This window comes from Delphinapterus leucas, chromosome 12 (genome assembly GCF_059928025.1).
Source record: "Delphinapterus leucas isolate spDelLeu-1000000601 "Yukka" chromosome 12, BTC_Dleu_Yukka2, whole genome shotgun sequence".
In the NCBI taxonomy this organism is placed as follows: domain Eukaryota; kingdom Metazoa; phylum Chordata; class Mammalia; order Artiodactyla; family Monodontidae; genus Delphinapterus; species Delphinapterus leucas.
The window spans coordinates 81,096,650-81,240,828 of record NC_143140.1 but is presented as its reverse complement, the minus strand read 5'-3'; the positions used below and the strand labels follow the sequence as shown (position 1 = coordinate 81,240,828).

Here is a 144,179-nt window from a genome sequence, read left to right as displayed (position 1 = left end):
TTTCAGGCTTAATTTTTTTTTTACACCAATCTGATGGGTGGAAAGTGGTATTTTGTTTTCAGTTATAGTTCTCTGATTACCACTGACAATGATACTTGCCAGCAATTGTATAGTGGTAGGTGCCATCTACTCTTTTAAGCAGTTAATTTATATTAACTCATTTTATTCTCCCAACGCTAAGAAGCAGGGAGCTATTTTCCTAGGTTAGGGAAACTAAATGCAGAGGTTAAGTTACCTGCCAAAGGTCACAGACCACGACATTCCCTCTACTGTAAATTTCCTATTAATATCCTCTACCCATTTTTTCTATTGTGTTGCTGCTGATCTTTTTCTTATTGATATCTAGGATTTTTAGAAACATAGTATAGATGCCATTGTTTTTGGTCTATTATACATGTTGCAAATAGCTTTTCCAGTCTGCCACTTATTTGAAGAGTTTGTTCATGGTGGCATCTTTACATTTTCCATAGCACTTTCACTTACGCTATGTCAACCATTCATTCATTCATCAAATATTTATTGCTCACAGTGCTTGGCACTCTTGAAGCCACCAAGATTACGGGTACCGCTGCCATGACGCAGAGCCTGTGTTCTAGCAGGAGATAACAGAAGGTACATCGCAGCAAATAAAGTGTAGGCCTACTGGTGATAAGTTTCAATACTATGGAGAAAAATAAACCAGGGGGTGGGGAAAGGGACTGCTGGAGGTGTGTGGGCTGGGCGTGGGGAGAAGAAGAAAGGGGGAGGTTGTTGCTCTTTTATATTGGGTGTTTGGGGAAAGCCTCACTAATAAGATGGCACTGGGGTGACCTGAGGAAGTATGGGAGCAAGCGTGTAGGTTTCCTTGTGAAGAGTGCTCCAGGCAGAGAGAAGAGCCAGTGCAAAGGCCCTGAGGTGGAAGCACATGCAAATATTGGGTTGGCCAAAAAGTTCATTTGGTTTTAAGTAAAAATAAAAGGCATATTTTTCATTTTCACCAAGAATTTTACTGAACAATGTATTCACTAACCGAACAAACTTTTTGACCAACCCAATACTTTGGTTTTTACTCTGAGCTATGTCGAAAGCCAGTCGTGCTCATTTAATTTTCACAGGCTCTGGGAAGTTTCATAAACTGCCAGGATCACATAGTAAGTAAGTGCAAAACCCAGTGTGAGGTCAGAACTTCTGACTCCCATGTTCCTTTATCACATCACAGCTGTCTGAAGTCCGTGTACCTTCTTTCTTCATAGCAGGAAGAAACTAGGAGAAGAATGCCTATCTAAACTCATAAACACCTGCCAGGGTCACCAAATGTCCTGCTTTGCTGGGAGAGTGAGGGGCTCCCCAGGATGCAGGACATACCATGCTAAAACTGGGATAGTCCTGGACAAACCGGGGGGGCGGGGCTGTGGGTTCAACGAGCTGGCTGAAAAGTGATCGGCACGGACCGATTAGCTGCTTCAACCCCTGGCCTCTCCAGGGCCCTCTGTGCTGCTGCTTGCAGAGCCTGCCCAAGCTCTGGAAACTTCCCAAGCCAACCTCAGGGTCACTGTTGGGAATACTATTTAAATGTCCCTAGAATAACAGAGGTTACCGCTGGGTGATGGGATTGCACAAAGGTTTTTTTTCACCTCCTGCTTACATACATTTTTTTAAACTTTAAAATGTTTACCGTAAATATATATGTTGCTGATCAGGAAAAATGTGATGTGGTAAAGTATTAGTTCATTTTTAGTATCTTTACCCTGAATGTCTAGCACAGTTCCTAGGACTTAAATTCCTTGATGAAAGGTTTCAGAACAACTAAAAGACGTGTATTGAGGAAGGCCCTTTATAAAACATCAGTAACGTGTGCAGGCTCTGAAGGATTAATACTACCGATTGGCTGTTCTTAGACTGTGTTGCATCAGAATCACCTGGAGGGCACGTCCAAACTCAGATCACTGGACCCACCCCTAGACCTTCGGATTCCGTGGGTCTGGGGTGGGCGCTCCATAATCTGTGTTTCTAACAAATTTCCAGGTGAAGCTGTTGCTGCTACTGGTGTTGGAGGGAGAAAAACACATTTGAGAACAGCTGATCTCCATTAATTAATCGGTTCATTAATTATTTGTTAACTGGTTTTGGGTACTTGTGTGGCTATTTAACCATCAGGTATAATCTTGCTGAAAAATTCAGTTCAAATTCTAGACTAATTTATATGTGAATTCATTCCCTCTTTATTCCCCCATTCAGCACTCATTTGTCACCCTCTCTCACCAAAGACTGCAGACACCCAAAGATGAATGGGACGTGGTTATTGACTGTTAGGTGCTGAGAGGCTTCAAGAAAGATAGTTATTTTCTAGATCTTTAACTGCCTGAATAAGAAATTAAATTTAGGAAGAAAATAAGAAATTTAAAATAGAATATGTGGTTCATTGTCAATTCAAGAAAGTTGACTGGCTTTGGTTCCACAGGCTTAAAAGTAGGGTATCCTTTATGAATTCAGCTGTTCAGAGTATAAGACACATGAAGTAAACTCCATGGACTTAGCCCAGCCAATCAAATGGAATCACGGGTGGAAAATAGCAAGAATAAATGTAAAGTCCTGCGTTTGAGCTTAATAAAGAATCAATAATTCAAGGGCAGCTTATGTGAAAAAGACCCGGGAGTTTTAGTTGGCTTTTATCCAAAATCCATGTACAGCAAATCAACTTATTTAGCTTCCTAGGGACACATTTTACAACTAGTTTATGTTGGAAAGTTAACCAGGAAGTAGCATTGCTTAAAATTAGTTTTCTATGGACTCTTTGTGTATGTGTATATATGGATATCTATGTTCAGGTATCCCCCGCTGTTTGAAAGTTCATTTTATGCCACTTCTTTTTAACAGAAAACATAACATTAGTACCTGTTTTCGCTAACTGAAAGTAATCTGAAGGGGATTTTCACCTTTACAAAAAACAGGCAAATAGCAAAAATTGTGTTTGGCATTTGTTTTGCAGGGAGCCATCGGAGAGGCAGTGCACACCCTGAGTAGCAGTCCAAGGTCGTTCCCTGGGAACTATAACCAGCATCTCAGCATCAAGCTGCCATAGCTTTGAACTGTGTCTGTGAGCCCCTGTGCTTTAACCCAATTTATAATATTTTGTGCCCCTATTAGCAAGATGTTTTCTAAGGTATTTCTAAGGTATTGCTTCTTCCCTTTACGCCATGATTACAAAAGTTTTCATAAGATCACTCTAGTATAGTGGAGGAACCTATGTACACACATGTATAATTGCATGCACAGTAAGCAATTTGTATGTTTTGCTTTGAAAAAATTTCTTAGCAAAGTTATCACAGACAAGCACTCCCAGGTAGTGCCAGAATGAGCATCACTTGAAAAAAATTAACATCACCTGTACGCTAAACATACAGATTCCTAGGTCCTACCCTTGACTTCCTACACCAAGATCTCTGGGGATGGACCCCATAATCTGTTGTATTTTAACAAACTACCCCAGATGATGCTTTTGCTAAAGCGTGAGAACCCCTGCTCTATGTCAAAACTTTTTATCTTTTTGAGCAAAGAACTGTTCCAGGTGCCTTTTACAGTCTTCCAGGGAATTGAAATTTTTTTCATTAAGAGAATTTTATAAAGGCTGAAATAAATGGAAATCCAAAGGTGCAATTTCTGGTGAATATGGCGGATGAATCAGAACTTCCCAGCCAAGCTGTAACAGTCTTTGCCAGGTCATCAAATAAACATGCCGTCTTACGTTATCTTAATGGAAGATTATGCGTTTTCTGTTGACTAATTCTGGACGCTTTTCGTCAAGTGCAGCTTTCAGTTGGTCTAATTGGGAGCAGTACTTGTTGGAATTAATTGCTTGGTTTTCCAGAGGAGCTCATAATAGAGGACTCCCTTCCAATCCCACCATATACACAACATCACCTTCTTTGGATGAAGACCGGCCTTTGGTGTAGCTGGTGGTGGTTCATTTTCCTTGCCCCACGATCTCTTCTGTTCCACATTGTTGTACAGTATCCACTTTTCATCGCCCATCACAATTTGTTTTAAAAACGGAACATTTTCATTATGTTTCAGTAGAGAATCGCAGGCGGAAATATGGTCAAGAAGGGTTTTTTTTGCTTAACTTATGTGGAACCCAAACATCAAAGCGATTGACATAACCAAGCCGGTGTGGATGATTTTCAACGCTTGATTTGGGTGTTTTGAGTATGTCGGCTGTCTCCCATGTGGTATAATGTTGATGTTCTTTTTTTTTTTTTTTACACTTTTATTGAGTAATAATTGACATACAATAAACTGCATTTACTTCAAGTGTACAATTTCATAATTTTTTTTATACAGCAGGTTCTTATTAGTCATCCATTTTATACACATCAGTGTATACATGTCAATCCCAATTGCCCAGTTCATCACACCCCCACCCCCACCCCCCACCGCTTTCCCCGCTTGGTGTCCATACGTTTGCTCTCTCCATCTGTGTCTCAATTTCTGCCCTGCAAACAGGTTCATCTGTACCATTTTTCTAGGTTCCACATATATGCGTTAATATACAATATTTGTTTTTCTCTTTCTGACTTACTTCACTCTGTATGACACTTTCTAGATCCATCCACGTCTCAACAAATGACCCAACTGTGTACATTTTTATGGCTGAGTAATATTCTGTTGTATATATGTACCACAACTTCTTTATCCATTTGTCTGTCGATGGGCATTTAGGTTGCTTCCATGACCTGGCTATTGTAAATAGTGCTGCAGTGAACATTGGGGTGCATGTGTCTTTTTGAATTGTGGTTTTCTCTGGGTACATGCCTAGTAGTGGGATTGCTGGATCATACAGTAATTCTATTTTTAGTTTTTTAAGGAACCTCCATACTGTTCTCCATAGTGGCTGTATCAGTTTACATTCCCACCAACAGTGCAGGAGTGTTCCCTTTTCTCCACACCCTCTACAGCATTTGTTGTTTGTAGATTTTGTGATGAAGCCCATTCTAACTGGTGTGAGGTGATACCTCATTGTAGTTTTGATTTGCATTTCTCTAATAATTAGTGATGTCGAGCAGCTTTTCATGTGCTTCTCGGCCATCTGTATGTCTCCTTTGGAGAAATGTCTATTTAGATCTTCTGCCCATTTTTGGATGGGGTTGTTTGTTTTTTTAATATCGAGCTGCATGAGCTGTATATATATTTTGGAGATTAATCCTTTGTCTGTTGATTCTTTTGCAAATATTTTCTCCCAATCTGAGGGCTGTTTTTTCATCTTGTTTATGGTTTCCTTTGCTGTGCAAAAGCTTTTAAGTTTCATTAGGTCCCATTTGTTTTGTTTTGTTTTTATTTCCATTCTTCTAGGAGGTGGATCAAAAAAGATCTTGCAGGCTTCCCTGGTGGTGCAGTGGTTGAGAGTCCGCCTGCCGATGCAGGAGACACGGGTTCGTGCCCCGGTTCGGGAGGATCCCACATGCCGCGGAGCGGCTGGGCCTGTGAGCCATGGCCGCTGAGCTTGCGCATCTGGAGCCTGTGCTCCGCAACGGGAGAGGCCTCAACAGTGAGAAGCCCGCGTACCGCGCAAAAAAAAAAACAAAAAAAAATCACCAATTTTGATGTCTTTTTTTAAATGCACGCTGATATGACAGCTGTCACATACAATCTAACAAAATTGTTTCGAATGAAGTTAAAGACAGCTAAGTGCTACTAGAGCCATCTTATGGAAAAAATCCAACGAACATTTTGACCCACCCAATAGGAATAAACAATTTTTATTTATTAATTTGTTTGTTTGTTTGTTTATTTAATGTTTGGCTGCATTGGGCCTTCGTTGCTCTCTCTAGTTGAGGCCAGCAGGGGCTACCCTTCGTTTCGGTGAGCAAGCTTCTCGTTGCGGTGGCTCTCTTGTTGTGGAGCACAGGCTCTAGGCACTCGGGCTCAGTAGTTGTGGCTCTTGGGCTCTAGAGCGCAGGCTCAGTAGTTGTGGCGCATGGGCTTAGTTGCTCTGTGGCATGTGGGATCTTCCCGGACAAGGGCTCGAACTTGTGTCCCCTGAATTGGCAAGCAGATTCTTAACCACTGTGCCACCAGGGAAGTCTGGAATAAACAATTTAAAAAATCAGTATTTATTTTGTTTTCAGGCAGACCCGTATTGAATAAAATAAATTCTACTTATTGTCAAAAGAAAAAAGAATCACATTAAACTCAGGAAGAAAAAATTTGTGAGACTAGGGTTTGTATTTATTTAACATGTTCATTTTTTTCTTCATCTAGGGACTGGACATGAAAGAGAAACTACACTAGGAGTCCAGGTAATGGGCTTGCCCTTAACAATCTAAATGCTTGTTGGCAATTCTAACTCACGATAAGACTTCATATATTGTTATGGACTGAATGTTTTTATCCCCTCAAAATTCATATGAAGAAGCCCTAACCCCAATGTGATTATATTTGGAGATAGGGTCTTTACAGAAGGAATAAGTTTAAATGAAATCACAGTATGGGGCCCTGATCTTATTAGATTAGTGTCCTTATAAGAGACACCAGAGAGTGCCCCTTTCTCCCCACCGTGTAAGAGAAGGCAGCTCTCAGCAAGCCAGGAAGGATGCTCTCACCAGAAACCAACCATGCTGGACCCTGATCTTGGACTTTCCAGTCTCCAAAACTGTGAGCAAATTTCTGTTGTTTAAGCCACCCAGTCTATGGTATTTTTTTATGGCAGCCTGAGTGTGTGTGTGTGTATTTTTTTTTAATAAACAAGAGAATATGAAAGGAAAATAACATCAGCTCCTTGTTACTGAACTTCACCTTAATCTTTTGACAAAATAATTAGGCACTTATTGAAAGAAAATAAAACCAAGAGAGGAAGAATATGCTATTTGCAACAACTCCCAGAAGTTCTAGGTTAGAGTGCATGGAAATTTACTGTTCCTCCCATACACAGGAAATAAAAAGCCAGAATAATGAGCCAATGCCTTCTGTTTAGCAACCTGCAGTCCTAATTCAACCACCTGCTTCCGTTGAAAAGGTATTGCCTTCGGTCTTCCCAAGTTAAATCTGGCATCTGTCTACCCTTAGATGCCAATGAACCAGAATACATATGAAGTGAGTGCCTCAAGTTAATTTTCTACTCTTGATCCTGACACAGGATTCAGAAAAAGAAAATGAATCCCGTATTGAATCAGCTTCCAAGGCAAAGAGGGTCTTCCTCAGGCTGCTGCTTCTCAGGTCACTGCCAGTGGATCAGGCCAACAGGAGCCTCTAATTAGGTCTCCGGGACAATCCCAGGTTTAACGTTTTATCTGCAATCAGTCGTACTAAGGTAGGTTGGGAAACCACCCAACTGCCCCCCAGCACTTCAGGGACACTGAAAATCTTTCTAACAAGGAGATCAGCGCCATGTAAAATGACAGAGGAAACTAACACAACATTGTAAAGCAATTATACTCCAATAAAAATGTTAAAAAAAAGATATATGTATAACTAAATCACTTTGCTGTACACCTGAAACTAACACAACATTGTAGATCAACTATACTCCAATATAAAATAAAAATTTAAAATAAAATAAAATAAAAGCTAAAACAATAAATAAAACGACAGAGGAATTTCTTACAGGGGCTGCCTAAATAACTCTTGCTATAGATGTCCTAGAATTCCTGTTTCTGATTAAAGATTAGCTGAATGTCCTCCCCGTGGGTGGGCAGTTGTCTTTAACTCCTCTCCTCAGTCCCCAAATCACCACGCTATAAGGAAGCATGAGCCCCCGGTTGGGTTATAGGAGAAGCAGCTCCGTGGTCGGGGAGCTCTGGCATTGAAGTTTGTCCCTCAGGCACTCTGAAGTTCCTGTGACAGTGCCTGAGTCCTAGGGAAGAAAGAATTAAGAAATCAGTTTTGCTAAAAGCCATCAGGCCCTTTCGCCATTTATTTCGTTTGTATAGTTTTTAAATTGAAAAAAGTTTCCAGTTATTTGACTTCATATAACTTGAAGCTCTAGATATTTGTACTCTTTATATTCCTGTGATACAGAACTCTGCAAAATGTCTTCTTATGTTTTATAAAATCAAGCTTTAAATGACAATGATAAAATAAAGTTAAATGTGGATGCTATAAAAAACAAGAGTCCAGAGAGGAGGAGAGAGATGAGTCCTAGGAAGGAAAGAATTAAGAAATAAGGTTTACGGATGATGCAACGAAGGGAATTGCATTCAACAGGGAAGCAGCTTTTCCCTTTTGTTTGTATCAGTCTCCACAACAGCTTCTTTTTTTTTTTTTTAACATCTTTATTGGGGTATAATTGCTTTACAATGGTATGTTAGTTTCTGCTTTATAACAAAGTGAATCAGTTATACGTATACATATGTTCCCATATGTCTTCCCTCTTGCGTCTCCCTCCCTCCCACTCTCCCTATCCCACCCCTCCAGGCTGTCACAAAGCACCGAGCTAATATCCCTGTGCCATGGGGCTGCTTCCCACTAGCTATCTACCTTACTACGTTTGTTAGTGTGTATATGTCCATGACTCTCTCTCGCCCTGTCAAAGCTCACCCTTCCCCCTCCCCATATCCTCAAGTCCGTTCTCCAGTAGGTCTGCGTCTTTATTCCTGTCTTACCCCTAGGTTCTTCATGACATTTTTTTTTCTTAAATTCCATATATATGTGTTAGCATACGGTATTTGTCTTTTTCTTTCTGACTTACTTCACTCTGTATGACAGACTCTAGGTCTATCCATCTCATTACAAATAGCTCAATTTCGTTTCTTTTTAAGGCTGAGTAATATTCCATTGTATATATGTGCCACATCTTCTTTATCCATTCATCCGATGATGGGCACTTAGGTTGTTTCCCACAACAGCTTCTTATTATAGCCAGTTGCTTATGAATGCCCACCCAAACTACCTTATTATGCTAGGGAAGCGTTCGTTAAGAGCCAGTCTCTATCTTTCACAGCCTAAGTAAAGGCAGAGATTGTCTTAGTTAATCACTTATACTGCTGCCTGGTCACGCCCCCTCCTATTTGTGATCTCACTTGTCAATTTTAATGACTTTCTACAGCTCGCTGTTTACATCTCCTTTACACTTCCGGCCATTTCTAGACTCCAAAACCTTCAGCTCCACCTCTTTTCGGCCACAATGCAGCAAGCACCCACATCAGCTCATGCGATTAGCTCTTTACTTCATTATTTCACATGCCCCTCACAACAGACACGTAAGCTACGTGTGGCTCCTCACGCCAGTCCACACAGGAGGAGACAGGCTTGGAGTATGACTCGCCCAGGTCACAGAGGGAGGTGTGCCCTCCTTGACTCGCCACACCCCTCCCTCCTCAGGGCAGAAGCACTGCTCCCTCCTAAGTGCATATCAGCGCCTGAACATTTCCTCCACGATTCTTCCTTTTCCTGGAGAAGTCAAAATGAAGTCTCAACGAATATCCCTTGATTTAACCCTTTTCTATTCCGTAAGGTTCTTCTTCCTACCATTTCCTTTTTTGGACCTTTGATCTTTCATGCTTGATCTTTCATTCTCTACTCATTCCTTTTCGTGAAAAAGGTTTTGTCCATGTAACCCCTTGTGCAAACTAACATTCAACTTGAATAGGCCGTCCCTTTCAGTGATTCATTCAGCAGAATGCTGACCTCAGGAAGCTCAGGCTCTGAAAGGGGAGATGAGATATGGATTAGGGTTGCGTGAACATGAGAGATGCGATCAGAGCAATGAGAGTTCAAGGAAGGAGAGAGTACTTGTTACCAGAGAGTCAGTAAGGAGGTTTTGTGGAGGATCTGGGCTAGAAGGCTAAGTCTGGGAGAATTTCTGCAGCAGAAATGAGAAAGGGGCACCAGGCAGGGGGAGCAGCGTAAGGAAAGGCATAGAGGCAGGAAAGCCTAGAGGGGATCTGGCAAAGGATATCTGACCAGTTTGCATGGCACAGAGAACCTTGAGGGGAAGTGGAACTGAAGGCTATATTATAGAGGATATGCCACCGGAGGATAATACCTTGTCTGTAGTGGGTAGGAAAGTGATATTGTGAGAATGTGAATTAGGGAGTTTATTCTGGTGGCAAAGTTCAGGATGGACCAGAATGTGGTAACATGAAGATGGGAAAGCCAGTTGAGAGGCTACTGCAATAGTCCAGGCAAGAACCACTGGGCTCTTGTCCTGTCCTTGAATGCTATCAGTAAAAATGGAACAAAACCCATGTTTGAGAGGCATTTGGGGGGTGAAAGTCACTACTGTCTTGGGTAAAGGGAAAAGGAACAACAGAGATACTTGAGCCTGAGCCCATGGAATGAGAAGACGGCTCTGTCTAACCAAGAGGGGAGAGTCATGAAGAAGAGGAGGTGTAAAGAGTGAGGCACGGGCTTCCCTGGTGGCGCAGTGGTTCAGAGTCCGCCTGCCGATGCAGGGGACGCGGGTTCGTGTCCCGGTCCGGGAAGATCCCACATGCCGCGGAGCGGCTGGGCCCGTGAGCCATGGCCGCTGGGCCTGCGCATCTGGAGCCTGTGCTCCGCAACGGGAGGGGCCACAACAGTGAGAGGCCCGCGTACCGCAAAAAAAAAAAAAAAAACGGTGAGGCACGAGTTCAGTTCTGAACATGCTGAAGTTGAAGTGTCAGTGGGACATTCACAATAAGACTAAATCTAACAGGTGTGTAGAAATCTGGCTATGGCTCTGAAAAACACGTGGGATTAGAGATATACAGGTGAGAATGTTTTGCATGTAAGTGAAAGCTCTTAGAAAATGCAGAGTATTTAGTAAGGGTTCATCGCGTGAGGGCTACGATACTGACCAGAAAACATGTTGTATGAATCTCTTTAACCCAACCCATTCTTGCTTGTGCCAGGTGCTCAAGACGTGTGGATGAAATGAATGAATTACAAGATACTCAATATATGTTTGCTGAATTAAGAAGTAAATGAAAACCTAAACGTACGATGAATTTATGAAGTCCAAGAGAGATGAGTGCGAAAATTATTGGGAGTATAATGCGAATGTATTCTTACAGAATTTCACCAAGAACCTGAAGGAAACCCTGGATAGAAAAGCAGCTGGGAGGTCGGACTGCAAGCGTGCTTGCTTGCATGTAGTAGCCAGTGCACCGTCTCTGCCCATGGGGATTTCTGGGACATTGCAGAGATTTGCTGGCTCCTGAGCCTCTGTTTTCTGGCTTCAGTCGAGTTCTGGGCCATCTTTTGTTTCATTCAGTGTCAAATCAGAAGCTCCTCTTGGATGCTGGCTCTTGACTGGGAAATGGAAACTGTTTGTACTGCCATGAAGGAAGCTTTCTGCATCTGGCAGGGTCTCCTGGCTGGAACCAGCATAAAGAGAAAATTAGGAAATAATCAAGCAGGCTGTGGTCTTGGTGTATTTCATTGTTAGTATTCCAGTTACTGGGAGGATGTCTAAAGCTCTTCCTGGTTTACCACCTTGAAGATTAAAGGAAAAAGAAAATCTCCACATAGCTCAAATCCATCAGCATACCCACCCCAGTAAGAAGGTCTGCAGAAGAATCAGAAAGAATGCACGATGGCCTGGGTGATAAACATGGTCCGCCAGGACATTTTTCCATTTGCTCACTGCTCTCGGGCACAGGCTGGCAGCAACAGAACAAAGCCTACCTTGTGCTTCCCAGAGCACCCCTGCTGTACTTTCGAGGGGTTTTCTTTTCCCCAGAAGCCTGCTGCAGGGATTCTGAGTCCTTTCCTTCAAACAAAGAACTAAATTAGGCCACTGTTTCGCTGGCATTTGGTCTAATGAAGGGTCATCTCTATCTCATAACTTTTGTATATCCAGTGGAGGAGACAGAAAGCCGTGTGCTGTATTTAAGGATAGAGTGAAATCCCTGTGCTCCAAAATGTGTCCCCAATCCAAGGGCTAAAACATCTGAAATACTATTATGACCTTTATAAAGTAGAGGCCACCTGTCCCACCGCCGTTCCGGTCCTGGGGCCCTGTCTCTGTCATGTCCAGGGAGCAGTGATGTGATCCTGCTTGGGAAGCTCCAGGGACAAGACATCACTTCGGGAGAGAGCCTGCTGCACATGGAACAAAGCTCGTTATTTTAGAAAGTTCCAGCTCATATTGAATTACAATCCACCTCCCTGGGTTACCCTGAGTACTCTCTCCACAATAACAGCCGTTTAATTGTTTGAAGAGAAATAATGTGTCTCCATTTGCCAAATTAAAATCACCAGCTGTTTCCCATTGGTCACGATCACGAGCACCGATTAAAACAGACGTTGTCCCGCCCTCTCTTCCTTCCCCCTACTTGTTCCTTTCCTTCTCCCCACAAATACTTCTGCATCTATATGTGCCGGGCAACCCGCCCACACACACACAATGTACGGCTTGCACACATGTATTTTAAAGGGCAGAGCAGAGCTGTCATAGGCTGAGTGAGATCAGAAGGAACAGAGGTTCCGGAGTTGCATGGATCTGGATTCAAGTTCCAGTTCTGTCCTTCCACTTGGCTGTGGGATCCCATCAAGTTTCTTAACCATGATAAGCATCCATCTTCTTATTTATAATATGTAGACAGAAGTCCCTATTTTGCAGGGCTAGAGATAACATGTGCAAGTTGCCCGGCACACGACATGGCTTGGCCTGAGCAGGAGCGCTATTATGCTGTGCTCTTAGGTCAGATAAGAGCACAGCACAGACTTGATCATCAAAATGTGTCAGCTACAACCCAGCCGTCTGTGAGTCTGTTCAGCGTGTCTTCTCTGTTTTCTTTCAAGGTACTGATAAAAATGCTGGCCAGGATGTGGCCTCAGAAAGATTCCTGTGATCCTTTACGGGGTACCACCCTCTCAAGCCTTCGTTCCTTAGTAAGCGTGCTTTGATCAGGGACACTGAACCAGTTATAGATTGAACTATACTCTTTTCTGGTCTGTATTTCTCCATCTCTTGCACGTGGATGTTGTGAGAGCTTTTGTCACTTGCCCTGCTGAAATCAGAGAGTGTATCAGGGGAATGATGTAGATGTAGACTAAACAGAAGATTCTCTCTCTCATGCATTCCCTTTTGAAAGGCAAACCCTCCTGGAGATGGGACGGGGCTAACGTGTGCATTCATTCACACTAACATGGTAGTGATCTAACAGACCCTTTTCTATCCGACTCAGATGGAGTGAAAAGTCACTGGGTACTGGGGGAAGTGAAGGGATGGTTGTTAATATAAATGTAAAAAGTGTGTAGTCACAGCAGAATGGGGAATGAAAAAAATCTTACTGGCTTAGCTAATGAGCTCAAGAATGGACCCACGCACAGATCCACACTTACAAAGGGAGCAAGATGTATAAACTGATTGCGTAGCCTCTGAGGATTCCAGTACAGGCTCACGAATACCCTCTTCCCACTCCTTCTGTTCTAAGATCACCAAATTCAACATGTCATCAAATGCACCCCTCCGATCCCAGCAGGAGAAAAGAGGGTGGTTAGGTCCCCACTTCAGCAGATACTCAAATTCAGCCCAACCCTAAAATTCCCTTTAATGGTGATAACAGCCACTGGCATTTATGGAGGACTGGCTTATGTGCTTCACCTTATACTCCTCACAACAACCATGTGAGGGGGAGACCGCTGTCATCCCTATCTTGCCGCTGGGGAAACTGAGTCTCAGAGAGGCTAGACAATTTGCTTAAAGCCACACAGCTATGCAAGCAACAGGACCAGGCTTTTTTCACTCTAAAGAACTCTTAATCTTCAGACAATTGATGTCATTGTTTGACAAGCATGGCTGCGCCGGCAGGGATTCTTGGGTTGGCACAGATCTGGTGCCACTGGGCCCTTTGGGCCCCCTCTACTTGCTCTGTGGAAGCCCTGTCCTCCTGGGTATGGCATGATACTATGTGTCCTCCTGGGTGGCCTGGCCACAGCCCCAGTGACCACAGTAATCCAGAGAAGACTCTCCCAGTGCAACTTGTGTCTCATGCCCAAGCAGACATCTGCTCTCTGGAATTTAGGCTGCTGAGAAGCTGCCCTCATAATTGTTTTGGAAATGGGCGGTGGTGTCTTGGAACAGCTTGACTGGGGGCTGAATCTCATTACTGACAGAATTGTGACCTTTCAGCAGAATATGGAAAATGTCATTGATATCATATGCAAAAATGACGTCAGTGCTATGATATGGGAGGGAAAGGGATGGTCCATGTGGGATATTTATTTTAATGATATCACCATCATTTGTTATGTGGTTTGAATTAAATAGAAATCTTTGAGCCTACCCTCCACCAATGATCTCTCAGAAACTTTCCCTTGTTTTGTCTTATGTCATTTAGCACTCAATTTGCTGCAGTTCCCGGCTGAACAGAGCCCTTGATAGGATTTCTTTGTTCTGATGACTGAAACTCAGAAATAAAAGGGTCTTTATCTCAATCAAATTGTCCCATCTTGATCCAAGATACAGACATTTTTTAAAAAATGAGACTAGGAAGGAAGGGGATGAGTTAAATCAAGGAGACAGGTGAGATGGAGCTCAAATTATAGATGTGTTACCTTGGCCTGCTTAGAGCTGGAGCACATACACGTGCTCTGAAGCTGAGAACAAGGTATGGTGACAAATAGATTATAAAAATACAAACATTGATTACATGACCCCTTGGCAAGTTTCCAAGTATATGGCTGCCGGGTCGAATCTGAGGGTCCTTAAATTCTACCAGGTGACAGAGCTGAGTCAAGCATATGCTCCACTGTGGGCTTCCAGCTGTTACTCTGCCCAAGCTGTTGACCTAGAGCAGATTTGCTAATAATAGTCCTAGTAATAAAGTGAAAACCATAGTCCACATGCCCACCTTCCACTGACAATGCATTTTTTTTTTTTTTTTTTTGCGGTACGCGGGCCTCTCACTGCTGTGGCCTCTCCTGTTGCGGAGAGGAGCACAGGCTCTGGACGCGCAGGCTCAGCGGCCATGGCTCACAGGCCCAGCCACTCCGCGGCATGTGGGATCTTCCCAGACCGGGGCACGAACCCGTGTCCCCTGCATCGGCAGGCGGACTCTCAACCACTGCGCCACCAGGGAAGCCCTGACAATGCATTTTTAATGCACCTACGCAATTACCTCACTTGACCTCTTCAGCAACCCTGTAAGAAAGAGAGAATTGTCAATATGAAGGTCACTAATGCCTTTATTTTTCATATGAAGAAACAAACCCAGAGTGAGGGCATTTTCCCACAGACACACACATGTTACACAGACACAAACTCTGGGCTCTGGAGTGTTGGGCCACTGCCTGCCTTCCCTGGTTGGAGAACAGAGCACAGTTTCCCCTGAGTCAGGACTGGACGCGGTGCTCCACACAAATGGGCCGTCGCAGAAAGCCTCAGGCACCATCCCCACTCTCAAGGCTAGTGGCATGTTGCTGCAGGAATCAGCAATTAGGAATTAGGCTCTGGACAGAGCTCTGTATAAACCACTCCTGGGTGTGAGGACAGGGGAGGGTAGTGTATTACTTTGCTAGGGCCGCTGTAACAAAGTACCATGGACTAAGTAGCTTAAACAACAGAGGTTTACTCTCTCACAGTTCTGCAGGCTAGAAGTCCAAGACCAAGGTGTCAGCAGGGTCGGTTTCTTCTGAGACCTCTCTCCTTGGCTTGAGGGTGGCTGTCTGCTCTCTCCTCTTCTTATGGTCTTTCTATCTGTGCGTGTCTGTGTCCTAATCGCCTCTTCTTATAAGGATGCCAGATATATCAGATTACGCTTCACCCTAATGACCTCCTTTTAACTTAATTATGTCTTTAAAGACTTTACCTCCAAAAACAGTTACTTTCTCAGGTACTAGAGGTTAGCACTTCAATATAAGAATTTGAGTGGGGAAGTTTAACCCATAACAGACAGCAAGAGCTAAGTAGAGTGTAAGGATAAGCAGAGGGTACGTGGGGGCCATACCATGTTCATTTCTTCCCCAGGTACCGAGTGCCTGCTCTGTGCCAGCCCCCGTGCTCTGCAGACTGCCTGACCCTGGGGGCTATGGGACCTTCACATGTCTCAGCAGACACCAATGCTAGATCCACAGAGCTGAGAGAGGCAAGCCTAACACAGTTTCTGGTTGATGTGCATAAAAGTCACTTGGAGAACATGTTAATTACTTGGTCTCACCCCAGAGACTATGATTCTGGGTAGGCCCAAGAATGCATTTTCAGCAACTTCCCAGCTGAGACTGAAGCTCTTGATCCATGGACCACACTTTGAGTAGCATTACTGTAGAACGCTCTGGGAATCTGTCCTTCTGAGATCCGGTGCCACTTATATTATCCAGCAGCCTCGGAATTATAAACAATATGGATTCTAAAAGCTGTCTTCCTCAGGTTCGGCCAAGAGTCCAAACCAAGATGACCATATTCATTTTATAGACTTGAGGGCTAAGGTTGTACACAGGCATGTGTCCTGAAATGTTTCTAACCCTCTTGTCTTTGTACAGGAAAGACCGTGAGGAGTGGAAGAGTGCTAGTTTCCATGGAAACAAAGAACACGTGACTGTCATGCTTTCTTGCTTGACACGTTCATATTTAGTCTTTGCACAATAAGAAGACAATCAACATTGCGGATGAAGGGGGGCGTCGTGGTGCTGGCCGGGCACACTTCCCGAGTGCTTAGATTTGAGTATTGGGAACTAAAAGAAGGGTCTGTGTTTTGAAATTTCATTTGAAAGCAGGTCGTTTTGTATTCAGAGCGGCTTTTCCAAAGAAATGTTATAAATAGTTCAGAAAAGCCCATTTAACCTGTAATGTGACTAAAATATTGACATCATTCCTAACCACCGTTTCTTGAACTAAATTGCATTCCAAGTTCCAACCAAGAATACCCGAAGCAAACAGTTCCCTCAATGACTAGGGTGGGGGAGGGGAAAGAAAGAACCAGTAAGCAGAGCTGAAATGACAGGAGGGAACCTCTTGTGAGAATGTGGGAGCAGTTAAAATAGAGAAGTCGGGGCTGTGAGGACCAGGCTTAAATACTCCTGAACTCGTCCACTGGTTGGAGCTGTTTATTTGTATGTTGATTATTTGCTGACAGATATTATAGGCACAGTATCAGCTACTGATCTTTAATCCACATATGTTCATCTTGTCTCCTCAATTAGATTATAAACTCTTAAAGGTCAATCACTGTGTTTGCCTTTTGAGGTGGCCTCTTAAAATCAATTAATTACACCATTTAATGACAGCATGGCTCAGCAACCAGTTGTAAGGAAGAGTGAAGTCAGATTTTGAAATTGGGTTGGGATTTACCAGGCAGAGGCCAGGGAAAGGACCAGGAGACAATAGAGTTGAAGGTATTGGCAACGGCGCGAGGATACATAAATGTTTCACTGGGTTGTGCTCTGCCAGGCATTTGACTCCAAAGAGAAAAGAGGAAAGTAAACAAAATCATTTCCTTTGATCTCATGAGAAATCAGACTGAAGGAGAGTAGGTGTCTATACATAGCTTTGTTCAACACCAACACTTTTTATGGTGCCAGGATGGATCGACATAGGGTCAGGGAGAAAGGTCAGTGAAATTACTAGGGATTCAGAAATTGAATAGGACCAGTGCCTATGCTGGGAGCTCCCTGGAGGTGAAATGGGCCTGAAGCTCTTAGTGGAATGAGGTGAGCTTGCCAGTGAGGTGTCCCTGTTTCTGGTCTGGAATGTGGTGGCTTTGTTAATGGTACAGCCCACTTTAGAGTTATTCAGCTCTAAGAGCTTTGAACTTCAAGAGATAAAAGGGAATTACCTTAATTGTATTCCCTTTTAGGAAAGACTTTTTGCTATAGGGAAAGGAACACTAAACTAGTAGTCAGAATATCTGGGTTCTGATCCCTGTTCATTAAGGAATTGTGTGTGATTAAGGAATTAGGAATTAAGGAATTAATTAAGGAATTAAGGAATTAAGGAATTAAGGAATTCAATCCATCTCTTGATATCTCAACTGATGATCTTCAAGGTTTATTCCATCTCGACTATTCTGTAATTCTACTATTAGTCTTTGGGATTAACCAAAGAAATAATATTAGAGAAAACATTAGAAAAATAATATTAAATCAAGAGATAAATAAATATACTCATTGTCATCATTTCTATTCAACATTTTACTGGAGGTTCAAGCCAGTGTATTAAGAGAAGATGAAACAAAATGTGTAAGCACTGAAAAAGAAGAAATAAACTGACGATATGATTATATGCAGGTTATGTAGATATCAAAAAATATTCAACAAATATATTATTAGAATTAAGTGAGCTTAGCATGAGCTGGACCTTGTGACAAACTACAAAAATCAATTTCATTTCTATATACCAGCAATAAACAGCTAGAAAATATAATTTAAAAGCTTCTATTTAAACTGTATCAAAAAATCTAAAATGCTTAGAAGTAAATCCAACAAAGATGTGCAAAACTTCCTGGTAAATAAAGAAACATTACGAAGATAAATTAAAGAAACCTAAATAAATGGGGGCGGGGGATGTGCTATAGTCATGGGTTGTCAATATTGTAAAGATATTAGTCCTCTTCAAACTGATGTATATATTCAGTGCCATCCCAATTCCAACTAAAATATCCAAACAAAATTTATGAAAAATAAATGTAGGAAACTTGCTCTTTTGGTTAAGACCTGTTATAAAGGTTGCTATTTTCATAATTATAGTTCAAAAGATCATGCAAGAGAACACAGAGTCCAGGAACAGAGACACTCAACATATGTATACTTTATTTATCACAAAGGTGGCACAACAGGGCAGTGGGTAAATGATGGTTTTCCATTAAATGATGCTGCGTCAATTGGATATCCACATGGAGAAAAGTAAAATTGATCCCTTTCTCACAGCATACTGAAACCAATGAGTTCCAGCTGGATTGAGATTTAGATGCGAATGGTAAAAAATAGGATAATATAGAATAATATCTTTGTGAACCCAGGGTAAAAAAATTTGTCTTAAACAGAACACCAAAAGCACTAACTACAAAGAAAATATTGATAGAAAAGGAAGAGAGATTAGCCACAGAGGCTCAGTGAATACCAGTTAAGAGAGAGGAAATGCATCAGCAGTTTTAAATGAGAAAATCAACTAGAGAGAATGAGGGAAAGTTAAGGAAGTGTGGAGTGTGAGACACTAAGGGAAAAGACTTCTGTAGGGAGGGAGTGCTCAGCGGTGCTGAATACTGTGAAGGGTTCAAGTAATGTAAGGACTGAAAAGTATCCAGCGGCTCTAATGAGAAGGAAAGGTTGAAAGCAGTTTTAGTGGAGGGAGAGAACCGTGAGCCAGAGGTCAGGGGCTGAGGCATCATGGGAAGTGATGAGTTATCTCTAGCGCGGAGTAGAGAAAACTAACTCTTGCAAGCATTTCATCTTTGCAGAGATGGTGAGAGATAAGGTAATCATTAAAGTAACAGTAAGAGTAGGAGTTAAGAGAGATTTTTTTTTTAATGAGAAAGTCTTGAGTGTATTCAATGCTGAGGAGAGAAATTACAGTAAAGAGGGGAGTGGAATTTAAGATATAAGAGAGAAATAGGGTGAGGGGTAACAATGCATGAGGTCCCTGAGGAAGCAGGGCATCATGGGGTGTATCTGACATACGGGGGGAGGAATTTACCTTAGACAGACTAAAAGAACCCCTCCTTTGACAATAGGAGGACAGAAGACAGGATCTAAATAAATGCAAGTTAGTTTGTAGGTTTGGTGTCAAGAGTTGAGTGGTTTTCCAGCAGATATATTTTTTCTAAATCTTACTAATACTTGTACTTATTAACACTTGCTATGTTCTACACTATTCTAGGCATTTCATCCATATTAACCCATTTTATCCTCTGAACAGCCGTGTGATGGGCTCTTCTATTATTATCTTCACATTGAAGCAGAGGAAAGGGAAGCATGGAGACAGATGAACTAATTTGCCCGAGATCTCACAGAGCCCAGACTCACACCGGGCAGCCTGGCTCTTGAGCCCACCGTCTCAACCTCTCCTTCACCCTGCAGCTGTCTTCACTCCCTGTGAAGGAGAGGATTCGATTAGAAATGTTCTTGGAGAGGACACGTAAGAGGCCTTCTGAGAAAATACAAAGAGCTCTCCCGGCAGCATCAGGGGCTTCCGGGAGGCTGGAGGTCATGCTTGGTTGGCTCAAGCAAGAAGAACTTCTGAAAATGTTCCAGGTCAAGAACAACCCAAAATCAGACGAGCTTCCCAAGCAAAGGGAGAGCTCCTTTGAGGGGAATCCAAATACGATACTAAGATGCTGTCCGAAGAATAGAAGCTACTCAGTGCCGGCACTTGGTGTTGCTAATTGTTCATTTTCTGATTTTTCTTTCTTTTTAAGGCAAGGAAGAATGTGCCCTTCTCCAGAATTACCCTTGGAGGAAAAGCTGGAGGGAGGTTCCAACTCCCAAATTGTTTTTTGAAATGGGTAAGTGGATAAACAGGATATAGTAACCTATTAACGGAAGAGGTGAAGCTAAGCCGTTAGGAAGGGGTGGAATTAAAGCGTGGATTTGACCAAATTATGCAACTTTAATTTTATAGGGACACTGTTCTTCATAGAAGACTACTGAACAGTCAGTGTGATTTATATTCCTAGGCAGGCACTCAGGAGCACCCTGTGAGCCAGAAACTATGACTCAAACTTCCAGTCTCGACAAACTGGTCAGACATAAATATTCTCCTGATCTCCACAAGCCCCTGCCCGTTAATACTCATTCTCGACAAAGTCTGGTTGATTGACTAGTTGACCAAATGACTGGAATCTTTTCTAAGCACAAGCTAGATTTTCAAAATCAAAATGAGATTGGAACAGAACCTAAGGCTTCTTCATATATTTATTAGAAATAAAAGAGAAAGTGCACAATGAATTTTCAAAGTCTGCAGATGGTACTAATCATGTTTATAGAGTCCAATGTTGATCTGATGTTAGTGAACCAAAAGATCGCCAGAGACTCACAGAGTGGCCGGAAGAGCAATGTTGAGTTTGCATGTGGGTATGTGCAAATCTGTGCAGGGAAATGATTCTGTCTCACAAGTGATAAGTGCTGAAATAATTGTCACAACCTAGGAAAGGGTTTAGGAGTCCCCGATGGAATGTTCAACCCATTGAACTCTGGAACCAGAACAAACAGCCAAATAGTAAACATTACTAGGAAGGGTGCTGGAAAAACAGAATGAATGTTCTAGTCTATGTAATTTTCTCCACGCTTGAAATGCTACAGTGAATAAACTGTACTCGTTACTTCCAGAAAAGATCAGAATAAGCATATACATACATTTTTACAATTTGTTTTGATTGATTTCTGCAGAAAAGGCAATAATAAACCTGGGACAGGAAGATCTACAGCAAAGGCAGTTTGGAAGGAGTGCTTCTTGAGGGAGGGCACCAGGGATGGAGAAACAGAGTTGCTGTTGGGAGGAGACAAGACATGGGTAGGAAAATTGTGTCGAGGGTCAAATTAGAAGGATAAAGTGAGAATGGAAAGGGTGAGAAGATGCAGCCAGGGCTGGAGGATGAGAGGAGGTCAGAGCAGTTTGGATCAAGGACAACAGATCAGGACTAAGTTCACAGCCTCTAGCTCTCCTTTATGGATGTAGTGGCTGAAAGGACAGCGTATAGAGAATATGAGGGCCATGTAGGATTATTAAGGAAAATGGGTACTTTCCATTTACAGTCCTAATATTTGAGAGATGATAATCATGTTTTTCTAAAAGGTGTCACTTGTAGCCTTTGTCAGACCCCAAGCCCTGAATTGGATTAAACAAGGCTCTGTGTATGTATGGAAATTATCATGGTAACCAGAAATGACAAACCCTAGAACCTAAGGTACGCCCTTATTTGCATAGAGACAGAAAAATCTTTGAAATTATTCTAAATTATTTGGTTCTGCATTTATTTCAATCCCCTATACTCATGCTTCCTACCTTGGAGAGACAACAGAAACAACTGAAAGTCGCTTTTCTTTCAGAACGATCGCATGCTTTCGCCATCTCACGTGGAGAGAGAAATGTTTTCTCTTTTCTACTCTGCTGAGCAGCTGTGCAGCTTTCCCGTCTGTCCAGTTCGTGGTGAATTGCATGTAAAGCGAACTGGTGAAAATGGCCAAACTGGCCTCTAAAAACCCCACGAAAAATCCATTCAACGTCCTCCGCTAGAGGAAGTGGGAGGTTACGATGACTGTTTCGGACTCTGCTTTCTTGTTTTATGTCTGCTAACCAAGATAATCATAAAATGATGTGACATCTCACTCAGAGTCTTCCATCCTATGAAATAATCACCAAATATTATGCTTTAAATGATAGTCTCTGCCCTTATGATTAATTTCTGCTGATCTCTCTTTGTAAGCATTTGCTCATTGTCAAACATTACAAAGAAATAATCCCGTTCTTTTTTGAGATTTTCCCACTTTATTTCTGCCTCCCAACTGTATTTGGGAGCCAGAGAATTCTAGATTGTCTCTTCCGTTTTAAAATAGCAGTTATTTCAGGGCTGCATTTTATGTGTCATTCTTAATAGAGCAAGAAGAATTATTTGATGTTCTCTAACTTTTACACCATTGTGGCCTCTCCCGTTGCGGAGCACAGGCTCCGGACGCGCAGGCTCAGCGGCCATGGCTCACGGGCCCAGCCGCTCCGGGGCATGTGGGATCCTCCCGGACCGGGGCACGAACCCGTGTCCCCTGCATCGGCAGGCGGACTCTCAACCACTGCCCCACCAGGGAAGCCCTGATGTTCTCTAACTTTTATAGAAAGAAAACGTCTTCAACAGGGACGATGTGTTCAACACTTCTCTCAGAATGTGCATCAACTACTCAAGTCTTTAGAATTAGTGGAAATGAGCATTTGGGGGAAAGAAAATGACTACATATGTTTGTAGTGTAGGACTGACAGTATAGAATTGAGAATCAGCATCAATTTTCTGAATAAATTCCATTAGGAAAGAGAAAGTTCCTTTCTGAAAAAAAAAAAATCCAGGTGTAACTTCTTTATATTGTGTGGGGACTTGAGTGCTGTCCCAAGCCCAAATCTTCTGTGACCGCTGGAAGCAGGAATGTGTGTGTGATTCAGCTCACAGTGGGGACTCCTGGGATGTAAAGAATCACCAAACCCAGTTGGGTGTGGATGCCAGATATAGGTAAGGTCATAGACACTTGTTATGCTCAGATAGAAGTACTTTTTTAAAAGAATTGAATCTGTATGTTTGTATTCTGGGACACCTCCTGGTGTTTGCAACTACGTATACCTGCATCGGGCCACAAGGAACCTACCTTCTCTGTTTCTGCTGACTACCACAGCAAAATCTCTTTAGAGAATGAAGATGCATACAGGAGGTATTAGCAGCATCAAAGAAAATCCATGGGGCCTCAGGCCATCTGGCTGGGGGTGAGCAAGAAGAGGGGGAGTGCGTGCCCATCAGGGGACTGTGCAGAAATTTGGAGTCCTAGGGCTGGGTTAGCCAAGGAGACGTGTGTACTCAGGATGTTAGAAACCAACATAGGTTGGAGCCAGTTAAGTGGGGACAAGCTTTAAGCTTCAGGTAGGGGGCCTGAGTCAAGACCACGAAAAAAATACTCATTAGAAAGAAAGCCCTATGGGACCGGGGGCCAAATTTGAGTATGGTAAGTATCCTGAGAGCCATGAACTAGGATCCCTGCCCCCTAGTTTGGGAGACAAAATTAGTGAAAGACAAATGAGACCCACTGGAGGAGCACAGAAAACAGCATTTTATAAAATGCCAGATAAGTGTTTGGTGATTATCTTTTCTTGATTAAAGCCTGCCAGGTTAGCTTTCCAAAACCTCTCCACCCTGGTCTATATCATTTGGTTTGCAACTCTTGGTGGTGCCTGGGCAAAGCCTTCTGGTCCAAACAGATGGATTCCTTCCAGACACAGGACTGGAGAATTTTTCCACCGATGAGATATGATTTAAAAAAACAACAAAACTTTGTTGAAACAACTAAGTACAAAACTTGATAATGTTTCTAATTGTATTTAGCTAGATGATCCATGTGTAAAAGAATTTTAAGAAACACCCATCAAAGATAAGTTACGAAGTAGCTTTCTAATTTTCAGCTGTTATCAATCACTGCTCAGTAAAACCACTCTTAAGTGTGTTTAATGTGTTAGAGAATGTCCTGGGATTTGTTCCTAGCTCCTGAACGTGTGCGTCCTGCATGCGACTGTGCTCTCAAAGCACTCACAGAAGCCTTCCATCGGCCTGTGCTTGCCATGAATCAGGAAGGACCCGTACATGTGACCTTCTCAGGGCAAAGCCTTGATCCATTCTTGGTTGTTTGCTTCCTCCATCTCTTTTGATCCAACAAGAAGAGAAAGGAGAATTCTGGTCTCGGAAAAAACCTTCTATTTTGTTGCTATGACTGCTTAAAACAAACATTTTACCACCTCTTAATTAATCCATTGTAAGCCTCCTCCATCCCATCAACTATCTAGAAACATTGCTGATAACGCCAGCTCTCAAAAGTGTCCTGGTGCGTACAGAATTGGTCAGATTAACCTGATTTATATTAGAGTTTAAAATTTATTTTAAAATCACCTTTATTGTTCCCTGGCAGTCCAGTGGTAAGGACTCGACGCTTTCATTGTGGTAGACCAGGTTCAATCCCTTGTCAGGGAAACTAAGATCCTGTAAGCTGTGCGCCATGGTCAAACAACAACAAAAAAGTCACCTTTATTGAGGTATAACTTATTTAAAATAAAATGCACTCATTTTCAATGTACAGCTCTATGAATTTTGACAAATGCACATACCCAGGTCACCCACACTCCTATCGAGGTATAGGTCACTTCTGTCATCCCCAAATGTTCATTTGCCCCTCAGCAATCATTCTCCAGCCCCCAAACAAGCAATGCTTTCTGTCACTGGAGACTAGTTTTGCCTTGCTAGAATCTTATATAAATGCAATCGTAACTGCTTATACTCTTTGTGTCTGGCTCCATTTGTTCAACACACTGTTTCTGAGATTCATCCATGTTGTGAGTATCAGTAGTTCCTTCCTTTACTTCGTTTTCATGTACTTAGAGGGGGAAAGAGTCTTCCTTGTGCAGCCATATACTTACTGTTGAAGAGATTTTAATGATGGTTTGGGTTTGATGTCTGTCTTTCAGGGTATTCTTGCATATATCCTGGTGAGACAATAAAATTCTTTAATGTCTCCATTGCCTGAAACGAATGGAGATTTCTATATGGCTTAAGGTGCAGTGGAAAACAAGTGAAAGCATTGGCTTAAAATATGACATACGTGTTGAATTATAATACACTGATTTTAGAACACATATTTACTGTCAGTTAAGGTTATGAATGACTGACTCTTTCACATGAAATCTTTTGACCCCAGAACTACTAAATGCTATATAAATTGTGGGCATGATCTCACAATCTTTCTCTTCAAGCCTCTAGGCTCTGTGTTTAGAGTTTCTGGTACCAAGATTTTTTGTTATCAATTTTAAAAGGTTTTCTTTCTTCTGATCAATTATAAGGCTTTATAATGTAATTTTAATTTAAGTTATTAGAATAATGTTGAGAAGGAAATGGGAAAAATTCAACAAATATTTATTGATCATTTGGTTGAAACACTAACAAGCAAGCCATTATTCCCTCTCTCCGTAAGTTTGTAATCTAGTAGGGGTAAAAGACACGTCCAAAAAGAACTATAATGTAGAGAACTATAAGAATTATAACTGCAGGAGAAAAGCCCAAAACTTTCTCTGGGATTTAGCGAGAAGAAAGAGCAGTTTGACCTCAGGGAATACAGAAAACTGCATGGTGTTGAGTTGCTGTTTTCCTAATAGAAAAGTAGGAATTTCAATAAATGGGGAAATAAGGGCATTCCAGGCAGAGAGAAGCAGCCTTATATCAGGTGCTTATCACGTGTCAGTACTGTGCCGTGCGCTCTACTCGTTGGCTGTCAGAATAGGTATTATTATCCCGACTTTGTGGATGAGAAAACCAAGAACCACAAGACTGTGTAACTTGGCCCAAGTCCCACAACTTCTAAGTGGCAGAACTGGGATTGGAATCATGTTTATTTAGCTCCAAAACCTGTGCCCTTAACCACAAGGCTTCTCCCTTTTCCACAGCTAAGGCTGCCTCCTTGGTGGCTCATGCCACCTGGCTCATCCCTGCCCTCTGTTGACATACTGGTCACTCCCCATCTTCCCACAGGAATTGGGCATGAAGACCATAGCCTTCCTCTGTGTCTCCTGTCCTGCCACCAAGTCTTGGGTCACTGCAGTGTCCATGTGAACAGCACACACAGAGCTCCATCCTCAGGGTCTTAATATCCTTCTCTCCAGAGGTTTCTTCTTTCCATTTCTCCTACTTACTTGTATCTCCAACGCCCAGGCCTTGTCATCACCCAGAATGGTTTCACCTCTGAAATCTTAAGCTCTAAGGTCCCCATCTCTGGCCAAAACCTCACATCCTCTCAGCTAGGTCCCTCTTCCTCCGGCTCTTGACTATACCTGCTACACATCCCTTCACTTCTCCCAACCTTGCAGCCCTTTCCTGGTCTAACTTCTTGATCCAACTAGGACCACATGACTGATCCCCTAAACCACATTTTCTCACAAACATTCTCAGCTCATTAAACCCCTATTCTTCCCTTGCCCAGCCCAGCAAAACCCTGGATCAGTCTGATAATCTGTCACTAATGCTGCTGACTATAGCTAGAGCAAATCACACAACAGATTATGTTGGATCCACTACAAACTCCTGGTCTCCTCCCAAGTTGGACCCTCAATACCTTTCAAAAATCCTTTGTCTTGTTCTTTGTCAGCCCCCCTCCCACTCAGCAACTGTTTCAAATCTTCTCTCCTCCAATGCCCTACCTGAACTCCACAGTCTTTACACTGGCCAAGGTAGGTCCTTTTTTCATAAAGAAACTGAAAGTCATCAGGTATGAATTAAACCAACTTTTTAAAAAACACATCAACTTACTGATTACCTGCATACCTCCTTCCCTCCTCCCCTCCAGGCACTCCAGGTGAGTCATGTCACTTCCTGTCCAAGGGCTACATCACCTACACTCTTAATTCCACTTCCACCCACCTTCAATGGGAGAATCTTAAATCTTTATCCCTTCTCCCATTTTACTATCTCTTTTTAGCTTCTAAATATTCACAAGTACTTCCTAGCCTAAAAAGATACCAGTTGACCTTTGTCTCCCTCTAGCTATAGCCCCATCTCTCCCATTTCCTTCTCAGCCACGTTTCTTCAAAGAATATTCTATATTCTATACTCACCCTATTTCATCATCTCCTTTTTACTTCTGCTCTTTGACCTCCACTGATTTACACAAAGCGTAGGAATAGCTCCTACCTCAATTCCCTGAAACTCAGCTAGCTTTAGACTCAAGTATTCGATAAAAGTTTAACAAAGGCTTGACTCTAACATATTTGGAGATTATCATGCAGGAAAGACATCTCTTATCTGAGTGACCTTGAGCAAGTTACTTAATCTCTCTGTGCCTTGGTTTCCTCATCTGAAAAGTGGGCATAATAAGAGTATTTTCAGGCTTCCCTGGTGGCGCAGTGGTTGAGAGTCCGCCTGCCGATGCAGGGGACACGGGTTCGTGCCCCGGTCCAGGAGGATCCCACATGCCGCGGAGCAGCTGGGCCCGTGAGCCATGGCCGCTGAGCCTGCGCATCCGGAGCCTGTGCTCCGCAACGGGAGAGGCCACAACAGTGAGAGGCTCGCGTAGCGCGAAAAAAAAAAAAGTACTTTCTGCCTAGAGGTGTGAGGATCATGTGTGCTCATTTATGTAAAGGGCTTAGAACAGCGCTTTAAAAGTGTTAGCCTTTATTATTATGACTGTTGATGGTGGTCGTGGTAGTAGAACTGGTGAAAAGAAAAACAAGTCAAAATCAGATATCACTCCCAAAATCCATGAGTTGGCTTCCCCTGGGAGTCTCCTACTGGCTATCTTTCTCTAAAGCGGACTCTCCAATGGGAGTCCCTTGCCCCTGTCCTGAGTCTCTGTCCCTCCTCAGTTCCCGTCAGAGGTGGAGGGGATACTCGGCACCTTCCTAATCTCTGCAGGGTTCTAGCTCTGCCCACATGCCAACACTCACTGCCTGAAACACCTGTGTTTAGACCATTTCCCTGATGTAAGTTTTTCCCAAGAATACAGCACATTCTTGCCTAATACCCTCATGACAAAGACAACATAGGTTTCCTTCTAGAACAAAGGGAGGGAAAATAGTTGAGCCTCCGCTCCAAAGTGCAGAATCACTTGTAACCCTCACCGCCAAATGGCAAGGTTTTTTTAAAGATACTCACTTGGGGGGACCAGATGCTTTCACATGTGCAGTTCTTCCTCACTACCAGCCACCAGGAGACAAAGGTTAAGCCTTTTTCTCATTCCATCACTAGCACACATACATGTTTACTTCTAGTGTCCCTAGATTGTCTTGAATCTCAACAGCAAAGAAAGAAGTAATCAATATGGATGGTGGATGCAGACATGGTGGAGACCCCTTAGGAAATATTCAGCCCCCCTCACACGTGGCAAGCTCTCCATCCATCCCCTGTGTCCTTCACCGCTTTACTTCCAGGCTGAGTGCAGACATATAAACTAGCCATTGATGACACACAAGTGTGCTGCCATATTCCAGGTGAAAAACTCTGTGCTGAAAAGTGTTTTATACTTTCTCAGTCATAACAACACTAGACAGTCACTGAGGGTCTGCTGTGGGTTATGCTGTGAACATGCTTAATCTCTAACTCTCACAAGAATAGGCATTGTTACCCTGAGTTTACAAGTGAGGAGATGCAGAGAAGTTAAGAATGTCCAAAGCCATGGTGCTGGGAAAGGGTGGTGGAGAATTCACATTGACTCTCCAGTTAGAAACTTTTCCATTTCCCAATACATAGCATTGCCTCACCTCTCATAAATCAGGGTGGAGTCACTTCCAAACCAACTTAAACAACAAACAGAGGCTCTTAAGATGAAGTAGTGACAAAGGTTGAAAAAGAGGAACATTCCTTAAAGGATTTTTCTTGCAAATTTAACCAACTTCTTAACTGATCTTCGCAATTCCTTTTGCTGTGTCTCCGTCAGGGTGGGAAGGAGACGCGTGTTCTCTTTCCTCTGCGCACATAAATGTTCCTTAATAAATTATGCTTTTTGACGTCTGGGAGAAAGCCTTTCATCATCCTGCTTAGGATGAAGTCACGCAAACTGCTCTGTAGGGGGAGGTATTTTTATAGGTATAAACGCCATTCCTAGACTGACGTTACCCAAATTTTTATGTTCAGCTAAGGCTTCTGCTCTGAACTCTGGGATCATATACCTAAAGGGCTATTTGACATGTCTGCTTGGATCTTTCACACTGTTTCAAACTTACCACATCCAAAATGGACCTTTTGATTTCATTCTCCCACCTCCAGCGTGATCCTCCCCATTTTTTCTCATCTCAGCAGATGGCACCACCATATCCCAAGGAGACATTGAAGAGTTTTTATCAGAGAATGACATGGCCAGCTTTATCGACTAATAGGTACATCATTCTGGCAACAGTGAGGGGTCAGGATTTTTAGAGCTGAGAGGAGAGTTGAGTTGGTGGTGCTTAAGAAGGTTAATCTGGGAGACTTTGGGGACTGATTGAATTACTTTCTTTACATTAACAAAATATGATATGTAAAAGTAAGTTAATACAACGTGTTTATAGAAATTTCTGTTATTAGGTTTAGCCATGCAAAATGGTCATTTATAGGTCAACAAATGTTGAGAAGCAGCAATTTTGTACCATTCGCTGTCTATCCAAAGTATAAAAATATCTAATTTTGGTAAAAGTGTTAGAAAACAAACATATCCTACTGGTATAACTGTTAAAACTTTCTGGGAAGCAATTATATCCAGTCTTAAAACAGTAAAATTCATACAGTAATTTTACTTGAGAGAATAAGAAAATGCCAGTGTAAAAGGATATTCATCGTAGTGTTGTTTATAACAAGAAAGAAAATGGAATTAGTCCAAATACAAGAGGCTTTAAATAAAGGTGATTGGTTCCATAAATAGTATACAACTACTAAAGTTGTGATGTAGGATTAAAATTTAATGTCATGAAAAGATATCCACAACATATTATTGAGCATAAGGACAAAATACGAAGCAGAATGTGTGACATAATACCATTTTTATTTAAAAAATTATGGGATTCTGTATCCTACAGTATGCAGAGCAAATTACCTGGAAGAAAATATTTCTAAATGTTAACAGAGGCTGGGTGGTAGGCTTTAAGAATTTTTTAAAATACTTTTTAGTATTTTATAAGAATTTTGGGTGAGTTTATGTTATTTTTATAATCAAACAAAAGCTACATACAAAAGAAAAAACCTAACCAAAAAAAAAGTGTCAAAAATATTTAGATAAATACAGGAATGATCACTTTTTAGGGAAAATCCTGGTGTTTAGATGAACCTCCCTAATTTTTGCCATTAGCAGTGATTGATACCTTCCTGTATTTTTCCTGATGACGACATTAGTAACAGAGAGTGGGTTCATCTATAGATGACATTCAGCGCGTGTGGACAGTGGGTGCCCCACGGGCTTGCATTCATAAACAAAATTTGCTGAACTCATATCAGCAGGTATGTCCATTTTCTCCCAGATTCAAATTTCTGTGGGGGTTGAAAGCTGCATTGTCAAGTCTAATACCATTAAACATAAATTCTAAGTTCTGAAGAAGAGGCAGCTCTTTCATTCACGGTTTTTATTTTTCTGATTCACAACTCCTGATTTCTATTTTAGAAGAGTGTGACTCTGTAAGTCTAGTCTGGGGACTAAGTACATCTAGGAAGAGTGAGATAACCTATTAGAATATCAGATTTTTGTTTCAAATATTCTTTTTTTTTTCTTTTATAAATCAATTTTGTTTTACACCATTGAGGGTTTGTTTTTTTGGCTTGTGGGATTTTATTTCCCTGACCAGGGATCGAACTTGGGCCCTCAGCAGTGAGAGCGCAGAGTCCTAACTGCTGGACCACCAGGGAATTCTCTTAAATACTCCTATTAACTCATATAACCAATATCTTCTCACCCAAGAGTCAATGTCCTTTTTGTTGGAGAAGTGCTGTATATAGTGATGAAGGGCACAGCCTCCAGATCTCTGCTGCCCAATAGAAATATGAAAGCCACATATATAATTAAACTTCCTAGTAGCCACATTAAAGGAAAATAAAAGGAAATGGATGGGATTCATTTTAATAATATATTTTGTTTAACTCAATATACCCCAATATTAGCATTTCAACATATAATCAATATAAAAAATTATTGAGATATTTTACATCTTTGTTAGTCTTTGTTTCATCCTGCCATTACTTTAAAAAAAAAAGTATAAGCAAATACTTCCAACCATTTTTATCCCCCCCGCCGTTCTTTGATAAAAGTTGGCGTATTAGCATGTTGTTCTGCATCTAGCTCTTGAACTTCATTTATGTGGCGATCACTCCATTGCCATCTACAGAGATCTTCATTCTTCTTTATGGCTGCATAGTACTCCATTGCATAGATGTTCCATTTTAAGCAGTTCCTTATTAATGAGACTTAGGTTGTTTTCAGCCTTTTGCTTTTACAGATAGTTTTACAATGAATGGCAAAGGTCATTATACAGAGGTCATTTCTGGTTTTGTCCGTATATTGTAAAGACCCTTTAGAACTTAAAACTTTTGAGATTCTATGCCTATCATGCAAGAGATATGAAAGAAGTTCATTTGTGGCCATGACTGTCAAACTGTTTATCAATACAAGGGATAAAATGAGGACATTTAGACTTGTATTTTGCAAGTCCTCTTCTCATTGTTTCTCACCATTCAGAAACAACTCAAAGACAGTCTTTTTTCTTTTACATCTTTATTGGGGTATAATTGCTTTACAATGGTGTGTTAGTTTCTGCTTTATAACAAAGTGAATCAGTTATACATATACATATGTTCCCATATCTCTTCCCTCTTGCGTCTCCCTCCCTCCCACCTTCCCTATCCCACGCCCTAGGTGGTCACAAAGCACCGAGCTGATCTCCCTGTGCTATGCGGCTGCTTCCCACTAGCTATCTATTTTACGTTTGGTCGTGTCTATATGCAAAGACAGTCTTAACAGGGTAATTTCTAAATAAACTACTGGGAGGAGTAGTTCTAGATTTGCCTCTGTGACGCTGGTAAATCAGTCCTTCTGAGCTCAGTCCCTTCCCTGCCTGGAATGGATTATACCTGTTACAGAGGGGCCACCATAATGTCATTGCAGGGGGACTGTGTGGGGACAAAGACACCTCATTGTTGAATAACCTGTGGCAGAGGAAGATAATGTTCCCACAAAATATCAAGCTGGCTTGCCTGAAGGCAGATTTTGCAACCTTCTAAGAAAGTATGGTAAGTTCGTTGCGAATCCAGGGAGATGTAGTTGGGAAATTAGAGTCTTGGCCCTTCCCAAATCTGGGCAAGACTTTACGGTGGCCATCACCTTCATCCAGTGTATCTCCTGCTAGGAACTGGGATACTCAAGAAGTCACCTCCCTGAGCATCCTCCTGACTCTTCCCGGTAGCCTCTGCGGACACTGTCTACTTTCTGATTGATGGAGCAGACTCACTTCTCATCTTCCCCACAAAATCCAGGATGCTGGGGCCACTACAGAAGTCTAAACATATCACTAGTGCTTAGAACCCTAACAATAATAACTAAATTGTTATTCTTCAGATAGGTTCCAACTTTTCACTGAGCAGAAATTGACTTGACAAACCTCAATGGCAGCACATTTTCCTTTGCATATTCCTGCAAATTGGAGAACATTTGAGCATTTTCAAAATTTTACACTCCCGGGCTGCTGACACTGGTAGGGGAAGAAGTTTTGTGCTGTGTTTCTCTCTTACTGCAGTGCCCATTACCAGATACTAACCTCCTTCTCAGAGGGTCACATCCCTGCAAGGGGAGCCAGTGGTTGCTTTTAGCCAATAAAAGGCTTCCCTTCTATCTGATTTATCTTTACACTTCTGACTGATAAAGAATTATTGTGATCCTAGAAAAGGGCCACTTATGTGACTACTTTTAATCCTGTAGAACAGTTTCAAATAAGGATCTTAAGGAGAGAAATACTTGTCTTTATTTAGTAATTATACTTAATAGTTTAAAGGGCTACAAAAGCAGTGGAAGATGGAAGACAGCCAATACATTTTAAAAGTTATTCATTGACTTTTTGATGGATGGGGCTTTTTTCTAGTGTGTCCCCAGAAAGTCCTGAGCTTACATTTAAAAACAAAGTTTCAGGCACATCCCAGATATTCCCAGTTTTCTGTGTGTAAAGCTGACATGGCCTGGAGCATAGTGCTAGTATTAGAGTTGGCTGGAAAATTTCCATCTTCCATCTGTGGCATGATTCTAGCTAACTTCGGAGCCAAGGTGTTTCACATGGCTTGGGACCAAAAAGACATGTTTGAGTTTGTGAATCGATGTAAGCAGTCACTGGCTGTAAACCTGAAAATTCCAGAAGGTGAGGCATCCTTGAGAAAATCTGTCTTCAGACTGATGTGTTTATTGATCCTTTCCCCAAAAGGGCTCTGAGGAAAGGGCAAACTTTTCATATTTGAAAAGGAGGACATATTACAGAAGAATCTGTGATTCAACTATGCTGCAATTTCTACCGGAATGAATTTATCCAGTAGGTATTCTCAGTGCAAGCACGATGTTAACTATTTGGCTTTATCTGGTGCGTTGTCAAAATTTGGTCAGAAAAACAAGAAACCGGGCTTCCTTGGTGGCACAGTGGTTGAGAGTCCACCTGCCGATGCAGGGGACACGGGTTTGTGCCCCGGTCCGGGAACATCCCACATGCCGCGGAGCGGCTGGGCCCGTGAGCCATGGCCGCTGAGCCTGCGCGTCAGGAGCCTGTGCTCTGCAGCGGGAGAGGCCACAACAGTGAGAGGCACGCGTACCGCAAAAAAAAAAGAAGAAAAACAAAAAACCATACCATCACCCAATTTCCTGGCTTCCTCAATCTCCGGGGTTCTTGGGGCAATGGGTGTTGTGATGGCTCTTTTTGAATGTGCCCAGCCTGGGAAAGGACAAGCAGTTGACGCAAATGTGATAGAAAGTGTAGCACGTGTTAATTCCGTGCTGTGGTACCTGCACAACAAGGACAGTTTTAACAAAGCAAAGGGAGAAAATCTACAAGACGGTGGTGCACTCCTCTGTGAAACCTATGAGACCCTCGAAGGCAAGTTCATGGCCGTGGGGGCTTTCGAAGTCCCCGTCGATGAGAAATTTCTAAAAGGACTCGGCCTCGGTCCTTAAAACTTCCCAAGCAGCTGAGTTTGTCAGATTGGCTGGGGCCGAAGATGCTTTTTGCACACATCTCTAAGAAGAGGCAAGCAGAATGGTGCAAGATCTTTGTGAAACTGGACGCGTTTGTGACCCCTGTTCTGATGTTTGAGGATAGTTCTCAACTCCTGAAGAATAAGGAGCAGTCTTCTTTTTTGTTGTTGTTTTTTTTGAGGTACGCGGGCCTCTCACTGTTGTGGCCTCTCCCGTTGCGGAGCACAGGCTCCGGACGCACAGGCTCAGCGGCCATGGCTCGCGGGCCCAGCCGCTCCGCGGCACGTGGGATCTTCCCGGACCGGGGCACGAACCCGCGTCCCCCGCATCGGCATGCGGACTCTCAACCGCTGCGCCACCAGGGAAGGCCGAGCAGTCTCCTTTTATCATGGATCAATAGAAGGTGATAGACTCAATGCCAGTTCCATTTCCTTCAAAACCTCCAGCTTCTGTCCCTTCCACATGGACTGAGTCCTAAGAGAACACTCAGAAGAAATATTCAGAAAATATGGATTTACAGAGAAAACTATAATTTGGAAAGATATATTCTCCCCAATGTTCATAGCAGCACTATTTACAACAGCCAAGACATGGAAACAATGTCCATCCACAGATGAATGGTTAAAGAAGATGGGGCACATATATACAATAGAATATTACTCAACCATACAAGGGAGTGAAATAATGCCATTTGCAGCAACATAGATGGACCTAGAGAATATCATACTAAATGAAGTAAGTCAGAAAGAGAAAGACAAATACCATATGATATCACTTATATGTGGAATCTAAATATGACACAAATGAACTTATCTACAAAATGGAAACACACTCATAGATATAGAGAACAGACTTGGTTGCCAAGGGGGGGCATTGAGGGAGGGTTGGATTGGGAGTTTGGGATTTGCAGATGCAAACTATTATATACAGAATGGATAAACAACAAGGTCCTACTGTAGAGCACAGGGAACTATATTCAATATCCTGTAATAAACCATAATGGAAAAGAACATAAAAAAGAATGTATCTATCCTTGTAACTGAATCATTTTGCTGTACAGCAGAAATTAACACAACATTGTAAATCAACTATACTTCAATAAAATAAATTTAAAAAAAGGAAATATGGATTTAGGGAAGAAAAAACAGCCCAGCTTCATGCTTTGGGAGTCATTAAAAGCAGAAAGCCAAAAGCTAATCTGTAACATTTAACTGTAAAATGTACCTGTTTTGTAAGTAACCCAGTGAGCTTACATTGATGTGTAAGATTGGAGGAGCTTTCATTTGGAGGAGTTCATTCCTGGGTTAAGATGAAATCTCACGCTTTCAGAAAATTTAAAGAATGCTGGCATAGTTTTAGTTGTGAGTTTTCTGTAATTTTTATACCAACTAAAGACTGTAGAGTTGACATATATTGTCATTATTCTAATTGTCATCCAAACCAGTGCCATATTGGATAGGTATTCTGCCTTTAGTGGCTTTAAAATATTGTTTCATGTCTGGAAATTGACACAAATTCCTACATGATTGTACTTTTAAAAAGTCACTTAACTGTATTTTCTTGGATTTGCACTAGTGCGAGAAGAGAGAAATACATGGTTTAAAATTTAATTATTACATACATTGTGTTTCAAGGTGGAAGGCATATGGAAAGAATACTACTAGATGGTTACACTTTTACAAAATGTAAATACACATATTTTGACTCAAAATCTAGACAAGCATGTATATTGTAATGCACCAAGAATTCTGTACTTTGACATATAGTGAATGAAGTATAATTTTTCCCTAAGTAGTGTGGCCCTTTTCGTTTTTCTCTCCCTTCCTTCCTTCCTTCCTCCCTCCCTCCCTCCCTCCCTCCTTCCCTCTCTCTCTCTCTTCCTCTCTTTCTTCCTTCCTTCCTTTCTTTCTTTCTTTCCTTCTTTCTTTCTTTCTTTCTTTCTTTCTTTCTTTCTTTCTTTCTTTCTTTCTTTCTTTCTTTCTTTCTTTCCCCCTCCCTCCCTCCCTCCCTCCCTTCCTTCCTTCCTTCCTCCTTCCTTCCTTCCTTCCTTCCTTCCTTTCTTTCACACAAAATGACCTCATCTCACAAAAATGATCTCTTCTTTTTCAATCATGCTTTCTGGGAGGCAGAAAACATATTCTCTCTATTCTCATGGAATTTTAACTTTCTCTCCACTCCACCTTTCTGGGCATAGTTCAAGCAAACAGACTCCTTTTCTCTCAAATTCTGTGGCTTCTAATTTTTATGTGGAAATTTCAATAAAGCTTCAGTAGACTAACTCATATAAATAAAAATAAATAAAGGTCATGTGCCAGATAAATCCATTTATGTTCTGAAGGGGCTCAGACCTATACAGCAGGTGAGTGGACTTGAGGCCACGCCGCAGCATCCTGCAGGCCTGCCTCCTGCAGACTAACATGCTGGGAGGTCCCAGCGCTCAGTCAGGCCTTCAGCTGGGAGGTGCCTACCCCACCCCCAGGCTAGGGTATGATTCCCACATAAAACAAAGGATAAACCCCACCAAACAAGCAAACAAAAAATCCAAACAGAAACAGAAGGTATTCCCTGCCTACCCTAGTCTCTTTTAACACTGATCAAAAATTTCTAACATTATTAACCCCAGTCTCCTCTATTAACAAAATTTCTTACTATTTATTTCTCATCCTCTTAAAGCCAAATCCAGAGTGTGTGTGTGGTGGGAGCGGGGGGGCAGGGGAGGAAGAAGTAGATTGGGTAGTAGAAAGATAAATACAAAACACTTCTGTGGAATTGCACCCTGGTACAGGGAGTACAAAGGAGATTGTCAATTCGCCTGGCAGGGAAAATGTGTCATCTGGGGGCTGCTCAGGATGGATTCTCATGTTGTGTTTTAAATCGTGGGTGGTTGAGAAAAATATTTCCAGTCAAAAGCAATAGCATGGGTAGAGTCCTGGAGGTTGAGACAAGGTGGCCTTCACTAAAATAGGATCATATGATACATATTGTCATTTTTTATCACTCAACAATGTGTCATGGTGTCTTTATCCAACAGATCGTGTAGATCTAACCCATTCTTTTTAATGGTTGACCATTGCTATGGTCTGAATGTTTGTGTCCACTACAAATTGATATGTTGAAGTCCTAACACCTAAGGTGATGGTACGAGGAGGTGGGGTTTCGGGGGAGGTGTGTAGGTCATGAAGGTGGGGCCCTCAGGAATGGGATTAGAGCCTTTATGAGAGAGATCCCTACAGAGCTCCTGAGCCCTTTCTGCCATGTGAAGACACAACAAGAAGTCTGCCACCAGGAAGAGAGTACTCACTTGGCCGTGCTGGCACCCTGATCTCAGACTTCCAGCCTCCAGAATTGTGAGAAGTAAATTTCTGTGGTTTATAGGCTACCCAGTCTCTCGTATTTTGTTACAGCAACCTTGAATGGACGAAGACACACATCATTGCATTGCATGGACATGCCGCCAAAATTTAGGTATCGTGTTCTCTCTTGCTAGATTTTTAGGTTGTTTTCAGTTGTTATGAACAATTGCCCAATCATTCTCTTAAGAAATATCCCTTCTGGGATGCAGAATACTCATATGCTAAATATATTTTTTTATATATTGGCAGTTGTCTTCCAGAAAGGTATATGAATTTATACCCCCAATGGAATATGAAAGGCCATTTCTTTGCATGCTTGCAACTCTGAATGCTTCGAATCATTTTCAGGTTTGCCAGTCATTTCAGTGATGATCTTTTTTTCTCTAAATTTGCTTTTTAAGATTACTAGTGAGACTACATTTTTTTACACGTTGATTGCATGTTTGTGTTCTTCTTTTAGAGCATTTATTACCATTTTGGAAAATTGCTTATTTTTAGATCAGAATATTGTCTTTTTTATTGTTTAATGAGAATATTTTATCTGCCATATAATATGCTGCTCATATCCTTCTCAATTTGACATTTCTCTTTTAACTTTGTATATAGACTCTCTTGCTGTACCTGTTTTAAATTTTTATGAAATCAATCCTCAAAGCATAAAAATAAAAAATAACTTCCTGTTGTAGAAGATTGTCAAAATGGCCTGTTTTTCATTCCTTGTATCCATGCCCTCTGCAACTTTGCTGCTTCTCCCACCAAGAGATGACATCTATTTCCCCACTTGTGAACTGCATTGGCCAATGGAAAGCAGCAGAAGTGACAATGCACACCATTTGATCTCTGTCTTGAAACCCCATCCCTGCCATGTGAAAAATCCCAGCTGGCTCACTGGAAGATAAGAGATGTGTGGCCTAGTTGTCCTCACATGCCGGTATCCAGCCAAACCAGCAGACACGGGGGTAAGGCCATGCTAGACAGCCAGCCCCCAGCCCACTTGCCTGCTGACTACAGCCTCATGAACAAGCCCAACTGAGATCAGCCACACTGGGCCCAGATCAGCAGAACTGCCTACATGACCTGCTTTAATTGTATAACTGTAGCTTTAAAGCACTACGATTTGGGGCAGTTTGCAATGAGGCAGTAAATAACTGATTCTCCTGTATTTTCTTCTAACACTAGGTTTTGTTTTGGAATTTTCTGTTCTTAACTCTTTAATCCATATAAAGTTTATGTACAGTGTGAGGTAGGTAGTTACAGGGTCTTTATTTCTTTTACTAAATGGATAGCCGATTTTCTCAACTCTGTTTATTGAAATTTCTTTCACCACCGATTTGAAATGCCATGGTTTTCATTAACTAAATTCCCATGTGCACAAAGATTTGTTTCTGGGCTCTCTAACATGTTCCACTGGTTTATTTTCTTATATCTGTGCCAATAATACAACATTTAATTTCCTAATTTTAGAGTATGACTTGATATCTGGAATGCTCCTAGGAAATAACATAGGAAACCAATTATTAGAACTCAAGGGGAGTGATACTGTCTTAAATACTTTTGTATTTCCCCTAGATTCCAGCTAACTCTGTGGACATGGAGGTGACTGCAAAATATTTTTTGAATGAGGAAATATTTGGTCTTCTGTATTGTAAATCTGTGGCATTCAATATGCTAGAAATAAATTTGGGAGCTTGTGGTTTACAAAGATGACATTTACAGTCATTTTTTCTTTTATCCTCACAACTCTGTAAGCTGTAAGGTTAGCAATCTGAGAAAGGTTCCTCATGGTGATGAAGGACGATGGAGAAGGAAGAGAAGAAGTGGAGGAGGAAGGAGAGAAAGCCAACATTTACTGAACGTTTACTTTGCGTTAGGGTCTATACTAAATACTATAAATGTCTTACCTTATTTAACTCTCATAACAGCCCTGTGAGGTTAGTACTATTTATAAATCCAGTTTTCAGAAGGAAGGTAAAATTCAGAGAAGTTGAGTAACTAGATCAAAGTCACACAGTAAATGACAGAGTCAAAATTCTAAATGAATGTGAATACAGGGAAAAAACCCAAAACCACTGAAAGAAAATACACCTAAAGGTTAGCAATTGTTCTCTCTAGACAGTAGGATCATGACAACTTCCATTTTCTTCTTATTAATTTTTCTGTTGCCCAACTTTCCTGCAAGAAACACATATTATTTTAGTAAGCATAATATAAATATAATTAATAATAAAGTACAAATAAGTCTTAAAAAGATGACCCTTCTATCATTGGAATCTAGTGTGAACTCTTCAGTAAAATAGTAGATAGCTTTCTCTTCACCAGGCTGGCTGGGTCAGTTACCAAGCTAGGATATGGCAGTGAGACCCGTCCTCCATTCTGCCATATTATTAGACAGCCTGCTCTGTTATTCTCTTCTGTGTGCACTTTTCACTGGACCATTCCACTCCTGCCTGGCATCCTACCTTTGGACTACCCTCTACTCATTACCTTTATAAAGACTGGAAACAGATCAATGGAAGAATTTTATAAGAAAAAGCATTAGATAATAAACAGCTGATGAAGAAGTTTGGAAGGTATAGAAAGAATCCAGGTTTGTTCCTTATTCCTATTTCTGCTCCTCAGGCTTCCTATTGCCTAAGTGTGAACAAGTGGTGGGTGTTGATGCTATCTGGCCATGGGATTATGAGTATAGGGACAGAGGAGATGACCTAAATTTACCCAATGGTAAAGCAGGATAGGACTTCTGAAAATAGGGGGGAATAGGGAAGAAATAATAACTTAAGTGAAACAGGAAAAAAAGGAAGAAAGAACAAAAAAGTGAATAAATAAAAGTCATAAAGCCAGACAGAAGGAATAAAATTAAGTTTATTGGTAGATCTATTAAATATGAATGGACAGCATTCTCCATTAAAAGACTATGACTGGCATTTTTTTATTTATAAAGACTACCCATAAAGTTTAAGGAAAGAGAAAATAAAGGAATGAATAAACATATTATATAGCAAATACTCAATTGCCATTCCTACTTCTTTCTTATTTGTATCAAGCAAGGTGGAATTTATGGTTAAAAACTCCCAAGTCAAGAAAAATGATAGAATGTTGAGCAGCAACCCTATGGTAGCAAATGTGAACAACTGGAGAGATGCGAGCATTTCTTTTGCTTTTTTTTTTGGTAACTACCACTTACATTTTTGTTGAATAAAATACTATATTATAAAAAATAATTCAATAGTGAGATGATTCAGGAAGCCACTTTGAAATGAGTCACTTAAAGGTAAGAATGATATTGTTCTGCAGGGTCAGGATTCTGATTTGATTCAGTTCACTATGCACAGCAAAATTCAAAATGAAAGGTTAGACACTCTAAGAACAGAAATAGAGTTGATAGAGTAATACATCTTCCAAATAAGTAGAAGAGAACAAATGAAAGACTAAAAAAAACAAAAGCTCAGTCCAAAAAAGGCAAGAAAGGAGAAAAAAAGCGTAGAGAGTACAAAGTTTAAGATGGTAGAAAAAGCCCAAATTCATTCCTTCAACAATTATATGATGGAGTGCCTACTAAAAGCAAAATACTGTTTTAGGAAACAATAATATGGCAGTAAACAAAACATAGAAAAAGACCTGCTCTCATGAACCTTCTATCCTAATGGGGGAAATACATAGACCAGATAAATGAATAAATCACCTGTGGCATGTCTTAGGACAGTAAGCACAAGACAAATAAGTGCAGTGGATATGTTAAGGATGGAAGAAGGCTTGTCAGGGATGGCCTTCCTGGGAAGGTAATATTCAAGACATTATGAGGGAAGTAAGTAATTGAACCATGTGGATGTATGGAGGGAACAGCATCTCAGACAAAGGAACAGCAAGTGCAGATATCCTGAGGCTAGCATGTGCTTGTGGAGGCCACATAGAGCAGAGGGGAGAGCAGAGGTGACGCAAGACTGGACCAGACAGGACCTTGGGGGCCACCTGGCTTTTACGCTGAGTGAAATGGGTAGCTGGAGGATTTTTTGAGACGAGGAAGATGATCTGGTTTATTTATTTATTTATTTTTAGGAGGATCACTCTAGATGCTGTGATGCAAACAGACTAAAAGAGGAAAAAGCAGAGACTGGTTGGGTGGCTACTGCAGTGGCAACTTGAACAAGTGAAGGCGGTGTGAAGGGCTGGGGAGTCTGGAGAGATTTTGAAGGTGGAGTCCACAAGATACGCTGATAGATTAATGTGAAAGAGATGAGTCAAGGACGTCTCCAAAGGTTTTGGCCTGAACAAATATCTCAGCAGTGATAATGAATGTAAATACAGTAAACTCGCCATTCAAAAGGCAGGGATTGTTGGCTTGGATTACAAAAGGCATCCTCAGCATATAAAATGTGAGCATACAGAAAGGTTAAAACTAAAAAGATGAAAAAAGTTAGGAGATAAATATTGAAAGACAGCGGGCATGGCTATATTAATGCCCGACAAAAGCGAAATTCCCTCTCTTAATCTCTACCTCCTCTGTCTTCCTCTGTTTGGCAATTTTGAACCCAATCTTCCCCAGGGAACTGTTTCTTTAGGGATAGGGATGTCACACCCTCATTTAGACCCAACCCCCCTTCGAACAGTCTCCAGGAAGTACTAAGTACTATGATTATGTGAAAAAAAATTTTGTAATGTTGTCTATCTGCTGATTTCTCCTCCATCATAAATAATTGATTTGGGAAGGATGGGGCTGTTCGTCTCTAAGGTGACACCAAGTAAAGTTGCTGCTTCTACCAATTTCACCTCTTCCAAGGTGACACGAGCATGATTCTATACGAGAAGCTGTAACACCAAGGGATCACGTTTCGTTTCTCCTCAATAAGACTTTCCTATGTAGTGCAGAGCAATGCTGCCAAACACAAGGTGCTCTCTTTGGACCAGGCACGTCTGGGTTTGGTCAAAGCCACGGAGAGCAGGCCACACTTGGCTCTGGTAACCTGGGAAGTTTTTATGAAAGGAAAAAAGGAGAGAACCCTGCAGTGTGAAGCACTGACCAAGGCCCAGCCGGGAACGGTGGCTCCCTCAGCTCAATAAACCCTTTGGAGCTCATCTGCCCTTGGGGATAATAATGGCACACATCTCATATTTAGAATCAATTGCAATTATAAATTTATTTTTTTTAATTTTTTTGAATTTTATTTTATTTATTTGGTTTTTATACAGCAGGTTCTTATTAGCTATCTATTTTATACATATTAGTGTATATATGTCAATCCCAATCTCCCAGTTCATCCCACCACCCCCCCACAATTATAAATTTAATTTACTTGTCACAGTTCCAAGTGCTTAATAAGAGATTAGCTGTTATTATTACCAAATAAGTGTGATCTCTAAACATTTCTTTATTTATTTGTTTATTCATTCATTGATTTATTTTTGAGAAAGCAATGTCCTTGGCAAAAATTAGCATTTGTTTACAAATTGTTTTCTCCTCCATCAAAGAGATGGAAACTGAGGACTGGAAATACCTAAAAGCTTAAAACCGAGGACACAGCACCAAGTGAAGAATCCACAAAAGCAATGATAAACCCCTCTAAAATTATCATGTAAGTCAGTAAGATAAAAAAGTAAAAACTTAATTTTATGCAACTTTTCTCAAATCATAATTATGTTTTAAAGTCAGGAGGCTCTGTTCAATACTGAACGTTAATGTTTATTTTAGCAACAGAAATTAGTACAGTATCGTATCACGATGAAGGCTCGTACGACCTCCATCCCTACCATCTAGACTCCCTGCACGGCTTGCACCTGGCGAACTGTGGGAGTCCCGCAGGCTCCATCTTTCCTTCCTGTTGACAGCACAGAAGCCTCTTTACTGAGGGCAAAGCCTTCCCCACACGAGTTTCCTTCTTATCCCAAATTCACCGTTTATCCATTAGACAGTGCCCATTCTCATAGCTTCGATAAGAATCATGCGGGCAGTTTGTTAAATACAGAATCTTGGGCTTCAGCTCTAGACACTGGATTTAGTTAACTGTGGTGGAGCATGAGACCATGTTGGTTGGTTTTTTTTTTCACAGATTACCTGGGAGATTCTCATCCAAGTGATCTAATGACCACCCTCGGAGAAATACCCTGCTTTAATGATAGTGTACATCCTTGCTACTCAAAGTGGTGGAGATGGCGGGTGGTGCAGAGTGTGGGCACAGACCAGTGGCATCTGCAGTGTATGGAGCTGGTCAGAAATGCAGCATCTACTGTCCCACCTGGGAACTTCTGAATTAGAATCTGCCTAGCAACAAGATCACCAGGCGATTCATGTGTATGTTACAGTTTAAGAAGTGATGATTGGATCACACAGAGGAAATACATTGACCATATATTTTAGTGAGGGCTTTATCGTTGCTTTGAGGCTTTGATTAAATTTTAAAGTTCTTATTAAGAAATATTATATGCTGCCCAGAATTCTCCAATTTGGTTACCTCCTCCAGAACATGATGAAGATTTCTTACTGAGATCATTTTATCCTTCCTTTTACAAAATCATCTTGGGCAGTTGCTGGCTCACCAGGAGAAGAATGTGCTATTTTCAGGTCAGTAGAATTTACTTAATGCTATATTTTACACATCAGGTCCATGCTTTTAACTAAGGTCACACATTTGATTTGTTTGCTTAAGGCAAGGTTGGGGTCATCCCCCAAACCAGTATCTCATCTCATCTGATGAAATTAGGAAGATGCTTCTGGCATCCAAGGGATGAAGCGTCTCATCTGCTGGGAGGGGACTGAACTGCTTGGCTAGGGGAAGGCAAAATATCTGTTTCAGGCGTGATTCATCCTGTTGGCTGAGCTGAGTCGGGGAGTGGGGTGGGGGGGTGTTTAAGATAAAGCTTGGGTCCTTATCAGAAGGCATTGCTATGGTCATTAAAGATGTTTGCAGTGGAATCCAGGATACACCCATAGGGAATAAATCCACACATGAAGAAAAGATTATTTATTATAATAGTGGGCTAGAAAGGCCCACAGGCTGGCTCAGGCCCTGACTTTTTTTTGCTCATTTTTTTCTTACTCATTGGAAACAGACTTAGTATTTTGGGAAGAACATTTTTATTATTGGGAATAATCTGGAAGAATAAAACAGAGCAGTTCAGACAGTGAAAGGAGACTGGAAAGACAAAGTAATGAAGTTTGACATTTGTTCCAAAGGCATTAAGGATACTTTGTGTATTTTAATCAGTAGGTAGTTTTCCTAGAAATAAAACGGTATTTGGCACTTAGCTCTTCTACCCCATTTAAAATTCTCCTTGCTCTCACCAAGTGGGTTATAGGGAAAACTCACATGGCCATAGTCATGAGCAAACATAGAGGCTGCAGTTCTTCAGAGACTAGTGATGTGCGGGTCTGGCCTTCTACTCATGTAGCTTATTTGAGAGGCTCCCTTTCTTCAGCCTGATCTCAAATATACCGTTTCCGTAGTATGATATGTTGCTACTGCGCCCATAGGACCTTATGATTTGGTGGCCTTGACAATGCCCAGCTCATGACTGGGCACCTCTCTTCACTAGGACCCTTCGAAATCTCTGCATCCAATATGAATCTGTTTTCTAAACAAATATAGCCATTGCCCTTTTTTCTTATGAAAGGAACAATAAAAAGATACACAAATTTGGCTGGGCAGAGTAAGCTGAATGTTTTTATGAGGTGGTGGGGACGATCAATAATGTAGTTTATTGAACTATGAGCTAGTCATTAGCAGGGCTGTGATGGGCAGAGCCCCAGCCTGTGGCTTGCTGGGAGTTCCAGGCAGGTCGGGAGACCAGGCTCAGGGTAATAAGTGAGGATGCAGTTGAAGGAGCAGGTGAGGGGGCGGTGGGGGAAGGAGGAACACTAACTGGAACAGAAAGGCAGACGCTTTCCAGGAGGGGCTAGTCGTCCAAACTCTCAAGTCCCGTGGGAGGTGGTGAACTTGAATCTGGTCCATCTGGGAACAGTCACGCAAGTGGTCGAGTCCAAGTCTCCTCTATGTTTAATCCATTCACTCTTTCTTAATCATATGGTCTTAAATAATCTGAGGCATTACAAACGTATGATTTCTAAGTCAAAATTTCTAAATAATTTTTAAGATAACTAATTCGGGAAAAAAGGACAATCCTGAGCCTGGAGTCCCCAGACAGTTGAACAGGACTTGTGGGAAGGCACCTAAGAGCTTCTGAGGGAGGCAACGGATTTTAAAATTACTAACAGTCAGCCTTATAGCCAACCCGCACTCAAAAATAGATGACTTATTTTCCAGGCTGAAGGAAGCGATTTCTGGGATACTTTTACAGGGCCAGCAATCTCTCCCACCAAGGGGGTCACAAGTCTGGACCCATCACCGTTAGCTACTCCAAAAAACAGAACTTCAGAGGCCAGGGAGCCTGTTACTAGGGGAAGAGGCCACTCAGGGTGCACAGGGACAGTGCACCTCAACACTATTAGCTCGTTGGGGGCGGGATTTGTCCTCAAATGTGGAGTTAGTATGCGGCAGGCGGGGGTCCTTCATGCCCATGCAGCTGCAGCCCCAGTTTACACGTGCACAGACACACACACACTCACTCACTCACACACACACACATCCTCCTCCCAATCCCTGCTGTGCTGCCAAAGCCATGCGTTTAGGTTTCTGTTCCCCGCCCCCCACTACTGTTTAGATCCCTGTGGGATAAAGTCTTGTGCTAAAGCTTCATCTACTTCACCAGAACCCTTGAGTGTGCATCAGAGTCACCTGGAAGACTTATTAAAACATAGATTGCTGGGCTCCCGCACCCTGCCCCCGAACCCCACCAATTCTGATTCAATAAGGCTGCAGTGAGGCCCTAGAATTTGCATTTCTAAAAGGTTCCCAGGTAAGGAGGCTGCTGCCAATTTGCAGACCAATCACACTCTGAGAGCCAGGATAAGGCTGGCTATTCACTCATTCAACAAATATTTGCTGAATATTTTTGGTTCGACTCTGTGTCACTTGCTGCACTAGGTGCTGGGATCAAACAATGAAAAGAGAAATGGAGTTTACAGTCTAGCTGGACAGGTGGATGGGAAATAGTTGCATACATAATTATTTAATTACAGTCCTGATGAGGAAAATTACTGGATATCATGTCAGCAAATAACAAGGGACCTAAGGGTATCAAGGAATGCATCCCTGAGAAAGTGACATTTCAACTAAGGTCCTAGGGAAACATATTTTTCATTCATTCATTCACAATCCCCGTTAAAGAAAATAAAATCTCTGCATTGCAAATAACCTTCATGAGATGCCCTTAAGCTTTAAAAAGTGCCCACCAATCTCTTGGTGTCAACTTTGAAGGGATTGTTGATGGGAATGTCTTTCCCCAGGAACGTGGTTTTAGTTTCCGCTGACATGTTTTTAGAAAAAGGGAGTAAAGGAGAGTCAGGGAGGTAAGCTAAGAAGGCAGTGGGGCCTCGGGCGTTGCATTGGCTGAGCCATGCTGTGGACCTGGTGTCAGAGCCAGTGGCCAGACGTCTAGGAGGCAGCTCTAGACGTTAGTCCCAGCTTCCCTTTCCACAGGTGAGGAAGCCGCATCTCAGGGGGCCACACAGCTCACCCAGCACAGCTAGTGTTGGAGCTGAGACCCCAGCCCTGACCTGCAGGCCTCTGCTGTTTGCCCCGGAAGCCTCTGTGTAGGAGGGGATGCCATCAGAGGCACGGCCGGTGCAGAAAGTCACCAGGTAGGAAACCACACCAGGGCTGAGAAAGGGGCTGGAAGGATGTGAGGGGCCAGAAAGAAGGTGGAGCCAGTGAGAGGGCGGAGCCACTGAGGGGGTGGTGCCAGTGAGAGGCGGGGCCAGGAAGCGCTGTCTCAAAATGTATGAAGAATAACTGAAGAATTTTAAACAGGAGTGTGACAAGTTATTAGCTGTGAGATATGAAACAAGTTACCTAATGTTTCCAATACTCTTGTTATCTGGAGGAGAACCTGGGGAACCTGGAAATTCTTAAGTGAGATTATTAGTCACAGAATACAATAAATATACACATAAGTGATCATTACAATGGGGAGCTCTGTATCAGCAGAATTGGGTCCACTCACTCACTAGCAGGTCACCCTTCTGGTACCATTTCTTCACCTACATACAATAAAGGTTTGATTCAATGAAATACTATAAGATCCTTTCCATTCCTCGAATATTCTAATCCTGAGGTGAGTTGAAAAAGAAAAGAATTTATTTTTAATTATTATTATTTTTTACCTTTTTCCTCTTCAATGGAGGAATCAGGCTGCACAGGAAAAAGATGTTTAAAAATACATTTTGTGGATAAAGTGTATTTTTTTTCCTTTTCCTGGTTCCTTTTGACCTGTGGTGTTTTTAGTTTGACCCTTGACGTGAAAACATAACTGGATGCACATTCATTTCTTAGGCTGTCTAAACCCCTCAAACACACCAATGCCTGGAACATCTGCTGAGAACTGGAGGGAGGGGACTGCCACCAGCGGTCCCATGACTTCCACACCCCTGAAAAGACAGGCCAATGTTTCTGTTCTTGAGCTAGTAGCGACATGATGTCAGCTGAACATGTAAAGTACTTTTTCAAAAATCATGTATGCCCCCGACAAAACATGATTGGGGGGTCTTCAAAGGTTCAGAAAAGGTCCAGGTAAGAGTTTAAACTTTCACATATGTACAGGGCTAACACATGGCCCACATCGGTTCTGTTAGGGAGATAGTTGAAACTCACTTGGCAAACTAGGTTAATGACTCACTGAGTTAAGTGACTCTGATAAAATCCCCACATCTTGCTTGCGGTCACCTTAGCAGTGCTGTTCTGAGGGCTATGTTTGGTCTTAAAATAGTACCTTTAGACCTTTGACTGCCTCTGTCTCAGAGTTTGAATCACCTTTTGTTTCTTTTTGAGGTCTTTGTGAAATAAGGAGCAGATATAGCATGATTTTACCCATCTTCGTGGATAGTGAAATAGTCCCCAGAAGCTACTGTAAGAGTGGTGTATTGAATGACCTGATTCAGGGTGTGAGCCAAAACCCCCTCGGCCCCCGTCAACTCACTCTGTACCAGTTGTTTTACCTGCCTCTGCACAAAACCTGGCTATCATCACCTGTGGAAGAGGAGGGGAAAGGAGGGGACGAGGGGAAGGGGGAGGAGAGGAGGAGGGGTGGAGAGGGCTGAGCTGTGATGCTGTCTTGATGGGGCCTTTGCTGACCCCAGAGAGTTCTGAAGCTGGGATGACTCTTCAGAGTCGCCCAGTTGAGGCCAGGGGATCAGGCCTTTATTCTCCCATGTCTATCAGCCATTGAATACCGGCCTCCCCAGGAAGTGGGTGTGGCCTTGAGCAGGTGGCTCGCTGCAGAGTCCAGCCCTCTGGGCAGCAAATAGCTGAGCGGGGTCTGTCGGTAGCACTCCAGGAACTGGGACTAAGTCCTTCATCCTGTGTCAGGGCATCCCAGCGTCCACCACAGAGAGCTGGAGGAAGAGAGCACAGTCCTTAGCTGGGATAGGATTGGTACCTCTGTCAGACGTGCAGTGCCGGCTCATCCGTGGTGGCCCGTCTTTGGGTTCCCTTGAAGAGGCCCTCTGGAAGCCCTCCTTGCAGTTCTTTGCACTGACAATGCCTCTCAGTCTGGCTGCTTGTGGCTCCCGTGTAAGTCTGGCATTTGGTTGTTCACCTTTCTGTTGGGATCCCTGGCCCTTCCAGCTGCTCCTTTAGAGTGGGAATCTTTTCAGGACGACTCACGGCTAGAAAATGTCTCCAGAGTCCACATCCTGTTCCTCAGAAAACTGTATCTTTGCCTCACTCCTGGTGACCAACCATGATGGTTTTGTCCTGGTTTTAGCACTGAAAGTTTCACATCCCAAGAGATCTTTCAGTCCTGGACAAATGGGGATGTGGGTCATCGTAGAGCAGATGGACCCAAAGCAGCCACATCTCATGCTTCCACTACAGTGTCACACCTCTAGGTGTTTCCAGTGTGAATCAGATACCAGTTGCCATGGCCATCAAACTCCAGCGACTGGTGCCAAGCCTTCCTATCGGGCCCCATGAAGCCTCTACCCTGTGCTTGAGTCACAGGGGAGGTGCCCGCTCCCATCCCCCTTGAAGTAGAGGAACAAAACATGACAGCTAATGCCCCAAAGAAAGCCTGTCTTCTACCATCACTTCGATGTCCCCTCACATCTTCTTATCCAGCCTAGAAGTGGGTAATGGGCTACATCTTACAAAACCTGCTAGTTTATCTGCTTACGATGAAGGAAGGGAAACTCTTTGAGTACAAAGTCGTTTTGGGAGCATGTGCCCATGGGAGACCCTTCCTTGTGGGGCTGCTAACAGAGGTTAGCAGGATAGGAAGCTTCTTCTCAACATTAGCGTCCATTTCACCATTTTTTTTCCTTCAAGTTCTTTGGCTTTGGGCCAGGATCTTTGAGAGAGCCATATGCATAAGAATTGCCCAAAGATTCTGTTAAAAAGGTAGATTAACTTCCCTTAAACATGGAAAGATGCTCAACTTCATTTACAATAAGAGAAGTACAAATTGAAACTACAGCAAGATACCATTTCTAACCTATCAAAATGGCAAATATCTGACGCTGTTGGTAACACTATAGTAGAAATAGACTCTCGTACGTTGTTGGTCTTGTCCCTGTGGAGAGGTATCTGGCAATAGCTAATAAAACTACGGGCACATTTACCCTTTGACCCAGAAACTCCACTTTTGATAATGTCCCACCGAGATACCTGTACACATAATAAAAGATGTATTCAGACAAATCATTTATTGCGGCCTTGTTTGGAATAGCAAAAGATTGGAAATAGCCCAAGTAGAAAGCAATAAAAGATTGGTTATTAAACTATGGTAGATCCACACAATGAAATATTATGTAATATAAAAAAGAATAATGGGAATATCTGTTTACATACTACAAATATGAAGAGACCTTTAGGATATGGTGTCAAATTTAGGAAATTAAAAACAGATTGCATATATACATGTATCTATGTGTATATTTAATTTTTGCAAAAAAGGTGGAAATTAAAATATATGTTAATATTTGTGTGATTAACGTAAAGAAACAAGCAGGCAAAAAATAATGAGCAATACAGAGGATAAGGGGGAAAGAGGGTGATTTGGGATATGGACTGAGGGAAGCAGTCTAAATGCTTTGCTGTGTATATAGTTTTATACACTGATTTTTGAACCATGTAAACTCTCAGCTATTCAATAAAACAGTTTAGTACTATGTATTTTCAAATCCCTTTCTGGCAATTCTAATTAACTGGTTCTAGGGTGGGGCTGAGAATTCTGTATTTTCATGTAGATTTGGAGGTGGATGAACTAAGAAACACACATTGGGAAAGATGGTCTAAATGATCTTTCTCCTACATTATTTTATTGGCATTTGTTCTTACCGTTCGGTTCCACTTAATTAATAAATATTTTCTGGCATTTCATGTTCTAGCAAAGGCCACTGGGGAGGGACCACTAGAGCTGGTTGGAGGGCCCCAAGGGAATCAGTGGACACAGGCAGCAGTGTGGAGTGAGGTCAGAAACCCGTCCAGAAAGTGGTCAGTGGCCAGGAAGGTTGTCCACGTGGTAGACAACCCATGGGGGAAGCTATGTGCTCCCACCTATCCTTAAAGAGTCCAAGGGAGTTCCTTAGAAGTGTCTGCATTCTTGATGTTATGGAAGCAGAAGATCAAAGGCAAGGGAGCAAAAATTAAACGTTGACAGCTGGGATGGCGAGGTGGGTTGAACTATGTCCCCTAACAATACGTGTTCAAGTCTTAACCCCTGGTACCTGTGAATGTGACCTTATTTGGAAACAGGGTCTTTGCAGATGTAATCAAGTTAAAAACTGAGTCATACTAGATTATAGCAGACCCTAAATCCAGTATGAGTGGTGTCTAAGAGGAGAGAAATTTGGATATTGAGATACAGAGACACACAGACACATAGGAAAGAAGGCCATGAGACAACAGAGGCAGAGATCGGAGTGATGCAGCTTCAGGCCAAGGAAGGCCAAGCATTCCTGAAAGTACCAGAAGCTGAAAGAGGCAAAGAAGGATTCTTCCCTCGAGTCTTCAGAGGGAGCACGGCCCTGCCAACACCTTGATTTTAGACTTCTAGCTTCAGGAACAGTGAGAATACATTTCTGTTGTTTTAAGCTCCCAGTTTGTGGTAATTGTTGTGGTAGCCCTAGGCGAGTAGTACAGATGGTGAGAGACAAAAGTAAAGACAAAACTAGCTTCAGGCCTGTGAGCTGGAGAACGGTGTTGCTAGAGAGGCTAAAGATGGGGAAGGGTATTTGGAGGGCTGGAAAGGATGGGAAGCCCGGTTTGAACTCACCAGGTTTTAGGCATAGGTGGGCACAGCAGGGGAGGGGGCTCAGCACAGATTGACTCTACGAGGGGACGCTCACGTGCTCATAAGCCGAATCTGTGCCCTTTGTGCGCATCACCATCTGCCAACCACGTGCTCACGGACACGGCTGGTTCCACAGCCCTGGGGCTCTCCGGGTGATAAAGAGGTAGAGGAAGTAAATCCCTCCCCTCAAGTGGTTCATGAAATATAATTGAGAGAGGAGGCCTGCATATGTGAAGAATAGCTAATCTTGGAAGGAATAAATCCATCTGCATAATTTAAGTTGAAAGTTTAAAGGAGGAGGGTGTTTGTCGGGCAGCTGAGTCTTTAACAACCGCCTTTCCAAAGAGAAAGCACTGGCAACATCTGTGGAGTAAATACTCCGCCCGCGGCCAATTTCAAGCTCCCAGTGTGATGTCAGTGAATACGGAGCCGGAAGGGACGCTAAGGGTCAGCCCCTGGGAATCAGCATGAGTCAGGGCAGCTGGATCCAGCACCTCCCCGAGAGGGAGAACTCGGAGAGCTGGAGAAAGGGAGGTTTCAGGAAGGAGCAGAACCTTAGGCGCTTTTAAGGGATGGCAGACGCAGGGGGAACGGGAAAAGCCTTCCACGGGAAGCACCCTGAGTAAGGGGCTGGAGAGGCCACGGAGAGAAAGGCTGTGAGCCAGATGGACCTGAGTTCACGCCTCAGAGCAGGCATTAGTTGTGTGATCTGTAAGATAGTTTACTCATCTGTAAAATAGTACCCATTACACAGGCTTGTATGACACAGGCATGTTACTTGGTACATAGCAGACGTTCAAAAATATTAAGTTAAAAAAAAATGTTAAGTTGCCCTCAGCAGTGAGCTGAATAGTTTTGTCAAAATGTTTGTGTAGGGCTGTAGAGATAGATAAAACTCCAAAGACACACGTTCATACATACATACACATGTGTATATGCACATGTATGAATATATGTATATATTATATATACACATGTATGGATACAAACACATATAAATACACATGCATCTATACACACACGTACAAAGTTCTCCATTTACTAAGACAAAGCTGTGTGGTCAGGCCCAGGGGGGTGTTTTATTCTGATGAATGTAGGTTAGGAGACCTCTGGAATTACATCATTCGTGTTTACTTGTTCAAGGACATCGGAGGGATAAGAAGCCCTGAGGAATTTAGGAGAGAAACATCCTGCCATGCCTTTGAGGCTACAAACAACTGCAGCAGGACCGGAAAAAGCGCTCACGTGAAGATGGGTTCCTTCCAGACTTACTGACAAAAGGGATTTTAGGTCAGTGTTTATCCTTCAGGAAACAACAGGGAAACAGGAGTCATTCTGCATTCTGTCAAGGAGGTGAGCAACCTGTTCAGAAAATGGAGCAAATTCCTGACATTGAACAAAAGAAAATGTCATTGAGTCCAGGATTGGATCGGGCAGGGGCATCTGAACTTGTCATTTTGTTCAGGTTGAGTCACTGGGTAGACAGGAAGAGCTACTCTATGGTTTACTTGTTTCTCATTTAGCAACTTGATTCAAAATTAAATTCTTTGGTTTCAAGCTCACGTTTGCACCTTGGCTTACCCAAGAGCCTGGCTAGGTGGGTAGATTGCCCTCCACAACCCATCATTGCTGTTAGAAAAACAATGATACTAGTTTTATATTTGTAGCTATTTGTACTCATCTTGTGGGTTCAAAGAATTAAAGGAACTTTTTGCATTTGTGTGGCTATTGATGTCAAAATTTGTAAAGATTGGCTTCTGCTGTAAAGGAGCCAGAACTACCAAAAGCCAAGGATAATCTGTGACAAGAATTAAAAAACACAAAACAAATCCAGGACTAAGCCATAATGGCCATTCCCATCCAAGGTGACCAGAATGGTACCTAAGAACAACACGGAGGGTTGACAAGGAAAGCAGGGGAGAACAACAAGGTTTTGAGGGACACTTAGGATATGAGGTGAAAGGGTAGACCAAACAAGTGGAACAATCCGAATACGGGTAGACAGCAAAGATGGCAAACTCAGAGCCTGTGGGAAGTGCAGTTATGGGTCAGATAGCAAGCAGGCCAGGCTGCTGCCGCTGTATCCCAGCTTAGTACCTTAAGCTCCTGTGTGGGCTGGATGCAAAGTTCACACAGGATGGGTGTTGGGGCCATATGAGGACCTCATGCCACCAGCTTTCCACCTGGGATGTAAGTCTGGTTCATGAGGGAGGAGGTAGCACCAGCTAGAACAGAAAATTTGTGTGGAGAAAAACTAGATAGAGTTTGTAGGATAGGCCTGAAGGCGTGGCCGGGTCTCACAGCAGAGCATTATGGGAGGATTAGGGAGAGACTGGCAAAGCTCACAGGTTAAAAATATTGCTGCTTCTTTCGTGTTGTTATGTTGAAACTGTGTATTAGAAAAGAATTCTGTTTTCCAATGGAAATGTGTTCAGACCAGCAAGGTGGGAGAAGTGAACATTTATATACTTTAGCTGGACTTGGTGCTCATATATGTATTTCTGTGAACATCTGAGGGCCTGATTTTGTTATTAATTATGGAAGGAAATGCATGAGTGTGGGTCCATCGTTTGAATTTTCTTGATTTATTCATCTCAAGTGTATACCAGAGGAAGACCTCAAATAAACAAGCAAAGCAATCAAAACAAAAAAGTATCATAGACATCCAGGGTGCCTATTGGCTCAATTTCTACATGAGGTCATTTGAATGGAGAAAACAGTTGAAAGTCTTTTTTGGGGAGAAACAATTCAGAGGGAGAAGAGAAAGGAACTTATATTTATTATACCTATCAAGTGCTACTCTCTTTACTACACATGTTAAACAGATTATTTCATCTAACTAGTCATTTACTTAATTTTTAAAAAAACTTACAGGTGAGGGAACTACAACTCAGTATATTTTAATTGAGATGGCCAGAGTGGAACTCTCTGTGAATCACCTCAGGAGCACATAGTTTTGTTTTGGAGCTAATGATGTCATCCACAAGTGGAATTTCTTCTCCCTTGGGGGAAAACTCAATTTAGGTCTTAAGGCCTTCAACTGATTAGATGAGGCCCACCACATTCTGAGGGTAATTCCTCTACTTAAAGTTCACTGATCATAGGTGTTAACCAGATCTACAGAATACCTTCAGAGAAACACATAGATTAGTGATTAGTTGAATAATTAGGTACTATGGCCTAGCCAAGTTGACATATAAAACTAACCACCAAACCTCCCAAACTTGCATAACTCTGTTTTATAATACAGAGATAATCAAAGAAAAATCAAAGAAATTTTGGCCAGGACATCAAAAAAAGCCAAGCTCTTTTGTGATACCGAGGGTTCTCTTCAGGGTCAGGAAAGTTAGTTGGCTCCTTGCCACTCAATGTGAGCTATGTTCCCTAGTCACAGCTTGGGTATATCTTGGTGAGCTGGGGCCCAGCCAAGTCCTAAGCTCCTTAGCTTGAGTTTTTTGAGAGTTTGCAGGTCTCCTAGTATTTTACTCTCACTACCTTTTCAGGGGTTTGATTTGACTCATAAATGAATCCACAGCTCTTCAAGTTTTCTATCACTGACCCAAATGGGAGCCTCGACAATCACAGCCCATAAGCATTAATTGGTTCTGAGGATCATCGTGCTGCTCCTACAGTGCTTTTCTTTCGTAAACACTCACTAATGAACACAACTCAGAGAGTCCTGATTTCATGGGGCCTCATGCTCTGATGACCTTTAGCAGCTCAGAGGGGTTTGAAGCGGGTCAATGGTTTAATACAGTGAACATACGGCCCCGAGAACACTGGTCACATCAAGACTACCTTGTCTTGTCTCTGCTTGATTATAAACTTTCTAAATATTTCCTAATGATGGCTACTTCCAAGAAACATCTATGACCAGTACTTAGCGAGTAGCTCTTCCTGATTAACTGCTGTCATTCTATGGGTGCGTTTGCCTAGAACTATATTCACGAGGCAAAAGATAGTTTATCGTTTTTATTTTGTATTTTTTTCCTTCCTGTCTTGCTCCCTTTCTTTTTATCTCCACATTGTTTTCCCAGGCTTGGTTTGGTTCATCAATGATTCACCTCTGTAGGTATTGGAGGTGCAATAATATTCTTTCAATTCAGACTTTTCCCTAAAAATTTTTCCTGAGGTCATCGCTGTCAGTGCCGCCATATGCAATGATCTGCTGTCTTTCATCACATTTTTATGTGCTGCTTGGAATTAGTAATAGCAACAACTGATGGGCTGTGATAAAGGATGGCCTGGGAGGCCACAAGTCATTGTGTCTTTGATGGGTCTCCCGGTGCTACACAGTCAGGTGTGCCTGAGGCATATGACTCAGCACTGAACAAAACAGATTTGGGCCCCGTCCCCAAGACTTAACAGCCCAGCCAGTCTTCCTTCAATTCCCACTCCTGGTCAGGTCCTTATTGTTTAATATCTTACATTTTAAGAAAGATGACATAGAAAATTCAGGGAAAAAAAGGATTAAAAAATGGAAAATTGGACGAATAAGAAAAAAAAGTGAAGTCTCTGAAGACCTATTGAGGACTATTAAAATGTACGTTTTATAAAAAATGCCTTAGTTTGCTTTGCTCCAAATTAGAAAGTTCACGTGGAGAATATCTTCTAGATCAATAGAGGGAAAGTAAGAGTTTGAAACTTTCTGATGCTTGACGATTTCTTGTTAGAACAGAAAATTATTTGATTAACCTTCATTTATTTCTTTAAAGAGTACATAGAATAATATTAATATAGTCATTATTCAGCACCAGACTCTGTGTTAAGTGCTTTACATACATTAAATCATCACAAAAACTCTGTGAGTTAGGTCCATTATCCCCACTTCAGAGATGAGAAACTACAACATAAGGAGGTTAAGTAAAGCTGCAACTAATAGATTGTAGACCTATAACATCAAAATTTTTCAAATACCACAACTCTGACTAGCTTTTGTAAAAAAAAACCCATAGAGGGCTTCCCTGGTGGCGCAGTGGTAGAGAGTCCGCCTGCCGATGCAGGGAACACGGGTTTGTGCCCCGGTCCGGGAAGATCCCACATGCCGCGGAGCGGCTGGGCCCATGAGCCATGGCCGCTGAGCCTATGTGTCCAGAGCCTGTGCTCCGCAGCGGGAGAGGCCACAACAGTGAGAGGCACGCGTACCGCAAAAAGAAAAAAACCCCACAAACAACCCATAGACACAGCACTTTCTTAGACATTGTTTAATATTATTTAGCCCATTCAGGCAAAGATGTTTGGTATTTTGCTAGGTTTTTTTGCACTTTGCATTGTTTATAAAATACGTAAAATTTGCTAGGTATTGTGGAAGATGCTGGTTAGGAATTTCTAGTGGGTAGAGGAGGACCTTGTCATTATAAAGTTAGGTTCATTTTCATTTATAACACCACAGTAACCATTTATACAATTTTATTAGGATCCTCACTACAGTGGAATTTATATAGAACTGCACTTTTAATACCATTTTGTTGACGTTATTAATTTTCCTGGATGATGACACAGCAATTGTCACATGACTCTTCTCTTTCAGAGCTTTCAGGAGTGGCCTGTTGTCTGTTGCATTAAATCGGAAGCCACTGGCCTGGTTGGCAAGCTTGCGATAACCCAACTCCACACCTCCTGACAACCTCATCCCCCATGAGGCTTCAGCATAACTCTTCTCTCCTGCTACCTGCTGCTCTCATGGTCTCCTTGACTTGCTTCTGTGGTTTCCCACCTAGGTCGCCTTCTCCTTGCATTTCATCTTATTCAAACCTCTGCTTCGAGGCTTGCTTGCAATCCTCATCCTTTCTCTGTAGCACTCCCCCCCACCCCCGTGCTAGTTTTTCCTACTCTCTCCTCTCCCTTCCTAGCCTCCCATAATATGTATTGCCTTATTGCTCAAATTGAGCCCTCGATTATATCCTTTCTTGGACTCTAGTCTAGTGCGTTTCAAACTTTGATGGGCAGAAGAATCATCTGATTTAAAATACTAAAAATAAAATTGCCATATAATCCAACTATTCCACTTCTAGGTATATACCCAAAAGAATTGAAAGCAGGATCTCAAAGAGATATTTATTTTATTTTTTTTCAACATCTTTATTGGAGTATAATTGCTTTACAGTGGTGTGTTAGTTTCTGCTGTACAACAAAGTGAATCAGCTATACATATACATATATCCCCGTAGCTCCTGACTCTTGTGTCTCCCTCCCACCCTCCCTATCCCACCCCTCTAGGTGGTCACAAAGCAACGAGCTGATCTCCCTGTGCTATGCGGCTGCTTCCCACTAGCCATCTATTTTACGTTTGGTAGTGTATATAAGTCGATGCCAGTCTCTCACTTTGTCCCAGCTTACCCTTCCCTTCCCATGTCCTCAAGTCCATTCTCTATGTCTGTGTCTTTATTCCTGTCCTGCCCCTAGGCTCCTCAGAAGCTTTTTTTTTTAGATTCCATATATATGTGTTAGCATACGGTATTTGTTTTTCTCTTTCTGACTTACTGCACTCTGTATGACAGACTCTAGGTCCATCCACCTCACTACAAATAACTCAATTTCATTTCTTTTTATGGCTGAGTAATATTCCATTGTATGTATGTGCCACATCTTTATCCATTCATCTGTCAGTGGACACTTAGGTTGCTTCCATGTCCTGGCTATTGTAAATAGAGCTGCAGTGAACATTGTGGTACGTGACTCTTATTGAATTATGGTTTTCTCAGGGTATATGCGCAGCAGTGGGATTGCTGGGTCACATAGTAGTTCGATTTTTAGTTTTTTAAGGAACCTCCATACAGTTCCCCATAGTGGCTGTATCAGTTTACATTCCCACCAACAGTGCAAGAGGGTTCCCTTTTCTCCACACCCTCTCCAGCATTTATTATTTGTAGATTTTTTGATGATGGCCATTCTGATAGGTGTGAGGTGATACCTCATTGTAGTTTTGATTTGCATTTCTCTAATGATTAGTGATGTTGAGCATTCTTTCATGTGTTTGTTGGCAACCTGTATATCTTCTTTGGAGAAATGTCTGTTTAAGTCTTCTACCCATTTTTGGATTGGGTTGTTTGTTTTTTTGATATTGAGCTGCATGAGCTGCTTGTAAATTTTGGAGATTAATCCTTTGTCAGTTGCTTCATTTGCAAATATTTTCTCCCATTCTGAGGGTTGTCTTTTTGTCTTGTTTATGTTTTCCTTTGCTGTTTATGTTTATGTTTTCCTTTTCCTTTCCTTTCCTTTCCAAAAGCTTTTAAGTTTCATTAGGTCCCATTTGTTTATTTTTGTTTTTATTTCCATTTCTCTAGGAGGTGGGTCAAAAAGGATCTTGCTGTGATTTATGTCATAGAGTGTTCCGCCTATGTTTTCCTCTAAGAGTTTTATAGTGTCTGGCCTTATATTTAGGTTTTTAATCCATTTAGAGTTCATTATTGTGTACAGTGTTAGGGAATGTTTTAATTTTGTTCTTTTCCATGTAGCTGTCCAGTTTTCCCAGCACCACTTATTGAAGAGGCTGTCAAAGAGATATTTATACACCCACGTTTATAGCAGCATTATTCACAATAGCCAAAAGATGAAAATCACCCAAGTGTACATAGATGAATAAATAGCTAAGCAAAATGTGGTATATCTACATCTTTGTCTATATCTACACACACACACACACACACACACACACATACTGGTATATTATTCAACTTTTAAAAGGAAGGAAATTTCAACACATGCCACAACGTGGATGAAACTTAAGGACATGATTGTAAGTGAAATAAGCCAGTCACAAAAAGCTGAACACTGTACGAATCCACTTACAGGAAGTACCTGTAGAGTCAAATCCATAGCAACTAGAAGGGCGGTTGCCAGGGGCCGGAGGAGGGAGGATGGGAAGTTGCTGTTGAATGGGTACAGAGTTTAGGTTGCAAGACAAAAAGAGTTCTGGAGACTGATTGCAGAACAACGTGAATGTACTTAACACCACTGAACTGTACACTTAGAAATGGCTAAGATGGTAAATGTTATGTATATTTTACCACAATCTTTTTAAAATCTGGGAAGAGAATATAAAATATAAAACGACGGTCTCTAGGCCAAACCGCAAGATTCGTATTTTTAGTGTTTTTGTCTGGGTGGGAGGTGGGGAGGAAACATCATCTTAATTATCACTCCCAGGGGTTCGGAGGCAGGTGGTCTTCAGGACAAATTTGGAGATGCTTCTAGTTTTTGCATGTATGTAAAATATTGCCTCCAACACTGTAGATGCCTCTTAAAAAAAGGATGGGAATTAGCATCTCATGAATACCTAGAGGTCAGGCACTTAACTTTCACCCAAACAGTTGTTATTATGTATAGTATCTTACATATAAGACAACCGAGGCTGAAAAACTCTGTGACTTACCCATGATCATAAAGATATAAAGCAGAAAAACTGGGAGTTAAGTCCAGTGTGACAGAGACATTGTGATGTGTTTGCTACACCATTTCCTGTTGTTGGGCACACAGGGAGACTAGGCTTTTAGCCTCCGTCGACCTTGCAGTTTGGTTCCTGCCCTGTGCCTGAACTCTGGCCTAGGCACCTCTGACCTATACGAAAGAAGTGTCCAGTCCTGGCCCTTAAAAACATCCTGCTTAGAGCCCCAGTCCTTTCTTCTCCTTTCGTAGCAAGTTTGAAGGATGTGAGCTCCAAATAACAGTCCTATGAGATGAAAGATGGGTGCCAGCCCTGCCTGAGACTGAAAGCTGAGCAAAAGATGAATGTTTATTGTGGTCAAGCACTGACATTTCACAATTTATTTGTTATTGCAGTGTAGCCTATTTTATCCTGACTAAATCCATACCCTTGTCCTTCCCATGACAGTACTCTACCTCCCAAAGTCCAGGACATAAATTTCTTCTGTATTTCCTGCAGCATTAGGATAATATTAAGCTTATATCACAGTTTTCTCCCCAAAAAAGTTTTTGGCATTGAAGTGGTTTATGAGAATGATGAAAATTCCAGGTTGTAGAGAAGGAGATAGAAAAACTCACTCCTCTGACAGTGGAAGCAGCTCCAAGAGCACCATTTAATTTTTAACTTCAATTTCCTACTCCCACCTTATGACCCCAGTTCTTTTTCTCAGCTTGCTAGTGTTATTTTTCTAAACCTTCAGAAAGCCAGTGGTTTAGTTTTAGCAAACCAAAAGCAAAACAGAACACTTAAGAAAAGGTTAATGATTGTTTATAAATAAATGATTGCTGCCAAATGATTCTGATGCTCAACGTTGAGCTCATGTAGGGCAAATGAGATACATTCCTGAATAACCAAAGCCAGCTCCAAGGCCCTCTGTGAAATGAGCTTGCCAAGCCATAGAGGCCCTGATGAACACATGGCCTCACACAGGAAAACAGGAAATGGAAGTGGGAGACTTATGTTTGGGCAAGTGGAAGAAATGAAGACAAACAAAGATGGCTTCCTCAAAGCTGGAATCCTCCAATTTACTAGTTTGCAAAACATCATCTGAGCATTGAGTTTTCTCTCTGGTATGTGTTCATGTAGCAGAGATACAGTGGTCCCCAATGTATATTTTCTCCTTTTTCTTCAGTAATAGTAACCACCAATACTTAGCTGGGCACATGGCCATACTAAATAAAGACTGTATTTCTATTCTCATTAGGCAGCTGTTTGTAGCCACAGAACTAAGTTCTAGTCATATCCATCTCATGGGATATGAGAAAAGGTGATATCTACAAGTTCCAGGAAATGTCCTTAGAAAGGATAGGGGATTCTTCTCTTCACTACCCACTCAGCATTGTGACGGAGATATGATGACCAATGCTCTACCTTGGACCGTAAGAATGAGGACCAGACCCTTGGGCTGGTGGAACACAAAGTTGGAGGTACCCGGGGCCCAGATGATCCTAGAGCTGCCTTAAAAGCCTTGAACTGCCTACACTCAGACTTTTGCATGAGGGAGATATGCACTCTATACCCTCCTGTTATGTTTAAGCCACTGTGATTTGGGACCTTAAAGTTAGTGGTAAGTTGGTCTAACTAATAGAGTGAGCAGTTTTCTAGCTTGGTTAAATGTCTTGTTTATTGTCTAAAATGCACACATGTGCTGCATAATGCAGACGATGGAAGGCAGGTGATACATGCAGGTCAATCTGTGGTTCACGTTTTTTAAAAATATGGTCAAGGGCTGGGAACTTTAGTCTGGAAATCCTTCCACCAAATAGTTGCACCCGAAAAAATGTGAACATGTGTCAAACTCATAGTCTCCATGGCACTATACAGTTTATGCCTCAATCAAAATTTTTTTAAAAATTAGGGTTTGTGTTAAACTAATAATCATGTTGTAATTTTGAAACTCTAAACAAAAGTATCTTTGCTCTCAGCACTATTTTGTTGCTTTAATTATTATGAAGTCAATGCTTGAAGATAAAAGATAAATCAGAGTGTCTGGCAGTTTCCAAACACAATATAAACTCACACACACACACACAAACACACACACACACACACACACACACACACACACACACAAACACACATGAAATTAAGTAGTTTTTAAAGATATTAGAGTCATGTTCATTCCTGGTTAAATAGTTCCAGTTCAGATGGAAGGAAAAAGAAAAGCTTTAAGTTTATGACAGATTTACTTTACAAATTCAGAATGATACATGATATTAGCACAAAAAGTCTACTTCGGGCCCACTGTTACATGACAACAAATACACACTTTATGAAAGAATAAATGTGTGCATGTAAGCCTGGATTTTTTTCCTTTCTTAACGCCAGAATCAGGTTCAATTAGATAACAAATTTAATTCAGTAACCATTCCTTGAATGCCTACATGTGTCAGGCTCTATGCAAACCTCTGGTGACATGAAGATAATGAGACATGGTCTGGACTGCTGTCCCGAGGACACAGTTCATAGGGGAGCCAAGGACATGGACGCCATTTGTGATACCCAGAATCTCTGCAAGTCCTAAACTCACAGAATGAACAAAACACTCTAGAAGGAGAAGGAAGCAGTTAATCCTATCTGGGGTGAGAGGAGACATCTAAGGAAGTCTTGTGGAATAAATAGAATTTCTCCAGGCATAGGAAGTGGGGGAGATATTCCAGAGAAAGAATAGCAAATACAAAGGAATAGAGGGTTGAAAGTGCACGCTATATTCGGGAAATAATGGTGGCTGGGACACAGCTGTGGGGCTTCAGCAGCCAACACTCTGGCAGCCAGGAGAGTGGATATTTCTGGGTATTTCCATCCTGATAGGAGGCCGGATCACAGCACACAGCACCCACTCTACCTAATGAGACAGTTCATTTGGCAGCTATTAAATGTTAGAAAACACAGTTTTCTGGTTGAAAGTAGCAAGCGGAGAGAATATATTGCTTTCGAACCTGTAAGGGCTCCTCAGTGCATTCAGGCTAAAGTCCAAGTCCGTCGTGGTCCCTTCAGGCCCATTTGCAATCTAGCACCAATTTGCATCTCCGGTCCCATCTTCTGCCACACCCTCTCTCTCTCCGTGCCCTAACTGCAGCTGCAATGCCAGGCGTATTGTCTTTGCTAGAGCAGATTAGCACTGTCTCAGGCCTACGGTATGACGAGGAACCCCAGCAGGAGAATCTCAATGTAGCCCCTAGAGTTTTGGAGAAAGGCCATGCCTCCTATAGGAGAGAATTCTACAGCTTTGGAAAGCCACGTCTTGGTGTGCTACTTGCCTCAGCTCAAGATAGAGCATTTGACCATGAGCCATCAAGTGTCCAAGTGTTTAGAGCTGCCCATCATGAATGAGGTTCTGTCCGACTCGACAAGTCAAAATGTTGACTAGACCCAACAGCAAGCCATTGTTGGAGTACATTCAGGACTGGAAGTGATCAGGGCCAAAGGGTATAAATAAACTGCAGGCCAAAGTCATCAAAAACAGGAAAGTCTAAGAAACTATCATAGCCAAGAGGAAACTAAAGAGACATGACAACTCAATGTAATGGGGTGGATGGGAACCTGGACTGATCCTATCCAGGATCAGAAAAATACGCTCAGTGTAAACTAAGGCTATCTGAATAAACTGTGGACTTCAGTTAATAATAATGTGTTAATATTGGTTCATTAATTGTAACAAACATAACATAGGAATGTAAGATGTTAATAACAGGAAATTGGACATGGGATATATGGGAATTTTCTACTACCTACTCAATTTTTCTGTAAACTTAAAGCTATTCTAAAAATTGCCTATTAATAAAAAAGATATAACAATAAAAGAATTAAACTTTGACTCATTTCACACCAGACACAAAAATCAACTCAAAATGGATCATAGAACTGAAGAGAAAACCTAAAACTATAAAAGTTCCAAAACAAAAAGAGGAGGAAATTTTTATGACCAGGGGTTAGGAAAAGATTTCTTAGGATACAAAAAGCACAAATCACAGAAGAAAAAAATTGATAAATTGAACTTCATCAAAGTGAAATCTCCTGCTTTTCAAAAGACATTGTTAAGGAAATGAAATGGTAAGTGACAGACTGGGGGAAAATGCTCTCAGTACATATAACTAGCAAAGCATTTGCATCTAGAATATATAAAGAACTTTTACAACTCAACGATAAGAAAATAAACACCAATTTAGTGGGAATAAATGAACGGTCTTTTCAATAAATGGTCCTAGGTTTGTTAGATATTCCTAAGGAAAAAAAAGAGGAACTTTGACCCCTAATTCACACCATATACAAAATCAACTCCAGGTGGCCACAATCCTAATGGTAAATGGTAAAAGGTAAAACAATAAAAAAAAAGGAAGTACAGGATATAAACCATTATATATATATTATATATATAATATATATAATATATTAATTATATATTAATTTTGATTAAATTAATCAAAATTTAAAATTTCTGCTCCTCAAAAAAAAATTTATTTAATGGAAACACATCACAGACCAAGAGAAAATATTCGCAATATATATATCATCCAAAATATTTTCCATCCAGAATATATAAAGAACTCTTATTGAACTGATGCTTCACAAAAGAAGATGTATGAATGGCTAATAAGCACAGGAAAAGATGCTCAACATCATTAGTCATCAGGGAAATGCACATGAAAACCGCAATGGGACCCTACTACGCGTCATTAGAATTGCTGGTGGGAATGTGAAATGGGAAGATCAGATTGGACTACAGTTTGGTAATTTCTTATACAGTTAAACATACGCTTATCATATAACCCAGCAAATTCCACTCTTCGGTGTTGTATTAGTCAGGGTTATACAGAGAAACAGAATAGGAGACATATATATTCATTATAAGGAATTGGCTCATGCAATTATAGAGGCTAAGTCCCACCATCTGCTGTTGGCAAGCTGGAGACACAGGAAAGCCAGTGGTATAATTCAGTCCGAGTTCAAAGGCCTGAGAACCAGGAAAGCCAATGGCGGTCCAGAGGGCAGGAGAAGATGAGATGAGATGTCGCAGCTCAAACACTGAGGCAGAAAAAAGGTTTGAATTCCTCCTTCCTCTGCCTTTTGTTCTATTCAGGCCCTCAACAGACTGGATGATGTCCACTCCTATTGGGGAGGATAATCTGTTTTATGAGTCCACCAATTCAAATGCTAATGTCACCCAGAAACACCCTCACAGACAACCGAGAAATAATGTTTAATCTGGGCACCCTGTAGCCAGTCAACTTGACGCATAAAACTAACCATCACAAACGATTGACCTTCGCAAGTGTTTACCCAAGAGAAATGAAAAGTTCATTCCACACAAAGACTTGTACACAGATGTTCATAGCAGCTTTGATCGTAATACGCAAAGACTAGAAACAACCCAAATGTCTATCACCAGGTAAGTGGATAAACAAATTGGGACTTACCTGTGCAGTAGACCATTACTCACCAATGAAAAGCAATGCTACAGGCAGTAACACAGAAGAATCTTAAAAACATTAGACTGAGATAGTGAGTGAAAGAAGCAAGGCATGAAATATGACTCCATTTATATGAAATTCTAGAAAACATAAATTTAGTCTATGGGGACAGGAAATGGACCAATGGTTACCTGGGGTGGGGGATTGGGAGAATTAACTAGAATAGGCCACAGGGAACATTTTTGGAGTAAGAGAAATGCTGTATATGATTTTGGTGGTGACATGCGAATGCATTAGTCAAAACTCATCACAATGTACACTTCAAATGGGTGCGTTGTTTTTCTAAGTAAACCATACCTCGATTTTGAAGTTTATTTTTTAAAACAGAGTTGAAACAGTTCATATGCCTACCAACAACGTGTAGGTGTCTTTTTTTTTTTTTTTTTTTTTTGCGTTACGCGGGCCTCTCACTGCTGTGGCCTCTCCCGTTGCGGAGCGCAGGCTCCGGACGCGCAGGCTCAGCGGCCATGGCTCACGGGCCCAGCCGCTCCGCGGCATGTGGGATCTTCCTGGACCAGGGCACGAACCCGTGTCCCCTGCATCGGCAGGCGGACTCTCAACCACTGCGCCACCAGGGAAGCCCGAAGGTGTCATTTTTTGATAGCCTCTGTATCACTAGTTATGATTGCACCTTTAATTTTTTACCATTCTGGTGGGTGAAAAGTGTAATTTCCAACTTCTGAGGTAAACTTCTGTGGATTATGCAATAGGTATCCATGAGCAAACACCACACTAGAGAGTTCTGTGCTAAAAGTCATTGCAAATGAAGCTATTGCTAATGAGACTCACTAGGGTGATCATTTACACTTTCTCATATTTTCATTTGTAAAGAATTAGCCTAATATTCCATTATTCTCTAAGAATTTCAACATTTCAGCTTCATTCTGATCTTATTGTCAATGTTTGTCTTTTATCTTTTGTCGCTATGCTTATTCTTCCCGAGTCTTAGACTCATGGCAGAACTTCAGAGCAAAATCAGGAAAGGATCACGGCAGGGTTGCTTTAGCCCAAGTACCTCCTATCAGCTCCCTCTCCCCACCCGCATTTTTTGACACAGACAATTGCTGTTTCCTCAGTCTTATGAAGAGTGTTATATAAATGCAGCTTCAGGACAGGAACCACCGCCCCCAACCTGATTACTGTCGCGAAGCTACTCCTACATGGAAATGCTACAGCCATGGTTGATCTCAGAAATCACGTGCTCCAACCTGCATATTTTATAGGTTAGAAGACTGTAGTCAAGCAGCTGGCAGTGGCCGGCCTGGAGCTAGAATTTCAGAGCCCTAACTCCTGGGCTCTGCTCTATTCCTAGACCCTCGCTGCTTCATTGGTCAGCAGAACTGCAGCTCACGCTAGGCGTTCGGAGGTGGGTGCCCAAATGCACAGCTCTTCACATGCCAAAGCTGTCAGAAATATTGAAAATACATGATATCATGAGTTGATACAAACGGCTTTGTCTAAATAAATAAATATGCTGTGATTTTTAAGATTTAACAATGAGCTAAGGCCCTGGAAGGTTCCTCAGTGACAACTGTAACTAGGACAAAAATATTTGTGTGTCTGGCACAATCATTGTATGTTTGCTTACAATAACAGCGGATTCTGAATTTATCCTGGCATAATTTTTAATAGTGTCTTCTTTCACTCTGAAAAATGTTTGAAAGAGACATTATATTACCACTGTGATTACATGGGATTTCTAGCTAATAAGCAGCCCTGTTCTATCTGCTAATTTTTTATGACTAGAAATAAGTTAGGGGGGGCACTTGGGGCAAATGGCTTGTAATCAACTTCTAAATCATGCTAGACTAGAAAAAAGAGCACAATTCTCTCCTTTACTGCTTTAGAAAATAAAAAGCTGACTCAGTTGCTCAATTTGCTAGAGGATTATCTTAAAACAATGCTTTAGGACAGCGGTCCCCAACCTCTTTGGCACCAGGGGCTGGTTTCGTGGAAGACAATTTTTCCACGGATGCAGGGGGTGGGGAATGGTTCAGGCTGTAACGCGAGCGAGGGGGAACGAGGGGGAGCGAGGGGGAGCGGCAGGTGAAGCTTCGCTAGCTCGCCTGCCGCTCACCTCCTGCTGCGCAGCCCATGGACCTGGGGGTTGGGGAGCCCTGCTCTAGGAAACTTCTCAGATTCCAAGTGCCCATCTATCTGTTCTTCATAAGGAAATTAAAGTCCGACTCTGGAAAAATATTTTTGGTGGAATGTGGAATTAGAGCTCATCAAATTGAGCTTGTGTACAAATTGAAGGGCTTGGAATCCTGCTACCTATGAAATCCCAAGTTTGACAGTACACGTGTGCTGTGTATATGCATTTGTGAAATCTCATCTTGTTTTAACTTTCCACTGAGTATGGGCTAAGAGGAAGACCTGGCTTATAGCATTCTGGATGGGACATCACGCCAGGAGGCCAGGCCTGCTGGGAGATGTCCCTTCTCTGTGTGCTGTTGCAAGCCACAGAGCTCCTTCAGACAAGGAACTGTGTGCCATTCTTTTCTCTGAATTTCCCATTTACCAACCTTGGTGCTTTCAACCAGAAGTTTCTCCATGGCCACTGATCCAGTGAAGGACACTTTCATGCAGCACAAGCTAGCGAGGGTAAGACAGTGAATTCGTTTCTGAGGACTCTACCATCATCAATGCCACAGAGTGGTGGCTTCAAGAACAGAAATGTGTCTCCTCACCATTCTGAAGGCTAGAAGTCCAAGATCAAGGTGTTGACAGGGTTGGTTTCATTCTGATGCCTCTCTCCTTGGCTTGTACATGGTCACCTTCTCCCTTGTCTTCACATGGTCTTTCCTCTGAGCATGTCTGTGTCCTAATCTCCTCTTCTTATAAGGACACCAGTCCTATTGGATTAGGGTTCACCCCACTGACCTGACTTTAACTTAACTTAAACCTCTTTAAAGACCCTATCTCCAAATACATTCCACGGGAATGGGGGTCAGGGCTTCAACGTATGATTTTCAGGGAGATGCAACTCAGCCCCAAACAGGCAGTAACTAGGATTTTTTCATTAACTGACCTTGAGAAGCATTGCACAACGCTGTCCAGTACACTTCCCACTTGCCACCTGGGCAGGGGGTAGGGGTGGGTAGGGTTTGTGTCAAATGAGGAAAATTAATGTACCAATTCATCCACTGTACAGATGACAAGCCAGGAAGCATGACCAATCAAATGTGTCCCACAAGGACCGCAGCATGCCCTGGGGCTCCATCCTGGGAGAGGAAATGCTCCTATTTTCACTGACTCTACACCTTCCCACTCTCCAAGATGAGGCGCAAACACCATCTCTTCGTGAAAAGACACCCCCGATAGCTCCCCTCTCCAGCCTCAGCCATGCCTGCCAGAGAGGTGGGAAAGTTCTCCCAGCATCTTTCATGTAACGCTTATCTCTTCTGATAGTTCTTATTACACTATATTATGATACTTATAGGTACTTTATATTTATTCAATATAATAAATGAATACCATTTATGTCTCAACTGGACCAAGTCTTTTCTTTCTGTATCCCTACAACCAGACCCAGTGTCTGACACACAGTAGACAATTAATAAATGATTGAATAAATGAATAGGTAATTTGCTTTTCCCATATTCTTTCTTGGCTGAGGCTGGCAGACCACCCGCGGATACACACGTGTAGACAAAATGTGTTCACTAACAGAGTCCTACAACCAGCCACATGATCATGTGTGAAACCGTCAGAAGAATTAGCGAACATCAAAATCTCATTATGCACCCCTTCTTAGATGTGTTATACACAAGCACTCATGTGGAGCAAGCATGCCAATTTGTTGGGTTGTTTGCCTTTCCACGACGTGAGGCACAAGAAAGGGCTATCTTAAAACTCTGCCGCTCAAACTCTGGAGCCCAACTGCCGGGGTCTGAATCCCAACTCTGCTACTTACTAGCTGTGTGGCCTTGGGCAAGTTACTTAACCTAGCTGCGTCTCGGTTTCCTCATTTGTAAAACAGAGATAATAATAATAACACCTACTCCAAAGGGCTGTCATGAGGAAGAAAAGAGTATATATAAAGTACTTCGGATAGCTTCTGGAGTGTCGTACGTGCTGTATAAGTGTTTGCTACCATCGCCGTGTTAATACTGTCACCGTTGTTATCAATAAAAGGGAATCATTTAGTTTGGTTCCACACTGTCATTGTAATTCCAATCAATACCCCAAGCGCACCACCCTACGAGGGGCTCTCATGGCCCTGACCCTGACCTCGCTGGGCCTCTCCTGTCAGTGGTCACCGCTGTTTGGGAGGCAGGCTCCCTGGGCCACAGAGCTCACTGCACTCCTTCCCACCACCCTGTGTCCTGCAGGGCTGGGGGCAAAAATAGGGTCGTAGCCACCCCCTCCAAAAGGAGGGAGGGAAGTTTGGGAAGGGAGACTTTTTTGTGTGTGTGGTACGCGGGCCTCTCACTGTTGTGGCCTCTCCCGATGCGGAGCACAGGCTCCGGACGCGCAGGCTCAGTGGCCATGGCTCACGGACCCAGCCGCTCCGCGGCATGTGGGATCTTCCCGGACTGGGGCACGAACCCGAGTCCCCTGCATCGGCAGGCGGACTTTCAACCACTGCGCCACCAGGGAAGCCCAGGAAGCGAGACTTTTTGCTTTTCAACATTAAAGCACAAACAGAAAGGAATGGAATGGAGAGAGGAGCTAGAGGAGGGGAGAGAAGGGGTGAAGAAAGGAGGGGTAGGGAGGCGAGAAGAGGGAAGGAGGGATGGGGGGAGGTAGGGGCCTGGATCGGGGAGATGGGAGGGAAGGGGAGGGGGAAGAGGGAAGGGGAGGGAAGAGGAGGGAGGGGAAGGGCGGGAAGTAGAGGGGAGGCAGGAGAGCCCGCAGGACAGGGACACTCCAGGCCTGGTCTGGGAGCAGTTCCAATGACTCCCCACATAAAAACAACCCATGACCACCAGCCTCCCCAGAGCCAGCTGTTTCCACTTCCGTAACATATGCTCACTCACGTAAATTGTTTACTAACTTCACATCCAGATTTTTTTAAATAGAGGAAAACCTGGGGTTTGTCTTCACCCACCAGAAGAGCAGAGATAAGGGGGAAAAATTCAATAACAAACAAAACGTAAAATCAGAACAAACACTACAGGAGAACTTAATTTTCTCTAGGGCAGCCCAGCTCCCTTCACTTTCAGGGCTTCCTGAGTCAGTGAGGGGCCCGCCTCGTCCACACAGCGGCATCTGCATCCCACTCACAAAGCCCAGCATCCGACTTCCAGTGAGAGAGGATAACCAAGAACAGGGGAAGAGCAGAGCTGGCATCTGCAACCACGGTGAGCGCAAGCAAAGTACCACACTTGAAAGCCCGGCCCACAGCGAGTGGACACTGGAACCTATGTTGTGTGGTGTTGAGAGCACGGGGTCCCAAGCCAGACCACCAGGTTCTCTAGTCCCAGCTCTGCCACTTGGGAGCTGTGTGATCTGCGGTGAGTTACTGAACCTCTCTGTGCCTCAGTTTTATCATCTATCAAAGGGAGATAAAAATAGTGTCCACCTCCTGAGATGGCTGAGGGGTAAAATGAGTTAAAGTAAAGCATTTAGAATAGTGCTGGCATTTACTAAGCCATTTTTTACCTAATTTTAAAAACTAGAAGTTTTACCTAATTTTTTAACCTAATTTTTAAAACTAAAGTTTTTACCTAATTAAAAAACTGGAATTCATTACTTCTCTTTGATATCCTTTACCTAGATTTATCATGGGATTCTCGCTTAATATGATGTTCTCAAAGAAACATCAAAATCACAAAAGTGGTTGGAAACATTGTGTATGAGAGTCATATTTGAAGCTCCTAGCAGGATACATCCTCTTCCAAAATGTATGTAGCAGAAAAATATAAGATTTTCAAAATCAAAGAAAAGTTTCATGTTGAGTTGCATTATGTTGTTGGTCTAAACCTCTGAAACAATGTTTCTGTTCCTGAAATGAACAGAAAGTATATTTCTAGCCACAGTTCTTCAATCCTTAAGTGGCCAAGGCACTAGATATTTGTCAAAGATACTGCATTTGAGCAATAAAAGTGGTACTTTGCTCCATCAAGGGTACTTTGAGGACAGTTTATTTACACCACTTCTCTATGAATCCAAAGGAGATACACCAAGGAGAGCAGGGGATGATTTTATTATTTGTCAATCTTACTCCCAGCTGTATCTTTCCTTCTTTAGTAAAATTTGCCCACATCCAAATATTAATTATTTCCAACTATTAATCTAGTCTAATAGACCGGTTGCACTGTTAATTTTCTAATATTAATTCTTCTGATTTTATAGTTAGTACATACACATATTAAACATGTTTTATTTGCTTCCTCTAGTTCATTCCCCTTCTGGCCACAGCCCCAGGATGGAAGTATCAAGAAGGTACTTCTCATCTCATTGGTACTGATGATGTTGTTTGTAGTTCCATCTGCTTTTGGTATGTGGCCTTTTCTTACATTTAACATTCAGGAAATGTACAAGCTTGTATTATTTTGGGGGTGTGAGGGTGAAGCAATAGTATTTTCATGGAAGTTGGCAAAAGATGCATCAGGAGTATCAGGCCTGACATCACATTAAACCAGAATCCCATGATAAATCTACGTTGAGACTATCAAAGAGAAGTAATGAACTCTAGTTTTTAAAATTTGGTAAAAATTCATGTGTACATATAACAAAAATAGAGCTTAGTAAATGCCAGGGGCTATTCTTAGTGCTTTACTTTAACTCATTTTACCCACAGCCATCTCAGGAGGTGGACACTGTTTTATTTTTATCGCCCTTTGATAAATGATAAAACTGAGGCACAGAGAGGTTCAGGAACTCACTGCAGATCACACAGCTCCCAAGTGGCAGAGTTGGGACTCGAACCCAGGAGTCTGGCTTGGGGCCTCCTTGCTCTCAACACCACACAGCAGAGGTTGCAGTGTCCACTCCCTGTGGGCCAGGCTTTCAAGTATGGTGCTTTCAGCAAAGGAAACCATAAACAAGATGAAAAGACAACCCTCAGAATGGGAGAAAATATTTGCAAACGAAGCAACTGACAAAGGATTAATCTCCAAAATTTACTAGCAGCTCATGCAGCTCAATATCAAAAAAACAAACAACCCAATCCAAAAATGGGCAGAAGACCTAAATAGACATTTCTCCAAAGAAGATATACAGAATGCCAACACACACATGAAAGGATGCTCAACATCACTAATCATTAGAGAAATGCAAATCAAAACTACAATGAGCTATCACTTCACACCAGTCAGAATGGGCATCATCAAAAAATCTACCAACAATAAATGCTGGAGAGGGTGTGGACAAAAAGCAACCCTCTTGCACTGTTGGTGGGAATGTAAACTGATACAGCCACTATGGAGAACAGTATGGAGGTTCCTTAAAAAACTAAAAATAGAACTACCATACGACCCAGCAATCCCACTCCTGGGCATATACCCTGAGAAAATCATAATTCAGAAAGAGTCATGTACCACAATGTTCATTGCAGCTCTATTTACAATAGCCAGGACGTGGAAGCAACCTAAGTGTCCATCAACAGATGAATGGATAAAGAAGATGTGTTACATACATACAATGGGCTATTACTCAGCCATAAAAAGGAATGAAATTGAGTCATTTGTTGAGATGTGGATGGACCTAGAGTCTGTCATACAGAGTGAAGTAAGTCAGAAAGAGAAAGACAAATACCATATGCTAACATATATATATGGAATCTAAAAGAAAAAATGGTTCTGATGAATTTAGGGGCAGGACAGGAATAAAGATGCAGATGTAGAGAATGGACTTGAGGACACGGGGAAGGGGCGGGGGAAGTTAGGATGAAGTGAGAGAGTGCCATGGCCTTATATATACTACCAAATGTAAAATAGATAGCTAGTGGGAAGCAGCTGCATAGCAGAGGGAAATAAGCTTGGTGCTGTGTGACCACTTAGAGGGATGGGATAGGGAGTGTGGGAGGGAGACGCTAGAGGGAGGAGATATGGGGATATATAGCTGATACATATAGGTGATTCACTTTGTTATACAGCAGAAACTAAAACAACACTGTAAAGCAATTATACTCCAATAAAGATGTTAAAAAAAAAAAAAAGTGTGGTGCTTTGCTTGCGCTCACCGTGGTTGCAGACGCCAGCTCTGCTCTTCCCCTGTTCTTGGTTATCCTCTCTTGCTAGAAGTCAGGTGCTGGGCTTTGAGAGCGGGATGCAGATGCAGCTGTGTGGACGAGGCGGGCCCCTCACTGACTCAGGAAGCTCTGAAAGTGAAGGGAGCTGGGCTGCCCTGGAGAAACTTCAGTTCTCCTGTAGCGTTCTTTCTGCTTTCATGTTTTGTTAGATGTTGAATCTCCCTCCTTATCTCTGCTCTTCTGGTGGGCGCAGACAAAGCCCAGGTCACCTATAACTTATCGTGGTCCAGCGCATCCCATAATGAATATATTCTGTGTATGCATCAGAGTGCTCGCTTCCAAAGGCCCACGCTTACGGTCCTTCTGCAGAGCCTGCCTCCCAGCTGCAGAGCCCCTCTGTGGGCACCAGCAGAGCTTGCACTCCCCTGGGCATCCTTGGCCAGTGGCTGGTAAGTAAGGGCTGTGAGAGTCCAGCTCCCAGGGCTTCAGGCAGGACAAATCCAAGACGCAAATGACACTCCGGAGTTCTACAGGATCAAACAACAGCAATGCTCCACGGGGTTTCGTCTGAAATTGCACCCTGGTTGGCTTCTCCCCCTCCCTGTTCTGCCTTCCCCACCCCCTCCTGGTTTCTCCTGAGGGCATCTTAAGAAACTGCTTCACCCCAATCCTCATCTCAGGGTCTGCTTCTGAGGAACCCAAGCAGGAGGAAGGAGCTTGCCTGAGTGGACAGCAGGGTGGTGTCCTATGGATGGGAGGGAAGGCAGGGTGTCTGGTGAGGCTGGGACACTTGGGAGTGGCAGGGTAAGGATCCTTCTGGGTGTTTCTGTGATATCAGTCATTAAATAAACCGTCTCCAGTAGAGCGGGGGAGGAGTGCTGGATGTTGGGGAGGAAGGAGGGGTGTGAAACATTTGGCTGCGAGAGTCAGCGCATGACTGTTGCAAGGAAATTTGGTAAGACTTCTAGGCAGTGTGGGCTGATGTTCTCTGGCCACATAAGCTACTCGGGTTGGGGACTGGATTAACCAAGACTGGAGTTATTTCTGGGAGAGTAGGCTGGAGGGAAAGGGGTTCAAGGGGTAGGAGAAGGGGGCCAGGTGATTATGATGATGAGGGACCTTCGCGGGGTACAGAAGGAAGTGACAACGTTGGAGGGGTGACCTAGAAAAGAGGGTGATGACAGTGGATTGTAGATCCTGATAAAGTTCGAGACTTGTCAGCAGAGCGGTCCTAGGCTGTGACCATGGGAAGTGGTGGGCAGGCGGCAGGGTGCCCGGAACGGAGGTTGCGCAGGTGGTGAGGTAGTCGTCATGTCAGGGTCAAAGGTGGGGCCAGGGGGTGGGAGGCTGGCGTGGGGTAGAGCGCCAGACCACCAGCTGCTAGAGCCCCTCTTCCCTCAAGCCTAGTAACTGAATGTTTAGACATTCTATACATTTGCTTTTTTTATTTGTTTTTGCTTGTTTTTTGAGACTTTAGCAAGGAGGTTAGGAGCTATGGGTAGAACAGCACTTGAAAAGTTGCTCCCAACCTGCTTCGCCCTCACTGAACCTGTACGCGGTGCCCTGGAAAGCAGCCAGGACCGCCCCCCTCCACCCAACACGTGCCTGGACGTGACAGCTTTCGCTCTACCCCAGAATTTCCCTCAGTTTTTCTGTTAAGTCTTCAGATCTATGACCTCTAATTTCCATGGTTTTCTCCCAGATTCGTTTGAAGGAAAGGAGCTGTGAGCCTTGTTCTCAACCCGTGTAGGTTTTGAGCAATTTCTCCACGGAACTTTGAAAGCCAGGACTGTGTCTATACTCTCCCCTCATTTCCACAAAAGTTCAATATTTTAGAAGGAAACTCCTCTCCTACAGTCAAGTCGGCCCTTAGTCTTGGCTGCCCAATGGCTCTGACTAATTCTTTACAACAGGGTGACACCAGGAAGGATGTAGAATCTCTTTCCTCAGCATCTCTAGGGTAAGTATCACTTCCCCCAACATACATGTGCACACAAACACACACACACACACACACACACACGTGCAGTGCACACAGTCTTGTGAGTATCTAGCATAACCCAAGGAATGATTTCCAATGCACAAGCATTGAGCAGGGTGGCTAAACGGTAGAAGTCAAGAGAAATGGACCCTCCCCATGACTCTCTCTCTCTCTCTCTCTCTCCTGGTTTTTAGGTGAGGTGTGGTGTCTGCCGTGAATCCTCTGTGAGGTGAGAACATATGTTTTCCCCAAAGTCTTGAGCACAGCAGGCAGGAGGGGAAGGGCGAGGAGGTGCCGGCAGCATCCTTTTCTGGGTCAGGTGGTAGCCCTGAGACTGAGCACATCACGGACTGCAACAGCCCACCTCAAGGGCATCTGGTGGCACTTGGGGCTTCTCTACAGATATTCTTTCTGCCCTCCTACCCAACATGAGTGGGGGGATGAGTAGGATACCGACTGTGAAGATCTTTTCCTTCTTTTGAGCACATACCTATGTAATATGGCTGTAGCTGAAATGTTTTGTCCAAATGGCTTAAGTTTTTGAGAAGCCAGGGAGCATGGCAAATCCCTCTGCACACGCAACAATTTCGGAAATGGATTTATTTAACATGAATCATAAAAGTGTTGAAAGAGTTTCTACAGTGAACTTTGCCTCTTGCCTCCAAACAGAGTAGTGGATGCCACCATGAATTAAGTTTTTCTCCCAGCAGCATCACATAGCAGAAGTTGGAAAAGATGGAGAAACACCAGTTTTCTCTTAAATGAAAAAGGTTTGGGGCTTCCCTGGTGGTGCAGTGGTTGAGAGTCCACCTGCCAATGCAGGGGACATGGGTTCGTGTCCTGGTCCGGGAGGATCCCACATGCCGCAGAGCAGCTAGGCCCGTGAGCCATGGTCATTGAGCCTGTGCGTCCAGAGCCTGTGCTCCACAACGGGAGAGGCCACAACAGTGAAAGGCCCGCGTACCACAAAAAAAAAAAAAAAAAAGGTTTGCCCCATTCCTCTCTTGTCTAAACATAAAGTATGTATGATTCTTTATTTGCCTCCCACAGCCTGGACTCAGCCCTTTGCCAATATCAACAAATACTGGCAACAGTAAATATTGTATCAACTAAATGTGTTTTCCAACATTTATCCAGGTATCTGCAGAGCCAACTCTCCGTTATCCATGGTGCAGGTTAACCGGGCTCTGCCGGACATCTCTTTGTCCCCTCAGTCGGCCCAAAGCCTCCTTCCAGTCCAACCACGTGTCGGATGTACATACCTTCCCAAAGAGCCAGCCACCCCTACAGAGAGGGTGGTATAAAGCGTTAGGGTGCGGAGGGAAGGAAGAAGCGGGGGTACCCACCACCTTGGACTAGTTTCATTATTTCTCCTTCCTCATAGTTGCTAATTAAAATTCACATTAAAATGTGAACACACGTTCTTAACATGCTACCTCCAGTCTTGCTGAAATTACCTGGATTATAGATCATGTCCAAAGTAATTTCTTCCCAAAACCTGGTGTACAACCATAAGCTGGGAAGTTCATAATATGTGTTATATTTTATGATAACATTCAGGTAAAGCCATGCAAACTTGTCTATCATTGAAAGGTTCATTTTGAGTCGTGGTAATTGAAGGTGAGTTGATTCATTTATACACAACTCCCTCACTTCCCTTTGAGCAATGGTCAAGCGTGCTTGACGCAGCGCAAGTGACCTTCAAATACTGGGAGGGGAGGTGGGGATATTGGCCTGGACTGTCAGTGTAGATTTGGAGCATGAATTGCTCCAAAGAATCCTGATTTCTTACGCATGAACTACTGACCCTGGCACCGGGGCCAGGAGAACAGGACGGGAAGGAAGGTGAACTCCCGCTGATTCAGGGGCCCTCCCAGGCTGCCTTTTCCACGGTGTCAGCAGTATTCACCTCACTTTCCTCTCCTCCCTCTTCCGCCCCACCATAAGTCCTGTCCCTGGAAGCACTTTTCAGTTGCCAAGAATCAGGAACATTGGGAAACCATCCAAAAAGCTGGGTGGCTACTTTATTTTCCATAGCCCACACAGTAACACGTGGCCCTGCTTTTAGCATCGGGTCATAGGTGTGGACACAGCATGGCTTAAAGGAAGGAACACAGCACCAGAAAGAGAAGTCTTCAGTGACTCCAGTACCAAGCAAGCGTGTGACCTGGAAGCCAGCCTTCCTTACGGGCCTGTCTAGCTGAAGATGCAGGAATGTTCTGTAGGGCTTTCAGAAGTTTTTCCTCTAGCTCCATTGCTCAGAGCGATGCTTCTCGTGTTGAAGCTGCTGGTCTGAGGGCCACATTTTCAGCAGGAAGAGAACAGGCCCCCATAGCCACATAATTTCCAGGAGATGGAAATAAAACAAGGAGAAAATTCCCAGAAGTCAATGTGCTGCCCACTGAGGACCATAGGAACTGCCCTTGAAACCAGTATGGGGTCCTGAGCTGGAGAAACAGCTCCTGTCTTTGCTTTCAAAACATTCCTAATGTTCCACTGTGTAAGAAATATGTCAAACACCTCCGCTGGAAAAACAGGCTCCAAAGATGAAATGGTGCCAGTTGCCCTTGACTCATCCAAGCAGCCGCCCAGGGACCTGCTGTTACACTTCATTAGCTCTCTGATGACAGATGTAGCTCAACTTTATGTCAAGCAGCAAGGAACTCAGTTGTGTGGGCAAACATCCCTCGTTCACGTTTGACAAAGCCTTCCTAAAGCGATAAAATGCTGAAAACTTCCTCACTCCTCTCTAGCTGGACGCCTCGTGCCCTCAACTGCCTCTGACTCTCTCATCCTCTAACCTGGTTCCATGGATGCAGAAGATGGTTACAGAGTCCCTCTGCCAGTGCCTGTGTCATTCAAAGACACGCCCATAGGTGGCCCACAAAGAGTCCTGTGTGCAAGCCTACGGCTGTCACTGATAAAGCCCATGAGTGGTGAACAGTTCTTTTCACACTTCACATCCTTGAGCTTATCCTGTGATGTGTGTGGGTAGCACCTGTTTGCCTGGCCCATCCTCATCTGAGATTGTGCCTCGTAGGACACCCGGGCAGGGTGAGGTGTCTTTTTCCCTTCTCTTAAAGCAACAGCTTGTTCCTGAGCTCTGCATGTCAAGCCGCTATGTCTGCTCCGCTTGTTAAAATACTCATTGGAACTAACCAATAAGATCACCCATTTAAATATTTTCTGCACTCTGCTTTTAGGGTAAAGAAGCCACGCAATCTAAGGAAGCAAAAATCTCATGGCTTTTGAAAAAATAAGCAAACAACAAAACATCTTCCAGAATGAGTTGGTTCTAATACAGATTTAACCTGGTTTCTTACACCTGCTACATTACCTCAATAATCCTACCTGATGTTTAGAATAAACAGGTACACTGGGGCCCCTCATCAGACATCAGATAGCATTATTGGATTCAATATTTTACCTTAAATTAGGAAATCAGACTAAGATTTTTTTTTTTTTTTGGCGGTACACGGGCCTGTCACTGTTGTGGCCTCTCCCGTTGCGGAGCACAGGCTCCGGACGCGCAGGCTCAGCGGCCATGGCTCACGGGCCCAGCTGCTCCGCGGCATGTGGGATCTTCCCAGACCGGGGCACGAACCCATGTCCCCTGCATCGGCAGGCGGACTCTCAACCACTGTGCCACCAGGGAAGCCCCAAACTAAGTTTTTAGAAATAAATATCAACTAACAGAATGAATGGCAAAGAAAGAGGGAATGACTGGCATTCTGGGTCATCCTATTCTCCTTTTATCCATGAGAAGACTGGAGATCATCTCACAGTTAAACAGACTGGTCTTTTGGCAAGGAAGCAGGACAGACGTATTTTCAACTGAGACATGCTTGACGCCCAAACCCATGTTCTTGCTTTTATGCCAAGCATCCAAAACAAAATGTTCACTAAATCCTAACAGTCAATTTAATTCAGCAGTTACTGAGCACCTACCATGTCTAGGTTGTGACAAGGAGGACAGAAATTAATAAGTTACAGCCTTCAGTTGAGCACAAACACCTTCTTTAGGGAATCTTTCAGAACAAACACTTTCAGAAAATTTTCCTAATTGGGCCTGAGGTACTGACTTGACCCTTTATTCAATTTTTTTTAACCAACCAGCTGATTTAGCTATCAAAATGGCAACTCCCACAAAATTAAGCATTCTATCTTTGGTCATACATTTATGATCCCCCAACTAATAAAAAACTTTAGTCATACATTTATGACCCCCCAACTAATAAAAAACTTTAAGATGATTTCTTCTAAAGAAGGAGATGGAAATGTCTTTTCTTGTCACACCATGAAGACAAGTAAACATCTTATATTGGTCATATTTGTTTTTTGATTACAACGAGGGATTATCATATATGAGACCATTGAAAAGAAGCAAAACTAAGCATTAGTCCAAGGTTTTTCATGTGACAGGGTTGGTGTGTGGTTTCTAAAAAATTATAATTTCATATGCATAATGGCAATTGCAGGAAAAGAATTCCGTAACAAGAGTTAGTTATGTGAGCGAAATTGCTTTATATTTCAGGTTACATGGGAGGCAGACACCGTGGCCCAGAAGAAGTTCCCAGAAGTAGTTCCCGGAAGAAATTGCTAATGTGTCTGTTTGTGAACATTTTTCGTGTTTTTAGTCTCCCGAAGCACCTGTGACTGACCTCTGTGGGAAACACAAAGTATAAACAGATCATTGTTTGTAAGTACTCCAAAGGATGTTTCTAGAATATGCTTCTGTAGGTGAATAAAGCTGGTTATTGTTGAGCCTTTCTTCACCAAAAAATAACAACGCTGATTTAGTAGGCTGTTTTGGAAAAGAGCCTAGTGAAATCTGTTGCAGAGTTAGGATTTACTCTGAAAAATTTCTCTGTTTTTAGAAGTTTGCTGATGGAGTATTTTCTTTCCTTAAGTGGTATTTGTCAAACTGTTTCAAATCTTTTTTGGAATGAAATTGGGAATTTAAAACTTCATATAATAATTAAGTTTAATAAAATATAATTCAATAATACCCATGTTCTCTAATATCCAAAGTATTTGATCTATTACAAACTTACCAATAGTGACCATCTCTTAAGTCATTGTCTAATCTTTTAAGACTTCATCCAAAGAAAAAGTAATTTTAACAAGACCAGAATAAAAGTGTTTTCAATTGCATGTATGAGGCTGTATTTGACCAAAATAAAACTTTGGGTGTGACAGCAAGTGTGTAAACGATGAAGAACCAATTTTGCAAACTATGAGTTGATTAGCCATAGAAAAATTGGGCTTTAATTGCTGCAAATCCTCAACCTGGGCCCAGGTGAATAGCAGCATGAGGTTAGGAGGTGCTGGAAAGTGTCTGAATCAATGCGGAGCAGGTTGAAAGGAGATTTTATTCATTTTTCAAATTCTTAAATAATTTACTCTGTGCCAGTGCTGTTCAAAGTTCATTATAGTTATTGATGCATTTAGTCTTCATAAGACTCTAATTAGCTAATTTAGAGATGAGGAAACTGAGGCAAAGAGAGGCTGAATAAGTTGCCCAAAGTCACACACAGTTATTGCTGGAACCAGGATCCAAACCCAGGCAGCTTGTTCCAGGAGTCTTAACCCTTCACCACCGTGCTAGGCAGCCTTCCAGATACACCAGCTGCGCGTGTGTATGAACACTTACAAAACTGACCCAGTCTCTATGCAGCTGACCTACACCTCCCCTGCCCACCTGACTATAACTTTCAAAAAGTTCACGTCTATGGAGGACGTCTCGTTTCTAGAAGGACACTACTGCAATGGAAATGTATTAACTGGGAAAGAAAATTCCAAGCTGTACTCAGTGACATTCAGCAGGAAATTGTTTTCTTCTAAGCTATGAGTCATCAGAGAGAGGTCAGGGCCTTCAAAAATGAAGCACAATATAACTTTGAAGGTAAAGAGAGAAAACAAATGAGCTCACATCAGGTCCCGCTAGCAGGAGGAAGTTTGGATAGGGACTCCTGAGAAGCCTGAAAAGAACTTTGTGAAATTAGGCCTATACAAATTCACCGAAGCTTTATTTTTAATAGTGAGAAAAATAAAAACATGTAAATATCCATCAATAGGGGATTGATTAGTTTATATTCATATGATGAGCTAATCCATAATCACTAAAAGATGAGATTCGATACATTAAATCAGGTATGATCCTATTCGGTAAATATGTATGGAAATTAGTGCTGTGAATGTATGACACATCTCAAGAGAATACACTTAAACTGAAATCAGTGATTATCTTCGAGGGATGGGATTTCTGGAAATTATACATTTTGTGCTTATATTTCAGAATTATTTACACTTTTGACTGAATATGCATTACCTTTGTAAGAATGAAAAATAATAAAGAAATCATTTTATTCTTTTTTTTCTAGAGGAGGTAAGCACGTGTGTTAGGGGCAGAAAGGGGGAAGGGGGGCTTCCCTTGTGGCGCAGTGGTTGAGAGTCCGCCTGCCGATGCAGGGGACACGGGTTCGTGCCCCGGTCCGGAAGGATCCCACATGTCGCGGAGCGGCTGGGCCCATGAGCCATGGCCGCTGGGCCTGCGCGTCCGGAGCCTGTGCTCCGCAACGGGAGAGGCCACAACAGTGAGAGGCCCGCGTACCGCAAAAAAAAAAAAAAAAAGAAAAAAAAGAAAGGGGGAAGGGGGAGGTTAGCAACATTAACAAAGGGCTGTGCTTTGGATGTTCAGAAATGGCTTTGCTCTCTCTGCCACACTCCCTTAACCCCACAAACATTGCTTTTATTCAACTGCACTTTGATGTTATCCCCTTGGCATCTGGAGGAACATAAGAAACAGGTGCACAAAATTTGTCACTGTGTCTAACGAAGAAGACATTGTTGATGATGTTGTCCATTACATCTTGGTTCCTCCCATATGAGAATTCACAGGAGACATTTTTCTCCGGTCTCATTATCATAAAAAGCTACTTCTCTGAACAGCCGGGCACCTTACCTTAAGGACACTGTGATTCTTGTGAGCCATCTTGCATACCTCTCTGCTTCGTCTATTGGGAGGCTTGGAGATGAAATTCTCACCTGTCTAGCAGCCGTACAGAACCAGCTGGCACAGATCTGAGTATGCTATTCTGACATCCAACTTTGCTCTGATTCTTTTGTATTTTATGTATCTTTGCAGGGTGCCTCAAAGAATCCATTTCAAAAGTAAGTCATTGTTGAATACCCAGTTAGGAACAGGTGTTACTTTTGCATATGCACACCTTTGCAAAGGGCATCAGTTTGGACTGAGACGAACCTAGTGTTTCATGCAGGTGTCGTAAGGACCATATCTGCTTTTATCTGTTTTACAGACTGGGATTATAGGTGGAACTTCAGTTAACAAAAGGATTCGGCTTCCTGAAAAATAGGTTTTAAAACCTCTGAAATAGAATCAGACTTGTATGCATTTTGAGGTATGAACTTGAATTATTTTATAAAACATATTTCAGTTATTAAATTGCACACAATATTCTTTCTATATCTTCACCTGTCATTATATATATGATTTACTGATTATTTTAACCTTGACCACATGTATCCCTTCAGCCAACCCCATCTTCTTTCTCTGGTTCAGAGCCAAACTTCACAGGACCTGTCTTCACCCACCGTCTCCATTTGCCCACCCCATGCTCACCACCCAACCATCTGGCTGTTTGTTTCCCTCATCATCCTATTAAAACCAGCCACAAAAACCTCCAGGTCATTCAGTCCCATGAACATGTTTCAGCTTTTTGACTTCTCAGCAGCGTTAATGCAGTGGACTACACGTTGCCGTAAGGCTCCTGATCGTTTTTGGAGGCTCTGGCTGACCCCCTTCCTCTGTGAGCTTGTCTTCCCTTCATGGCCATTAACATCTTGAGTTCCCCAAGGCACTGCCTACATCCACTCTTCTCACCTGGCCCATGTCCCACAACGATCCCATGCCTGCCTGTGTTTTCAATGATAATACTCCAGGGTCTCCCAAATTTGTATCTCCAGCCTCAACCCCTCCTCTCGCTCCAGACCTATGGGTCTGCCTGCTTATTCAAGAGCTCCTTTAGGGTGACTTCACACCCAACAGGACCAAAACTGTGTTAAGGATGACCTTATGATCTTCTGCATCAGCCTGCTCTTCTTGCAGGGTTTCTTGCCTGACTGACTGACGCTCTCTTCCATCTGGTTCTACAGGCAGAAGCCTAGGGCTTCCCTGCCCCTCAACTCCCAATTATTATCCATCTATATGGTTCTCACAAATCTCTCTATACCCCTTGGTCTCCACAGCCACCACTTCAATCCAAGCCACCATCTCCTCTCACTGGAGTTATTTCAATGGCCTCTTAACTGGTTCTCCTTAATCTATGCTTACCTGTCTTCAGTAACATTCTTCATGCTGCAGTCAAAGTGAAAAAGCTCATCATACCCGCTCACTAACCTCCCCTTCTTGGCTTGACACGTGGCCTCCCATTGCTCTTAAAGTAAAATCTTTCACGTTGACCTAAAAGGTCCTGCATGGCCTCACTTTACCCAAGTCTCCACTCACTTTCTTTGCTCCAGAATCTTGATCCTTCTTTGAACATGCCACAGGACTTTTGCATATGCTGTTACTTCTGCCTGAAATGTTCACCTGCCTTACTACCCCTTCCCTGTTAATCTTTACTCTTATTCAGATCTCAACCCAAACATTATTTTCTGAGAAAAACCTTCCCTACTCCCAGGAGATCTTTCATGTCATAACTTAATCATTTATAGCACTTATCACATTTTGTAATTATACATTTACTGATGAGATTATTGTTTAATGCTTGTATTCACACCAGACCACAAGCTCCAGATTATAGGGAAAACCTCAGTTACTGTTCATTATTACACCTCCAGCAACTAGAACAGTATCTGACCTCTGTAGGTGCTTGGGAAATATTTCCGGAATGATTAATTAAAGAGTTAAATCCTGCTTGTTATATACCCATTAGGTATTAATCTTTGTTTCACTGGGCTCTAAATCAGATGGAATTTTTCATTAGATTCTAGGTCCAATGTTATTTTGGCATGTAATGAGTTGTTAGCAGATTTTAAAAGGAGATAAAAAATATTCCCAAACTAAAAAGCTTTAACCAAAATACTGGGATGACCCTTTAAGAGGATAACAAGAATTATACCTTATACATGTAAAACAATCAAGACCATATATAATGATCACAGCTAATTAGAAAACAAAATAATAAATAGCTCAATATGAATTATTAGAGTTTTTATTGTTAAAAAACCATTTTAGGATTTAGTAGGAATAATGATATAATCCTAGGTGATAATGTTGAACAATGTTGTGGACTAAATTGTTACCGTTAAAAAAATAATGGTTGAACTTGAAAACTAGAAGACCAACAAATTGAGCAGATATTCAGATGAGTGACTTACTAATCGATTTCCGCTACATCAGCATTCATGTCTTTGAAGACCCATGCCCTTCTCGCTAGGTAGGGAGGCTGAGGTGCTAAAGTGAATCTTCAAAGATCAACATTACAGAGTGATTTGCTCTTTGTGAGTGACATTATTGGCTACCCAGCACTTCTGTTCTAAGCTCTCCTTATTTTAGATTACAGTTCAATTTTGTCCCCTAAATTGTGCATGCTATCTCAATTTTATGACCGACGTTAGAAAGGGTGAAGTAATAAAAAAAGATTTATTCTTCACAAAGGGTCTATTGTGACTTTGCTGCTTCTTGTTCTACTCTTCCCAAGTCTCTGTCAAGACTGACAGGTGAAGGTGCTATACATGCAATAGGTCCTGAGTTACTCAGTGTGATTTCTTAGATGAGTTACTTTTCATTTATTTGAGAAAGTGCTGCAAGTGGAAAGGGAGGACTGAAACCACGTGAAAGCCTGGGAGCTACCAGCCACTGAATCATAAAACCGGTTCAAAAGGGACTCGATCTAATACAACATACATATCCCATAAATTGATACATTGAACTTCATCAAAATTAAAATGTTCTGATCTTTAAGAAGACACTGTTTTTAAAAAATGGGAAAAAAAACGACAAGCCAAATATGGGGGGAAATGTTTGCAAAATCACAGATCTTCTAAAGAACTTGTGTCCAGAATAAAGAATCTTAAAACTCAATACTAAGCAAAAAGCTCAATTAAAAAAAATAGCAAATGCTTTGAGTGGACACTTCATCAAAGAAGGTATACAAATGACAAATAAGCATATGACAAGATGCTCAATGTCATCACTCATTAGGTAAATGCAAATTTAAACCACAGTGAGGCACTACTATGTTAGAATGGCAAAAAATCAAATCAAACCAAGAAAGAACTGACATTAACTGCTGGTGAGTATGTGAAGCAACTGGAACTCTCATATACTGTGGGTGCAGAATGGCACAGCCACTCAGCAGTTTCTTGTAAAGTTAAACATACACTTCGCATACAACCCAGCAATCACACTCCTACATATACATCCAAGTGAAATGAAAACTTATATTCACACAGAAATCTGTACATGATTGTCAATGGTGGCTTGCTTTTTAATTGCCAAAAACAGGAAACAACCCAAATGTCCATGAGCTGGTGAGTGTATCATCAATCTGTCACACATCCATACACTGGAGTAGTATTCAGCAATAAAAAAGAACAAAGGACTGAAACAGAGACAACGTGGATGAATCTTTTCCATCCTCCATGCCCCATGTCAAATCAGAAGTTCAAGTTCACCTAGGTTGGCAAATGCTCTTAGAACAAAAGCAACTTTGGTGCTTCTCCTTGGCCTTTCCAGGTCTCAGCTTTCAATAAGACTTTGGCCTGATTATTCCTTACTATTGTCTTGATGCTTTGATAGTTTTAAGGAGATATTTTAAAATCTTTTTATCCAGAATTTCTAGTTGTCAGCAGAAAGATTGATCCAAATAACATAGTCCACCGTATTACCAGAAGAGGAAGTTGAGTACCTGTATTGAATAACAGTCAAAGAAAGGACTTGGTATGGGTGGATTTTAGGAACCTGGATGGAGACTCAGGAGACATCTTTAGGGAAAAGAAAAGTTTCCCCAATGATGCTCATATCTCCTCACAGAGGACGGTGTCTACTCATTGTGCTGGGTGGTGGCAAGAGAAATCGCGTGCCAAAGGAGTATCCCTCATGGAACAGCATCAGAGTAACCTACCATGTGGTGAGTCCAGTTCTATACTTTCCTTTAATTCACCACCACTTCCCCCAGTCTATGTAGTGAGCAACATATGAAAATGGGACAGTGACGCCCTGTCCATTGGCTCCAGCACGGCTACCGAACTGTATTCATCTCACCACTTCAGACTCAGTTTCCCCCTCTCCCTTCCCCAGCTTCTCTCAAGTGGCACTCTTGGTACTTAGCACTTTTCTCCATGTGGTTTTGGCTCCCCTCCTAGGTCTGTGCCCCTTTTGCTTCCTGGCCCCGCCTGCCCACCTGGATGAGCCCCCTCAGAGGATGGCATGCTGCTGACATCGTCAGAGCCTTTAGCAGCACCTAGATGGTCCATGCAGGCTTCACGGCCCTTTGCACTAGAACCTTCTACTCAGATCCAAATGTGAAACTTAATTCAATCCCCACAACCTCTGTTCACTGTCAAGTGATTCATTTCTAGGGTCAATGGCATCTTAAATGCTACTGGAAAGTGCAAGTTTCAGTTTCTTACATTTAGTATCCTGTATGACTCATTTAAAAATGCAAATGGAAATGAATTATACGCCACTCTGACTTTAATGCCTCTTGTGTGTAGTCTTACATCACATCATGAAAAAATTTAAAAATGAGCTCTGTTATCAGGAAACATACAATTAAAATGAATAACTTCTTTTTTCTTTTTAGCCATAACTTACCGAGAGAGATACAAAGATCAGCTTTGGGGGCATCCGAGGATAAATAATTAGAAACATATTGTGTTGGCACTTAAATAACTGTTTCCTAATATCTAAGACGGGCTCATGCAATAAAGATACATAACTATATCATAAAGCATAAACCTGGAAGTAGATGACAAGGGGTTAGATTCGTGTCCTACACACCCCAGGCTCTCTCACTCTACTTACTCTCTCATCCTTGTAAGAATCTGTCCAGGGCGTGTCTGGCACAACATAGAATGGCTCCAGAGCTCTGAGTCCCAAGGCTTCACACATCAAGTGCAAGGCATCAAGAAGGGAAGGCTGGGCTTCCCTGGTGGCGCAGTGGTTGAGAGTCCGCCTGCCGATGCAGGCGACACGGGTTCGTGCCCCGGTCCGGGAAGATCCCACATGCCGCGGAGTGGCTGGGCCCGTGAGCCATGGCCGCTGAGCCTGCGCATCCGGAGCCTGTTCTCCGCAACGGGAGAGGCCACAGCAGTGAGAAGCCTGCGTACCGCAAAAAAAAAAAAAAAAAAAGAAGGGAAGGCGACTTCTCACAGTCCTTTCTTTTTATTATGAGGGGGTAAATTTCCTTGTTGAGCACTTGGACCAGAACATGCTGTATTCATGTCCTAGGGTTGCCATCACAAAGGGCCACAAACTGAGTGGCTTAAACAAGAGCACTGTATTATCTCATGGTTCTGGAGGCCGGCAGTCTGAAATCAAGGTGTCAACAAAGTTGTCCCCTTTTTTTATGAGGACAGTAGTCACACTGGATGAGAGCCCACCCTCCTGACCTTATTTTCACTTGATTCCCACGGTAAAGGCCCGGTCTCCAATAGGTCACATTCTGAGGAACCGGGGGTCAAGACTCCAACATATCCTTTTTCTGGGGAAACAGTTTAAGACGTACACATCCCTAAACCAAGGGCTGGAAAAGGAGAATTTCTACACTTGGTTCAGACCAATCAGATTCATGCTCTGGGGCTGAAAGCAAGGGCCAGAACAAAACTGGTTTTCCACAGATGAGGGGAGAGGGACAGTTATCGGGTGAGCACCCATTCCGTTTACTCACAAGGAAACTGAGGCCCAGGGAGGGGAGGTGATGCACGGACAGTCACAGCACCAGTTCTGACAGCCCAGGCCACGCTCTTCTCTGAGACAAGGTCTATCAGTGTAGGAACTAACAATGCTTTCTTTTCCTGGAAATAGGATTTCTCTTCCTCCTTCTCTTTTAAGACTCCTCTACTCAGGATGGAGCAGGAAAGACAAAGGCCCCATTTATGACTCAGTGGTCTTATCCACCAGCCCCAGCCCAAAGCCATTATCTCACTTCCCCTTCTGCTTCTTTCCATCCCAGTGGCCCCAGAGACGCTACCATGATATAATTCCAAGTTTTAAGGTAAAACTCACAATATATTGAGTTGTCTCCTGTATGTGTGGCGCTTCTTGGAATAAATGATGACTTGCTCCTAGATGGTCCTCAAAAACCCTGTTTAATCTGTAGTGTTTCTGAAGTTTAAAACTATGTGTATGTGTGTGTATATAATTATTTATATATATACACACACATATATATATACCTACTATGTATATAAATGTGAAAGTATGTATATACACGTGTGCACATACTATGTATATAAATGTGAACGTATGTATACACACGTGCGCACATACTATGTCTATAGGTATAAATGTCCTTGGCTCTTCCTCATCACTTCCGGTCTGGCACAGGCCTCTCATTAGTTCCAGGTGGGCCCAAGTGAAGAAAGCAGTTGACTTCCTCCCTCATGTATTGTCAATGGAGCCTGACTCATGGGTCACCAGCCCTTTCTTGTATGTCAGAAGGGAACCTGTAGGTCTCAGCATACAATGAGAGTTTTATTTCCAGGCAAATCAACAATTTCATGCCTTAATGACTTCACACCGCTCCTTCATTATTGGTTTCTCTGCCTCATTTTGTCATCAGTTATTTTTATTATTAAGATCTGTTTGGGGTTGTTTAAAAAGATTGTGCCCCAAGGAAGATGACATTAAGGGTGCAAGTAATTGAAAAATTAAAAACAAAAAGAGAATATCTGTCTGACATTGATATTGTCCATGTTATTTCTTTTTTTTTTTTAAAGAAGATGTTGGGGGTAGGAGTTTATTAATTAATTAATTTATTTTTTCTGTGTTAGGTCTTCGTTTCTGTGCGAGGGCTCTCTCTAGTTGTGGCAAGCGGGGGCCACTCTTCATCGTGGTGCACGGGCCTCTCACTATCGTGGCCTCTCCTGTTGCGGAGCACAGGCTCCAGACGCGCAAGCTCAGTAGTTGTGGCGCACGGGCCTAGTTGCTCCGCGGCATGTGGGATCCTCCCAGACCAGGGCTCGAACCCGTGTCCCCTGCATTGGCAGGCGGACTCTCAACCACTGCGCCACCAGGGAAGCCCTCATGTTATTTCTTAAGTTTATCTAGAGGTGACATAAATTGATCTTTCCACATATGACTTGTCTCTTTAATGTAATTTTGTGAGGAAGGGGACTGACAGCATACAATCTCCACTCTTTTCCAAACATTCATCAGAGGTCATTTTCAAGTCATGTGAAAGACAACAGAACCAATTGGTCAATTTTAAAGGTTTTGAATTGATAAAGCTAAAACTGGTGTGTGCTGGGCCTAATGCAGTCTACCTATAATTTTAAATTTAAGCTCCTATTCCGTATCAGAGTTTTACAGACCGGTTGTTGATGTCTGTGTTCAGGGACAGGAGTTCAGGCAGAGAAGTATCCACAGAACCAACCCAGAGAGAGAGGTTCTTAAATCTCTGAAAACTGACATTTTGGTAAAACTCTACCCAGATAAACGAAGCCCTGAAGCCCTTCTGTGGCATTTAATTCCCTACTTCTCATTCATTCATTAAATATATACTAATTGGGCATCTGTGTTTTAGAGTTTCCTAAAATTAGGAATAACTCCTTTCTCTGAGCTAGACCATCTTTTGACTCTTTTACCAACAAGGAAATAGAAATTTCAGGACTAGAAATAGAAATCTACACGCAAAGATCCATGAAGTGTTTTCACATCCCTTTTAATCCCTTTTGAGAGTAACGCCTGCACTATGGGGGGATGGAGAAGGCTGGGGTAAGGGTGAATATAAAGAAAGGAATAGAGAGTTCTGGTTTTGCCGTGTTCAACTTGAGATGCCTGTTAGACATCCAAGGAGTAAACTCAAGTTGGCAGTTATCGAAGGTCAAGGAAGAAGTCAGAATTACAGATGTAAGCTTGGGAACCACCAACACATATGACATTTAAGCCCATGGCAATGGTTGAAAGGCCTTGGGAAGGCTGAGGACTGAGGTCAAGAGCATTCCAACAAAGACTAGGAAAAAGAGACCAGAGAGATCAAAGGAAAATAACTTAAGTGTGGTGGCCTGGAAGTCAAGTGTTTAAGGAGATGTAATCAACTGGTTTGATGCTGTTAAGAGGTCAAGTGAATGTGGATTGAGAACTGTCCACTGGACTTGGTCAGATAAAAATGGTGCAGGACGACATTGTCAAGGGTGGTGTCTACAGAGAGGTGCAGGTGAAAACCTGATAGAGATTGAGAAGAGAATGGGAGATGAAGAGCTGGAAACATCAAATATGGATGATTCTTTTAAGAAATTCTGCTATAAATCCAGCAGCAACCACCTCTAGGAGATGGTGTCTCTTACGAGGGCATGATCCTTCAATTATTCCTTCTAATCTGAACAGCTGCTTTCTTAAACCGGCTTCCTCTTGTTCGGTTTGCCAGGATAAGGCACTCTTAAACACCTCTCTTGTTGGTGGGTCTCTTCCAGGCTGGGTCCAATCTAAGCAATAAATCCTCCTGGAGACAGAAATCTGAGCACAGTGGCTCTCCCTGAATAAAGCTATTTGTCCATCACCCTTCCTGCTGCAGGGTTTCATTTTGAACCACTTCATGCTTAACGTCAGGGCCTAAGGTAAAACAGGATTGAATTTGTTTACATTGTTGTTGTAAACAAAAAAGATTTTATGTGAATTTAAATACTTCCTTTTCTAAATTCAGTTTGAGGTGGAAATTTGAGTTTAGTATTGACACAAGGCCAAAGCATACAGTTAGGCTATAGAGTTTATCTTCTTCTAGAAGAGAAACTTCTAGCTGTGCATTGGGCTTCAGGACAGGAAAGTGAAGTCCTAAACACCCTGTGAATGCTTCCCAGGTGAGTTACGGGTTTCAGAAGTGCTGTCCTCCTTTGGATAAGGAAGTAATGAGCGGGTTTAGAGGGACAGGGTTCTTGGACACCTGACAGTAACCACCACCAGAAGACCACCAAGGGGTGTCCGTGTCCCCCAAACCCACCCGCCCCGCACCTTTTATACGAACACAGCTAATGAAAGACCAAAAAATGAGATGCCTTTCTCACTTTTGAGCAGTTGGTCCTGTTAGAAGAAACCTAAGTGTTATTCAGGATTGAATTGAAAATGCAGCCAAAATGAGAAGAAAAAAAAAAAAGCATGCCCATTATAGAAAGGGGGCCAGGAGTGTAGACCCACAGGAGGCTAGAGCTGAGGAGGGGATGCCCTCAGAAATCATCCAGCCCAGCCCCTCATTTCACAGGGGGACGCTGAGACTGGAGCTTCCCCAGAAGGCAGCCCCCAGAGAGCAAGATGAGGAACATGCTCTCGGGCATCTCTGTAAAAATCCCATGACCCTCATCTTTCCCTCTTTAAACATTTTTAAAATTGTGAACTATATCATATATTCCAAAGAACCTACATAACATATACGTACAGTTTCTTCCTTCTTGTCTACATTTTTATTGTGGGACAAAAAAAAAAATCCAGGATCAAAGAACTAGCCTTTTGCACATCAGTGCTCAGAAGGGAGTGGGGCTGGAAGAAGTGAGGCAGCATGATGTCATGCGTATATACCCATCAGGAGGGCCTGGGTAGCATAATAACATGGCAGCTCACACTGGCTTATCTCCCTTCACAGTGTGGCTGGTGGGTCCTAGTAGACAGGAATCAGGGCCGAGCCAGCCCTGCCCCTCTAAGCCCTGCACCCCTGGCGGCTGGCTTAGCGACCGGACAGTAGGGCAAGGCTGGAGCGGCAGCAGTTCTTCTTGTCATTGTTGTAGCTGCAGCCTCTTCCTTCAAGACAGTCCACAAGGTCATGGCCTGCAGGAATCTCCTAACTCTGCACAGCTTAATGCAAATATTTAAAGGCACCATGCACACGTAAATTGGTTATTTGCTCTTTGGAAAAAACTTTAGAGCCGTAGATCCTGATTCTCAATTCATATGGTAGAAGCGCTTTTATCCAAACGTTATTGATTAAGGGACCAGGGCATCAACTGGTCATCAGTTAAAAAATAATCCAGATGAGTGGATTGCATAATCCTAAAAGCATTGCAGAAGTTGCCCTTTCATTGATTCTTAACAAGCCCTATGATTCTCATGGGTAAAATGGAGTCATTTTCCCCAGTGGGCCGGATGCTCTGCACAGCTGCCTCTTCACCCCTGGGCTTGGCACAGAGGCTCCAAAAGCACCTTCCTGCCCCAGTGCTCTTGACTTCCGGGATATTTCCAGGCTTCATCTCTCCAGCTCACTTGCATCTTCTCTGTGGCCAAACTTTCCCTTCGAATCCACCTGGCACCTCAACCTTGCGAGCAAAGTCCCCTTCCTCACCCAGGCCCGTTTCCACTTGGCTCCAGCAGCCAGGCCAAAGCCCAGACCCACCTTCAAGGGTCGGGGGAAGGATGACAATGAACATCTCACACTCCAGACTTCAGGAGGCTCCATCCTGTCCCCAGACACGCTCACCCAGCATGGCCTCAGGGCTGGTCCGGCTGCTCCCTCAGGAGCCCCACCAGGTAGCAATATACCAGGGATGAGACCCTGCTTCTAAGCAGTAGAACAGGTCTTTCGGGGCAGTGTTCAGGGTCTAACTGCAGCTGCGGGAACTGTGGCTGGAGATCAGAACCCACCAGAATGTGTCCTCCAGCTTCACCACAAGCAGCTTCATCTCTTCCACCCCCAGAGATGTGCATCACGGCTTGAGGCCCTCCTGCACTTTCTCCCACTGCTGGGCTTATATTAGCCACATTCATGTCCAAGTTTGTGAATATGAGCTGCAGACAGAAAGGGGGTCTCTCATAGGAACACTCCTTGAGGAGGGCAGGCATGGTCCTGGCTGCCCCATCATCAATCTGGAATGTTCTCGATTCTTCACTCCTGTTGCCACATGACTGTGTAGTGGATTCGTTGGGGCAGAGTGTGCTCTCCCCGGGGTCGAGGTACGTGTGGGAGCCCAGGGGTCGGGGCTGGGCGTGGCAGCCTCGTTGCCCACCTAGTACCTCCGCTTATCCCCTGGTCGGCCGCTCTGGGACCCTCCTGCTCTGGCTTCTACCAAGAGCTCCTTGGTTTTTCTCTCTTTTGTGGAAGATGCCTCTGCAGGTTCCTCTGCCACTTCTAGGGTTGCTGCTTCCTTTAATCTGCTCCACTTGAGTTCTCAAAACTTGAAAGATTTGTGTCATCAATTGACCCTTTGTCTTATAGCTCAAATCACTAATTGCTCCTTATACAGACTTGTCAAATAGCATCAGTGAGACAGCTTTCCAATAAAGCACTTAAATAGACCGCACCTTTGTGTATAATAGCAGAGAGCAGCGAATACATTTCTATTAAAGGAGAAAGCAACAAAGGAAATAGGATTTCTAAATATATATCAGTGTAATTTCAAAACCCATTATAGCAAAGGTTTTTGTTTTTTTTTAAATACAAAAGTGATACAATTCCAAAGTGTGTTAAATCCTGCCAATGTACAGACATTTGCAGACACATGTGTGGTACTCAGGCAGGCCTGGACAACTCTTCCCCAGCATAAGCATCTCACAGACAAAAGCCCATTTACACCAATTCAATATATATGTCAAAGGCAAATTCATTCCTTTGCAGGCTTAAAGAAAAATTATTCCAGGACAGTTTAATCTTGCTCTCCAAGACAGATTCTTAGTGGGTGAATTAACTCTCTTGGAGTAAATGAGACACATTTTGGAAACTGCCTTAAACTCTCATGGGTGTGCCACCTGTACAGTTGCCCAGGGCCCACACTCTGAAAGAGGCTGCTCCTGGTTTAATGCTCTACTCTAGGAGTCTTGGAATTCTTAATAATTTTGGAACAGGCGCCTGCATTTTTCAGCTTGCACTGGGCCTCCCAAATACTGCGGCTGGCCCTGCTTTCAGGTCCTTATAAGAAGAAAGAGGTTCTAAATAGTCCTTTAGTACTCTTGTTCTCTGTCTAAATCATTTGTTAATTTACATGAATTCTTGGCATCTGCTTTGGTGACTGAAACCCTCTTCCGCAGTATACTGAGCTTTTAGAAACCATCTTTCACCTCTTTTAATTGTGGCAGGAATGGTCATGAGAGTGGGCCTGATGTCACTGGTTTTCATGGCCAGCGGGAATATCATATTCCCTCCTCAATTCAAAACACACCCTTCAGTTTATGTTTGTCCCAAGCCTGATTTCTGCTGCTTGCCTGCTTCCCAGAAATAAACGGTGAGAATTTGCTCTTTGGGGGAAAATGGCCAGTTCAGCCAACTTAAATTCATTTGCATTTGTGGCAATGGTTTAAAAAGGAAACCCAAAAGGTAAAAAAAAAAAAAAAAAAGAACATGGTAGACAGTGCAGAGCCTCAAAGGACAGTTGACTCGCAACATGGGGTATGGAGGTGGGACAGGAGATGGGCGGCTCCAAGGGAGATTGATGTCCCTCCCCTGAAGAAGAGAGAGACAGCTCACCTCCTTGTGGAAGAGTGCCCGTTAAGGATGTGGGACTGTGCATATGAATATTTAATTTGTGCCTTTTAATGGGTTAGAGTTTATCATCTTTCTTAGTTAAAAATAATTCTGACTTCATTCCCCCCAAAAAAGGTAAGTGAAGGCAAAATAGTGCTGAGAAAGCATCTCACATGGCTTCCTAATCATTTTGCTTGTTTTAATGCCCGAGTCTCAATATTCCTCGGGTACACTTGAGGTTAAAAGGATTCTCTGAAGTGCTCTACCCTTCCTTGCCCTCCTCCCACAGTTCCCGTCCTTCACCTTTTACTGGAAGACCATCTGAATGATGAATCACCAAAGAGAAACTGGATTAGTCCTGGATCGTTAGCCTTCCCCCCACCAAATATTGAGTATAATTATCAAGACAGTTCATCTCATGGATGACGGTTATGCGGGTTCTTCCTCAGCAGAGACAAACGGCAAGAGGCAATTAACCTGTTGGCCAAACTGGTAACTCGTGGGCACAGTTACCTTCTGAAAGTCACTCAAAGAGTGACACAAAACGAATGGAGAATAAGCACTTCTAGGATAAACTGCCAATGGTGAGAAATAGCGAACAAAAGACAATATTTAACCCTCTAAACTGTCCCACCATGACCTGGCCCTAATATGGGCTCAGCAGAGCACTAGCAGCTGACATTTACGCGGTTCCCTACTGATTATAAGGTGCCTTTCGGTACATTATCCTATCTTCAAGTCCCTGATCTGAGAAAATGCAAAAGGGTGACTTCCCACTGGAGAGACTCATTACAGACTTGGAAAATTTATAAAGAAGATAAGAGCTTTCTTCATATAAACAAAGTGTCTGAAGAGGCAGTGACAGCTTGACAGTAATACCTGCATTACTGTGGTCGCTCCTCTTCGGCAAAGTTGCCTAATGACTGGGGTTTCCTCCATCCTCTTGGCTGCTTCCCCCTGTTTTCTGTACTGTTCTTCCACGTTCAGGTTCCAGCCCCTCAGTCTGTTCAGTGGCTGACTTCCCACCCCTCCCCACCTGGACCTTAGCGCTTGGTTCGCGTTGCTGAGTCTCCCTGTTTACAGAACATCTCTCATCCCACGCAGGGCACATCTCTCATGTCCAAGCGAGGCCTTTGAACACCCAGATGACGTGGTCCCGGCCTCATCTCCCTCCTCTCTCTGCCTCACCTCCGAGCTCTGATAGCACTGCCCACAGTGAGCACACAGCTCTCCGTACACACTGCGGGTTTTCTCACCTCCAGCCTCTGCCCTCAGTGTCCTTTCTGCCTGAGCTGGAGGTCAGCACGCAGTCTCCCTCAAGGGCCAGAGAGTAAATATTTGAGGATTTGCCGGCCACACAGTCTCTGTGGCAGCAATACAACATGCAAGCAGCCACAGACATAAATAAGCATGCTGGGTTCTAGCAAAACTTGATTTAGAGACACAGAAAATTGAAATTTCATATCATTTTCATATGTTGTGAAATATTCACCTTCTCTTGATTTTTTTCCCCCAATCATTTAAAAATGCGAAAACTATTCTCCACTATGGGTTGTATAAAAACCAGGAGCTGCCTGGATTTGGCTCCCAGGATGAAGTTTGCCAATTCCTGACCTAGACTAGATTAGCTCTTCACAGCCATGTCAGATGGTATCTCCTTCGAGAAACTTCTCTGAACGTTGGGCATGTTTGACCAAAAAATCCTTCATCTGTGCTCCCATGGGACCCAGTTCATATTTTTTTCAGCTCTTCCCATAGCATTTTGAAATGACCTGCTTCTGTGCCTGACTTGCTACTAGCAACTCAGTCCCCTGGGGCAGGGATGGAGCCTCCCTCCTCCTGGGCTCCAGGGCCCAGCCTGGTACTCCCAGCTGGGTCAGGGCTCAGTCTTTGAGAGGCCACTGAGTGGAGCTGGGCATTCTGGGGTGGCGTCTGAACCATCTCCCCTGATTTGCTTGGGCCCTGCAGGGAAACAGACCACTGTAAATAAGAAAGGGGCGTGTGGACTACACTGTGGACCAGACTGTTACCTGATCTGGAGAGAAGGAAGCAGTGATTATGGGAAAAATGTGCAAGGTACTTGGAACATGTGAGAGCTCTGCAAAGAACGGACCCTTGAAAGGTGGGGCATGTGAAGGGGAGGGCATTTCCCTGCTACACAGCTCTTCTAAGGGCCGGAGGTATCCTTCTGCCTCAGAATCACCAGCCTCACCCCAAGCCTACAGCTCAGAATGGCCAGGGAAGCTAGGGGATCTGCATTTTAAACAGCACACCCATCCCCCAGGGGATTCTTCTACACATTGCAGCTAGTGGACAATGTTGTCCTGCTTAAGCACAGATTATCTGGCTGCCTCTGAAGACTGATTCAGGCTGCATCCAAGTTGGGGAGTGTCTTAGTCCCAGCTGCTATAACAAAATGCTATAAACCGGGTGGCTTCTAAAGATCGAGAATTTATTTCTCACAGTCTGGAGGATAGACATCCAAGATCAGGGAACCAGCATGGCCAGGTTCTGGTGAGGTCCTCTTCTGTGTTGCAGATGGTCAACTTCTCACAGTATCCTCACATGGTGGAGAGCAGAGAGGGGAAGCAAGCTATGGCACTAATCCCATTCATGAGGGCTCCACCCTCATGACCTCATTTAAACCTAATTACCTCCCAAAGGCCCCACCTCCTAACACCGTCACATTGTGGGGTAGGATTTCAACATATCAATTTTGGGGGGACACAAACATTCAGTGCATTACAGGGAAATTAGGGAAAACAGTAGTCTAGAGCCGATGTAGCTGTAGCAGGGAGCAAACACACTCCAAGTGTTTCCAGAGGTCACAGACAGCTCAGACCATCACATGGACATAAAAAGCACTGCAGACCACAGGGCCTCAATACAGGTGAGCTGAGCAGATGTGGGCAGTGGCTGAACAGCAGCTGAAGTGGAGGGCAGGACACAAGAAGGCATGGAGGAGAGGGAATGGAAGGGAAGGGGATGGTGGAGGAAGGGAGAGTTTTAGTGTGCTAAGCCTGACATAAGTCCAAGATCAAAGGGTCAGCAAGTTTGGTTCCTTTTGAGGCCTCTCTCCTTGGTTTATAGATGGCCACCTGCTGGTCGTGTCCTTACATGGTCTTTCCTCTGTGCACATGTGCCCCTGACATCTCTTTGTGTATTCAAAATGTCTCTCCTTATGAGGACACCAGTCAGATTAGATGATGGCCATCAAGAATCTGCAGGCCAGTAGGACCCACGGGGACAATGTGCCAAGTTGGTGCTAAGTACACAGTTGTTGAACTGCACTCAAGTGACTTCAGGCCAAACCCAAGCCCTCACTGCCCAGCCTCTACCATGCTCCAACATTGCCCCTGCTCCTCCCTTGGGGCTCAACTCTTAATAGAGAAGTGTGGTTGACTTCAGGTAAGCATAACAGCCAGAATGATTGAGATATCCAGCTTCTGGAATTGTACCAACCTAATCCCAAATACTGGACTCTGCCATTTAGAACACGATCAAGCTGCTTAAACTCTCCAAGAGTATATTTTTTCATCTGTAAACATGGCAATAATCTCCAGTATAAGATTCTTGTGAAGATTTACATGAATGATAGTCTACTTAACTAACTGATCTCTTCTTCTCAAAAAGAAAATCAATCTAGTTAAGGTTATTTATGCGTTAATGAACTCAACCTGGTTGAAGTGGCAGTATTTTTATGAAAAAGACTGGATCCCCGAATGGCTGTATGGAGCAGGGCTCCCTCCCTGTCTCCTGAGAGACCCACTGAGCTGCGATCAGAATGAGAAATAAAACTTTATTGTGTTAAACCACTGCACATTCAGGATTTTGTTACTGCAGCCAGCATTTCTTGTTGTGACAAATGCCAAGCACAAATCCTATGTAAATCTTTGCCATCCTAGAATTGAATGTAATTTTTACAATACTGAATCCATGTCTACTTCTTTCATATTTGTGTTTTCTCATAGGACATACCATTTTTTAAATAATAAGAGCACAAAAGCACCAGAATATGGTGCTAAGGTGCAAACGCATAATGTCACAACTTATTACACGACACCTGGGCCAAAAAAACAGGAAGGTAAGGTTTAAAAATAAAAGTAAATAAGGAATTATTAAAAATGCAGTGCAGTGGTTGAGAGTCCGCCTGCCAATGCAGGGGACACGGGTTCGTGCCCCGGTCCGGCAAGATCCCACATGCCGCGGAGCGGCTGGGCCCGTGAGCCATGGCCACTGAGCCTGCGCGTCCGGAGCCTGTGCTCCGCAACGGGAGAGGCCACAACAGTGAGAGGCCCGCGTACCACAAAAAAAAAAAAAAAAAAAAATGCAATACTATATAAAAATTGATTCAGTGTACTCAAAACTTAAAAGAACTCTACCTCTTCATAAATGTCAAAGGACCACAGGGTTCTTTTTTATCCCAAGGACTGAACCAACAACAAAAAAATTCTTTAACCATATACTTCTAGAATTAAAGGTCATCTCTGGAGACTTCAATAACAGACTTATAAATAGTTTGCAAAGTGTTGTTGGCATAATCAAGAACTGTTTCTCAATCCTTTTCTATAAAAAACTAGATCACACCCTTTTTTTGTGACTTAGACTATTACTTTTTGTCTTCTCCTTGTGGAGAGTGAGGACCATAAGAGAATCGAGGAAAGCATGGTCAGTGTGTCCACTTTATCCCACTCATCTTCCATCCTCTGGGGTCGGGTCTGCTGTCCCTTCATACCACCCGCTCCAGAGGCCGCCACCACCTCAGGGGGTGTCTCTTTCAGATTCCATGAGATCCCAAACTCAAACCCTTCTTGGGACAGCAGCAGGGCCCCAGCCAAGAGGTGGACCTCCCAGCCCCCAGGCTGTCCTGGCTTCCCACTGCCACCCAGATAGCCTCTTTCTGGCCACATTTGTGGCACTGTGACCTCAGGCTAAATAAATCTCATTTCTCTCTTCTTGCCTCTAAGTCTCTTCCATTAGTTCCCTTTATTGGCTCTGAACTTGCTCCAAATGATGTCCTACCAAACTTTTCCTCAGGAGGCCTGACTCTGTCTGGCTCTAGGGGGGGGTGCTGGCTGGGGTGGGGCGTAGACTGGGAAATGGCGTATCTCAGTGACCACAGGACAGGCTCACTAACATGGCTGGTCTTGCTGCTTCAGATTCTGGCTGTGAATAAAATGTTTCCCGCCTCTCTCTCTCTCTCTCTCTCTCTTTTTTTTCAAAAGACAAAGACAAATAAAGCTGAGTAAAGAGAGTAAACATTTGCTTTGTGTCTTAAGACATTTCTTTAACACCTTTCCAAAAGCTGAGCCCCTTAACACATGCAAAATAAAATGAGTGGCAATTTTAAGAGGGTTAGGGAATTGCTAAACTATAAAAGAAAAATTTCAGTACATTAAAGATAGTAGCTTTCCTCTCCATCAGTATGTGTACAGAAGAGAAGAGACTCAGGCCACTGATGTAACTATGAAAAATAAAGGAATGTGTGGCAAAGGAATAGTCAAAATACTTGAACTGAAAACAAAGGAGAGTGACCATTTTTACAGCCCTGCCTTAGACGCTGAACAGTTGATCTGGACGACTAGCTCTGGCACATCTGTATTTACATGATCTGGAAGGCATAAATTACTAACACACAGGAAAATTCTGGGGGGAGGGGGTGGGAGAAGTAAACTATAGCTCTTTAAGTATCTGATGAAGTTATCTGGTGAGATTTACTGTCCTCACCTATAAGCAGGTCTTGATCCAGCATGCGTGTGCCATCTAGTGGATTCACAGTAACTGCCTTGAGCTGGAAATGTCAATAGATCCAGTTCAGAAAGGTGCTTTGAATTTCCCATCAACTACAAAGAAAGGGGGTTGAAAGAGTATTTCTATGGCATCCACATGTAGCTATTTCCAAATTACGTAAGCCGATTATGGAGTGAGAGCTCATGAACTTTACACAAATTCCTGATTTCATCATTTAAAAGCATTCACTCAAATGTCAAAGTGTGTATTGTGTCTGGACACCAAAGACACCAACCAGCTCTGTAGACGGTCCCTGCCCTCCAGTTTAACTGCTGAGTAGAGGAGCTACAGACTTCTCTTTCCTTCTGTTTATAAGGTACTAAGAAGTAGTGATAGTACTAGTAGCAACTAATAAACATACAGAAGGATCCCCAAACTCAATAGCCATCCTTTGAATAACCAAAGGCTGTTCTTCACAAAGCAACAACATTGGCCTGCTGAATCTCTTGCTCTGAAGTGGTGATGATGGTTGCTAATTTTTGCTCAAAATGTGAAGCCTCGCCACACCAGCTCTGGCTCTCTCTTTACCTGGAGTCTCCTGCTCCCTGACCTGTGTTATGGAGGTCATCAGTACCCGCCTAAAGTTGTCCCCAGCCCTCAGATTTCCCCAGTTCTGCGGTTCTCGGATCATCCATTTACACTCTCAACTGGGAGGTTCTGTGCCAACCGCGGTGAAAGAGTCAGAAGAAACTCAAGGAAGATAAAAAGCGAAAACTTCCAGAGTTCATTTTACAAGCTGCTGTGGAATGATTACGCATTTCATACAGATCTGTAAAAACATATGAGTGGACAGAATGGTAAACTAGCTGAGATGAGAAGGAAGTGAGGCTGGGGCAAAAGCGTCTGCATCCTTTGGAAACATTGGTAAAATTGAAATGTGTCCAATTTTTAAAACATAATCTACTCTTGAAACTAGAATATTCCAAATAGTTGATAACATTTATCGGTTTATTTACTGTTTTTGTTGTTGCTGTTGTGGTTGAGATACAATTCACATAATGTAAAACTGACCATTTTAAAGCATTTGGTCATTCACAGAGTTGGCCAACCATCACCTCAGACTAATTTTAGAAGATTTTCATTATTCCCCAGAGAAACCCCATACCCCATACCTCCCTCACTCCCTGTCCCTCTTCCCACGCCAGCCTCTGGCAACCAATAATCTACTTTTTAGCTCTACGGATTTGCCTGTTCTATATATCTTATATAAATGGTAACATACAGTATGTGGTCTTTGATGTTTGGCTTCTTGCACTTAACACGTTTAAAGATCATTCACCTTGTAGCGTTATAGTCCTTAATTCCTTTTATGGTTGAATGATAGATAGTCCATTGTATGACTATGTAACGCATCATTTATTATACATTCAGTAGTTAATGGACACTTGGGTTGTTTCTACTTTGGGCTTTATTATGAAGAATGCTGCTATGAACATTCGTGTCCACATTTTTATAGAAACATATGTTTTCAATGCCCTTGAGTGTATACATGCATACATATATACATATGTAAAGTCAAGTCTAATCTGGAGCCAGAAAGCCAGTCGCCATGCGCTTTATGAAGTCATGACTTTCAAGTAGAAAAGAGATGAAATGGTATTGTAACGTGCCACTGAGAACATCCATTTCCTTATTGGCATCCACAGATTTCTGCTGGTGATTAATACCTTCCCTTCAAAAGTGACTCACAAGGCAATAATTGTCTCGGAGAAAGGAGCAAATGAGCTGGGACCAAGGAGCGTCTTGTGAGGTCTTATGCATGCATTTCTAATGCTTTTTTTCTTGTATTCAAAAAAAAGGATGCAAAATTATAACATGTAAATACTCACTAATACAAAGTGCTGGATTCATGTGCGTTTTTATGTTCTCAGTACTTGCCTACATTTTTCAAATGACCAAAATAATATTTCAAAAAACAAATCCATAGATGTTTGGACATGTTGATACATGTGAAACCACTGATGCCACAGTTCCTTTTGACATGGCTAAAGGAGGCGGGTCACAGATTTCATATTTTATCACAACAAAGTTAACATACATCAGTAAAAACATAATTAAAAAACCACTTCAGAATGGTTACCATAATGTTCATAGTTTCTTCTAGGAGAGCAATTCACCTTCCAGCACTAGAGGCGAGAGGGAATACCTAGAATCCCCTTGGCTGTGTGGACTCCTCACAGGAGCCTCAATAAAAAGCTTCTGTTAGAAGAGCTAGGCCCTTAGGAAATGAACTCATACAAATTCTTAGTGCTGCAAATTTACTGCACATGTTGGCAACTAGGAAGAAATAAAGCAAATGGTTCACAAAGATTATTTCTAAGTTACAAGATCAACGGGAGATTTCTTTTCCTACTCTTTATACATGTTCCAAATTTTCTACAGAAAAAAAAATTATTTTAATATATCCTCTTTTGTCTTGAACTGTTTCAATATTCATCTAGAAGTTTATATGCTCTAACACAGTGATACTCTTAAACACTATTGAAGTTGCAAGCACTTTAGTTTTTTTTCTTTTTAAACTTTTAATTCATGATAATAATTTAAGGATGGGCAGGTACTATTAAACTTTTTTTTTTTTTTTTCTCTTTTGTGGTACGCGGGCCTCTCACTGTTGTGGCCTCTCCCGTTGTGGAGCACAGGCTCCAGACGCGCAGGCTCAGCGGCCACGGCTCACGGGCCCAGCCGCTCCACGGCATGTGGGATCCTCCCGGACCGGGGCACGAACCCGTGTCCCCTGCATCGGCAGGCGGACTCTCAACCACAGCGCCACCAGGGAAGCCCTATTAAACATTTTTTTTAATCATTGATTTTAGGTGGTAGCCATATGAGCCTGGCTTGAGGGAAAGAGAAAATTCACCATTTCATTCAAACAACTGGTTAATTGAAAACTAGTGCTTAGACACTGGTGATAGGACTTAAATCAACCAATTCTTTTAAAGTAAAACATTTTGGCTAAATTAAACTATTTCTACCCCTTCCCCCTTCCCTTTCCATTAACTTTGGAATATAGATACAACTTTTATTTATTTATTTGAATTTTATTTATTTTTTTTATATAGCAAGTTCTTATTAGTTATCTATTATATATAATCAGTGTATACATGTCAATCCCAATTGCCCAGTTCATCCCACCACCCCCACCCCCACCACTTTCCCCACTTGGTATCCATACGTTTGTTCTCTACATCTGTGTCTCTATTTCTGCCTTGCAAACTGGTTCATCTGTACCATTTTTCTAGATTCCACATGTGTGCGTTAATATATGATATGTGTTTTTCTCTTTCTGACTTACTTCACTCTGTATGAGTCTCTAGGTCCATCCACGTCTCTACAAATGACCCAATTTCATTCCTTTTTATGGCTGAGTAATATTCCATTGTATATATGTACCACATCTTCTTTATCCATTCATCTGTCGATGGGCATTTAGGTTGCTTCCATGACCTGGCTATTGTAAACAGTGCTGCAATGAACATTGGGGTGCGAGTGTCTTTCTGAATTATGGTTTTCTCTGGATATATGTCCAGGAGTGGGATTGCTGGGTCATATGGATTTCTATTTTTAGTTTTTTAAGGAACCTCCATACTGCTCTCCATACTGGCTGTATCAATTTACATTCCCACCAACAGTGCAAGAGTGTTCCCTTTTCTCCACACCCTCTCCAGCATTTGTTGTTTCTAGATTTTCTGATGATGGCCATTCTAACCAGTGTGAGGTGATACCTCATTGTAGTTTTGATTTGCATTTCCCTAATAATTAGTGATGTTGAGAGCAGCTTTTCATGTGCCTCTTGACCATCTGTATGTCTTCTTTGGAGAGATGTCTATTTAAGTCTTCTGCCCATTTTTGGTTTGGGTTGTTTTTTTAATATTGAGTTGAATAACTGTTTATATATTTTGGAGATTAATCCTTTGTCCATTGATTTGTTTGCAAATATTTTCTCCCATTCTGAGGGTTGTCTTTTCGTCTTGTTTATGGTTTCTTTTGCTGTACAAAAGCTTCTAAGTTTCATTAGGTCCCATTTGTTTATTTTTGTTTTTATTTCCATTTCTTTAGGAAGTGGGTCAAAATATCTTGCTGTGAATTATGTCAAAGAGTGTTCTTCCTATGATTTCCTCTAAGAGTTTTATAGTGTCCAGTCTTACATTTAGGTCTTTAATCCATTTTGAGTTTATTTCTGTGTATGGTGTTAGGGAGTGTTCTAATTTCATTCTTTTACATGTAGCTGTCCAGCTTTCCCAGCACCACTTATTGAAGAGACTGTCTTTTCTCCATTGTGTATCCTTGCCTCCTTTGTCATAGATTAGTTGACCATAGGCCTTGGGTTTATCTCTGGCTTTTCTATCCTGTATCTCTGTTTTTGTGCCAGTACCATATTGATCTGTATTTCTGTTTTTGTGCCAGTACCATATTGTCTTGATTACTGTAGCTTTGTAGTATAGTGTGAAGTCAGGGAGTCTGATTCCTCCACCTCCATTTTTTTCCCCTGAAGATTGCTTTGGCTTTTTGAGGTCTTCTGTGTCTCCATACAAGTTTTTAGATTTTTTGTTCTAGTTCTGTAAAAAATGCCATTGGTGATTTGATAGGGATTGCATTGAATCTGTGGATTGCTTTGGGTAGTATAGTCATTTTCACAATATTGATTCTTCCAATCCAAGAACATTGTATATCTCTCCATCTGTTTGTGTCATCTTTGATTTCTTTCATCAGTGTCTTATAGTTTTCTGAGTACTGGTATTTTACCTCCTTAGGTAGGTTTTATTCCTAGGTATTTTATTATTTTTGTTGCAGTGGTGAATGGGATTGTTTCCTTAATTTCTCTTTCTGATTTTTTGTTTTTGGTGTATAGGAATGCAAGAGATTTCTCTACATTAATTTTGGATCCTGCAATGTGACTAAATTCATTGATTAGCTCTAGTAGTTTTCTGGTAGCATCTTTAGGATTTTATATGTATAGTATCATGTCATCTGCAAACAGTGACAGTTATACTTCTTCTTTTCCAATTCACATTCCTTTTATTCCTTTTTCTTCTCTGATAGCCATGGCTAGGACTTCCAAAACTATGTTGAATAATAATGGTGAAAGTGGACATCCTTGTCTTGTTCCTGATCTTAGAGGAAATGCTTTCAGTTTTTCACCATTGAGAATGATGTTTGCTGTGGGTTTGTCATATATGGCCTTTATTATGTTGAGGTAGTTTCCCTCTATGCCCACTTTCTGGAGAGTTTTTATCATAAATGGGTGTTGAATTTTGTTAAAAGTTTTTTCTGCATCTATTGATATCTTCAGTGATCTCTTGGTTATTTAGTAACGTATTGTTTAGCCTCCATGTGTTTGTGTTTTTTATGCTTTTTTTCCTGTAATTGATTTCTAGTCTCATAGCATTGCAGTTGGAAAAGATGCTTGATATGATTTCAATTTCCTTAAATTTACCAAGGCTTGATTAGTGACCCAAGATGTGATCTATCCTGATGAATGTTCCATGTTCACTTGAAAGTGTAATCTGCTGTTTTCAGATGGAATGTCCTATAAATATCAATTAAATCTATCTGATTTATTGTGTCATTTAAAACTTTTTTTTCCTTATTTATTTTCTGTCTGGATGATCTGTCCATTGGTGTAAGTAAGCTGTTAAAGTCCCCCACTATTATTGTGTTGCTGTTGATTTCCCCTTTTTTAGCTGTTAACATTTGCCTTATGCATTGAGGTGCTCCTATGTTGGGTACATATATATTTATAATTGTTATATCTTCTTCTTGGATGGATCCCTTGATCATTATGTAGTGCCCTTCCTTGCCTCTTGTGACATTCTTTATTTTAAAGTCTATTTTATCTGATATGAGTATTGCTACTCCAGCTTTCTTTTGATTTCCATTTGCATGGAATATCTTTTTCCATCCCCTCACTTTCAGTCTGTATGTGTCCCTAGGTCTGAAGTGGGTCTCTTGCAGACAGCATATATATGGGTCTTGTTTTTATATCCATTCAGCAAGCCTTGTCTTTTGGTTGGAGCATTTAATCCATTCACATTTAAGGTAATTGTCGATATGTATGTTCTTATTACTATTTTCTTAATTGTTTTGTTTTTGTAGGTCCTTTTCTTATCTTGTGTTTTCCACTTAGAGAAGTTCCTTTAGCATCTGTTGTAGAGCTGGTTTGGTGGTGCTGAATTCTCTTAGCTTTTGTTTCTCTGTCGAATCTGAATGAGACCCTTGCCAGGTAGAGTAATCTTGGTTGTAGGCTCTTCCCTTTTATCACTTTAAATATATTGTGCCACTCCCTTCTGGCTTGTAGAGTTTCTGCTGACAAATCAGCTGTTAATCTCATGGGAGTTCCCTTGTATGTTATTTGTTGTTTTTCCCTTGTTGCTTTTAATAATTTTTCTTTGTCTTTTTTTTTTTTTTTTTTTGCCAGTTTGATTACTATGTGTCTCGGCATGTTTCTCCTCTGGTTTATCCTGCCTGGGACTCTCTATGCTTCCTGGACTTGGGTGGCTATTTCCTTTCCCATGTTAGGGAAGTTTTCAACTATAATCTCTTCAAATATTTTCTTGGGCCCTTTCTCTCTCTCTTCTCCTTCTGGGACCCCTATAATGTGAATGTTGGTGTTTTTAATGTTATCCCAGAGGTTTCTTAGGCTGTATTCATTTCTTTTTCTTCTTTTTTCTTTATTCTGTTCTGCGGCAGTGATTTCCACCATCTGTCTTCCAGGTCACTTATCCGTTCTTCTGCCTCAGTTATTCTGGTATTGATTCTTTCTAGTGTACTTTTCTTTCAGTTATTGTATTGTTCATCTCTGTTTGTTTGTTCTTTAATTCTTCTAGGTCTTTGTTAAAAATTCCTTGCATCTTCTTGATCTTTGCCTCCATTCTTTTTCTGAGGTCCTGGATCATCTTCACTATCATTGTTCTGAATTCTTTTTCTGGAATGTTGCCTATCTCCACTTCATTCAGTTGTTTTTCTGGGGTTTTATCTTGTTCCTTCAACTGGAACATAGTCCTCTGCCTTTTCATTTTGTCTATCTTTCTGTGAATGTGGTTTTCGTTCCATAGGCTGCAAGATTATAGTCCTTCTTGCTTCTGCTCCATTTTCTGGAGCTTTGTTGGGAGATAGCTGAGGACTACAAGGATGCTTAGGAATCTTCTCAGGACAAGAGTCCTTGTGTTGTTCACCAGGCTCTGTTCCATGGTCCTCAAGTCTGTTAACTCCTCCTTATAATAATCCTCTGTGGTAGGGATGCTATGATCCTTTCCACAAATGAGAACACTCGTTGGAGAGGTCTACAGGAGCTCGTGGTTAGGAAGTGGACCTGGAACTTGGACCCAGGTTGCCGGCCTCTGGGTCCTACACTCCTGCCAGCCAGACCCACTGCTTCTTCAGTAAGATGGGGAAGTTCATCGGCAGTTTCCATGGAAATTTTGAGGGCAGGAAGTGAAAAGCATTGGCTCCTCATTGCTTTCAGGGCTACCAAGGACATTCTAGTTTTTACTTTTAATTTTAAATGTGCTATTTTCTTTTCTAGAAATATTAGTAGGCACCAGAAAAAAAATTTTTTCCCTGTTTGAAAAAAATTTTTTTTATTCTTCTTAAAACAAAAATAGGGAAGAAAGGAAGGAGAGAGGAAGGTAGAAAGGAAGGAAGTCTCAGCCAATGAGAAGGATTGGGCCAGAGGAAAGGCAAAGTCAGAGGGCTTCTCTCCCTTTGTCTCAGATGGTGTCCTGGCTGTGGCTGCAAAGCCCTGTGGTCCCTACCTGGCAGGCCGTCTATGTTCCCAGCTTCCTCCAGGTGGCCCCTCTGTGGAGACCCCTCCCTAGCCCCCCAACTATTGGGAAAGGGAGGGTAATGGCTCATCCACCATTGCCTCAATGTCTCCTTTGGTTTGTCAGTGCTCCCATCAACTTTGCAACCAATTTCTTTTTTTAAATCCCTTTATGGAAACAAATGGTCTCTGTTTACCTGGCTGGACCTGTCTAATACACCCTGTAATACCTTTCTTGGAGTGCAGCAGCATGGGTGGCATCCAACCCTTCCAAGAGCAGGGAATGGGTGTAGAAATAGCCTTTCAATTCCTTTTTCAGTCCAAAAATCTATATTAAACGTGGTGTTTAGTAAGCCCTGGTTCCCAATTTGTGAACAGAAATTAAATTATAAGCTCAGAGTGCCAAAGAGTGAAGAGGTTACACTTAGTTTAATCCCATCCTGCCACCTGCCCTCCAAATACCTACCCCTACTCTGCCCATAACTATGTGGGTTTTGTTGTAGCTTATTTATCTCACCACTAAATCTGAGAGACCCAGGCTCTTCTTTTTATTCCAAGAGTGCAGAAGATATTTTGGTGAAGTCTCCCAATCATCCAATGATAGCATCAAATTGCAGGGCTTCCCTGCAATGTGAATCCTATCAGACAATAATTACCAAGCAACTACCATAGGCCAGGCCATGTGCCAGGTGCCCAGGGGACACCAAGCTGAACTAGGCTTGGTTCCTGCTCTCTGGGAGCTAAGAGTCTAATGGAGGCCTTGACCTGAGGAGGAAGATGGCAAGTGCCATAGGAAGGGACACCATGGATGCTCGAAAGAGAGGGATGAGCCCAGCCCTTGGTCTTTGCATATGGGAGTCTGATTGGAGAATCTGGGGGGACTTCTTCAGCAAAGTGATGGAAAGTTGGGCCTTAAAGGATGGGAGGATAAAGCTGGGAGAAGGAAATGGGAAGGTTGTCTGGGTCTGAGCAGGGAGGGCAACCATGGGGGATTGAGGGCCCAGAAAATGGTCCAATTTGACTAAGCAGCAATGGTGGGACACCCCAGTGCTGGATTCTTGGCCTAGTTCTCTTTCATATACTCTGAACAAAGGCTCAGAAAAGCACTCTCTCTCTCTGTCTCTCTCTCTCTCTCTCTCTCTCTCCAGGCATCTGAGTCTGGCAGAGCTGGTCCTCGGGGAGTAGAAGACGCTGTTACTGCCTCTGTGACTCACATCCCCAGCCCCTGTCTGCCCCCATCCCGTGCTTCCCGCTCCCTTTCTCCAACTGCCCGTCTTCAACCCCACTTTGGGGGTTTCATTTTCTATTCCTTCAGTGGCCCTGCTGTCTGCTTGCTTGCTAAGTGATATATCCAATTCCAGACTGAATCCAAGGCAGAGTGCGATGAAAACCAAATGCAAATCGACTAGAAAGAAAGGCCAGAATAAACACAAACTTCAAGACTTCAAGCTAACAGTTTTCAAAGCTGAGTCTGGGTCTGAGCCATCCTCCAGGGCTCTGAGGCTCAGCCCAAAGCCCATCTCTGCCTCACGAGGTCTGCCTCACGAGGACGCATGGGGAGCTGGAGGGAAGGTGTCTGGGCGTTCCTTCTTCACCTTTGAAAGGCTGGTGTCATCTCAGGACTTACACAGGGAGCCTCTGCTGGGTCAGCATTCTCTCTGCCAATGGAGTGTCCTGTTCCCCCCCACCCCGTCCCCTCTGTCACCACAGCCCCCGCTGCCTCCAGCAGCTCTTGGGGCAGATGCTAGCCTTCTGAAGAATCTTCAGGAACCACACCTCCTACCTCCACTGGGCACGTGTGTCCGGCTCGCCCCAGCTCAGGCACGTGGAGAGCCCACTGGCTGTCAGTGTGAGTTCACTCCAGACTTTCTTCCTGGGTACAGAACTTTGGACCCATAGCTCGAGGGACTGTGCTTCCAATAACTGCTTCCTCTTTGGCGTTAGGGAGTAGCAGCCTGAGCTCAAATCCCAGCTTTGTCCTTAAGACATTTTGTAACCCTGGACAAGTTACTGCACCTCTCTGGGTCACCATATCTTCAGCTAGTCAACAAATATTCATGTTACTGCCACTGTTCTGGGCACTGTGGATATAGAGGTGAGCATGAGAGATAAGACATCTTAGAATTTAAGTCTGATCATGGGAGATGATCAATAAATGAGTTTTAAAAATCCGGGGCAGGGGAACCTTAGGAGAACAACTGAGTTGAAATATCTAGTTGAAATATGAATGCCCTTTGACCCAGCAATTCTCTGCCTAGGTATATACCCTCGAAAAATTCTTAAGACATTTACACAAGGAGAAAGAATGAATATGAAAGAATTTAAATGTCAATTTGCAAGAGAATGAATAATGTGGGACTTATTCCTACGGATGGTGCAGAGTAGTGGAAAGAAATGAACAGGAGTTGCACATATCAAGGTTGACTGTCTCACAGACATACCGTTGGCTTAAAAAAGCATGCCACAGGGCTTCCCTGGTGGCACAGTGGTTGAGAATCTGCCTGCCAATGCAGGGGACACAGGTTCGAGCCCTGGTCTGGGAAGATCCCACATGCCGCGGAGCAACTAGTCCCGTGAGCCACAACTAGTGAGCCTGCGCGTCTGGAGTTTGTGCTCCACAACAAGAGAGGCCGCGATAGTGAGAGGCCCGCGCACCGTGATGAAGAGTGGCCCCTGCTTGCTGTAACTAGAGAAAGCCCGCGCACAGAAACGAAGACCCAACACAGCCAAAAATTAATTAATTAATTAATTATTTTTTAAAAAGCATGCCACAGAAAAATATGTAATGTGCAATACCGTCTATGCGAAGTTAAAATATGCAAAATAATATTACATATTATTGAGAGACAAAGCATTTTTTAATGCATGGGAATGAATAACATCAACTTCATTACACAGGGAGGTTAGTGCTTTCTTCTGTGGAAGGAGAGAAGAGGATGGAGTTGGGGAGGGGGAAGTAGTGGGTATCGACTGTGTTGGTGATGTTCTGTATCTTAACCCAAAGTTGTGGTTACATAGTTATTTCTTATAATATTCTTTAGATCATGTGCGTATATTTTAAATGTTGCCTTAATTTTTAAAACTTATTAGATAATGACAAGTGTTATGAAGAGAATAAAGAACGACCAACGTGGTGGTATTTGGATTGGTTGGTCAAAGAAAGCTGCTCAGAGAGGTAAGAGTTGAGCTGAAAATGTGACTGGCATGGAGAAGCCAGCCGCGATGATGCCTGCAGCATTTGAGGTCGAGAGAACATTTAGTGGAAAGTGTCAAGAACCGTGAAGGGTCTGAGTGGGTACCCTTCTTGCATGCTAACAAGGTAGCCTGCCAGTTTTGTGGGTGCTGGTCAAAGACCCGAGGCATCTGGGTCAGACCAAGAGATTTTACTATTCTCGACAGCAGGCAGAGTGACATTCATGCTCACACGGGTTCTCCGTGCTAACTGCCTGCAGGCGACTCAGAGGTAGAGTGGGTAAGACTTGCTGATGACTTTGGATGCGGGGGATAGGAGAAGGACAGAAATTTAGGAAGCTTTCTAGATTTGGGGCTGCACCTAAAGGAGAATGAATTGAGGATCCTAGCAAGGGGTGAGAAAGATTCAGAATAATTACTTTGAGCATGGAAGCACCTAAGATGTTTAATAGACATCAAAGATGAGATGCCTAGTAGACATCTTAATAGATGCTTAATAGACATCCAAGAGGAGGTGTAGAGGAAGCAGCTGAGTGTAAGTGTCTGGAGTTTAGGGAAGAGGTCAAAGCTGGAGGTAGAGACCTGAGAGGCACTGGCAGAGGGCAGGTACTTAGAGCCCCGGGATAGAGGAGCTTGTTAGAGAATGCTGTTCATGTTTACCAGCAGAACCACTTGGAACACTTATTAAAAACATAGATTTCCGAGTCCCATTCAGATCTTGCATGTAAGCTCTTTTAATAATGTAGATATATTTTTTGCATAAATTCAATCTTTTCCCAATATTTATTGTGTGTCTATTATTTCAAGTACTGTGCTTGGTTGTGATGAGGGAAGCTATATCATTGTCCTGTGGTCATAAAGAAAGGCCAGGAGAACCACTGAGATTTTGGCACTAATTTCATGAACCCTGGACGTGCTTCCAAACTTAACATTACGAGGGAAAAATACCCCCCTGTTTATTTAAGCCACTATGGTTGGGGTTTTTTGTTTCTTACTTTCTGCCAAAAGCATTCTAACCTGATACACATGTTGTATTATTATATTTATAAGTCTAGTGCATTTAAATAAAATAAAACTAATCACTTCAGGGAAGGGGGGCTTTGATTAATGCTTGATTAACTCAAACTGAATAACCAAACTCCCTTAAACCATCAGCCTCCTTGACAAGCAACATTTATTAAAATCTCTTAAACATTTTAAACTCCTTGTATGGACCTAATCATAGTTAATTTTCTGTTTTAGCACTTCATATACTGACCTGGCAAGTTTACCGCCAATTAAGCCAAAATGTTCTCATATACTCAAACTGCTCTTCTAAACGTAATAAGTTAAATTTATAAATACAGTAAATCTATTTTAATACTGTTAATGAGCTAAGTCAAATTTTGTTACACCTTTCAACATAAAATTAGAAGTCTAAATCAATTTCACATTTTGAATTGGAATCATACGTTTTAAAAAAACACATTTAAATTACTTAAATAAGAAACATATGCAAGATTATTCTTGACATGAGAGTATCAATATTATGGGTTTGATTTATTTCATCACCTCCATATTCGATTCTAAACATTCTCAGACTTGGGAAGTCACTTATTCAACAAAGGAACAGATTTCCGAACTCAAGGGAGTCCGAGTTACTCGTGACCACAGCGTGGTGGAACCTCAGATAAGCCGAGGGCACCAAAGAGCGAAAATCAGAAGGAAAACGAGGCACCGACCCTTTCTGTAGTTGCTGTGACAACAGGGGACACCTTCAGAGGCATTTGATTTTAGAAGCTTCATTCCAGTTACCTCTCAGTTATTATTCTTTATTTTTCGTGATTAGAGTAGAAAGAAGTTGGCAACTCCACCTCCACCCAGGTTAGCTAACTTCCTCTATTACTTTATTGGCTTCTATGTCCGCTTGGTCCTCTGCAGACATTGCTGACATATTTCCGTGTTGCTCTAAGGGCATTTTAATGCTGTTGAATTTAATCCTGAACGTTTGGCTCTGAACCATGATTCTGAAGTCATGAGAATAACACAAACCATTCCCCTTCCTTGTGACTTTTCAGGAATTCCCAAAATGAGATTATAGCATCTCACAGTTCATTAGAACCACTGTATTTAACTCACAGGATCTCTGCGGCAGGTACTGTTCGTCCTGGAGCCTGTACTTGCTGGACGTTAGCTGAGGCCACCCAAAGGGGACGCTGATCTGGTCCCAACCTCAGATGCATCAGCGCATTCAGCCCACTGCAGCACAGGGGGTCTCCTTACCATCCCCACCTCCTGTCCTCTTCATTCGCTTCTCTCTAAAAGGTAGAGAAGTTCCCCCTTTTCTGAAGGTCTGGTCTGTTGTGTGTGTGAAAGTGAGGCCACCACAGCAGAGCTGGGGCAACGTGTGTTTTAGATTTTCCATTATTTATAGATATGTGTGGATTAAAACATTACAATTGTTCCCATTTCACCAAATCCTAAGGGAGTACTCTGCTGATATCCGGCAAAAGAAGTTATCGTCCTCGTGCCTCTAAAGAGAAATATTCATTGATAGCTATATTTTCCTTAGGTTACAGATACTCCTAAAAATGTTTACAAAAAAATGTTTTTAGTATCATATCAGTTCAAATACTCTTTAAAACTCCAATATTTAGAGAAATTCACTGTTAATCATCTTTCTAAGGTGAATAATCACTTGTAATTTGTACATTTGGCTTAAAATGGAGTATGCTTTGTTGGGTTTGAACTTGAGCAATAAGTCTTTTTTCCTCCAATTTCGCCAACCAGAGAAGCCCCTCTTCCTCCATAGAGATAAGCAAATAACTAAGGTGAATAATCACTTGTAATTTGTACATTTGGCTTAAAATGGAGTATACTTTGTTGGGTTTGAACTTGAGCAATAAGTCTTTTTTCCTCCAATTTCGCCAACCAGAGAAGCCCCTCTTCCTCCATAGAGATAAGCAAATAACGTGGAAATAGGGACTTTCCTTCAGTACTTCTGAGAGAGAAGTTTCCACTTTGTAGGCAGAGGCAGGAATGTTTAGGAAGAAGGGAATTTTAGTTTCCTTCTCTATATATTTATATTGATTTTCTTGGCCCAAATGGTTGCTCTATTTAAAAGCTGTATCAGACAAATATCAAGCAATCTTAACGTTTCCCTTTCAGAAGAGGATCTTTATGCCTTTCATCATCCTAATTCTAATTTCATCCATTTCTTCAGCCTTCCTTCCTCTCGGCACATTTTTTGTTGTATCCAAGTTACTTGTTTGGGGGAAAGAGACTTTTGATGCTTACTCCCATCTCAGTCCCCTCTTTTTCCAGACACAGGAGGATAACATTTCCTGACCTTCTGATGAGGCCATGTGACTTAGCTCTGGCCATTATACTCCAATAAAGATGTTAAAAAAAAGAAAAAAAGTTAGCTCAAAAATCTCCAAAAAATAAAATAGATACAGAGGCCTGAGAGGAGCAAGGGCTATAAGAGAGCCTTCATAGGGCGAGTTTGTGACAAAATGTTGAGATGATTTACAAATGGGGACAATATATACCTTGGGAGCAGCTGTCGTATGTCGGTTAGATATATATTTAGAGAGAGAGACAGATGGGAAAGAGGGTTTTCGGTTTTGGAATCTTCCTTTGCTGCGTTCTCAAAAGAAGGCAGTAAAGATATTAATTGCTGATCTATGATTATTGGACAAACAAGAACCATCTGATGTTTCTTTGAATGCAACCCTACACATAAGTGGGTCAAAGGGCTGGGCTGTACCCCCATCACTGAGAGATCTTCAGGGAGCAGTTGTTTTGCTGGCTCCAGCTCCCTCTGCCCCGGAAGCTTAGTGAGAGTCTAGGACTTGGTATCTGAGGGGCAGACTCTAAACCACATTTAGATTTGCCCCTTTTTTCTGACACTGATTGCCATCATTGGATCTTACTATATGTCTCCAGTCTCTCTTCCCTGAAAATCAGTTTTCCAAGGAGCCTTTTCCTTACTATTAAATAGATCTCTGTTTCTAGACCTTCCTATTAAATAGACTCCGAGGTCCCATCCAGAGGCTCCCAGAACCCACCAGAAACAGCCAAGTCAACCTAAATCCTCAAAACAGCTCAGGCTCAAGCTGAGATGACAGAACGCCTTTCTTTTACATTTTAAGATGATTTGTGCATTAAGGACAAGACTCTTAAAGGGTGTCGTTTTATTTTTTAATTTTTGGGGTCAAATGTGCATAGCACATAGTATTAATGATAGTGATAATAACACTAATAATAATAACAAGAGCCCAAAATTAACACCATGTGTCACCTGCCCTATGCCGGGAACTACATGTGAATCATCGCACTCAATCTCCACAGAAGCCTTGAGGTAAGCACTGCATTTATCCTCACTTTACAGCTGAAGAAAATGAGGCTGAGACAGACTCAGTTCTCCACAGCCACCCAGCTGGGGAGCAGCAGAAGGGAAACTTGAATCCAGGCCCATCTATGCTGTGCTGTCCAGATTAAGAATTGCTGGGCTTCCCTGGTGGCGCAGTGGTTGAGAGTCCGCCTGCCGATGCAGGGGACGCGGGTTCGTGGGTTTGTGCCCCGGTCCAGGAAGATCCCACATGCCGTGGAGCAGCTGGGCCCGTGAGCCATGGCCACTGGGCCTGCGCGTCCGGAGCCTGTGCTCCACAACGGGAGAGGCCACAACAGTGAGAGGCCCGCGTACCGCAAAAAAAAAAAAAAAAAATTCCTAATCATTCCATCCCCCAAAGAGAAAGCTGGCTGGAGCACCCCCCAAATCTGTACCTTTGCAAATGTGTTCAGCATCCATGAGAAATCAGGGCTGTGTTTCTGGGTGGCATGATTAGAAGGTGACCAGATCAACCCTTTGCTCAAGGGCCCTAACCCATGTGATAGGACTTCCACTTTCCTCTCAAGTGGTTCTGTACTTGAACAACTGCACTCAGACCCCGACCAGTGTCCGGATTCCTTCTCCACCCCACACCGGGGGGCAAGGTTCTCCCGCACCCGCAGCTCCTCAGCAGGGTGCCCTAAAACTAGCAAAGAGCTCCATGGGCTCAAACAGCTTCAAAACATTAGAAATAGAAGTTCATAAATATAACTTCAATTTCTTTGCACCGTGATGCCAAAGTGTTTATTGTTCTGCTATTGGAACTCAGAGTATCTTTTTCCTATTAAAGGCAACTTGAAGCACAGTGAGTAGGTTCCCAGTGCAGTCCACATAAATCTAACAAGGCCACAATGTTGTCAAAACAATGCTCGTTTACCATAAAGAGTTCAGGACAAAAAACTATCACAATACTAATAATTCTTTTAAAAAGAATAGAAACAAGATATAAGAAGGTTTGTATTTAGTAAAGTGTGTAGACTTGGGGAAAAGCACGTTTAGAGAAAAGAAGATTTACGATGGAAGATTTTGGAGATTCTAAAAGAGACTCTGGGTACTTCAGAGGCCGACAACACAGGTTCTTGTAATATCTAATTATATGTACATATTTTTAAGAGTTTTATTTCTTTTTTTTGGCCACACCACGTGGCTTGCAGGATCTTAGTTCCCCAACTAGGGATTGAACCCGGGCCCTCAGCAGTGAAAAGGGCGAGTCCCAACCACTGAACCACCAGGGAATTCCCTCTAATCATATTTTAAAGAGAAAAAAATTCTTCCTTTTCTCTGATACAGATTTGTTACCAGCTCTGACTCTTATCAATGATACTATTGATGATCTTATCAATGCACCGTGTGACACACAAATGAAGAGAAAAGAGACAGGAGAGTTTTTCTGGAGGGATCTGAGTTTAAAACAAAAGTAGAAGAGAAAAAAGACAGTGGAAGGGGATAGAGAGGTGAGTAGAGTTGCTTTTGATGAGCAGTTATCTGAGCTCTGAGTGTACCTGTGTGAGCAGCGCCCCTGGAAGGGAAGACAGAGGGTGACAGGTGAAGGGCTAGAGCTGGCAGTCCCCGCCCGGCACCCTGTGACCCCATCGGCTCCATACAGTGCGACTGCCAACTGGAGCAAAAGGATAAGTGTGTTTCGTGGAGGAGAGTAGAAGAGAAGGGGAACACAGTTAGAACTCCCTAGTGTCTGGAAGACAGTTCCCTTTAAGAAAAAGAAAGCAAGCCCTGATTTGTGTGTTCCTGCCAGTTGCCATGGTGTAAATACTCCCACCGTGGGCGATTTCAAGCTGCAGATGGTTTAACAACTGGCTCACAAAATTCCTGAATATTTAACCATCAGCTTCAACGAGCTGCTGCGAGGCAGCTGCGACACGCACTCTGGACTATGCGACTGACCTTCTATGTGTCCAGATGGCGGCCAGTCTACACAAGCACGCGCTGTTCTGTTCTGTGCTTGTGATGTTTTAATTATTTTGAAGGTTACTCATTAAAAACTGGCAGAATAGGGGCTTCCCTGGTGGCGCAGTGGTTGAGAGTCCGCCTGCCGATGCAGGGGACGTGGGTTCGTGCCCCGGTCCGGGAAGATCCCACATGCCGCGGAGCGGCTGGGCCCGTGAGCCATGGCCGCTGAGCCTGCGCGTCCGGAGCCTGTGCTCCGCAACGAGAGAGGCCACAACAGTGAGAGGCCCGCGTACCGCAAAACAAAAAAAACCAAAAAAAAAAGTACATCCTTGCCTAAAAGCCACCAGAAAGCAGGGGGCAGAAAACTGTTTGATCAGTCTAAATTTAAATTTAAAAATCATCACATAGCTGAATTCTTGGGACTATATTAAATTTTCTGATGACTCTTTCCTCTTTGAGTTTTTAAAGAGTGAAAGAAAAAATCACCCGTGATTTTTCTGGAACAATTAAAAAACTTTAAAAACCAAGGGCATGTTCTTAGCAAAAATTTAATGCATCTCCAAAGTGGATAAGAAATGGAAGAGAACATACCTATTCATCTCTTACTTTGTATGGTTCAGCTAATCACAGTATCGGAAGCGGGGCTTCTCAGACAAGTGCTGTAGGAAGTGCAAAGGTTTCTTCACACACACAGAGGCCAGCCCTGTGGAGTGGAGTGCCAGGAACACCCAGGGAGAGAGCAGCCTCTACTCCCAAAAGGAACAGGAGAAAGGAGTGGGGGCATCACCTTCCAGCACGTCCCTGCCTGTGTCCTGCCTACACAGTCACCATGATCTGATCCAGAGGTTTCCGTGCGAAGTCAGGCACCGTGGCCTCTTCGCTGGGGTACCCCACAGGGAGCAGTATTAGCAGCTTTTCATTTGCAGGGCGGTTCAGGAGCACCCTCAGACGGGGGCCACAGTTGAGAGGAGTGGTCGTGACAGTCACCAGTCCCGCGTTCTGTAACAGGAGAGGAAAAGAAAACGTTTTAAAGTCAGCAGGCAAAATCCCAGCCTGGGCATGTTCTAGTCCCTATATGATTTGCTTGTCCCATCACTTCCCTGAAGTTGGGCGGCAAAGAGACGACCAGCTTGGGCCATGGTGTCTTGAATCTTACCTGCCCTCCTGGACCTCCCCAGACCCCACCTTCTCTTAACCAAACAGTGGGAAGCTTCTCAGAGAAGAAAATACCAGTCATTTTTCACTGATGCTTAAGAAATGGGAATGGTTATTTCATGGAAAGAAATTTGGGGAATCCAACTACACCAAAGGAATGGAAAAACAAAAGGCAGTTCCTGTGGTTATATAACCAACAGTGGAAGCAGAGCGTCATCCCTAGCTGAAAATACCTATGTCGAGTGAGGGAGGACCTAGTGGCCCAGAGGTATGTAAGAGGTAGAGGAAATACTCCACCAACCTCTTCCCAGCCCCCTTGAATAATAAACATCCAATAAAAATCATGTGTAGCTTCAAGACACTTTCCCAGTTGGCCCTCTCTATCCCCCCTGCTTTTCCCGTCAGATGCTCATTGCTGAGCCTGGACCAGAAGGAGGTTCTGGAACTACCTTTGGGAGTCAAGCACGCCTCCAGTCTCTGTGCAATCTGCCCAGACAAGGGCTTCCAGAAGATTCCTTCCTCCTTCACAAATCAAGACCTACACTCAGACTTATGCCTTACAGAAAGCTAGAGGGCAGCAAATTCCACAGTATAGTGGGAAAAGTTGCTGATTGGAATGCACAGAAGCCACAGGTGAAGGGAACCCACGGCAAGCCTAAACTGCTTCTTCAGGAACCCTATCTATGACGGGGACGGTGCCCTGCGGTCTGACGTAGCACAGCAATTCCTTTATCTGTTACAGAGTCGGGAGGTAAATAGGATGCCAGCTCCTTTGGAACAGTTTTTCAAGTCATCTAAAAACATATTCCTCTTTTATGTCACAACGACTATTTTGCAAGTTTTCAGCAAACACATTTTTCTTTGAGGTAACGAAGAAGCACATAGTTTTTCGGAATCCACTGTCCCTTGAAAGTAGGCTCATTTGCTCTTATAATCCTGTTTGTTTTATTTATTTCACGTGTTTATTGTCACTCTCCACCCTCTCCCAGGACCGCAGTCCCCACCAGAACGTATAGTTCACGAGGTGACTATTCCTGGTGACTCCTGGGATCTGCCACATAGAAGGAGCTCAGAAAATATCTGTTGAGCGAATGACTTGAATCATGTGAAAGGCAGACCTCAATCCTGCTCTGTTTCACACTCAGCATGGCTGTAGCTACTATATAGATGGAATTTTTTTAAGCACAGGGACATCTTTCTAATGCAATACGATGTAAACTCAACTTCTGAGGACAGGAGCTCTATGATAGAGTTCCCCTTATAGCTACTGAATCATCCCACTGGCTCAGACAACAGTAAACACAGCTGAGAAGCCGGGCCCTGGAACTTTCAGGCTCTGAAGCTCTTCATGTGTATTTACTAAAGCCCTTAAAGCTTCATGTCGTTACAGATGAAGGCAAACACAGCGACCATTTTTTGACCCTTAAATAATGTTATAAGTAAATTTCCAGGAAGGATGCCAGCTTGTTTGAAACATCATCCTCACCAGTCCAGGTTTCCAGAGGCAGTTTTTACATCAGAGTTCCCTTACTGAGGAATCCCTGTCCCTGAACTAGAAACTCAGCTGAAATAAAACCACAGTTGGCTCCCAAGTATTAAGTCTCTCTCTTGGGCCCAGTGGGAGGGTGACATACCTGCAGGGCAGCTAGGAGGATGCCACACGCGATGGAAACACTGATCTCGTTATAGTAGTGGATCTTTTTCTTGCCATTTGCAGCAAAACCGTGTACTCGTTTGAAAATGAGAATCAAAACAGGCGCTGTGTCCAAGTACTCCTTAATCCATTTGGTCCTAAAGGGGGAAAAAAAGATATTCAGAATATTTTCTCTTAATGGTTTTTTTATTCCCTGTTTACCACCTTATATACATTAAAAATAGAAACATTTCCTTGTCTTTTATGTTTAAATTGAAAAAGAGTAGGATTTTTGTTCACGTCTTGTTTACCTTTTTCTATCCCAAGTCTATCTATCCCAACAGGTATTAATAAGGGCCTAATATAGCAAGACACGTGAAATGCTGAAAGATACAAAGATAGATCCTATAACCCAGAGGGCAGTAAGCCAAATTTAGCAAACTAAAACCTGGTAAGTGTTGTTAAAGAAATATAAGACAAGGGCCTTAGGAGCCCAAAAATAAAATGGTAGTTTTGAATAAGATTGTCAGAATATTTCCAAAGTTTCTCTTGAGGCGGGGCACCGAAGACCAGCTAGAGAAGGGGCATTGGGAAGGGCAACCCAGGGAAGAGATGAGCAAAGGGCAGAGTCAGAAGGAGAATGCTTGGCCGGACAGGGAATTTCAGAAGGCTGGTAGGCTGGAGGATGGTGTGCGTGGTGGGGCACGGGTTGGGAGGCTTACAGTTTTCATACAGATTTTGCAGGGTCCTGGACTTTGTTCAGCGGGTGATGGAAAGTTATCACAAGCTTCTGAGCAGAAGCATCACGCAATGGGATCTGTTTCAGAAAGAGACGGATTGGTGTGGGCAAAGGACCAGCTCAAACGGGACCAGATAGGAGACAAGGGCAATGGCCCAGGAGAACTTGGGGAGTTGTAGAGGCAGGAGCTGACAGATCGGTACAGGAGTGCACAAGGGAGGAGAAAACGGTGACGGTGAGTTTGAACCGAAATTCCAGGTGGGCCGATGGTAACGTTCTTAGCCTAGTTATGGAGAAAAGGAAGGAAACTTTTGTGGGAGTGGGAGATAACTCACAGGAGGTATAAATGTTGAGTTTCCATTTTTATTTTCCAGATAAGAGCATATCTTTCTCTGTTTCATTACCCTGCCCGTACATTTTGGCAAACGCTTCACTCTAGCACAGATATTCAAAGGAAAGATACTCATACAATGCTATATATTGGAATTTTTCAATAAGCAAGAGATAGTCACCACTCATTTCATTCTTAGCTTAGTTACGCTTCCTTGTTTTAAAACACATTAAACCCACGTGTGTATTTTCTACAGTTCCTTGTACACTGCTAATTTCTATACATTACATTCTCAAAGCTACTTTACCGTACTTCAACCAGCTTATTCACATTTGACTAGTATCAATTCTTTTTCTCTTTACAAAGTGGGAGAATGTTAATAGTTTACAAAAAAAATCTGGAGTCAACTAACTTTGCCACGTTGGGCAACCACTCACCTTCTCACAGCTCAGTGCCCTCAAATGTAAAATGTGCTATTGTACACTCACCTCAAATGGTTATTGTGACAGTAAAATCAGTCCAAATAGATCAAGTGCTTAGAATAGTACCTAGTACATAGTACCATGTATGTGTTAGCTAATATTATTATTATTACTACGTATTATTTTACAGTGCATAATTCAAAACAATTGTTAAATATGAGGTGAAGAATAAGCAATTTACTAGGTCAGAGGCAGGTTAGTAATTTTTACTAATCTTTGTACTTATTTTGCCTAGGCATACATTGGTAGCTAGTATTTTGGGCTTGTTCAATTTTACAAGAATGTATCGTGACATCATATTAGAGCTCATAAAAAGATAGCAACGTGCCGAGGCCTGTTAAGAAAGGATAATTAGCACCTTCCACCTGGGGTGAAGGGTCTCACGCCAGCAGCAGGAGAAGAAGGCTTGACGGGGAGGTTGGACCAGATTGTATATCAAGCCTTTAATGACAGCTATGAGTTTCAGAGTTGACTCAAACTGGCTATCAGGACATATGTTCATTTGTGATGCAATTTAACAAACAGTTATTTAATTACCTACTATGCAACAGCGCTGTGCTAGGTGCTACAATATAAGACTTTTTTAAACTGGAGGTCCCTGGACCCTAGAGACACTATATATATATGTATATGTATATGTATGTATATGTATATCTCTGTGTGTGTGTGTGTGCACGCATATTGTCTGCAGAGAAAGTCTATAATGTTAATTGGATTCTCAAGAGTATCTTGGTATACCACAAAGCTTTCTAAAATATGGCCTATAAAATGAGAAGAAAAGTAGGCCAATAATTAAATAACTCTGTCATAATGGCTATTTTAAATACGCGGAAGGTGTGTATTAGGTGCTTTGAGCACAGAGACAAGAGAGCAACTGATGCCGCCTTCTTTGGGGAGTGACGGGGCTGGCAGCGTGCACACACAGAGCACAGCATCTCTCCAAGAAGAGAGACTCAACTTTACCCATCCGTTTTTTCTCATGAATATGCAATGAGATTTATATATTCATCATTAATATCCTGCACTTATTCCACAACACAGCCATAAGTTACAACGCCAATAGACATCAATTTCAATAGGGTTTAAATATCTCAGGAAAAAAATTGTCCTCTGGGGCAAATAAATGAGACAGGAGTAGGACTAAGAGGCCATCCTTCTCACCACCCAGCCCTGGCTACCGGAGAAGAAGTCCCACTTTACCCCACAAGACGGAGATCCCACTGCATTTTCTTAGGCTTGTGTCACAGTGGGTATTGGATGGCTGGTGCTGGAACTGGCCGCTAAAGGCCCAGAGCTGAGAGCCAGAGGCACGAGTACCTCTACATTCTATGTGCCAAGAACTCGAGCTGGCTTCCCCTCAGGGCCTTCTGAGAGGTCAGGACAAATATCTGTGCCCCATCCCTCCTCACGCTCAGCCTGAGAAGGGGTTAGAAGGGAAAGGAGATGCCTCTGTGGGGAGGGCAGTATTTGTAAAGAGGACTCTGTGACCAGCGTTTTAAAATGACAAGGCTGAGCCTGAAAAAATTGAAAGTGACTGTGTTAACTACAAAAATGACTGAGAAATTATGGAATCCATCCTAGATATTATGTAGGGTGACTGGTCCTCAATGGGAAAAGTGGGATTAACAAGCATAGTTAGTTGTAGTTTCCAGGAAAAAAATGAAACCTCGCACATGTCTACCGAAATATGCTGAAGTTTCATGGTAAAGCCAGTTACACTGAATTCCAATCCGCTTCTTCCCTGGAGATAAGGAAGCCTGCAAAGTTACTAATGCCTAATGAATATTATGCCTCTACTAAATTTGTACTTTTACTAAACATGTACTAAGATGAAAGCCTGATGAGTGAGATCATGCACAAGACTATTTATAGGAAAATGTAATTTACGTCACTCAAGATCCTGAGAAGTATTTCACAATTTACTAATAATTATTTGGGTCATAGCCTATTTATTTACCGGATTCATATGGCCCTTACTATGTGCCATCACTGTTCTAAGTGCTTACAAATTCATCTAATTTTCATAATGAAGTAGATACTAGACTTATTCCCATTTTACAGATGAGGAAACTGAGGCACAGATAGGTTAATAAGTGGTAGACCTCATATTTGAACCCAAGCACTCTAGCTTCTAAGGCCCTACTCTTAGCCTCTATCTTATTTAATCCTGATACCAAGTTTTTAACATTATCGTTTTGGGTGAGAAAACAGAAGTGTGATGGTTGATTTTATGTGTCAACTTGACTGGGCCACAAGGCACCCAGATAACTGGTTAAACATTATTCTGGGTGTGTCTGTGAGGATGTTTCTGGATGAGATTAACATGTGAATTGGCAGACGGAGTAAAGCAAATTGCCCTCCTCAACGTAGGTGGGCCTCATCTAAACCGTTGAAGCCCTGAATAGAACAAAACAGGTGGAGTAAGGGAGAATTTTCTCCGTCTACCTGACTGTCTTTAAGCTGGGACATCAGTCTTCTCCTGCCTTTGGACTCAGACTTGGACTGCAACTTACACATTGGTTTTCCTGGTTCCTAGGCCTTTGGACTCAGATTGGAACTATTCCATTGACTCTGCTGGGTCTTGGGACTTCTCAGCCTCCATAATCACTTGAGCCCATGATTTATAATAAATCTCTTTCTCTCTATGTTTCTCTCTATCTCTCTGTGTGTCTCTCTCTCTTCATTGATTCTGTTTCTCTGGAGAAACCAGACTAGTGCACTTAGAGGGAGTAAGCAAATGCCTAAGGTCTTGCAACTGGAAAACCAGAGCTAAGATGTGAACCCAGATGGGATTCCAGTCGGCATCCCTCACCCCTGTGCAATACGTGTGCTCAAGGCAATTCAGCGGTGAGGCCTCAGTTAATTTCCATTATTTCTTCCACAGGTAAAATGAAACTTTTTAACACCTAAAACAAAACCAGAAAACTGAAGTCATAGTTATTTCATTTTAGGAAGCCAAACCAAACAAGCCTAATTCTACCCACTTTTGTACCTCAGTTTCTTCAGGTCTGAAACCCATTGAGGTCCCATCCTCTTCAAGTAGTTTATTTCCTCTTCCTCCTCAACGATCTCCCGAATCTTATGCTTCACGTCTGGGTCCTTCACAACCACAAAGGTCCAGGGCTCTGTGTGGGCCCCACTTGGGGCTGTTCCTATCACCCATTAAATTAAAATCAGAAATTAAAACTGCAAGAAAAATCTGAGTCTGTTAATTAAGAATAAACGTAACTCATAGTTGCTCAAAATGAAGTTAGATCACCTGACACACAAAATGCCTGGCGGTAGCCTCTGGGATGTTGCTGCCAGGCCCATTTTGTTCAGCATCTCTGTCAGGGTCTCCAAACCAACTAACTGAGATCAAAGCCAGTAGTTCCTAGGTTTGGGGAATTTATCACTGCTTCTCTAATCATATGGGAGAAAACATCCCTAGGCACTACTCTGTGACCAATAAGGGGACACAGATGGGAAGCTCTGACGGCCAAAAGCCTCCAAAATGCTGTTTGTTTTGATATTCTTGAAAAATGATCAAGTCAGGAAGTTTATTGGAAATGGCAACATTTAAATGGCAAATGGTTTCAAAAGGATCTCCAAAAGGCAACTGAACTATAAATTGTTTAGTGCCTATATCAAAGCTCTGAGTGTGGCACTGTGGGGTTTGTGGCCCTGTTGTGAACACATGAGAACTCTTGGCTCTGGGCACTCAGACACACAGCAGAGTGTCTTCCAGCTCTCACAGGTTTTGGGAAACCTCAGCCCACCCTTGGATCAGTCCCAATATCCCGGACAAAGCTTCATAGTGCATCATGGAACCCAAGGAGCTTAAGTTCCCTTTAAGATTCCAGCCAGCAGCAGTTCCCTGGTGGTCCCGTCGGTAAGACCCTGTGCTCCCAATGCAGGTGGGTTCGATCCCTAGTAGGGGAACTAGATCCGACATGCATGCTGCAACTAAGAGTTCACATGCCACAACTAAAGATCCCACATGCCACAACTAAGACCTGGCACAGCCAAAATAAATAAATAAATAAATATTTTTTAAAAAAAGATTCCAGTCATGGGCTGGCCCAGCTCCTGATCTGGGTGTCACCCCTCTGTCCTAGAAATGGCTGTTTCTAGAAGTAGACCACGGTGACCCACTGGTGGTATGTTTCAGAAGCAAGTATTTCTTTCTTCCTAGTGAGTAGTTCAATGGCATAAACTCTACAGGAGGGGTCTCAGGCCTGCCAGCCTTGATGAGTTTTTCATCCACCAGTCCCCGTGGTAGAGAGGGTATGATTGAACTGTGAAATACAAGTCAAATCTAAACATAAAGCCCAAATTTCTGAACAGAGGGATTCCAGTTCACTTTGTACACGTCATCTGTTCACTAAATATTGGTGTCACCAAACACAAGAAATAAATTGCCCCTTAATGTTTTCAATTATGCCAAACCTCTCTGAATGTCATATGCACACACCCACATATTTAGATACAGATGTATACACAGAAGAAATTTAGTAACTGCTATTAGTTAGATAAAGGACTCTCCAATCTAGTGTATTTGTGTTCTTAACTGAAATGAACTGTATTATTCTTACTTCCTTTTAATTTGGGCAATGGGTTTATAATAGTCATGCAATAATTTCTGCAAATGAACTTAAATGTGATTTATATAGGAATTAGAATCCAATCAGAGGAGACTCTCAAATAGGGGGCTTTCTCATATCTCCTCTCCCTTTTTCTATAATTCTTATCTATTCCTCTGGGAATAGATATTAATTTACATTGAAAATGCATTTGAGGGACTTCCCTGGTGGTCCAGGGGTTAAGAATCCGCCTTCCAATGCAGGGGATGTGGGTTTGATCCCTGGTCATGGAACTAAGATCCCATATGCTGTGGGGCAACTAAGCCCGCGTGCTGCAACTACTGAGCCCCAGTGCCACAACTGAGCCCACTCACGGCAACAAAATATTTTGCACCCTGCAATGAAGATCCCGTGAGCTGCAACTAAGACCCAAAGCAGACAAATAAGTAAATAAATAAAAAGCAAAAGAGGGGGGAAAATGTTTGCCTTGCTTTGATTTACTTTGCGAATTCACATGAGTAAATTTTGCTAGTTCATTACAATACAGTACTAGAGCATCATGGTGTGTAATATAAGAAATTCGGTTCCCAAAAGAGAAATGTATAAATGTGAGTGAGTGAGTGTGTGTGTGTGTGTGTGTGTGTGTGTGTGTTTTAAGAGGAGGCGAAAGTAAGGATGTTTCTTTTCTGATGTATAATAATGTGTTCAGAAATTTTCATTCTTCAAAAATTTTATAATGTTGAATAATTTCAGAAGCTTTGAACTGTTGTCACATCTGCTCCCGAGAAGTCTGTAATAGTTAAAAATTTGTAGAGGGCTTCCTTGGTGGCACAGTGGTTGAGAGTCCACCTGCCGATGCAGGGGACACGGGTTCGTGCCCCGGTCCGGGAGGATCCCACGTGCCACAGAGCGGCTGGGCCCGTGAGCCATGGCCACTGAGCCTGCGCATCCGGAGCCTGTGCTCCGCAACGGGAGAGGCCACAACAGTGAGAGGCCTGCGTACCGCAGAAAAAAAAAAAAAGTTTGTAGAAAGTGGAAATCGTCTTGTGCCTGGCAGTCAGTCAGCACCTGGGTAAGACTTTACAGGTAAACGTATCATTCCAGGCTTTATTCCCTGTGTTTGAACTTCAACATTGCTCCACTATTGTCACTTGCAGCGGATGTTCTCAAAGACCCACTGTGCACTTACAGACCTGCTGCTTTGATGACATTATCAATCACTTCCATTGGGACTTGCTCATTACTTATGAATCTAACAGACCGTCTCTTATTGAGAAGTTCATAAAATTCCTGGGATCTCTTAAGCATTTCCTTCTCAGGATACCGGGTGTGGGAGAATGGGATGTGTTCCACCTCTTCCTCTGACACTTGCCAGTCGTCAGCGTCTGCCAGTAAGAACAAGGTAGACAGCAAATTAGAGGATCTCTCTTGGTCGTGAAGGGGAGTGCAATATGCCCCTCCCCCAAAATATGTGCCTTTAGCATAAGAATTGTTTTGAGTTGACTATTTTTAGGAAACACAGACACAGGAGAAGTTCTGAAAACCCGAGTAGAAGGCACCCTTTTGTAAGAGACATTTACATTAAGGAAATCTCTATTTGGAAGTGTTTCCCCCTCTGTACCAGGAAGAGAAGGATGATTCTAAATCACAAGAAACTCTTGTCAACAGAGGTGTGGACTTAAATCTCTGTAACAATCTTACCCTTGTTTGCTCTGCTTTTCCTGACAACCTCCCCTAACTGGGTCTCCCCAGTCCCCAATGCCTTTCTTCTGTCTTTATCTGAAGATGGATTAAGGTGGTGGCTAAGGCTGTTTGGGGGAGTTACTCAGTTTTCCTGGGTCTCTCCCATGTACACAAGAGATATACATGTTATTAAACTTCTGTTTGTTTTTCTCTTGTTAATCTGTTTTTATTATGGGGGAGTGGTGATCTCAGCCAGAGAAAATTGTTTTACTCCCTTATAGTCACAAGGTGGTCACTGGGGAGAAGGAAATAAAGTTCTCAAAATATCTGTAAGGTTATAAGCTCAAAAACATCAAGAAAAAATGAGAAAAATAGGTCTACAGAATCCTTAAACTCTGATCTTGACTGTCCTTCAAAGCCCAGACTGGTTATAAATCAAGAAAAAGAAAACTTTTACGTACATAAAGATGAAAAATGTAAATTTCTGTTAATGGTGAACTAACTTATTTGAAACAATCTCCGTTGGCTGAAAACCGCTAAGATCTTTTTTTTTTTTTTTGGCCAGATCTTAGTTCCCCGAACTCATGCCCCCTGCAGTGGAAACATGGAGTCTTAACCACTGGACCACCAGGGAAGTCCCCTGAAAACCACTAAGATCTTGAAATAAATAATTTTTTATAAAGCCGTTTTAAAATCATTAAGTTACTGACAGCATAGTAAGAAATTCCCAGGCCAAAAGTGAAGGGAAAATATGATCCTGCGGAGGTAAATAAGCACAGAAGCTGCATTTGCCCTGATAACATCTGCCAATCCCAATATATTTGAATTTTTATTTTTATATTTTCAGGGATCCAGAGGGACAGAAATCAAAGCCCAGGTCCATATATGATAAGAAGTCTAACAAGCTGGGACCCCAAGACTACATCCTTAGAAAAACTAAGAATCATAAATAAATCAGGGACTTTCCTGGTGGTTCAGTGGTTAAGACTGCACTTACATTTCAGGGGACATGGTTTCCATCCCTGGTCAGGGAACTAATGATCACTCATGCTGCATGGCACGGCCATAAATAAATCAATCAGCCCCCAAGAGTTTATAACATTTTGATGGGTCCTGCCTCAAACTTGAACTTGGAATAGTGTGGTCCTGCCTGAAAATACCCCCATTACCCAGCAGAAGCAAATGCCAACATATAAATAATTTTAAGTAAAATTACCAGCAACACATAAAAGACAACCAGACACACAAAAAGAATATCTTGAGCAAGAAACAGCAGAATAGGTTTTTAAAAATAGAGTCAGACACCAAATTCTCCAAATATTGGAATTATCAGACTCAAAAGATAAAACAACTATGATTACTAGGTTTAGAGGGGAAAAAGAAAAGACAAACGTATATAAATCTGTAGGGTACAGGAAAAGATGAAAAGTGACACAGAGCATATTTTAAAATAGAACTTTTAGAACTGAAAAATAAAATAATAGAATTAAGAACTTGGTGGGTGGGTTTAATAGCAGGTTAGACATACCTAAAGAAAGAATTAATGAACTGAAGACAACTCAGAAGAAAATATCTAGACTAGAGCAAGGAAAGACCAAAAGACAGAAAACATAAAAGAACGATCAAGAAAAAATAAAGCAGAGCGAGAATGTTCTAATATATGTCATGATAGTGACAGCAGGAGATGCGAAAGAGGATGGGGCAGAGACCATATTTGAAAGAGAATATCTGATACGAAAACCTGATGAAAAATGCCAGATCTACAGCTTCAAGAGGCCCAGTAAATCCCACGCAGTATAACAGAAAAGAAGCCCGCGCCTTTTATAATCAAATATAAAATCTTAAAATCAGCCAGAGGAAAAAGAAAGATTCCCTTAGGAAGAGGCCCGGATGGCTTCATGAGGGAGTTCCACCAAACACTCACAGAACAATTATTGCTAACTTTTCTCCAACTCTTCCCAAGAATAGAAATAGGGGACACATCGGCCGCCCACTCATTCTATAAGACTAGCGCACACTTGCTACCAAGCCTGACTAGGACATTAAAAGAAAGAAAAGCTACAGGCTCAACTTTCTCATAAATATAGATGCAGAAAGTCCTAACCAAAATATTAGTAAACAGAATTCAACAATATATAAAAAAACAATACACTTCGGCCAAGTTGGGATTACCCCAGGAATACAAGGTTAACTCAACATGAGAAAAGCAATGTTGTTTGTTACATTCACAAGCTAATAATCGCTGTAATGCAGACAAGGTGTCTGATAAAATTTGGCATTCATCTCTTAGTAAATTGGGGTAGAAAGGAACTTTCTTAACCTGATAAAGTCTAACTATGGGGGAAAACACCAAAACAATCCAGAACCAACTACATAGTTAGTGGTGAAACATTGAAACTCTTCCATCAGATATTGAAAATTAATGAATATTGCCTGTTCTCACCACAGTTCTAATTATGAAAGACTAATTTTTGAAGCTTTTAGAAAAGAATATAGGAGACTATATTCATGACCCTGTAGAGAAGAAGGATTTCTTAAACAAGATACAAAAATATTAACCATAAGAAAAAAATCTGTTCAATTTACCTACAGCAAAGTTACCTTTACACCTGCCTGCTTCTGCCACTTCTGGTTTCCCCCATTTCCTTCCTGTTCAGAGAGCTGTGGAAACCCATCATCTGTAGCTCAAGATCTTACAGAAGATGAAGATGCAATGGAGGATTCAATAGGTGAAGCTGAAGCTCTACCTCTGAATATGCATGTTTCTTCATTCCTTTCAAACCCATGAGCAGACAATACTTTCGATCTGAACTACAAAGATTTAAATGTGAACTACAAAGGTTTCAACTGAAATTCTGAGATGCTGTATTCAAAAAGTTAAAAAGTGTTAAAAATAGGAATGCTTTGAATGGAGTGTGTGTGTGTATATATATATATATATATATATACTCCTTGCTTATCTTGAATTAGCCTTGGATTTCTGAATGTTGTTGGACTTCATCAACTCCCAGCATCTAGGAGGCAAAAGATACCAAAGAGGCTACTACAGAAAGTGGACCTCGGTACATCAAACCAGAATGAGTTGAGGTGAGTTGGACTTTTCAGGGAATTTTAATCACATAAATAAGGTTTCACCAAGAAGTCTGCCCAAGAAATAGACACTGAAAATATCAGTGGAGTCTAATGAGTAGATGGTTCTTCTACACAGAGGCTGAAGACTTTCCTAAATCTGCTCTGATGTTTTTCAGCCTGACGGGGAACGGTGCAGAGAAGCCATATCACCAGGAGGAGGCAACTCCTACTTAGATAAGAACAGATCATCAGAGTCCGCGATGATAAAACTGCTGAAAATGCCCAGCACTTAACTTTCATTAAAGTAACAAATTTAGATTGTTTTAAACCATTAAGGTTTATTTGTGTGCATGTGTATGCCTTACCTGAATTATTATTGTACCACCTAAACTGTGTCTTTAGAAAACTGAATGTAATGCTATCACATATCTTCATCATTCACAACCACCCAAAAGCCAATGAATATTTGCCTGATATAATGTATATCCCATGCCTTCCACTGTGTGATAGAAAATAATTAGTTGTTACTTCCTTCTTTGAGTAGGTACAAATCCACTTTGATGCCATAGATTAACTGATGCTTTGGTTATGATTCTGATTCTTGTGACATTTACTAAAGGATTTTCACTTCCAGTAATGGCTATTTACGTAATTTACACCAAACCTCCAAAGTAAAGAAAGCTAAAATCCTTAGTAAAATACATTTAGAACATTTTCTTCTAAGTACTGAAGAGCTAATCTGTGACTGTAGAACATGACAGTCAAAATCCGGGTGAAGGTTAGTACCCACAGGGGTAGATTGGCACTCAAATGTCCAGAGAATATTTTCCAATTACCTAGAAACCGCCATGAGGCTGAGCTGAGATAAAAGGATGGTGACCAAAGTCAAACCCCCAGGGCCATCCAGGGCCTGAAGATTTATGTTACAATAGTAAGAGTAAAATGTAAGTAATCCAGCCCTGGTGCCTTAGAGCCTAAGGTAATATCCTGTGAGTGATCCAGGGAACCGTAAGCCTTGAGCTCAGATTAAAGTTGCCCCAGAATGTTAGAATGTTGCTCTTCTGATAGGTGAAAATATGAATATTCCCTGGAATAAGTAACAGTATCCTAGACCTCAAAAAAATTTATATGTAATTTTCCAATAGAATGACCAGCAAAGAAGTAATTCCCATAAAATTCAAAATAATAGTTACTTCTATAGGGTATGGAAGAGGTTGTTACTGGGAAGGAACATATAGGGGTTTATGGAGTATTGGAAATTTATATTTCTTGATCTAAGTGATAACTATATAGATTTTTACTTTAAAATTATTTGTTAAGCCATTCATCTATCTTTTATACACTTTTCTAGTAAGCATATTACATTTCACAATTAAGGGTTTTTTTTTTTTAATGAGAAGGCCATAGAAGCGCATTACCAAAAACACCCACAAGGGTAGTTCAACTGACTACAACTGTTATATTGATTTAAGGACATCTGAAAAAAAAAAAGAAAAGACACTTGACACTTTTCTTTTTTTTTTTGCGGTACACGGGCCTCTCACTGTTGCAGCCTCTCCAGTTGCAGAGCACAGGCTCCGGTTGCGCAGGCTCAGCGGCCCAGCCGCTCTGCAGCATGCGGGATCTTCCCGGACCAGGGTACGAACCCATGTCCCCTGCATCGGCAGGCAGACTCTCAACCACTGCGCCACCAGGGAAGCCCGACACTTTCTTAATGAGATAAGAGGATGAGAGATGAACCATCTGGGGAAGGTGGGACAAAAGTAGAAATAGGAATGAATGGGCACAATTAACTTCTCCTGACCACGCAGCAATCCTTCATGGAGCCAGAACTATAGCCTAGGTTTCTTAACTCCTTAATCAGTGGTTTTTCCCCCAATACAGTAATCCGTAATCCCCCCTTATCAGAGGTTTTTCTTTCTCAGGTTTCAGTGTCCCATGTCCAGCTGTGTTCTGAATATATGAAACGAAAATTCAAGAAACAAACAATTCATAAGTTTTAAATTGTGCACCATTCTGAGTAAGATGATGAAATCTCACGGCTGTCCTGCTCCATCCCCCCACCACGTGAATCATCCCTTTGTCCACGTATCCACCCAATTAGTCATATCCACCCAATTAGTCACGTAGTAGCCTCTCGGTTGTCGACTGTCAGGATACTGCTTGTGTTCAAGTAACCCTGATTTTACTTAATAATGACCCCAAAGCACATGAGTAGTGATGCTGGCAATTTGGATATTCTCTTACTGTGTCTGATTTAAATTAAAGTTTATCATAGGTACATACGTACAGGAAAAAACTTAGGGTTTCAGGCATCCACTTGGGGTCTTGGAACGTATTCCCTGAGGATAAGGGAGGACTGCAGTAAATGTCCAGAAGACAAGAGGGAACGCTCGTGAAAAGGGGACTTCAAAGACACTGAGAACCCAGCCTCAATACCAACAGGGACCACAGTTAGCTCATAGCTAGTACTGAGAAACTTCTTTTTTTATGCTTTACTAGCCGGGGCAGTGGGGACCCACACTGTATACATTTTTTTTAACTTTTATTTTATATTGGAGTACAGCCAATTAACAATGTTGTGCTAGTTCCAGGTGCACAGCAAAGTGACTCAGCCATACACACGTGTATCCACCCCCCCTTCAAATGCTCTTCCCATCCAGGTTGCCATGTAACGTTGAGCAGAGCTCCCCATGCCACACAGCAGGTCCCTAATGGCTTGAGGAAGTAAGTGTGATGGGAGAGTGGCAACAGCTATCAGCTTTCTAGCAATCCACTCTGAACCGAACCCAGATGTCATCAGTATCAACCCCGAACCTTATTAAACGTGTCAGCAAAGACTTCAGCACCAGTGATACTCCCACGCCATTTGTCATGAAGTCCGGCAACCTCCGCAGTCAGTAAGTGGAAAAGGAGCGAATGCACGCAAGGTCTCTTTAACTTCGGGTCCCTTCGGCATCTGTGTAAACTAAAGGCAGCCGAGCGGCATGACGGCCGTTTCTGCAGCAGCTGAAGTCCAGGGAAGGCGTTCCTACTCTAGCGGAATGAAGGGGCTGCTCCCTGAGCTTTATCAGCACAGCCTTATCTCTGAGCACAGCAGACAAATGGTCCCAACCACCACTGGGCTGGATTGTCCAGAAGGGCTATCTAAGCAGAGCACAGGGGCGCTGCTCTTCCTGGAGCCTCTCCCAGAGCAGAAAGTCTACACTTGGCCTGGGGAAAGGGGACAGGCTGAGCCAGCTGGGAAAGAAGCTCCAGGGGATCTCAGGGCAGTGAACCGATAAAAAAGGCACAGCTCTCTCCTTCCTCTTGAACTCCTGACTGCTCCCAAGGCATAAGCCCTCACCAGAGGGAAGAGAACAGCCTCTGTTCCGCAGCTGTCCCGCCTCCACCCTAGACCAGCCAAGCAACGCTGGGGGATTCATTCAAGCTGTGGAGCCCACATATCCTAAAATAAACGCACGCTACTGTGGTCTGCTTTTAATGTAAGTGCTGTGCCGCCACACATGGGGTTTGCTATTGACACCAAGACCAACACGCCTTTTATCACTGCTTTAATGCCAAGGAATCCTAAATTGCTCCGTAATTAGGTTTAATGACCAAGTAATTCTAGGCCACGGCTATCCTTTAATGTTTAGCTTAGAGGCATTTTTTCTGGCTGCATCTCTACGGGCATTGCTTTTGTGTTTTTGCAGTTCTACTTCAAAATCTTTGCAAACGGGCCAGATGTTTTCCAGCTATGAAACTACAAGGCCAGTTTGTGTCATGTCACCCTTGTTCCCTCCCTGCAATTTTTGGGGAGGCTTGAGCACCAGTATTAATAAGGCTCAGGGTGACACGGCTCTCACAGTAGACAGATTCTGAAGGTGGCAATGAGAGCAGCTTCAAGGCTCAACACCGGCTCAGAGAACTCCTCCTTCCCACTGTCTCGGCCATCGTTCTGCTTCCTACGTGGGCCTCTCAGCCATTCAACTCCCTGACTGCAATATAGACCCACTACCTCACTAGCAGCAGCAGGGGGGCTTGGGGGCTGGGGAGTCTGCGGATGTCCAGATGGAAAGGCCTTGAAGAAAGCAACGCTATCCCAGGTGAAGTTGACAGAACTTGTTTTCTGAGCCCCTTTACCTCTCGTGGTGTCCCCGGTGTCCCCAGTGTTCTCTACTGAGCTTCACTCTCCCCAGCAGAACCCACCCAGACTTGATCCCAAGGACAACATCTCCATTCAAGTCCTTTCCTTTCCCTAACCTCCTCTCATCTGAATTTGAATTTACCTGTCCTTTGTCCTAGAACCATAATGTCTTACAGGAGCCCTGGTAGACCAGCCTTTGAAAATTAGCCATGCAGAAGTATGCACACGTAGGTGTGCCAAAGAATGATGAAATGCAAAGATGAAGCTGAATTTTTTGCTTCCTGGGGCAAAGGAAAACTGTGCTGGTCATGAGTGCTGCCCTTACGTAGTGTTTTTGTCAGTGGTGTGCTGGTAAACCAGCTCTCTGAGAAGAGGGAAAAAAGAGCCCTGGTTTGTAGCACTTGCCAATTTCCATAGAGTAAACACTCCCATGATGGCCCGATCTCAAGCTATTGGCAATTGAACAAATGGCCCACAAATTTCCTGAACATTTATCAGTTGGCTCTCGCTAGCCCCATAGGCTAGCTCTTGCACACCACTTGGTCGGGAAGCATGGAGTTCAGTCATTTGCAGACTTCCAGGCATGTGAGAGGGTTGATATCCTCTGCAGGAACAGCGTTACTTGGTTGAGACTGTTGTTGACTGGTTGGCCCTCAGAGGGGCTGGTCCTGGAGTGAGTCCATCTCTGATTGGTTGACTTGTTAAGCTTTTACTGAGATGTGTTGTCATTGATCCAATGAACAGGTTCGAAACAGCTGCCTATGGGTATATAAAAATCTGTCCTTGCCCAAGTCCGAGGGAACATTTTTATTCTCAGGTGTTGCCCACACCAGATAAAAATTTTAACAAAGGCTTTTTTAGTGGTCACTGGGACAATCAAAGTTTCAGTTAGAATAATAGCTTCTGGATGGCTAGTGAAGCTGAGTGAAGAAAATCCCCACTAACATTAAAATGGACACATCTTAATAAGATGTGTTTCCTGTATCTTTTTCTCCTATTTCCAGTTTCATGAGCTTCCATGAATCTGGCCCTGACTAGAGAATTTTTGTTCAGTATCTCCCATTCATTTTAGGGAAACGATCTGAGGTTTCCACTTTGAGATTAAATACCAGGCATCTCTCCTCCTCAGACCTCTGCTACAGATAAACAGGGAACTGAAATGCGTTAACAGGATGCCATGTGTGACTGGTCCCCAGAGGAAGTCTGTGTCTGACTTCTAATCCGCATGTCTTCTCTGTACCCCCGACCCTTCCCCCCACCCCGTCCCCCCACACAGGCTGATTCCTTGATCTATGAATGTCGAATAGGAATTCTTTGTGAATCAGAGATGGCGGAGGCTAGAGTGGCACCCATATATTCCTTAACTCACACTAGAATGGCCCACAATACTTATTGTACTGTTTTGTCCCTGATGGTTAATTTTCAAAATGGTTTGAATCTGGTATCTATTTGCTGTTATCAACACCATCTCATGTTACCTTGGTAATGGAATCCCTTCTCTTCTCCAATTATACATCCTCTCTGAGACTGTGTCCACCCACCCAATGGTTAAGAGCAGGGACTTGGGTGGCAGAGGAGGCTGAGTTTAAACATCAGTCCTTACCTACCACCTGTGCGCCTGTGTGACCTCAGTAAGAATCACTTATGTAAACAACAAAAATCCCAACAAGAGACTGTGAACTCTGCACTCAGGGAAGATTTGCTCACGGCTGCCGAGCAGCCACTATGTGTTCAATTCATTTCTCTGTGTGAGGAAGCGAGAGTGGAGAGGCAGAGGATTAAAAGTGAATCATTAGGTGGAGAGGCAGAAGGGGGCCATACAGCTTTGCTCTCTGTTCCCAACCTTCAGGCTCAGCCCCAGGTCCCTGGTTCCCCACCAGCCTTATCACCCCCTCTGTATCCCTCAAACTCTTGGGTCTTCAAATCCAGCGGCCTTTCCTCGATACACACTACCTCTGATCTCTCAGGGAATGTTTAACCCTGCTGGCCATCTCCTGCCCCCTCTGTTCTGGGTCATTCTTTTGGAAAAGCAGCCTAGTGAATTGCCTGTAGGCCTGGACTCTGGAGCCGGCCTGCCTGGGTCCTGACTCTACCACTAATTGCTTGGGCAGGTGACTTAGCCGATTTGAGCCTCAGTTTCCTTATCTGTAATATGGATGTGATAATAGTGCCCGCCTCACTGTATTGTCATGAAGACTAAATGATTCACCGTATGTAAAAGTGACATTGGATACCGGAAGCGCTATGTGAGGGCTTGTTATTACTACCCTGGCCCTCCTTTCCCACGCCTTGTTTTCTGAGTCCATTCCTTCCAGCAGTTCCTCTTATCTGAAGGTGCCCCCCCCCCACCGCCAAGTTCTAACCTCAGCCTTCTCTCTAGCAATACCCCCCAATGAATTCATTAGTTTTCCAAGTTCCAAGCATCACCCCTATGCTGCTGACTCTCCAGTCAGTGTCTATGGCCTGGATCCCTCACCTAGAAACCTCCCTGCCTTTCTGCTTCAATGGGTCACTAGCCTCTCGAATCCAACACGTCCTGCACTACATTCAACAGCTTCCCCTTTAAGCCGGATCCCCTTCCCGCTCCCACTGATGACAGTTGTTATTCTGATTCCTCCAGTCTCCAAATCGTGCCCACTTCTCCCTCTGTTCATGTCTAATTTATTACTAGACCCTACTGTTCTTCCTTGACCGTCCCTCTAATTCACCCCTTCCTCTGCCTCGCACTGGCACCACCGCCCAGCCCATCATTACTGGAACAGATCCTTACTCAGCTTCACGGTGGGTCTCGTGCTCATTCAACGGAAGTGGTTCTCAACTGGCATAATTGGCATTCGGGGTTAGTGGGGGAGAGTAAGAGGCTGCCCTGCTAGGAGGCTGCCTGGATTTGCATCCTCCTGGGCAGTACATTCAGCATTGCTGGCTCCCAGCACTGAGTGCCAACTCTATACCCCACCCCCCAATCCTGAGGTTAGGACAACTTAGAACACACACACACACACACACACACACATACTTCCAGGTGGCCTCTGTTGGAGGGAGGGAGGGTGTAGGCATTACTACCCCAGCTGAGAGTCACTGAGCCTCTTCCAAGTCGAATCCATCCCACAAAACCACCTCAGATAAACCTCAAACACAGATTACTCAAAGCTCCTCCAGAACGTCTCCCTTCCTGCCTGCCTCCTTCATCACCCCTTCTTTCTCAGGTCAGCCATGCCCCGGCCCGCCCTCAATACCCCACTTCATTTTCACCCCTCCCCTGGTCAGTACAGTCCTTCCATCTTCTTGCCATCTTTCCCTGGGGTTCCAGACTCAGGCGCTTCCTGTTCCTCTTAGCCTCCTAACCTTTGTATTCATATCCTAGTAATCCCCCAGACCTGGTTCAGCCTTTTTCTAGCTGCCCCACCAAACCCCCAAGCCTTCTCAAAACACCTTACCATCAGTTCCACCCAGTTCGTCTCTGTTTTACTCTCTTGTCGTTTGCCTGTTTATGGCCTTGTCTACTGAATTGGACACTCAGATTGGAGGACAGCAGCCACTCTTATCTGTGACCCACAGGGCTGGTGCAATGAAGGGTAGCGAGCCCCTACGTAGATGCCCCTTTTTTATTCCAAAGTTCTTGATCAAAACCTGACCACTTAACCCGCAGCCCCCGCCCCCAGCCTGTGATGTGCCCCTTCAGAAAGATTTTAGCAGCCTCAGAGGACTGGAGCCAGGGAAGATGTCGCCCCCTCAACAGCTTTTTACTGAGGACCCAGGAGTAAAGGGAGCTTGGCGCCAGCAGGTGACAAGCTGACCACCAGAGAGAAATGATGTCTCTGTCACACACTGATTTGTTTACATGGCAGAGGCTGATAATGAAGCTGACCTGCCTATGTTTCCTCCTCTCCCGAAGCCCCACCATCCACTTGCCCTCATCACAAGAATACAGAAGTTGGAAACCAAGCAACATGGCCAGTGTCTTTACCTTCTTCCAGCTGGTGGACGTCAGTGCTGTCTTTCAAGTCTTCATCCACCCAGGGGCGAGCCTCCGCCCTGGCTCTAGGCTCCCCCTTCCTCCTCTGGGTGCCTCCATCAGCATTTTGAAAGATCCACACCATCAAAAGGCAGACAACTGCTACCAAGACTGAAGTCAGAAGAAACATGGCGCTGAGGCTGATTCTGAATGGGGCCAATACTTCCGAGGCCGGTATTTAAACAAACGGGGACAGCAGTGGGGAATGCCGGGAGACGGAGTGAAGGAAGGAGAGGGGGGCCGGGGGAAGGAACAGAGTGAACTCGCTGACTCTGCAAGGACTTTGCAAAGGAGAAAAGATCACAGCCGTGTGGCTCTGGGAATGCACTGGTGCGTGAACTTTTTTAAACTGTGTGCTCCATCAATATATTCTTAGACAGTAATTGCCAGGATTTGAGGAAACACTTTAATGCACTAGATCTTACCAGCAGTGGTGGAAAGTGTTTACTCCTCCTCCTGTGGATTCTCTCTGAGAGCAGTGAGTCTTCAACTGACCCGAAGCTAGGAATCACCTGGAGTTGGCCCCTTCTCAACCAATCTCCATGCCCCTTTTGAGCGATTACCAAATCTCCTGGGATCTTGTCCTGAGGTTTTGGAGACGGGGAAGGATTGCCTATCTCAGGCCTCTCACTCACATTTTGCCTTATATGCATCTACATTATTTGAATTTTTTTCAACCAGCATGAACTATTGTTTTCTACATTTTTATTGTGATAAAATATAATAATATCAATATAAAATTTACCATCTTAGCCCTTTTTAAGGGTCCGGTTCAATGGCACTAAGTACATTCACAATGTTGTACACCCATCACCACTCTTCCCCAAACTGCTTCATCGTCCCAAACGGAAACCCTCTAATCATTACGCAGTAACTACCCCCTTCCTTTTCCCACAGGCCCTGGTAACCTCTAACCCACTTCCTGTCGCTATGATTCTGACTATTCTAGGAACCCCTAAGTGCAATCATAGACTATTTGTCTTTTTGTGAGTGGCTTGTTTCACTTAACAGAAGGTCTTCAAGGTTCATCTATGTTTTAACAGGTATCAGAACTTCATTTTCATGGCTTAGCAGGGGCTATTTATTTTTCTAATTAAAAATAGATACTAGGGCTTCCCTGGTGGCGCAGTGGTTGAGAGTCCGCCTGCCGATGCAGGGGACACGGGTTCGTGCCCCGGTCCGGGAAGATCCCACATGCCGTGGAGCGGCTGGGCCCGTGAGCCATGGCCGCTGAGCCTGCGCGTCCGGAGCCTGTGCTCCGCAACGGGAGAGGCCACAACAGTGAGAGGCCCACGTGCCGCAAAAAAAAAAAAAAGATACTAAATAAATACCTTGTGATATTTTTAAAGATCGTTACAATGCAGTGCCATGAGTGCTATGACAGACGAGCACTCTGGGTCCCTCATTCTGTCTGAGGCAGGACAAGACCCCACAGAGGACAGAAAGCTTTTACTGTCTTGACAAACCCAGTGTGACCTGGGACAGTGCTACTCAAGCGGCTTGTGCCAAAATCTAATCAATGCATTCTTCCTTTCCTTGACAAACTCTCTCCAAAAAAATAAATAAATACAAATGAAAAAGTCAGCTGGCCTAGGCAGCATGTACTGTAGTGACATGGTTGCTTTGCCTGAATTTCCATCCTAGTGTGTGCTCTGTGCCTCACTGTGACTGGTTAACAAGAGTGGATGGACCGCCGGTCTGCAGACCACGTGGTGAATAACATTAGTCTAGAAAACACATTTTCCCGAGACACACATGACTTTTAACTTCCATTGCTGATGGTGAATCTGATTATCCCTGTCCCTGTGTCCTCCTTGCTTTCATAACATCCCACAAGTGTATTTGCAGGGGAAGTCAAATGAGGTGAAAGAGAACTTTCCAGGAAAGAGACTTCCTGGGGTGTTGAGTGAGGGAACATAGTTTCTAATGATTCACACGAGCAACCTTCATCAAGCATTTCTCTCAAGTGCTCATTTAGCAAGTGTTATATCAAGTATTCAAGCTAAAGGCTTGAAATAGGATGTGCCTATGTCTGCAGCAAAATCTTATCTCAGTGCAAGTGTGAAGTTGGGGGGAAATTTTCAAAATATTTTTAAACCTAATTGGCCTCACCTATACACAATCCATACTCACTAATAACATAAATACCATCAAAGGGTATTTATTTTATATAGATCTAATGCCCAGAGGGCTGTGTGATGCAAAAGTTTATGTTACTATGTGTAAGCACTGTGTTGATTCCTTATCTACTTTATCCCATTTAATCCACAGGATGAGGCACTTTAAAAGAAATTCCACTGCTCTAGCAATTCCACTACTGGGTGTACATACAAAAGAATTGAAAGCAGGGTCTCAAAGAGATATTCACACACTTATGTTCATAGCACCATTTTTCACCATAGCCAAGAGATGGGAGCAACCCAAGTGTCCACGGACAGATGAATGAATAAACAAACTACGGTATATAGAGACACTGGAATATTATTCAGCCTTAAAAAAAAAAGAGGGAAATTCTGACACATGATGCAGCATAGATGAATTTTGAAGACATTTGCTGAGTGAAAAAAGCCAGTCACAAAGATATAAAACTTGTACAATCCACATATATGAGGTATATAGTGTAGTCAAATTCATAAAGACAGAAAGTAAAATGGTTGTTGACTGTGGCTGGGAGAGGGGGGAAAGGAGAGTTATCGTCTAATGGGTGCAGACTTTCAGTTTTGCAAGATGAAAAGAGTTCTGGAGATGGATGGTGGTGATGGATGGTGGTGATGGTGGCACAACAGTGGGAATGTACTTAGCACTACTGAACCCACTTAAAAATAGCAAAGACGGTAAATTTTATATTGTGTATATTTTACCCCAAAAAATGTTTTAATTAAAAAAACCTCCACTGCCCTGAAGAAAATGAACAGCTTATAGACTGTAGCTAAGGCACAGTGAGTGAGTTAGAACAAGGTCCTCCAAGTGTGGTCCTGGATGCCCACCATCAGCATCCCCGGGTGATTTGTTAGAAATGCAGATTCTCGGGCCCTACCCCTGACCCACTGAATCAGAAACTCTGGGGGTGGGCCCAGCACTCTGTGTTTCAAGAAACTCTCCAGGTGACTCTGACACTTGCCGAAGTCTGAGAACCACTGGCCTCAAGAAATGCTCTCTCTTCACACTCCCTACTTTACCCCAAATTTAGATTCTCTACGCTCAAGTCCTCTCCCCATCCAAAAGAGCAAAGTATTGTAAACATCAAATGTTTATTGAAACGTTTTCCTACATGGTGTCTCAATAAAGCTCAGAATGCTGCATATAATAAACTCCCAATAAATATAAATGCAAAGTTTTAAGAATGGAGGTGATGTTTTAAAAACTATATTAAGGACGATTAATCTGGTCACAAACTCAGTTGTCAATAAAGGCTGTGACCAGGAAGCTCAGTCAAAGAAGATATGGTATATATATAGAATGGAATATTACTCAGCCGTAAAAAGAATGAAATAATGCCATTTGCAGCAGCATGGATGGACCTAGAGATTATCATACTAAGTGAAATAAGTCAGACAGAAAAAGACAAATACCATATGATATCACTTAAATGTGGAATCTAGAAAAAGGATACAAATGAACTTATTTATAAAAAAAAAAACAAAACAGACTCACAGACATAGAAAACCAACTTATGGTTAACAAAGGGGAAAGATAGTGTGGGATAAATTAGAAATTTGGGAGTAACATACACACACTACTGTATATAAAATAGATAACCAACAGGGACCTACTGTATAGCACAGG

General features: G+C 42.7%; 1 protein-coding gene across 1 annotated transcript; it reads right to left on the bottom strand.

Annotated features, from left to right (window-relative positions):
• Positions 1-52,321: 52,321 nt before the first annotated feature.
• On the bottom strand, positions 52,322-141,291 carry IYD (iodotyrosine deiodinase). The gene is given in 7 exon segments (XM_022562917.2): positions 52,322-52,446; positions 119,343-119,480; positions 119,483-119,591; positions 121,382-121,538; positions 125,925-126,084; positions 128,688-128,879; positions 140,346-141,291. Coding segments are annotated over 7 exon segments (1,059 nt in total). The 5' UTR covers positions 140,524-141,291.
• Between the last annotated feature and the right edge of the window lie 2,888 nt (positions 141,292-144,179).